A 144,179-nucleotide genomic window follows, 5' to 3' on the forward strand; every position below is an offset into this window, starting at 1 on the left:
AGGTGCGCAAGTTCATATCATGGTTAAGATTCAAGCAAGGTTTCATTAATCTATATCAAATACTTTCTGAGCTAGGCGTGTCACAATGTGAAAATATGTGTTTTGGACTATGTCAGGGGCCATAATTCTGAAAAGAAGGGGCGGAGCCAGACAAAAAATAAAAGGTACGCAAGTACATATCACGATAAAAACTCATGCAATTTTTCATCAATTTATATCAAATACTTTTTGAGCTAGGTGCGTCAAGAACTTCGTGCGACGGACGGACGCTCAGACACACGGATGCACGGACAAGACCAAATCTATATGCCCCCACCACTCATACGGGCATAATTAAGATAGTAGTAGATAATCTGAGGCCATTTCTTGAACTGCAAAATTATTATTCCTATAGTTGTGTTGCTTCGAATGTTTAGCTTCGCATGTTTATTTACCCCACCCACTATTCCCTAGTTTGAGAGTGTACCACTCTTCCAATATTAATCAGAGTGTACTGATATATTGTCATTTTAATGTTTATTTAGCTTACAATATCTGCTGAAAATAACACCTAAATATCTCAACTAATAAAAAATGTTTTAGATTTTTGGTGAAGTTCGTCCATTGAAAATCAGTAAATTTGATTAGGCCACTTTGTGGCTCTGTGTTGAAAAAAGTATTCAAGACAATTTAAAACGCAACATGTTGTGTAAATGTCCATTGCATAGTTATTTTATTACGAAAGTTCCAGGTAAAAAGTTTGAACCATTTTTAAAAACGCGGCGGAGATTGTGTTCCTGGCTGGTTACATGTCAAATTACCCCACCCACTTTAAATGTGAATTTCTATAAAAGTAAGTCAAAACTGATAACAGTAACACTTGTGAATGAAACTTAATACATGTAGGTATATTGTCATAAAATATAGAGAAAATCAAAAAACATTTTGCGCAGACACCTAATTGCGACCCCCCCCTTTAGTGAATATTATAAGAAGGTAAGATTTCCCGGAAGCACAGAGCACAACATGCACATCAAGAGCCATAGATTGTACATCTCAAATTAGGGCTGTCACAAAAAAGAAACTGTGGAAAGATACAACAGACGGGTTGCTTCGAAAATTCAACAGCAAGTACATTTTAATTAAAATGAATAATATTCAAGCTAAATAATGGAAATGTGTATATAAAGAGTAAGTGTTGAGGTGAGGGGTTGCCGGGGTGGTTTTTGTGGGAAGGGGACTGCAAGGATGAATATATAATAGGGAAAGGCTTTTACCAAACACGCATCCTCCCTAGATCAAATTCCACAGCAATGTTAGTATGGGCACGCACAAGACGATCACGCACGCACCTAATTCCTATTTTAAATGAAGAATTCCTAAATAACATTGTTAAGGATACACTAAACAGTAAATTGGCATTCTTGGGAGTTATATTGTTTTGGCCAATAGATCTAATTACTTGTAAATAAGTGTTATTAATGTTGAAACTGCCGACCTAATAATACATGGAATTAAAGAATAAAGTAGTCTGATTCGTTGGCAGAAAAATAAAAGAAGTTCAGTCTTTGATAGAGAAGTAGCCTAAGGACAAAGCTCATATAATGAATAGGATATAAAATAAATAAATTAAGTTATTCACGACTTTGATGCCAGTGCATTAACTATATACCAGGAACTTCACGATCTATCACAGAAAGATAATTGGAGAACTTTTCCATTATCTACCTAGATCTATCAATAACCCATTAGTTGCATTGTACTCTCATATAATTCAAAGAAAGATTTATAAGTAACCGGAAGTAATAAAGGTACTTGGTCACTACCCCTGATGTGGAATGTCCTAATTTTATTTGTTCCAATATGATGGGATTTCTTTTTCTTAAGACTGGAAAATTGAATACAGCATGTTTGTCATCACGGACACTTGGGGTTTGAATCCCCCGACACACCCTCCTCCGCCCTTACCAACTGTATGCCAATATTTTTAATGTACTGAGCATAGATGACGATCATAAAACGGATTTTCTTACATTTTCTGCATGTTTTTAGAATGAATTTTTTACGATCAATGCCCTTTAAAAGTAAAAATGGGCATTTGTAAAATTGCCACTAGGAAATAGTCAGGTACCAAAATTGGACTTTTATCATAGGAAGTGATGATCTGGTTTAATAAAGTCGTAATAATTTTGGCACACGGTTTATGACACGCACGATACAAAGCGCGGGTCCAGCGCTAGCAACTGTTTCCAGTGTCAATTTCACAGATAACCATCTTTCCTTTTTAAGAGCATTGACGGTGTAATTTTTTTAAGACATGCTGTAATTGTAACAAAACCCATATTATGATCATCGCCTATACTCAGTGCGTGTTAAAATGCTAAAAATAGTGGCTAACATTTGGCAGGGGCGGAGAAGGGGGTTGGGGGCCTGACATCAAGTGTATGTGCTTGTCATATATTTTATTAAAATGCAATCTTAAGCCAACCTGATTGTAAAACGAGAATAATTGCAGTCCTGTGATTACTTATTGAAAGTTAATAACATATTTATTGAAGAGAACTACAGCTGAAATAAAATCTTTGCATGCTTTATTTCATTTCAATGAAAAGTAGAAATCTAGTAGAGTGTTCACAGTTAAAACATATTTAGGAAAAAGTAATTCAGCAAATTTTTAAAGATTTTTTTTGTATTTTCCTACATAATTTCTTCCAATTGCACTATCCGTACTCCAAACATTCGATGGCTTAACGAACTTCGAAAACTGAAATTTCGTTTTCTAATTAGGGCATTTCTTGTATTACTTTTTGAGATTTCTTCTGATATCATTATAACATTACGCTTAATGAAATTCTTTTCACCGAAGTAAATTAAATAGGTTCACCTATTCTTTCCGACATTATTTACAGGTGATATTCTGGAATAAAGAATTATCTCATTTTCGTCATTGCCATAAAAAACTTGTTGAGCATTAAGATAAAAAAAACCTCTATCATATTCTAAATCGGTTTTTAAATATGCACATCGAATTTTGGTGTAATATTCTTGTGTTCGTTGGCTTATTGTTGATACACAAATAACTTGATACAAATTTGCTTTTGAGACATGTTGATTTGATTACCTGTTTTTGAGTTATTAGTTTACCTGCTGTACATCAGATCCTTTAGCAAGCAGTAAGAGGACAAGATTATTACTCCAAAATGCAATGTGCATATTTAATATCCATTTAACATATGATAGAGATTTAGTATGCTTAAAGAATGAAATTATATCTACATTATCTGTTTGCATGTAATAAGCTTAGTTTACCTTTTTGTTCATTTCACTGCTCAAACCTCGATACCTATCTACATCAAAAGATTTGTGATGACTTTGTTTCTGTCGGAAAATTGCTGACAGCCTATGATTATTGTTATGATGAAATAAAGCTGCTAGTACACTTTGGTTTGTATGGTCCCGGCCGATGAGCATTTTAGTAACGATATAACAGAAGACAATGTGACTGGTGTTAATAGATACCTAATTTTGATTCAGCATGGGAAGTTATCAGTTACTAATGAAGTGTTATATCAAGCACAGGTTTCGTCTGACGGCAGGTGTCGAGGGATATCGCTCCTTGACAGTGTTGTTGAGGTTGCTGACTTATATTACTTGCCTCTCAACTTGTTGATTTCGAGCCCTGCTCGGGTCGTCATGTAAAATTCTGTCAAACTGTCCTATGGAGATTCCAGCCCAAAAATATTCTTGATGGGGCACTCACCACCCTAATTTGAAAGTAGCCATATGACCATTGACCTATAATTGTGTCGGTGTAAAATTAAACCAAAAAGATAAAACATAATTACAGACTGGAAAGTCGGAGTGCGTCCTAATTCGTGTAGTGGTTACTTAACACTTAGCAACTAAACCAATATTACCTACTCATTGACGACCAAATGAAAACAGATGGGCCTAAACCATCCCCATAAGCTCAAGACACACTCACAAACTTATCTATGTCAGTAGTTTATGAGAAGCTGAAGACCCATTTAAGAAAACTACTCACACAAGTAATAAAATATCTGCCATTAGCGATATTCATCAGTCTCAACATCTATCGGCTTGAATGCCCGGATGTTAATTGTATTACACCTAAGGCAATGTCTTCTGCTAGACAAGTTGCTAATTCTGTGGGGGAATTGATTAGAAATTAATTACAAATGTCTTAACTCTGCTTTAAAGTGAATGTAATTTACAAGTCCGAGAGATATTGTTCTGTGATTATTTCTTAAAGAGATTGCCGAGAATCTCACGATGAAAGAAATAATAGACGAAATGAATGGCTAAACTATTTGAGAATAGGGCTTCAAAATTACATTTAGATAAAAATGACTAGAGGATACATTGATAAAAACAAAAGCCTTAATTAATCAAATGAAATATACGTTTTTCAAATTAAGAAATAATAAATGTGTCCCTATATTTTATCTGTTAGACCTAATAAAGGGGGCCTCCGTGGCCGAGTGGTTAAGGTCGCTGACTTCAAATCACTTGCCCCTCAACGATGTGGGTTCGAGTCTCACTCGGGGCGTTGAATTCTTCATGTGAGGACGCCATCCAGCTGGCTTACGGAAGGTCGGTGGTTCTTCCCAGGTGCCCGCTCGTGATGAAATAATGCACGGAAGGGCACCTGGAGTCTTCCTCCACCATCAAAGCTGGAAAGTCGCCATATGACCTAAAATGTGTCGGTTCGACGTTAAACCCAGCCAAAAAAAAAAAGGCCTAATAAAATATGGGCAGGAGTTAGCACGTGTGATTTAATTATTCGCGTCCGAAGGACTGCATATATTTTTTTAACTGATAACATTGTTTATTATTTCGATTGTAACAAGGCAAATAATTCGCATTTTACAATACTACATTTTCAGCGTAGATAGGCCTACGTCATTCGGGTCATATGCTGTTACAATTTACCCACATTGTTAAAACTGTTGCAAAGATCTAACGGAACTTTTAGAAACTTGTTTTTTTAACAGAATTTTCAGAAGTATTTATAAACTATTAATCTAACAGCTCGCAAACTATTTATTTACAAAATCATCAACTTTTGTTATTTGACCCAGTGTTGCGAGCTTAACTTTTGTATGAAAAGTCATCATTATGACGTCATACTTTATGTCATACTTTTATGACGTCACTGATTAATCATAACCGTGCTTTATGGCCTTGCACATAGGTCAGCAGAATTTGTATCATAATTATGTTTTTGAAATGTTGTTTAAAACAGGTTGGCCCTGGAATAATTCCTTTGTAATGGAAAAGAAGTAGAATCTCAAGATTATGTTCCAATCGAAGGGGAGGTAAAATCATTAATGTACCAGCCAGCCATATTTTATCGAAGATTCATATTTCTCACTTATCAGACAGAAAAATCTCTATTTTTAGAAATGTTGGAAAATCTTTTCTTGCATACCAGACGGGGATTTCCGGTATTTTTACCGGTGCTGGAAAAATCCATCTTACACCCTGGGGTGTAAGATGACTCTCGTGCTGTAAATGACGTATTACGAACTACATATATGTAGAAGATTTATGTAGTGATTTATATTTTATTTAAAAAACGGAATAAAAATTCAATACCTCGACAGTTCCTATTGGTTCCTGATAGTATATTTCTCGATTCAAATTACGTTATTTTATCAAAAATTCATAACGTTACGCTGCAACTGATAAAACAAAACCGGAACTAAACATTGTTATTTGTTTTGAAACGTCATGACGTCTTTCCTGTTTACGGGCGTTGGTTTCCCGAGCTTTGTTTAAATACACTGCTATAAGAAATAGTTCTAAAAAGAAAGCCGTTCGATTGATTTTATTTCTTGAAATCGGTATGCAAGAAAAAGATTCTGGCACTGGTTATAGGTGCAGATGGGAATATCCGGCTCTCGGGTAACTGTTTAGGCGGTAACTCGGTAGGAACCTCGTTACCGCCTAAACAGTTACCCTCGAGGCCGGATATTCCCATCTGCACCTACAACCAGTGAAAGAATTTTATAATCTCACATGGGTTATCCCACACTCCTATGACGGACTATTTCATGCACTGAATATACATATTATTTATGTAAAAAAATTAAAAATCAGGTACCTTTATCTTTTCTCTCCGTTCCTTATAGTGTATTTCTCGATTCAAAACTCGTTACTTTATGATAAGAACGTACCGTTATGCTACAAACGATAAAAATAAAGTGGAACTTTGTTATTATGCGTCACTGAAATGTCATGACGTCACTTCTGCTTACGGACGTCAATTTCCCGCGTTTTAAATAGTTCCATATTTTCATACTTGTTTTCATTGTTTCTGTTGTGATAAGTGAGAAATAGAATCCATCAATGGTGTCCGGTGAAGATCGAAAATCCAAACCCTCTGGCGCACCGCTCAAGTCTTAAACTCGGCACAGCCTCGTTTAAGACTTGAGCGGTGCGCCAGAGGGTTGGGATTTTCTGATCTTAACCGAACACCAATGACAGATTCTCTGTATTAATGCTGTTTGCTAGATCTATATCTGAATATAGTAAATAATACGTGTCGTGTTAGAATTTGTAGATCTAATCATTGATGCCTACGTCCGGCATAAGGAAAGAGAATGATGTGCATCTGGTTTTGAATAAGAAATGGCACATTGGTTCAACAACGAGAACCTTCTACAATGCATATTCTAATAGGCTGTCAGATTGGTTCAATCGCGGGCACCTCCTGCGATCCATAATTTAATGGGCTGGCATATTGGTTTAACAACAGGCACCTTCTACAATGCATATTTTGATGGGCTGCCACACTGGGTCAACCGCAGAAACATTCTGCAAAGAATATTTAAATGGGCTGCCACATTCGTTCAACAACCAACACCGTCTATGAATCAAAAGCAGGCTCCTTCTGCAAGGCATATGTTAATAGAGTGGCACACTGGCAATGCCTTTTTAACGAGCTGATCGCTGTTACCTTCGTCAAGGCTTACTGATTCAACCGCGTATTTATTCTGCAATACATATCTTAAGGTTTAGCAGTATATCACAAAACAACAGAAATTATTAGTAAATGAACAACATCTTGATAAACAATCTATCCAATACATGTTTTACTGTCCTGTCCCATAGAATTGGATACTTAAAATATTGTAAAGGAGTTATCCCCCTTTAAAAAAGAATAACATTTGTAAAGAAATAAACATGATAAATGTAAACAATTGTCAAAAACGATGTTTTACCTAGTTATGTTAGGTTTAAACACTGGTACATTTTTGCAAATGCATCAAAACGAAGACATATAACGGCTTTTTAAAAACGATGAGTTTTTAAAGACGCTGAGTTGACCAGAAGTGTGGCCCTTTCATGCAGTCCCTTTCCAGAATTCAATACATATAATGAGTAAATTTACAATGGTTTTGTAGAATGATATACATGTTTTATATGTTGTTTAATGTTCATGTAAAACAATGCTTTCTTTCTATGTTTTTGGTGATGTTCAATTTTTTTTTTATTGTTCATGTAAAACAATGCTTTCTTTCTATGTTTTGGTGATGTTCAATTTTTTTTTCTACGAACCTAATTCTTAAAGGGCTGTGACACGGGTTCATAGAGACCTTTTGAAATGCATACCTTAACAGGATGACACATTAGCTGAACAATGAACACCATCAGCAATGTATTTTTAACGGTCTGTACTGGTTCTGTTCAAAGATTTACAGTCAGTCTGCGTTTATGTATTAAACATCCAGACGCTAGGTTTGGCCTTGTATGAGAAAATTGGGAGGTGATTTTTGTTCAAAACGTTGTAAAAGACAAGAAGTAATATTCAGATATGTTTGATTCGCTCAATGGCGGATACTTCAATAAATGGCGGGTATTTCAATTAATGGCGGGTATTTCAATTTCACAATAAAACAAACCTAGAACAAATATCCCTTATTGCGAGGGCATTACAGATGAGACTGGAAAAAAATGTGTCAACTTATTGGTACGTGCCGCTATTTCTGTTGTTGTTTTTTTTTCAAGAGATTGAAGCGTCTTTACAACTGAAAATTTTTCTTAACAGGTCACAATTACTTTGTCTTTTAATTATTTTATTATTGCATATACCTTATTTGATCTGAAAAAAAAAACAACATAAATTCATAATCTTGAAATAGACTAATAAGTTTTTAAAAGGTATTGGTTCTCTGTTTTTAGAATTCAGTTTTAATTCCTTTTAAGCAACTAAGAACAGGGGCTCATCACTGTTTACTTGACATTTTCCATTTCCGCCAAAACGTCTTTCTTCGCCCTTTACCTTGTTTCATCATGTTCAATTCAATTAAAGAAATCCCGCCTTGTATCTTTCTGTGTTGTTACTTCGTTTAAAGAGAAACTGCTATTAGATCAGGAATAAAACTCCTCGCTAAATGCAAGAATGTCTTCGAACGTCGGACGTAATATTAATCAAACATTTTATTTGGACTCTTAAGATCCATTCAAGAAATCGCTTCAGGAAAGTAATAAAACAAGTCTCTTGGGGGCATATACTTTTCGCGTCAGATATCATATGAAATGCCCTGATGTTAATTGCTTTTTCAAATACGAAAATTTGCAGTTCTTTGAGAACACTAGTAGAAAATTACGTAAAAGCGTCTCACGCTGCTTTTATGGAACTGTAATTTAAAAGTTCGCTTATCCAAGGGGCATCGTTTTATGATATTGGTATATTTAAGTAGTTAATTTGTCAGTATTTGGACACCGTATTTGTGCCCTGTTTATAACCTGGCGATGACCTGATAAAAAATCTGTCACTGGTCAACGTAAATTTATAGTCACTATGTGTGGCGGATCATACCAATATTAGACTCTGCCTCTCAGACTCTGCCACTAGACAACGTTAATTCATAGTAAAACGTGTGACGGGTCATTACAAAACAAAACTCAGTCACTAGATAAAGAAAATTCATAATACCTATGTGTAGGTGATCATGACAAAACAAAACACTGTCACTAGATAAAGAAAATTCATAATACACTCTAGATAAATTACTATGTGTGGCTAGCCATAACAATACCACATTTTATCACTAGACAGCATGAGTTCCAACACTTTAAAAAATGGTCTATTTTTTTTTTTTTTTTTTCTATCCTGGAGTGTACTTTGTTGTTTAATTTTTCGCGCATTTGCCTTGAAAGAACGGAAAATACGTATCAACGAAACTTACACAACCGTAGAACAATATACGCTTTTTTTCATGGGGTATTTTCAATATTCAGTAGTCACAATTGAGGGTGCAGTTATTTTAATTATATTAAGCGCGCTATTTCAAAGGGGAAATGCTTTACAATTCTCACTACAGGCAGACATCATAATTTATTCTAAAATAGCAATTTTATCTTTGACCACATTTCGGATCACCACCTACAACAGATAATATTTTCTTTATTATCAAAGGAAACAGGTCTTTGATCATTTGTTCACTAAACATTTTTAATTTAGATATTATCATCCGAAGATGAAACACTTTTTTTGCTAAACGAACTTCGTTGTCAATATGAAGTTGAGCGTAGCTTAGATACATACAATAAATATGTCCTGCGGATCATTATTTTAAGAACGTTATGGGTTTCCTTCTTAACAGTCGATTACTTGGTTTCTATGCTTAATAAAATATCTATAGGATAAAAGATACATTTTGCTATTTAAAACGTGACTAAGGGGAAATAATTGTGTCCGCTTTTAATAAGCAAAGAATAAAAACATATGAGCCGTGCCATGGGAAAACCAACATAGTGGGTGTGCGACCAGCATGGATCCAGACCAGCCTGCGCATCCGCGCAATCTGGTCAGGCTCCATGCTGTTCGCTTTTAAAGCCTATTGGAATTGGAGAAACTGTTAGCGAACAGCATGGATCCTGACCAGACTGCGCGGATGCGCAGGCTGGTCTGGATCCATGCTGGTCGCACACCCACTATGTTGGTTTTCCCATGGCACGGCTCATATTTGACATTTTTTGCATTATGATATTGGATATTATTAAGACCTCTAATAAACAAACATTTAACGCATGACTGTAGGTTTGGTACTCGGTCAAATATGTTGCCGTGTTGTACAGGAAAAATTGTTAAAAAGCCTAATATTATTATTAAAATAACTTTTATTAAAATAACTTTTATCACATCTTTGGCATTTTAAATAATTCTGTGTGAGAAAATACTTTATTTAATATAGCAATACGATGCATCACAAATTCCACAAATGCTAGTTTATTCAAACGACATCTAAAACTCTCCGTTATTCAACAAATAAACAATTAATCAAAGTAACTGAGTCCATTTCGAACCGAAATTGCCTTTGGTATATTTTAGCGTCCTCTTGGTTTGGTATCTATCTGATGTCATTTCTGAATGATATTTTTGACGTCATCTCTGGATGATATTGCTCAAGTCATCTCCGACATATTGTTGACGTCATGTTTATGTTGACGTCATCTTTTAATGATATTTTGACGTCATCTCTGAATGATGTTGTTGAAGTTATCTCTGAGATATTGTTGACGTCATATTAATGTTGACGTCAGAATGATATTGTGACGTCTATTCTGAATGATATTGTTGCTGTCATCTCTTAATGATATTTTCATATTTTAATGTTTTATTGAGTTCCTCTCTGAATGATGTGTTCGTATTTTTAATGAATTGTTTACGTCACCTTTGAAATATTTTTTTTTTTGTTACTACTGGATGAATAGTAAAATCTGTGAAAAGATCCGCGGGAAGCATTGAACGTAACCACCAAGGAACATAATGGCAGACTAGGTTTGATTGATTCTGTTCGTGAAGGGTAATGGGTTGGGTCATTACCCTCACACTCCCTAGCACTGGAATTCAGTGATAAAAACCCCAAAAGGACCAGGAAATATGATATCATCTGGACCAAGAATGGGACGACTTTTTAAAACATCAGACAGTAAACGCTTGAACAGACATTGAAATATGTGCGTCAGTTTAAAAGAATTAACACATCTGTAGCTTAATCTGTGTAAGTTGCAAGTCGTGTTTAAGATGATTATAGCATTTTTAATAAGACGTTGGAGTGCTACATTTAAACTTGTTCCGTCGAGTTTGTGAAGTGTAAATGTGGTTTAGACCTACTAGATAGCGATGAGGTGTAAATAATGGAATAACATTTATATCATTAAAAAACCTTGTAAAGTAAATTGTGACTATTATTATGGGAATTAACTCAGGTAAGTTTTGAGATATAGATTTAACGATTTTTTATCTATGTGTTAATTTAAAATTTATGGATTCATTGTGGAAATAGATATATGTAAATATAACGATTTTTTATGTACATGTGTGTTAATTTATAGATTCAGGTTGTAAATAGATATCTAAAGTAAAAACTGTTTCAGGATGATTTTTTTAATGCTTCAAGACGAAGCAGCAGTACAAATAAAACATATGCATACTCATGTTGTTAGAAGGGAAACTGTTTCATCGATGTGCTTCATTTATGAAAATTATATTTCGCACACCTCTTGAACAGTGAATGCGAAATTTTGTTTGTTTAATTTAAGTATCGTTTTCTGCCGACGAAACTATTCCTTACATGTACTCTTAAAGGCTGTCAATCAACATTTTATAATAATTCATTTAAGGGAATAAAAGTAAATAAAGTGTAAATGACGTTAAGATCTACAAGATAGCGATGAGATATAAACAATGGAATAACATTCATATCATTTAAAACAACTTATACAGTAAATTGTGACTATTGTTATGGGAATTAACCCAGGTAAGTTTTGAGATCTAGATTTATCTACATATGTTAATTTTGTGGATTCATTGTGTAAAGAGAGATATATATAACGATATTTTTATATACATATGTGTTAATTTATAAATTCAGTTTGTAAATAGGTATCTAAAGTTTCAGAATTATTTTATTCAATGTTAAATTACAGACGAAGCGGCTGTACAAATTACGAATATGCATAGAAGGGAAACTATTTCATCGATATGCTTAGAAGGGAAACTATTTCATCGATGTGCTTCATTTATGGAAATTATATTTCGCCGACCTCTTGAACAGTGAATGCGAACTTGTGTTTGTTTAATTTAAGCATCGTTTTCTGCCGACGAAACTATTCCTTACATGTACTCTTAAAGGCTGTCAATCAACATTTTCATAATAATTCATTTAAGGGAATAAAGGTCATTTACATAAAGTTAGATCCCTGTTAGACACTCATGTTTTACTGTCTTATAAAACGAATCCTAACCTGTCCAAACGCGCGCACGCACGCACACATGCACGCACTCTAAAAGCAAAGCTGCCTAATATTTCTTCTGATTTCAATATTATTTCTAGTTAAAGATCTCAAACTAAAAATGTCGGAATATATCAACAATTTGAACCGAACAAGCAGTTTTAAAAGAAGTTACGACATTCAGTTATTTTCAGCCATATTGCTTGGGCAACCAGAATAAACAAAACTATGTTAAAAATAATTTTTCATAACTTCCTAATGAATTTCATGAAGTGTTAATACTGCTCTTTGTGAAATGAAATGCATTTTTTCTAAAATTCATATTATTCATTGCTCAAAGTATGTTTATCACATTTACACTTATTCTTAAAAACTATACCTTGGTAAGGAAACCAATACAGAAAATAATCACAGTTTAAAAATATCGCTAGTGAAAATTCAATGTTTCATCAAACATGCAGTAAGCATTTTATAAGAGTGAAGGATATGATGTTAACGGTAGAAACAAATTTTTACTTGATTAGATTTTCATTAATCATCTTCAAGCCAAGTTTTAATTGTGGTCGTTTTGATTACAATGTACCTTGAGCACTTGATTATTTATAATCTTTATAATAAAAAATTGTTATGTATTTCATTTGCATTATCAAAAGATGCACATTATTAGACATTCACCATAATTATGTCATCGTACGCAATGAGAATTTTCTATTTACATTCATTAATATAAATTTTATTGCCGAATTACCATCAATAACTCCTCAGAATACTTAATTGAATTTCAGTTGCACTTTAAACATTGACACGCTTTTATCAATGTAGACAGTCTCTCAAAAGGACTAAAGTTTTGCTACTGCGTTGGCAATTTGGTCATTACCAAGAGGTTTTCTTCATTGCTAAAGTCAATTGCCTCCGATGACCCATGTCACTGGGCTTGTCATAGGAATGATATGTAATTAACTGCTGAATAGATCGCCATGGATGGTCAATATGAGAGACTGACAACGGCAGTTTCAGGATAGCTATATGTCCTTTTGTAAATCTTACTATACTTGATTAAAATTTTCCCTGCAAGCCTCTGTAGCAGTTTATTGCAAAGGCCAGACAAATGCTGTTTAATTGTTTGTTTAAGGGGTTTAGTTTGATTGCAGCTGTTTATCAAAAAGTAATGGAACAGTTATATATGCATAACTTCTCGCGTGCGGAAATATCCATGCGTCAGCAATCTCTTTATGTTAATTCATATCAAGTAGTAAAATTCTAATTTTCAGATTCGTGAAGCTGAATAGAAATTATTCAAATTTTCATATGGTTAAACTAATAATGTCTTATTCATAACAAGTAATGATTGTTAATGTCGTTGTTATTAATAATCGATTGGTTAAGGCCGTCGATGTTGAAATACTCGTCCCTCAGCGATGTAAGTTTCTTTGTAGACTGCTTCATATAAGGTAAGCTATCCAACTGGCTTACGGAAAGCCGGTGTTTTAGAAGCCAGTTTAAGCACGAAAAACAAAATGACCAAAAGGACAAAAGGGACAGACATCTACTATGAAAAGCTGATTAAGTTGTCATTGTGCCGCAGCAACTTTGAAGCCAAGTAAAATATTTTTATTTCTGTATTTCCTTTTTTTTTCTTATAGATCTAACATAATAATATTATAGATACCACCTTTAAAACCTTGCCATGATCTTCTGTGGAAAGTTTCCATGGTAACCCAGAGGAAGACCGGGACAAGAAACTGTGTATATATCTCAACAACCTTAATAACATCTTTTGTCTGCAATGAAACCTCGCCAACGTCGATTTTATCGCACTGTTATTGCCTTTCGTAGACAAAATTACAATCCAGATTGCTGGGTTAGCTCTCGCCAAATTCATTCTACTTCAAGATGGGAAACGGAATTTTAAGAAGGATTGTTGTTAAGGCTAAAGGTGTTGTAATGCTTTCATTATTTTAAAAAATAGTGTGAGCCAAAGGTGTAATTTAAATATTATTACATGTATGTGCTGGATACTTTTAGCAAATGTCGACAAAAACGTGAGCCGACTCAAACGGCAAAACGGTATTATTCACAACGTCTGTAATATTTTATTTTGTCGTTACGCTGTATTTTGTCTATGACGGTTGGTGTTGTTTATTATTTGAATCAATTTCAATTATGCGCATACTAAAATATATAATGCGTATTTTAAATACAACTCGGTCGTAAAGTACGGTTTAAACATGCAGACTTCTGTTGAAAATATTGAGTTTATTGTTATTGTTGAAGATTAATAAAGGACATAAACTCTTTGATAATATGTTTATAAATATTTGACAACAATAAACACTAATGAGATAGAACAGATGTAAACTTTAGAATAACATTTAAAACAGTTACGATGCGCCTGCGGTCACGTACTATATACAGTGAGAGCTTTTGAAAATAATAATTAGTCTGTAACTGTTTGTTTCAATTCACTGTGTTTCCAACACACAAAATGACTTCACATTAATATTTGCCATAAGGTCCATATCAAATGTGCGTGCAGAGTGAACATTTCGTTTTCGATAGTACCGAGCTGCTTGCTTCTCCCAACTACAAGTCTATTGGATGAGGATATTGAGATTCCAAATTCGGTACCTCGCATGGTTACAAACAATTTTAAATTGATCATTACTAAGTAATAGAATAAAATAATTGTCTTCCAATTACAGAGTTACAGCCCTTGGATGGAGAGACAGAGCAGTGTAAAGAAAAAATGAACGGTGGAGGGAAGCATTACGTGCTCGCAAATGGCGAAACAGTCGTCACTTACGAGTAAGTCAGTTTAATTTCATTGTATAGTTACTGAGCTATGTTGGTTTGCTGAATAAGGTGCCAGCCCAGAAATCGAGAATTTGCAAGTCTTAGAGAGACTGGTTGGTGAGCTGCCAACTAGTTAAATGATAATTTCCTGCCTGGTGCTTGACATTAAAAGCAATGCTGTTCTGTATAATTGAGCCGTGCCATGAGAAAACCAACATAGTGGGTTTGCGACCAGCATGGATCCAGACCAGCCTGCGCATCCGCGCAGTCTGGTCAGGCTCCATGCTGTTCGCTAACAGTTTCTCTAATTCCAATAGGCTTTAAAAGCGAACAGCATGGAGCCTGACCAGACTGCGAGGATGCGCAGGCTGGTCTGGATCCATGCTGGTCGCAAACCCACTATGTTGGTTTTCTCATGGCACGGCTCATATGTAGGTTTCTGTTTTTGAATAGCAGTTTATACTGAGAGATATCCTGCACCTCTGTTAATGGTCAGTTATGATGATTCTACTGTCGGCTTTCTCTAGTAATTGATTTTAATTCATGATGTATTTATTAATTGCTTTAAATATATATAAACCTTAGATTATTTGTATTTATTAGCAAACTATCAATGCATAAGATATTATTTTCAAAAACTGTCACATGAATATTGTCCTCGATATTTTATAATGATAAAATTTGCAGTTTTATGAGATAAATTGGTTTAACCATGAACCCATGAGCATGAGTTAACGGTTAATTAGTCACAATAAAGTCCGACAAAATACGATATTCTGCTCATTTTGAATATTTATTTCAAACCGAGAATATGATTTTCTTATGACCACATTTCATTTTTTTCTCATCGTTTCCATTATGCCTCTGTTTCTCTCTGATTACCACGATATTCGACTACAAAATATACTAAAAACGATGCTAAAATAACACCATAGAACGAGTACATTATGAAGAGTTCACCTTTCGAAATACCATGACTGTCTTACACTGCAGAAGTAAATTTATTCAAAATCAGACTGAAAGTTTTACAAAGACATTTGAATCAGAATACTTCCATAGACGTAAAAGCTTTTTCACAGGAAAAAAGGAGAGAAAAAACTATACATGATAGCTTAAGTTAAAAAATGCAAACCTGTTGATTTTTTAGTAATGACGAAAGTAGCATGAATGCATTATTAACTCATTTAACCCGTTATGAACTCTGGTTACCAGGTACGTAATGTATTGCCCATGGCAAAACAGACTTTTGTTCCCACTATGTGTTACGTTCTTGTTGCTACAAAATATCTTTATAACTAAAAGAGTTTTGCTTATGAGTTTTGGGCAGGTAGGATTTTTTATGCTACCGAAGAGGGAACATGTATAATGTGTCGACGATTCGTCCGTCCGTCCCGCAATTTATGTCCGGAGTAATTTTTAGCTTCCACTGGCGAGAATTTAGCGAAACTTCACAGTAAACTTATCTCTGAAGATGAGATGCGCATACTATCTTCATGTTCCCGACTGATGATATTTCACTGAGTTATTGTCCTTTGATTATTTAACATTAGAATACTAAAGCACCATTACTTGACCGCAGAATTTCTCAGCAGTCTTCCGCTAGAATTCACCGAAACTTCATATGAAGCTTAACTCACAATGCGCATATTATCGTCATGGTCAAGTCGGATGATCTTTCACTGAGTTTTTGCCGTATGATTATTCAACATAAGTAGATTATATCATCGTCTTTGTCCGGAGTTTTCCGCAGCAACCACTTACAGAGTTTCTGCGCTTCACAGGGAGTTTCACTCACAAGAGGAGATGTGCATATTATCCTTATGTTAGTTTAAACATATTTTATTTCATTCGATCAAGTAACATAGTCATTGTGCAATATACATTTATGAAATGTTGGATCAGAAAACAAGCAAGTAAATGCTTATATTAATTCCTTTCCATGATGGAGTTGGCCTAATTATCATTGCACTTATTCGCCCGGAAAGTAAATGTAAATAAATGAGAGTAGTAATTAATTGAAACTTTTGCAAAAATTTAGATCATTACGTAAAAGTTATTATGATAACTTAATCATTGTTATTCAAGTGTGTAAAGTATGTTATATTCTAACACGACCACCAAATAACCTACATACACATCAACGGTTATTTTGCGATAACCCATGCGCGTGCAAAGTAGCGACATCATCCTCTATATATATAGAATGATCCAGGTGCGTAGCACGAAGTGTAGTTCATGTCGTAAAAAGTAGTTACCAATTTTTCTAACACTGTTGATACCAGTATGTCGTGTTGGAATCGAAATAACAAGTTCCTAAGTGTGATTTATGTAAGTTTCCCAGTTTCTTTCAAGAGACGATCTGGGTTGCAATATTGCGTTGCCCCTGTTACAATTCTACCTGCTGCTATCTGTACCACTTCTAGATCGTTTTTAAGCTCATTCGTGCAGTTATTCCAAACGGTGTCTTCGTATTTCAAGAGTGGTCTTATGAATGAAATATACATTTTCTCAAGACTAGTTCTTGACAAGTACGATTTAAGCGATCGGAGTACTCCGATTCTCTGCCATGCCTTATTAAGACACGAAGAAAGACGGGAACACCATTTGGCGTCGTCAGACAAAGTGAGATCAAGATGTTTGTGTGTTTTTACCACGTTTACTTGGATTTGGTCCATAAAAAGGGTTGGATGGAAAGGTTTGTTTCGTTTCCGTGAGAAAACAATAGATTTTGTTTGGCTGGATTAAAAGAAACAAGCCAAAATTTTGACCAGGAGGTGATTCGTGACAAGTCTTCATTTAGAGCAGCAGCAGAGGTGAAAGGATCTTCCACGACAATGTAAAGACTTACATGTACATGTCGTCGGCGAATAGGCAAATGTTGGATTTTATGTCAACAACAATGTAGTTAATGTAGAGCAAGAAGAGAAGAGGGCCTAAGGTAGATCCTTGTGGGACAGCGGCATTTATTGAATATTAATTAGATGAAGCATTAGCAAGAACTACTCTTTGCTTTCTTTCCGATAAGTAAGATTCAAACCAGTTCAAGGGATTGCCTTGTACTCCAAAAGAGGATAGTTTATGTTCCTGTCGCATGATATTCTACATTTAGTTTTCGCTCTTTGTTTATTTAAGTGAAACTTCAAAGGAAATGATGTGTATTTTATCTTCATGTTCCGGTTAGATGATTTTTCACTGAGTTTTGCCCTTTAATTATTCACCAATAGTATACTATAGCATCCTTGCTTGTCCGAAATATTCCTCAACAACGACTGCCGAAAACTCGTAGAAAGTTTCACTAATAAGCGTAAATTCGTACATTATCTTCATGTTTTAGTCGAATGATTTTTTCGCTGAGATATTACCTCTTTGATTATTCAACATGACTATGGTACAGTTCCTTGTGCGGAGTATTCCTCAGCGACCACTTGCTAGAATTCGGCGGACATTTCCAAGCGTAAATGCGCACATTTTCTTTATGTTCCGGTCGGATGCTTTTACTCTGGGTTATTGCCTTTGAGTAATAACACTAGCACAATCCTTGTTTGGAGTATTTCTCAGCAACCAATGCATTGAAAATGCATCCAAATTTCATAGGAAGCTTCACTCTTTGAGATGGTCTAGGCATATTATCTTCTGTTCCTGTCAGACGATGTTTCATTGAGTTATTGCCTTTTGATTATTTAACATTAGCAGAATTGAGCACCATTTTACTTGAGTATTCTTCAGCATCTATTGGCTGGAATTCAGCGAAAATACATAGGAAGTTTCACTCCCAAAAGGAGAAGTACATATTGTCGATGATTTTTCACTTAGTTATTGTCCTTTGAATATACGAAATAAGGACACTATTGTGTCATTTTTGTCTTGAGTATTTCTCAGCAAACACTGACGGGAATTTAGCGAAATTTCTTAGGAATCTTTAGTCTAAGAGGAGACGCGCATATTATCTTCATGTTCCGATCCGATGATATTTCACCGAGTTATAGTCGTTTGATTGCACCATTTCCTGACCGCAGAATTTCTCAGCAATCACTCGCTAGAATTCACCGAAACTTCATGGGAAGCTTAACTCAAAAGAGGACATGCGCATATTATCTTCATGTTCAAGTTGGATGATTTCTCACAGAGTTACTGCCCTTTGGTTATTCAATTTCTTGTCTGAATTATTCTGCAGCCACCACATATCTTTTTCCATGTGGGTACCAAATGTAGCGACGGCAGTTAGTTGTTCAATTCCTTTCATTTTTGCATAAAGGCATACAGACACTAAATAGAAAAATGGCGCGAAAAAAAGGTATTCGCATAATGGCGGATACAAATAGTCATTAGTTTTTTTGCTCTGTAGAACTATTTTCCTTATTTTCTTTGCATTTATTTTGTTAAAATCACATGACAGATTACATGTAGGTAGCATTTTCATAATGAAATAACAACATGACATAATTTTTCATGGAAACTTAGATCATACACCACCACTACAATTTGGGGTCTCATTTTTTAGCTGATTTTGCAGTTTGTGTGTTTGACTGAAAATTGCTTTTATTTCATCAGACATGACCCCCACTTTTCTTTTGATTTTTATTCAGCACTGACAATATTCCTCAAGTAAATGTAAGTTATAGACAATTAAAATGGGTCCTGATGTGTGCTGTGGCCATTGGAAATGGGTCAATTTTATATAGAATAAAGAAGAACAGCTATTTAGTGTGTTGTAACCTAAAGACCGTTTTATTTTATCATTTTCTCTATGACTATGAAAAATTTCCGAGGCTGATAATGAACATGAGCAATGTTTCTATCATATTATAGGTAACATAAGTTAAATGCCTATACGTGTACAGAGACACGTAAACTGGAAGTGAAAAATGAAAATATTTTAAATAAAGACAATCTACCAAAAAATAAACGAACAGTTAAACAACAGAAAAGAAAACGGATAGGAAAAACACAACAGATCTTCAAGCGGATTCGAAATCATACAAAACAGATCTTTTTTTTTTTTGGTTTGTTTTTTTGTTTGCCATGTCGTATATATGTATTTGACAGTGAATAAAATGAAAGAAATACTGACATTTACTTGTCAAATAATGTATTATAATAATTGTTTTTATGCTGTATTAGTTATCATGAAATGACGCGTCTTGGTGTTTTTGTTCGGTACTCACATTAACTTTGGGAATTAGTATCTATGTGAATATCTAATGTATTTAAACGTTTCAGCAGTACAAGTGCGTACTTTTTGAATGTTCCTCGAAAAACAACAAAACCAGGAAGGGAATTACGTGCATTGTAGTAGTATTACAATCAACCAGAACTCTGATAATTGTATTTTGGTTCATATTCAGCGAACCGCATGAACAGGCTTATAGGCGGGAAGATAAAATACAGATTGCTGAAATATAGGCCAAATTCGTGCGTTCTCATTTAATAATAATCTATTCTGTGTTTGAAAAAAGTTTGAAACAATTCCAAAGTATAATTGAACTCAAAGGAAATTTAATAAACTTTCTCACAGTTTCCTGATAGTTTCTTCTGTTACGTGAACTGAGGACAACTAGGTTTTACACGATTTTGGCTCAGTAGGTCTAAAACAAATTATTATCGCATTTCATAATACGGTCACGTAGATACACCTTGATTTAAAAAAAAAACAACAAAAAACATACAGAAGTAATTGTTGAATAATAGTCAAACAAATTGCATTATCATCATTGTACATATACATTCAGGTATCAGTTGGAACAATGTACTTAACCCTTACCTTGCTAAATTTGTATAATGAACTTGTCTATCTTTCAGTTTGGCCATTACTATTAACTGAAAAGGGATGCTCACCAAAAAGATACTGACTGAATGGCGGACATTGCAGGTTATGATCAGACTGCACGAATATGCAGGCTGATCATGATCTACACTGCTGGCAAAGGCAGAATCAATCGTGTCCAGCTTGGTAAGGGTTAAGGAGGTTGAGGTTAAACAGAAGGGAAAACTGTAAATGATTTAAATAGCAAAACTTTTGAGATTATCCAAATGCACTCTCTGTGTGATTTTTTAAAATTTCTATGGAATTTATCGTTGTGCTAATGTTCCCTGCATGCAAACATGTTCTTGAAACAGTATTCTATTTCACTAGCAGATTACCGATGAGAGAACTGTTGTTTTCTTGCTCTTGTTACGAAGTCTTATCAAAGGGTATAATTGGATTAACGTCTGGCGAAGACTTTCGTACAAAGGAAGACAACACCACGATTTCGTTAATCTCTGAACGGTTCATATATTTTCTGGCAAATGTTCCGCCCGATTCAACTTAATTAGATCCATACACTAAGTAAAACCGTTGCTGCCCAGTTGGTATTATACAGAATAACTGCTAATTTAATTTCCAGCACTCTTTAATACTAGTAAAGGTAATGATTACTATGTCTTACTCTTGAGCAGTCAAGTTTTGAAATAATAATTTATTTTTCCTGGGCATTTAGTTTAGAAATTGTAAGTAAATTCTCTTCTTTTAAATGTTTAAATGAAATTATCCCATTTTTTTAAAGTGTGCTGCACGTCAGAAATAATACGGATGATAAATAAAACATTTAAATTCATTACATTCACTACAATGCAGCTCTACATACACGGTTAGGTTTTGTATTAAATTAGCTTTTAATTCAACCAGTTTTGATGAGAATATTTTCTCAATTTATTGATAAAATATTTAAATGAAGTATAATTATATTAACGTTAATTATCATAGTTATTTTGCCACGAGAATCATTCAGTACATTTTACTGTCATATCGACAGTTTACGCCTTTTGACGCTTTTCCAGTTTTAAATATTACGATGCACCGCCTTACATACATTGTGAAACAGTATGGCAACCAACTAGTTGTATTGTATTATTATTTAAGAACATTGTTTATATGGGGAGGAATGTTTAAACGACATCGACGCTAACTCTATAAAGTACCAGGAAGGTATATTGCACCCAAAATGAGGCCATGACAACATTTCTTGATAAGTTGGTGGATCTTTTAAATAAATTTTAATTGCATTACAACACAATAAGAGGATACGAAGACACGACAAACTGACGATTTGTCGTCATTTCCTTTCCGAGTTTTAACCTCAAATGCATGTACAAGAAGACCTCGGTAGTTTGTCGTCTTTCATACTTTGTGTCTTCGCCTTCCGGTACACATGCGCAGAAGAGGCAACGCACAATACTTGACTTGAAACGACCAAACAGTATCAATATCAAAACTGTCAACGAACATTTCAGGTCTCAATAGGTTTCAACTATTGAATGTGCTCATTAATCTGAAATACCTAAAATTCTTTTTAATTCATTACAATGTTGTTTAAAAATATATGAAACAAGAGCTGTCTCCATAGGATGACATATGCCCCCGATGGCACTTTGAATGAGTAGTTATGGCCGATGTTAGAGTTTAGGACCTTTGACCTACGGAGCTGGGTCTTGCGCGCGACACGTCGTGTTACTGTGTCACACATTCATGCGTAGTTATTTTAAAATCCATGCATGAATGACAAAGATATGGACCGGACACGCCCATCAATGCACTATCCTTTAAAGTCTAAGTGTGACCTTGACCTTTGAGTTACGGACCTGGGTCTTGCGCGCGACACGTCATCTTACTGTGGTACACATTCATGCCAAGTTATTTGAAAATCTATCCATCGATGACAAAGATATGGACCGGACACGCCCATCAATGCACTATCCTTTAATGTCTAAGTGTGACCTTGACCTTTGAGCTACGGACCTAAGTCTTGCGCGCGACACGTCGTCTTACTGTGGTACACATTCATGCCAAGTTATTTGAAAATCCATCCATCGATGACAAAGATATGGACCGGACACGCCCATCAATGCACTATCCTTTAATGTCTAAGTGTGACCTTGACCTTTGAGCTACGGACCTGGGTCTTGCGCGCGACACGTCGTCTTACTGTGGTACATATTCATGCCAAGTTATTTGAAAATCCATCCATCGATGACAAAGATATGGACCGGACATGAAAATTGCGGACAGACTGACAGACTGACAGACCGACAGACTGACAGACGGACAGACGGTTCAAAAACTATATGCCTCCCTTCGGGGGCATAAAAAGTGCACTTCTAGTGTATTGTACATTTTTCATCATATCTGATAAAAATATAAAACAAATACAGGAAAATGAATGATGGGGGCTATGTTTAATTGGTGTCCTTATGTATTTTTTTCTTCTGCTGCCTTTGTTGAAACACTGAGAAATAAACCACATGACCTACACAATTTTCACAATATTCACAACATCCTTTTTTATCAATATGCACGATTCATTTCTGACATGACATTACGATTTAACTTACAAACATGCTCAAAATATCAAATATGCACCGGTTTTGTTCGTATCATGTACAAGGCATTTAAAATGTCTTACCAGTTTTTGCATTTTATTTTCAAGTTTAAATATCTCACCCGGGAAGTGCGTATGTCTAAGCGGAATAAATGTACTCTTATTCATGAATAGCAGAAATAGCAGAAATAAGTCATCCTAAAGAATTAGTACCTTCGCACAACGATCCTTATTGTTTGTGTAATAATTCAACAATCGTTGAAGTATCCTAAGCTGAACCATCAAATCAAATATTAAATAATCAAAATCGTTAAAATGTCACATGTGCGTTATGTCTTATATGAAAATTATGTATGTATGCAAAATATGCATATGAATGAAACATTAAACAATAATATATCTATTGCAATCGGAATGGGTTGAACTATTTGTCCTATTATGACCTTTCATTTAAGATACAGAATTTGTAATTAAGAAACGTCAAATATCAACAAAAAAAAATTTAATTTATACAGGCATTTAAAACAGAGATATATTGAAACAATTGATTCATTTAAAACAAAATGAATGCCTGGATATGACAATGCTTTCAGAAAATATATCACATGTATAAAATATTTTTGTAATAATTTGCAGCATTGTTTACGTTCGTACGCATGCCTCAACCAGAACTTCCCGCTTTTACATAACTGAAATACTGTTGAAAAACGGCATTAAACCCCAAAATAAACAAACAAAATTAATAAACTAGAACTTTATGCTTGGATAAATGATGATGGAATGTTACGTATTAAGTTCCGTTCTGATCTGTTCTGTTCCTCTCAACGTGGCGAACTTAAATACGATTCTGTTAAAAAGAATTTGTGTAATGTTGTATATGCCGAGAATTAATGCTACATAATTAATTTCTTTCATACAAATTAATAGCACGCATTTAACTTGTGTGATTACATTATATAGCATGCATAGTTTGAATGTGTTAGATAATTTCTGTCTGATTACTATCAAAGCTCTCTCGACTTGTTATTTCCTAAAAATTAATAAGATTTGCCGCTAATTTCTACTGCATTATGATGCAAAGGATGCCTTGAATTTGTTATTTGTTTGATATAAACCCATAAGTATAAATTCGACGGTATACAAATTCGCCAGTATTGACTGTTCAGAACCGATTTACTCATCATTTTGTTCTTTCACCTAATTTTCATGAATTAATGAAAACGAGAGTATAAAGTTAATAAGGTGGTGAAATGAGACCATTGGCTTGTTCTGTCCTCGAGGATAGTTAATTTATTATATCGTCTTGTAGTATGGCAGCTACAATAACTTGTTGCTTAAGTCAGCCGGCCGCTTAATACAGGTGGCTTCCAACGCATGTTCTACCATGCACAACTATTCTAACACTGAAAACAAATGGGAACGTATGACTTTAACCACATTCGACTCCCAAATTATCAAAACAAAAAACAAAAACAAAAACGCCTCGATAGCCTAGTGGTAGAGTGTCCGCTTCGGGTGCGGGAGGTCGTGGGTTCGATCCCCGGCCGCGTCATACCAAAGACGTGAAAAATGGTTCCAGTAGCTCCCTTGCTTGGCGCTCAGCATTAAAAGGGAAACTGGCCTTCTCTCAAACCCTCGTGGCGATGGATTCCATCAGGAATGAGGTGTCGAGTGTGATTAATATAAGTTGTAGACCTTCCTTCACAATCGACCTAAAATAAATTATGTATAAACTCATTACCAAAAAAAAAGAGAATGAAATGAAAGAATAGGTCAAAAGTAGTTATAGAACGTTAGTTTAAATCTTCAATTCTTAGAAAGTAGTAACAAAACACCTTGTATAGTCCTAAATTGCCATAGCAAAGTATTACATAAATACACCTGGTAAGGCAATTTCGGTCGAAAATAGCATAAAAGAACAACATAATGTACAAAAACATAATTTTCCTTTATTTTTCAAATGTTGCAGACCAATCTTTCACATGAAGTATGCGTGTAAAATTTGTGTCAGACGTTTATTGAAATCCTAATCTGAAATGCACAATTTCATCTTTCTGCTACTTTTCTTGCAATAACGATAAATGTCGCGTAATTACGAGACAAGAAGCTTATTTTCTCCGAATTAATCTCGTCGAATTTAGTATATTTTTAGATTATTTTCTGTTTTATAAACAGCAGATACATTTAAAATTTCAATTTTTGTTATTCTTAATGCTGGACTTCCTCATACGAATTTCAGCAATAAAAGTGAAATGTTCAAATTGAACGTGTTTTTGTATATTTTTTTTAGCAGAACAGAATAGTGCAATTTTCAATAGATTTCCTTTTAAAAGTACAGTTGCTTATAACATGTATATGCAATAATTAAAGACGTCCTCAAAATTCAAAAGCTTCATTCTGTTACCCATGGAGACCTTTTTAATAATTTAAATGCATAAACCCCGTTGCATACTTTTTTATTTTCCTCACCAATATAATGCAGTATATCATCAAAACAAATATTTGATAAACGAACATTATTTGTACTTTAGAGAGAACAATAACCCCGCAGTAATATCTAGTTTTTTTGTGAGGACCATGTTTCAGCTCAGAATAAGACCTCAAGCTGTCCATTATGTATAACAATGGACAGACTTGACGTGTTGCGCCTCTCTTTCTTTTACAATAGACAGCTTTCGGTTTTTCTCCTTTACATTATATTATGTTATTGACTAAATTTGAAACAAAATGCTAATAGCTAAATTTATGCTGCATGGCATACTTTTTGGAAGCCGAAATTAATATGAGTTTTCGCCATGAATACTAAATACATGTAGTAAATTACAGGTGCATTATATCATTATATGTATAGGTTATTAGATTTGTTCGTGTGCTGCAGCGGAGATACAGTGCATATTTCTCAATACAAAACTATATTCATCTTTTTATAACATACGCATCTACACTTTTAATCACTTTGTTCGACTGAAATTAAAATGCCGTCTTTCTATGTACTATTTAATGTGATTTGCGCACCTGATAATTTCACATGCTGAAAATAATACAAAGTACATATTTTCTATCTGAGTTTACTTTCAATAGAACCTGAGATGTCAGCTGACGGTCATATTTCGTACTTAATCAATACGTTCGCCAAAGGTGACGTCATTTTATTTAATCTGTAATACAGAATAGAAGTTCGTCCACCTCCGCTTCAGAGATCTCTACCTCTGTCAACTTCTAAACCCGATTTGTTTTCTAAAATCTTTAACAAAAACAATAACACTTAAACGCCGCCGCTGAAAAATGTACATGTAATCATCTTGAAACGAAACATTACTTCAGTATTATCCACCTTTATCTTAATGAAAAATCGCAAATTTATGCTTATTCTAAATAAAGTTTCTTTGTTGTAATCCGTCATACGCTCGGCTTAACTGTTCCTGTAATTTTTAAACATTTCCCATTTTTGCTGCATTAACCTTATCAAAGAATGTGACCGATACATTTGTTTTCTTTCGCTGTATGTGATAAATAACATTATCAAATCGAACATTGGTTGATGTTCTAATCTATCAGAAAAGGTTCACAGTTTAACTATTAAAGGATAAACATTAATCAAAACGTACCACATGGTAGTGAATATAGCAAATAAATTCAGACATGGTGTACTCCTAAAAATTTGATTATGTAAACAACAATTAGTAGTGGTAATTAATAGAACCTAGGGCTTCTTTCCTCAGTATCCAAAGAAAATACTCTTTTGTTTGAACACTCTAATTGCCAGGTTGGTTCCATAATTATATAGTTACCTGGTAATATAGCATCGTTGTGTCAGCGCGCGCGTGTTATATTGTCGGGATTATTACTGATTTTTTTTTATGATTTAGAATTGCTAAAATTCACATAACTGCATTTTTAACGTGGATATATACCAGATTAAGATATAATAAAATGCCTTTTGGAATTAGTTCATTTTACTAAATGCAGCATTCATATTACAGGATATAGGATCTTTTCGGAAATTAATATTGTTTAATATCATATATTTCTTGAGATAGAGTAAATAAAAAAAAATATGTGTGTAAACTGCTGACAGTTGAATGTTGACAGTGGAATTTTAAGACCTGAAAGAAGATATGGAATAACGGAGAAGCAAGAGAAGAAATAAGACATGGAGAGGAAGTAAGGATATTATCATATTAATATATTATTTTCATATCAATATGTTCTGTTACTGGGTAGGACAAAAAAAAGATACTCTTCAGCTTTTTTTTTTTGGGGGGGGGGGGGGGGGGGGGTGACTTGGTACAGATTTGCTTAACAAATTGCACAATTTAAATCAAAATTAAGTACTGTAAAGAGATTCATATATACAATTTACAACAAACTGTACTAAATTTGATAAAACGTAATAAATTTATGTATAGATTCTGAATAAAAGTAATACATGAATACAATTCCTAAGATGAAACTTAAACGCCGATTCCTTCACTTTTTAGCTCAATGCTCAGGTGAGTTTTTATGATCGCTCGATGTCCGGCATCTGTCGTCTGTCTGTCTGTCTCGTCTGTCGTCTATCAACATTTAGCTTGTGTATGCGATAGAGGCTGTATTTTTCAACTGATCTTCATGAAACTTGGTCAGAATGATTACCTTGATGAAATCTAGGCCGAGTTTGAAAATGGGTCATCTGGGGTTAAAAACTAGGTCACTAGGTCAAATCAAAGTAAAACCTTGTGTATGCGATAGAGGCTGTATTTTTCAATTAATATTCAGGAATTTTGGTCAGAATGATTGCTTTGATGAAATCTAGGTCAATTCGAGTATGGGTTATCTGGGGTCAAAAAGTAGATCACTAGGTCAAATCAAAGGAAAAGCTTGTATATGCGATAGAGGCTGTAATTTTCAAATTCAAATTCAGTCAAAATGATAACCGTTAAGTTAATGAAATCTAGGCTGAGTTTGAAAATGGGTCATCAGGGATCAAAAAGTAGGTCACTAGGTCAAATCGAAGAAAAACCTAGCAGATAAATTCAGACATGGTGTACCCTTAAAAAATTGATTATGTAAACAACAATTAGTAGTGGTAATTAATAGAACCTAGGGCTTCTTTCCTCAGTATCCAAAGAAAATACTCTTTTGTTTGAACACTCTAATTAATTAATTATAGCGATAGAGGCTATACTTTTCAATTGATCTTCTTGAAAATAAGTCAGAATGATTGCCTTGATAAAATCTAGGTCTAATTCGAATATGGGTTATCTGGGGTTAAAAACTAGGTCACTAGGTCAAATCAAAGAAAAACCTTGTGTATGCGATAGAGGCTGTATTTCTCAATTGATCTTCATGAAATTTGGTCAGAATGATTGCCTTGATATAATCTACGCTAAGTTTGATTATGGGCCATCTTTGGTGAAAAAGTAGGTCATTAGGTCAAATCAAAGAAAACCCTTCTGTATGCAATAGAGGCTGTATTTTTCAATTGATCTTCATGAAATTTGGTCAGAATGATTGCCTTGATGAAATCTAGGTCAAGTTTGAATATGGGTCATCTAGGTCAAAAAGTAGGTCACTAGGTTAAATCAAAGGAAAACCTTGTGTATGCGATAGAGGCTAAATTTTTTCAACTGATCTTCATTATTTTGTCAGAATGATAGCCTTGATGAAGTCTAGGTCAGGTTCGAATATGGGTCATCTGGGTTTAAAAACTAGGTCACTACGTCAAATCAAGGAAAAACCTTGTGTATGCAATAGGGGCTGCATTTTACACTGGATTTTCATAAACTCTGGTCAGAATGGTTGCCTTGATAAAATCTAGGTCAAGTTCGAATATGGGTAGTCTTGGGTCAAAAACTAGGTCACTAGATCAAATCAAAGAAAAGCCTTGTGTATGCGATAGAGGCTGTATTTTTCAATTGATATTCATGAAATTTAGTCAGAATGATAGACTTGATGAAATCTAGATCAAGTTCGAATATGGGTCATCTGGGGTCAAAAACTAGGTCACTAGGTCAAATCAAAGAAAATACTTATTTATACTCAAAATATTTGCTCTAATTTTAATGATAATTGGCCAGACTATTGTTTTCCATGAAATCACTATGTCAAACATGTTTACACTGTTATGGTGTGTTATGGTGTGTTTCTCAGGTGAGCGACCTAGGGCCTTCTTGGCCCTCTTGTTTTAATAAGAGTTGTCCTCTACTGATCACGTGTCTTTATTATTATTATTGGAATATGAATCTCATGTTTATGTTATGTACATACTGAGAATTTAATAATAAAACTTGGTAAACTGTCTCACTGAAGCAAAACAAAACGAGTAGATTTTGAAACTAGAATGTATACCTTAGGTTAGATTGGGCGCGTTATACCCGACCTATATAACCTCATAAGAGCCCAGTTTTAATATATATCTGTATGCATTTGAATAGTATTGGAAAAATATAAAGAACACTATATGTTTGTTAAATGTAAAAAGTCACCGTTTTACAAATAAAATAGGTTTATCATCAGGTGTTCCTGAATACATTCAGAAGAAGCTTCACTTTACATCAGTTTTCTTCATTGTGACCGCATTAGGTGTTACTGTTTTCACATAACCCAATGCAGTAATGGATATAAAATGAGTGGGATAAATACAATCTTGATTACATAAAATAAAATGGAAAACTTCTCCTTACTAAGAAAAGAAACAAAGTGAATTTCGGCAGCTTTATGCATAAACACAAATACAAATACATGGCATTTATATAGCGCAAAAATTATAAAATATTCTATTGCGCTTTACAATTATATAACACACATTTAAAATATATTCAAAGAAAGCATTGAAATAAAATTCCGGTTCCCTAGCCTATGCACGGTATTTTGGTTAGAGAACCGGTTAAATTATAAGATATTCTATTGCGCTTTACAATTATATAACACACATTTAAAATATATACAAAGAAAGCATTGAAATAAAATTCCGGTTCCCTAGCCTATGAACGGTATTTTGGTTAGAGAACCGGTTCTGGACGAATAAGTTCGCTGTCTAGGGTACCTATTCCGGTTCTCTAGCCACTGCCTTGTATTTTATATGTTGACTATATTTGTATTTTTGTAAGATTGACCTAGCAGGGATAGTAAATAACTTGAAATTGCTGTATGATTACAATGTAAATGAATACATTTTTGGTTTATATATTGTCTTGACTTTTAAAACCAATTAAACAAGGTAAATTTGTTTCGATGTTCAGATATTTTATTGAACGAGTTGCCACATACTCATCTAGATTTCTCATATAATCTAGCTAAAGTTTACATATTCTAGCGATTTATAAGGGTTTTGTGTGTGTTTGGTGCCGTTTTTAACAATATTTCAGTTATAGCCAGTGTTCTTGGATTCTTTACCAGTTCTAATAAACTATTTTCTGCCAATGTCTTCTAACAAATCGTCACAAAGAAAATAGACCCCGTCTGGGAATCGAGCCAATGCCTCCGCGCTTCGAAAATCTGCGTTCTCCTTATGGAGCTGGCCGTCTGATATTATGGGGAATTTCTCGTGTAAGATGTTGTTCTACTATTTAGTAAATTTCTTCGTCAGTTTTACCTTTGTTCAACCTCTGTCCAGAAATAAACACTTTTACTTCCTTAATCCATTCTTTTACACTGTTGCTCTCCTGATTTGAAATACGGAAATAATTAACATTCTTATGGCTGACTTAACAGAAAGCACTACCCATATTGTGGAACTACTCCGGTTGTAATCGAACAAATCAGTTTATTCGTAACGCGTGCAAAAAATGTATTTGTACAAACGTTTGCTTATAATTATACCGGTATCTGCCGGTTCTCAAATTATTGGCAAAATACTGAAAACCATTGATGTTTTTTATGTTTTAAAATTTTATGAAATATCTTCATTCTAAAATATTTATTGCCTAAAAATTTTTGAACAAAGTTGGACGGCCTTTTATTTCTGATCAAAAGACGTTAAGTCAATTAAATATTAACGAAGAAACAAGGTCGCATCAACACTAAAACAGTTCATTTTTTACACAGGATTATTAGCGAAGCTGGAAGCTTCTTTTTCTTGCTTCAAATGGTGATGTGCTTCTGATTTATTTATGGCCAAAATAGAAGTGAAAGTTTGAAGTGGCATCATATTTCAAATATATTTAGGGTAAACCTTCGATATTTACTCTGTATACAAGCTGACTTACGGAAGATCGGTGGCTCTACCCAGGTGCCCGCTTGTGATGAAATGATGCAAAGCCATATGACTTGTGTCGGAACAAAAGCTCTGTACATATCTACCGTACATACGCGTTTTGTTTAGTCTGGGATGGAAAATCTTATCTTGTATTTGTCCATATTTCTTTCAGGTCAAGCGGAAAATCTCAGCCCGCTTATTGTTGCGAACGGATATACACAAATTTGCTTTTGTCTTGCAAATAAACTTAATAACAGCTCCGTTCCAAAAATAATATACCCCTAAATATTGCGAAATGAATTGCACAATTTGTTAATGTTTAATGTGTTGCGTTCCAGTAAATATACTCACAAAATATGTGCATTGGTTTATTTGCTGCGGTGAATAACAGGTTGCTCAATACATACACATGTGTAACAGCCGGCTTTTTATGTCGATACAGTTATTGCAAACCTTCTTGTTCCTAATACGTTTGTTAAACTTACAAAGATACAGATAGTATGTATGGAAAGCAAATACTGCTTAGATATAATTAGAGCCTTGTCCTTTCACAGTAAGTAAACATATTATAATTCGTTCATAGAGGTAAACTTGTATTTTTCGTTAAAAAAATGGTTAGCTAGCATAAAACACTTGTACCTGCATATTTGCTTCTCCATTGTTCTCTTTAACTAGAGGTTTTATGTAAAATGAAAACAAACATACTTTATATCAATATATAGCCATAATTAAGCAAAGTTTAAGGCCTCGTAATACTTAACTGACATTGATAATGGTGTACAAGTTATTTCGCCATTTTCGTGACGTATATTATGTTTAGAACGCAGTTATAGTTCAGGTCGGTGCTTTTTTGCTGTGAACGGACACATAATGTATAGCCTACAAACAAACCAAGTTGAAAAGGCGCTTTTCATTGGGGATACAATTGTGGGCGGAAACGCCATTTTTTGTTCATTTATCCTACAAACTTTGATTCTATGTATTCACCATGTTTTGTATATTTGCCCTTCAAACTTTGATTCTACGTATTCCCAGGTCAAACAGAAAATCACAACGCTCTTTTTTTTGCGGATGGCCACACCACATCTTTATTTATTTATTCTATAAACATGACTTAATGTATTTCAGGCCAAGTGGAAAATCTCGGCGCTCATATTGTTGTGGACGAACTTATCTCGAGGTCGCATTACTGCTTGTCAGCTTCATCTGTTCAGGAATCGCTATTGCCCTCGTTATAGTGTTGGCAACTCGACCTGGAAGTGAGACAAGTATATTTTGTTTGATATTTTCATTTTGGAGTTGTTGCTTGTCAGAGGATGAGGCAAAATTTTATTAATTTTTTAAGGTAACGGACAAGTTTTGACATTCGGTAACTTATGTTTGAATGCGTTATCGCCTAATGCAATTTCGGTATTTTCCAGCTGCTAATATACTCCGGAGACTGCCGAAGTGGCATACGGAAAATACGTACTCACACGGAAATTCCCGATTTCTTCCAACTTCGCCTTTTTGCTTTGTCGCCGGCCTCGCTTTGTCGAACAGGCGAAATTGGCAGAAATCTGTCACCATAAATAGTAAAAACTATGGTGATATATGTTAGTAGTCATGTAGTTATATTGATTTTCGTAGAAGTTGACACAGCTGGTATTTGTGAACAGAAGTATTCATGGAAAATGCAAATTATTCTCTTTCTTGCAGTCCGAACAATAACTATAACAGAAACGGACATAGGATACAGCCCGCAAAATGATAAACTGTCTGATAACTTAATATCAGAACAATCTGATGGACAGTACACTGATAACTCACATAAGTTGTGCCTTACAGAGGACTGCGTTAAAGCTGGTGAGTTACTGATTATTCAGGATAAGGTGTCAGTTTAGCAGTTTGATATAAACATGTTCGTGTAAACGGGTTACCGGTTATCAAGATAATATTCATATATATTTTATTTTCTGCCGACGAAATCCGTGTTTATTCATGTAATATAACAAACTAAAAAACGTGTTTATACCGATTTGATTGATTGACACGATCTCATAAATGATTAATACATTGACTATTTTAGAATTGAAACTATAAATGCACTCAGATATGCACGTAGTTCGTGCTTGACTGGAATCCTAAAGTTCCCTCTTTTGCTAGGCTTGTCTGTTACCCTATATTCATAAGTAGTGTAAAATTTTAGGACAATTTAAGGCGTCCAAATCTAAAATGCCAAACGTTTACAGTCTCCTACATGTTACACATACCTTACGTATAACCAGGTTACCACATGGTAAATTGATGTTTCTCAGTATTAACAACATCAAAAGATGAGCATACTAACCTGGTGGCACATGTATATTTTAGAGTCAAAATATAAACCTGGCGTAACATGTATATGTAAGGGTCAAACTTATAAACCTGGCGATACATGTATAAGTAATGGATAAAATATAAATCTGGCGATACATGTTTATGTAAGGGTCGGATTTATAAACCTGCAATACATGTATATTTAAGGGTCAAAATGTAAATCTTGCGATACATGTATATGTAATGGTCAAACGTTGAATGTTGTTATTCTTAGTCTTTTTATATTTTATATTATATATATGAGCCGTGCCATGAGAAAACCAACATAGTGGCTTTGCGACCAGCATGGATCTAGACCAGCCTGCGCATCCGCGCAGTCTGGTCAGGATCTATGCTGTTCGCTTTTAAAGCCTATTACAATTAGAGAAACCGTTAGCGAACAGTCTGGATCCATGCTGGTCGCAAAGCCACAATGTTGGTTTTCTCATGGCACGGCTCATATATACATTTATTTCAATCGGCTTATTTTATCGATTCTACCATGTAATACAATGTACTGATGATGATTTTGCAGCCGCACGTTTATTGGAGTCAATGGACGACACCGTCGATCCATGTGAAGATTTCTTTGAATACGCCTGTGGATCATGGAATAAATTCAACGAAATTCCAGAAGACAGGACGAGCTACGACACATTTTCAAAACTTAGAGATATAATAGATATTCAACTAAAAGGTATGGCTAGATTCTTTTGATCGCAAAAACTTCATTAACTTTGTTATTATTAAACCTGTAAGACTCAACAATTTGATGAGTTATTTACTTTTTGTATAAACATTTATGCAAGCTATTACATCAATAAGCAGAAATTTTATATTGAGATATCCCATCGTTATAAGTTATATAAGATTTCAACACATTGAGAAAGGAGAGCTAATTTCAACTTCGGAATTTCTTTTGCTTGGTTTTGTTAAGCAAAAGGTAAACATTGAAATTTTAATTACCCTAAACACCCAAGTTTTCTCACTGTATATTAGTTGATATCAGTCATTTTCTCACCTTCTTTATGTTTGTTTAAAGTCTTTGTTAAAAATCCTCTTGAGTATATACTATTGCATATACCAACACATTCATTTATTTATAAATGTACATTCTAGGATAAAACTGCTGCTATTGCCACTTTTCGGGGGTATTTTAACAGGAGAGAAAACGCTCACGTGCTGTTAAAACACCTTTTAATATATGCGCGTTTCTTGACAACGCGTAAATATATTACGCCCCAAAACGGATAATTCAAAAGGAAATGACGTCAACGTGAAAAAACAACGTAGACTTTACGGGGCATTTTATGAAAATGACGTTGACGAACAATATGTTCATTTACTTGTTTTTTTTACGCGTTTTATGCTAGAATAGCGTCAGCGCATGTTCTTTTCGTGTTATAACATCTTCAGAATCCCACGGGAATCGTTGGTACCCTCGCCCTACCGGGCTCAGGTACCAACCAACTCCTCTAAATTCTGCAGATGTTATAACACGAAAAAACATAAGTTATCCCTACAGATTTAATGCACCTGCTGAAATTCTATATACAGATTTACTTGAACATCCTGAGACATCTGAGGAAAGTGAAGGCACAATAAAAGCTAAACGACTATATACATCCTGTATTAATGAATGTAAGTATATTATCCCCAATGTCAGCCGTATGTTTCTTTATTAAGGTATTGTGTTCTTGAATATTAGAACGTTTTCAATTCTGTCAGTTCTATGTTTATCTATTAAAATACTTTATTGCTGTATGTCTATAGTTAATGACAATGTGATTCTTTTTTATTACATACTCATTTCAGTGGAACCTAAAACGTCAATATTTTTGTCATATTAAGTTCAAATTTCATACCGGGTGTGTGACGTCATTTGTGGCATCAGTTTCGTGTATCTCGTCGTGTTTAAAAGTTCTTTAACGACGATATTTTCAGTTTTACTCAATCTTAAGAACAAATTTACATCATTTATATAATATTTAGCATAAATGCATATGTACATGTAATAAAAAGATTTGCAACGAGAAATATGCACTCATTCTTTCGCGGAATAATATTGCGCTCCTGAAGTCGCGCAATTGTTCTGCTGCAGCATTTATGCATATTTCTCGATACAAATCGAATAACCTATAAATATTTATCTATTTAGACACTGTGTTAATGAATGAACATATAGTTACCAATGTATCAGTTACATGTTTATTGAAGAAGATACTGTCTTGCTGTCTGTTTGTCTATTAAGATACTGTGTATACTTTGTTGTTGTGTATTCAAAGTTCATTGTAAAATGTAGCAGTTAATACATGTAGGTATGACTGATAATTCGCTTATGGAAAGCGGCATACCGCGGATAATACTGTATTCCCAGAAAACACTATTTGTTACACAATATTTGCAAGGTAAATGTAATATTGGCCCGACATTGTTTCCGACAGATGTTTTGATGTCTAACATCAGCTAAATGTTGGGCCAATGTCATAAAAATATACCGTTTTGCCGGTTTCGGTCCGGTAAATCAGTGTTTACTGCGTAACCTCTCAGATTATTATTTAACACTCTTCAGCTTTGATAGACGAGCGTGATCTGGCACCAGCATTTGTCGTACTAAATGACCTTGGAGGATGGCCAGTAGCAGATCCAAAATGGGACAAGAAACAGTTTGATTTGATAGACTTACTTGCCAAACTTAGATTGTATAATAACAAAATTCTGATAGACCAGTGGGTTGGTCCTGATGACAAGAACTCAGATGATTATATCATTCAGGTACGTTTTTAATAATAACTCATTTACCTGCATTATAATTCTGCAGTAACTAAAACAGATGGAGTTTCTACCTTCATGACCTTGTCACTGAGAATTGAAATTTCATCTCATCTACGTACTGGGGGCCTCCGTGGCCGAGTGGTTAAGGTCGGTGACTTCAAATCACTTGCTCCTCATCGATGTGGGTTCGAGCCTCACTCGGGGCGTTGAATTTCCCATGCGAGGAAGCCATCCATTGTGGAAGGTCGATGGCCAGAGATGAAAGCTGGAATGTCGCCATATGACCTAAAATTGTGTCGGTGCGACGTTAAACCCAACGAAACATGCTTACAAAATTATACAAATGTTACCTTGAACAATAGGCGTCTCTGCATATATGTATAATGTAAAGATGCCATACACTGTGTATAAGGCCAGACTCTAAAAGCTTTAGAACTAAAGAACATTGCAAGAGCAAAATATCTATCTATCTATCTTCCGTTGACGTCAAACCCCTTGCGGGAACGTAGACGTTTTGCGCGTTAAAATCAAAAAGAGAAAGAATATAGTGATAAAAATTTAGAGTGGAAGAAACTAAAAATAACTTTGGTGATATAAAAAGGTTAAAACTTGAGTTTGCAGGATAACTAGGGCGAGGCATGTTCAAGGCTGCAAACTGCGGCACTGAACTGCTCTAGGGTAGGGAGGTGGGCGACACTGGGGTGTGGGGGGCGGAGTTGGTTCCAATGGTATACTGTTCTCGGAAAATAAGAAAACTTGTAATAGTCAATGGTTGTAGTAATTAACCTATAACTTTGGGAATGGCCATAGCGGACACATCGGGCCATTGGGGTCAGGTAATCTACGATTGGGATAGCAACCAGATCATGATGAATCTTATAGAAAAGTGATAACCTAAAGTCTATACGCCTTAAATCCAGTCGACGAAGGTTTAGGGAGTGTAGCATTTCTGTTACACTGGAAGTACGGTCGTAGTCGTCTTGATCCAACGGGCGGCTCTCCTTTGGACGCTTTCAATTTGGTCAGTTTGAGTTTGGGTGTTGGGCGACCATACCTCGGAGGCATATTCGAGCTGGGGTCGGACTAGAATCTGGTAAGCAATGGTCTTAATGGGTTAGGATTTGACCTTAATGTTTCTTCGTAAAATCCCTAGGGTTTGGTTAGCTTTCTTGGTTGACCTGTTTATGTGATTGTCCCATGATAGGTCATTTGAGATATCCACACGCCTAGATATTTAGCTGAGCTGACCGATTCAATAAAATAGGACTCGAAGAAAAGGTTTGATAGAATATATTCGATAAAAACATTGTGAATTTCATCACCTATATTCTCATAAAATATTTAATAAAATATAAAAATATATAATATTGACGACCTATGTGAAATAATGTTGTTCAGCCAAGCACGAAGTGTTCGAGGTGAGTTATATCTCATTAGCATTAGAAATTTTATCGGGATTATCAACTCGATTATCTATGGTCAAAATCTAGGTAACTGGATCAGATCACACAAAAGTCTATTTATATTCCATAGGCCACATTTACTACATGATCTTCTCGAAATTTGTATAAACTTTTTGTCTAATTGAATACCATGTCAAATAGGAATATGGACTATTTGAAATTGAATATTAGGTCATAAGAGCGATACAGGCCTTTCACGTCTCTTTGTTTGAATTTTAGTTGGACCAGACAGAGCTGGGAATGTCATCAAGGGATTACTATATGAAAGGGTTTGAAGATCCTCGGCTGTTAGCGTATGAGGAGTTTGCCGTTAACGTCGCGATTCTGTTTGGTGCCTCTAGCACTGTAGCTAAGGCAGATATGAGAGATGTGGTAGAGTTTGAGATCAAATTAGCGAACGTAAGCTAATATTGTACACTTTATTATAGAGTTAAATATTTACAAATGTCCTCCTGACAATGTTTTAGATCATGGATAGCATAAGCGTAGTAGTCTTCTAGGCTTGGAATTCCTTCAGTTTTACAAGTCTGTAATTCGAAATAAGTAAATAAATAAATACCTTGTAGTACTATTTTATCAAGATTCTGCACAAATATATTGTGACGAGTATCTTAAACGTGACCCGTAAGCTGGAAAAGGTGCCTCTATAGCACGGTGATTAAGGTCACTGACATCCAACTGCTTGTCCGTCACTGTTTTGGGTTTCCAATCTTGCTGGCGGTATGTTTTCCTTTCCTAAACTAGCATATAGAAAATTGGTAGGTTCTGACCAGGTTCCACTCCTGCCTAAAATAACGCTCTTCCACCGACACGAAAAAACTACAAAGTCACCACGTGACCAAAACTGATGTACGTGCTGCTTTAAATCAGACACAGAGAATCAGCTCATTGACAAGAAAAATGTAAAAGAAAAAATAAATCATTAAATATATTAAGTAATATTCTCACTAGCATTTGAAGTAGATGTCATATCATTTTGTTGTGACGTACCCATATAATCTAGTTTGATAGGTTACTTTATTGTTATCAAGGTAATAAGCAAAACAGGTTGTAATAGAACCAACAAGGGATGATAACAGAAACGTTTCAGATGCTCTTATCAAAAGTCCTGTCATGAGCGTATTGAGCTTATCTTTCACTGGACATTTCCCCCAATCATGTATGTATATTGTAAAACGTAGTGTTTACACTTATAGCTTACAACTCCGCAAGAACACCGGAGAGACAGCGAGGCACTGTATAACAAAATGACGGTAAAAGATTTGCAAACTCAAATTCCGAAGGTAAGATCAATACTAAGTATTCTTTATGAAGAGATTTAAGTAATGAAAATAACATTAGAAACAACAGAAGCAACAATAAGGACAGGAAGAATGACACTGATCAATGAAAGTAATGTTAATCAGTATTTTTTTTTACTTAATATGTTCCATGAAATTCTCGAAAGAGTTATATTTTTTATGTTTAGACAGTAGAGCTATATATATGTAAATCTATACAGTTTTGAAAAGGCCTTTTAAATATAATTTTACATGTGACTTCAAAATGTTACACGACTATTAATGTAAAAACGATTCTACGCATCTTCAATTTTGGATCACACTAACTCCCTGTATCCAGAACTTTAACTGTTTTTTTTTACACCGTTCCCTGCATAGAGAATTCGCGCCGTATGCTTATCGTCAATTTGATTTGCTGTGCAACGACATAGGTTACGACCCATTAACAGTCCAATAATGTATATAAATTATAATATATATTTCAAAAAATGTGACATCTTTCCCTAGCGCAGAGAACAGTGTGTAAAATTCATAAAACTGTTGGCTATCATGTGAGGCTACACCCGGCTATAAAGACTTAACCTTTAGCCTGCTACCGACAAGTGATTATGCCTTTGCGACCAGTGCAGACCAAGATCAGCCTGCTCATCCGTGCATGCTGATCATGGTCTGCTCTGTTTGCTATTCAGTCTGTAAATATTCAGTGAACATCCCTTCGTATAATAAATGGCACTGCCCAAATTGAATGATCCAGTCCATTTTAGAAATTTAGCGGGGTAAAAGTTAAAATGATAAGACGTAAGACATTTTGTTACCTTTATTTACCAGTATCGTTTTCTAGCATAAGCACCTTGTTTAACTTTATTCTGTGTGTTAAAGATTTTAAAAGACATTTTAGACATATTTAATACTTCTTAAACATAATGAAAATGATACATACATTTAAAAATTGATGAAATATACCTTTAAAAACATACTGGATATTGTGGCTGCAACATGTAACGCGTCGTCATGAATTGTGCTGAGATGAAATATAGACTAAACGATCTTCTCATTTCTTTTGACGTTGCTAATGTTAAATAGTTTCATATTTTCTTTGAATGCTACACTTTAAGAACATTGACTGAATTTGTATTGATTTATTGCAGTTTGAATGGATTCGATATCTCCGTGATATATTTGGTCGTGTTAACGTAACTCTGAACGAGACTGAAACCATTGTGGTATATGCTCCAGACTTTCTCAAACACATGGTGGATCTTGTAAAACAGACTGAAGAAAGGTAAGCAAATGAATAGTCAACAATTTTATTGTAATATCCAGATGATTCTGGCTTGACATTATGAAAAATGCTTATTAAATGATAGTATTGTTACTGAAACTATGTTTGATATAATTTCCAGTATTTAAACACGGTCCCTTGATTAACGATAAAACAGTGTTTTGACTCGCTGGCAGGGTCAAAACACACATTATTATTTAGCGTTAAAGTCAAAACAGTATGACTTTCGTAATGTATTAGACCCGAATTCATAAACATTAAACACGTGTAACGCAGTATAAATATGTACTACCACTAAAAAGGTGAATATATTTTAACAAATGACTGTAAAACAAGACATCCAGTTGTGAATGTTACTCTACAAACACTGTTAGTTTATATATCTAGTCATGTTTAAATCGTTGGATACTAATTTTCAAAATCTAAAATCCAACTATTTTAGTGAAAGATGCGCATTGGACACCTTAAAGCATTTAACGCTAGAAAACACACTGTGGCAAATGTTTATTATTGATAACAATTTTAGTAACCTTCGAGATTGTTGTTCGAATTGCTATATTCATATTGACAATCTTTATGGGCAATAATTGCAATATACTACAGTAGCATACATTCATATTTAAAGGTACATTAGACCCAAATTTCATATTTGAAAATATGAACAATTACTTTATATAGTTTATAAAAACATGAATTAAACAAGTTTAAATGTAGTAACAGTGCTTTGAATTAGGTACGAAATAGTGCATACCCAATTCATGAACATCTAAACACAGTATTTAATGTGCAGTACCACTAAACTACTGGAGGTTTTCAACAGTCTGCTCTTACTACATGACATCGAATTATGAATAGCTGCACACCCATATTCAGAACTTCATTTTGTTATATCTTACATAGTTTAAGAAAGGCATTATATATATTTAATTTCACAGTCCTAGAATTGTTCTTTCTCCTTCAGAACTTTGGCCAACTATATCATCTGGCGATTCATGATGAACAGAGTTCCAAATCTTCCAGGAAAGTATCGGGAGCTCAGAACGGAATACTATAAAGTAAGTATCTACTACACTTCAAATTGGTAAAATCTCTATTCTGCAGAATAAGCAGTTCTCGGAAAAAGTCATATGGTGTTGAATAATATTCACCCAGAACTAAAAGTGTCTTGGTACATATAAATTGATCCCAGTGCATGTGTCTGTGCATCCGTGTGTCCATGTGTACACAAACTCATGTCCGGCGTAAAACTTGGTTGTTGAAAGTTAGATTTTGAAATAACTTGGCACAAACGACAACCATAAGGCAACATGTTGCGCGAAAAATTCGGACTCGTAGCTTAAAGGTAAAGGACACATTTAGAGGTCAGGTATTTAGATAATTTTAACCGCTCTATAATATTTTCATGCGTGCATGGATATTTAAATAACTAGGCACAACATTCAGCATAACTAGGCGACCAGTCGCATTTAAGACTAATACACCTACTTTAAAGGTAAAGGCTGTAGAGGTGAAAAACATAACGTCCTTTTTCCTGGTCGCTTTGTATTTTTTAGAATGCATAGATATTCAAATACCTTGGCACAAGTATTTACCATAGCAAGACGTGACGCATTTTAAACCAGTAACCCTAACTTAAAGATCGGGCCACACTTGATGTCATTTTTCCATGTCTAAAATATTTATACGAACGGATGGATATTTTAGAACTTTAGCAAAAACTTCCTTCATAACTAGAAAATGTGTTGCATAAGACAATTTGCCGAGTGAAAGACTCGAACTTTTAGCTCAAAGGTCAAGATCACATTTAAAGGTCAAAATATATGCTGTTCTATAACTTTCATATACATAGGTGGATATACAAAATTTCATCACAACATTTTTAGATGCATGATTTTCAAGCTGTTTTATTCTGAACATAAAGCTTAAAATGATTATTTTTATTTTTAAGGCCATATTCGGCTCGAAGCAAGAGCGAGTCAGATGGAGGGACTGTGTTAGTTATGTAAATGATAATTTAGGCAATGCTGTTGGTAGACTGTTTGTCAGTAAACATTTTGACGAAGATGCCAAGAAAAACGTGAGTAGTTAATGTTATTTTTTTGTTTTGTCCTGATTATTTTATAGCCAAACAGATACAGACTTCTGATCATATGACAAAATTTCAGTATTAATGATAGGTGAAAAAAGCAACATTTTGACACAACGTGTATAAGCCACTGTGGTACATCATGGTACATTGAAAATGCTTGGTTACACACTACATTTAATGGTAAAATAAATTATCATGACATGATTTATATTGAAAGAAAAGTCCATAATAATGCACTATAATAAATATTATGATAAATATTACAAATTAATAAACGCGAAACGTGACCTGCAAAGCCAAGGTGAGTAAGATTTAACCCCACTTAGTTTGATTTCAGTCAGTACATATGTTTATATTTCTATAGATTTTTTTTAGTATGTGTAGGTTCAACTTTATTTCGCAAGAAATGTTGGTCAATAAAGAGCCGGTAGCAGAGTTTGTGCACTCACATAAATAAAACAGAAAATATTTCTTACAATTAGGCACTTGAAATGGTACAAGATATACGTGTGGCCGTCAACGAGCTACTTACTGAAGTTGATTGGATGGATGAAACTACAAAAGAGCTAGCAATCGATAAGGTTTGTAGCACTTTTTTAAATCTTCAGTATTTATATTTATTGTCTTTTGTCACGCAAATATTTCACCTGTCATGTTGAAGTTGTAAGTAAATTGTATATCTTAATAGCACTCTTCTGGAAGACTGTGTATCACATTATTTGTTTTGGTATTCAAAGCAGGTATGCCTGAATGGTTAAATGTACCAAGATAATTTTGTTTGAAAATGAATGTTTGGAAAAACTTATTTTTTCTTATGATTTCAGGCAGATGCGATGGCAGTTAAAATAGGATTCCCCTCATACATCCTGAATGACACTGCGTTGGATGAGGAGTATAAAAATGTAATACTAAGCATTTTCACCTTCTTTTCAGAATTTCGTGATTTTTACTTCAATTACATTATTTTGCCGCAAAGAAAATCCAGTATTAAAAAGGACAAATTATTACCTTTCTTAAAAGGTGACAATGTATTTACCTGAGCGTATAATATGTTTATTTTGTTAATGTCAAAGGTTTTTAATTTACCTGTGTCCGTCAGTCTGTCCGTCCGCTGGGCAAAATTTTGTGTCGCGCGTATCGCAAAAAGTATCTGACATAGATTCACGAATCATTAAAGGAATTAAGTTATGTCCCTTGGGTTTTGTTTGTTACTAAGTGATTCACAAACACAACACCAAGATCACTACTTCATATGCAGTATAACATTTCTGTACAATTGCTAACAAAATCATGCTTTTAATTGGCCGCGTTCTTTTCAGATGCCTGTTTTTTTGCATATTGTCATGGAATCTATTTTTTGCTTTGTCATCAACAACAAATATAACCAAACACTGTCAGTTAGTTGGGACATGGGATGCTGTCTTACATATAAGCTCGAGGGTTTAGATGTTTTAGATGTTTGTTTGAAAGTTTAAATGAGCCGTGCCATGAGAAAACCAACATAGTGGGTTCGCGACCAGCATGGATCCAGACCAGCCTGCGCATCCGCGCAGTCTGGTCAGGATCCATGCTGTTCGCTTTCAAAGCCTAATGGAATTGGAGAAACTAATAGCGAACAGCATGGATCCTGACCAGACTGCGCGGATGCGCAGGCTGGTCTGGATCCTTGCTGGTCGCAAACCCACTATGTTGGTTTTCTCATGGCACGGCTCAAATGTATTTTATACTGTTTTAGTATTACATGTCATATCTTATTTACAAAAGGGGCATTTAAGACTCTAGTAGCATATTTGTTCATCAAGTAGCAACAAATATTTCCTAGGTTTATTCTGCGAAACGTTCTGATGTTATAGTGTTTTTACTATAATTAAGAGATGCAAAACACTAATTTGTTTTTGTAAAGAAATATTAGAAATGTAAGAATCGTGTAACTTTATACTTGTCTCAACATTATCACATGCAAGTATTCATTTCAGTCACAATGAACAAAAAATATTTATTAAGAGTTTTATCAGTTGTAAACAAAATGCACGTGCTTTTGTATTTTTTGTTTCAGTTTAATTACCACGCGGACAAATACTTTGAAAATGTTCTTGAGACAATACGCGGCATTGCTATCACTAGCCTTCAGATGATTAATAAGCCAGTTGACAAAACATTGTAAGTATTATTTGTAGGTTAGTTAGATTCGAAACAAATGAAGTAAAAATATTGTTTTTATTTTTGTTAAAAAAATGATAGTGCGATACATCAATGGACACTAACGTTTAAGTGCATTTTTATACCAGAGTTGTAAAAGAGTTGCTATTTAGAAGTGTCGTTAAGATTTTCGACGTTAGTGAATATATATGAGCCATGCCATGAGAAAACCAACATAGTGGGTATGCGACCAGCATGGATCCAGACCAGCCTGCGCATCCGCGCAGTCTGGTCAGGATCCATGCTGTTCGCTTTTAAAGCCTATTGGAATTGGAGAAACTATTAGCGAACAGCATGGATCCTGACCAGACTGCGCGGATGCGCAGGCTGGTCTGGATCCATGCTGGTCGCATACCCACTATGTTGGTTTTCCCATGGCACGGCTCATATACTAGTATAGACATAATCACGAGACAGAATATATTTTTGTATTATCAAACACACAATGAAAGTCAAGTAACATATTTGAAAAGTTGATACAAATAAAATAAAACCAAAAAAAAAAATGAGAAAAATATTAAATTACCAGTCACAGAGCATCAGATTTTATAACATATATTTCATTTATGAAACAGGTGGTCAACAACGCCAGCAATCGTCAACGCCTTTTACGCATCTACGAAAAATCAAATCAGTGAGTACTCGACAATGATAAACTGAACAGTTGATGGAATCTTTTTCATAACACCACCAGATACATACTTTATGCTATATTAAAATAATGACTGGAAACAAATTAACCATACAAGACCCAGGTGTCCAGGTACACTTTGAAGTCACTGGGCAAATAACTTTATTTTGTTTATCCATGCTATATATTCTAAACGCTTTGAAGGATTTTCATAAACATTGCACCAGTTGCTGGAGCTGCAGAGCGCGTGGTCCAGTTCTATGTCAATACCACCACACTGAGGTCAAATAGATTTATTTCATGTCCATGTCATATCTTCTTGAGTGCTGGAATAATTATCATAAAGCAAGCATCAAATATGTTTCTCATCCGGATGAAGAGCGGACGACTCTGGTCTCTAGGTCCTTATGTCAAGGCCACACTTTGAGGACAAAGATTTAAGTCGTGACCGTAACAAATATTCAAAATGGCTACAAAGGTTTTCTTAAAACTTGTTGTTTAACTCATCAGGATGACCTGCAGGATGCATGATCAATGCATCTAGGTCTAACGTCAAGGACATACTTAGAGGCCAAAGGCCAAATAGTTTTAGGTTATGTCCACATATTAATATCTTCTAAACTACTGGAAGGATGTTTTCATAAAACTAGCATCAATCGTTTACCTGATTAGACAATGAGAACAGCACATCAACAAGATCACTATGCAAGGTCAATATTACACTTTGAGACCAAATGTCAAATACATTATTTTCACAACTGTCATTACATAATCCCCTCACCAAGACAATATGCAATGTGTAAGACCCAAGTGACTAGGTCAAACTCCCTAGTGTCTGCAACCATTATTATAGTGATGGTTCTAGTTTGAAAACTGAAAGCTTCCATATATTCGGAAAATCATAAAAGTTAGTAACTAACTTAAATATCATCTCAAATATAAGATAACACTCTTTTAGTAATATAGCTATGTATTCAACGTTGCATATGAGTCAATATTTATTTGTTGTAATTCCAATTAGTACTCTGTAAAATGCTTCAGTGAAAACTGCAAGAACCCAATAAATATTTTCGCATCATTCCATACGTCTTGAGGTTCGATCTAAGAAACATAATCAGTAAATTTACTAGTGCGTTTATTTCCACCATTTGAGTACTTTAAATTGCTATATCATATAATTATAAATAATTTCATAAAGAATCCTCAGAAAACGTTTTTTATTCAAAGCATTTAAAGTTATTGGACTCAGTTGTTTAGTACTTGTGTTATAGTCAATTATTAATATTGCATTTTAAAACATGTGCCATAATAAATATGGATTTCTTGCACTCGAAGTAACCTTTTCCTTTTTCATGTATGTGCATTTGTAAAATATATTTAACGTGTGGTGTGTACACCAGTTTTTAACGCACTTTGTTAATTTAATACATTTGTTTTTGTAATTTTAACCGTGCTAATTTAGAAACGTTTATCATTATTATTTATTAATATATTTCAGTGTTCCCTGCGGGTATTTTGCAGCCACCTTTCTACAGTAAAGGATATCCAAAGTAAGAAGTTCTAAATACACAGTATTTTACCTATCAAATCTAATTTGATATTTTATTCCCACTGACATTTTAGTTCATATGACAAGCTTTCAACCATTACGATTAAAGAAAAGGTCCGATGCCCTCTCCTATAAACCAGTACCAGACACGGGCAAATACTTTTGTAGAATCACCAATCTCTCTTTAGCCAGGCGAATAACTTACTCATCCATAGAAAAATAACACTACAATTTAAACATATACGAAACGGGGTTCTGAACAAACATCAGTGAGAGGCTGGTGATTGGGTTCCGAAATAGCATCAGTGAGGTGCAAGTGATCCGAATTTAGCGCAAATTTTGTTTCGAACCAACATCGTTGACAAGTATCACGAAATTAGCGCAAACGAACCAACACGTAGTCGGCGCAAGTGGAGTTTCGAACCAAAATCATTGAGGGGCAAATGATTTAAGGTTAGCGCCAACTGGGTTCCGAACCAACATCAGTGAGGTACAAGTTTTTCGAGGTTAGCGATCTTTACCCCTCGGCAACTTCAGTGAACAGAATAAAAGCATTGCTTAGTTAGAGAAGTCAGTCGCAACATTTTCGTCATGTATTGTCTCCTTTTTTGCACAGGCATGATTTTCCTTTAATTAACCATCAACAGTGTTTTCATTTTGATGAATATAAAGTTTCATTATATCTGAAACTGTAAACTGACCCATTCTTAATTGTTAACAAATCTATAACATTGTCATCAGATCGCTGAATTATGGTGGTATCGGCATGGTAATTGGGCATGAAATAACGCATGGCTATGATGACAGAGGTAAGTTTCGAAACCTTTCATTAATAATACCTCGATGAACAGGCTCCATTTCATAATTAGCGCTGACAGCTTTTTACCAGACAAAAAAGTGACGAAAGGCAACAGAAATGGCGTTTGATTTCCCCAGTTTTGGCAATTAAAGCGAATGCACGTGTTTTAAGGTTTTTGATTATATTATCATTATAAACAAAGATAAAGCAAAAAACACTAATATGGCGAAGTGAATTTATGATATTTTGCCATACCGTAATTTCGTGTTTTCTAAAAATAGCAACTTTGGCACTTGAAATGTTTTTAGTTGACGTCCCCCAGACATCATTGGTTAGCAGTATTAACTGCACATATAATATCAGTTGAAAAACGTCGGTTTTCAACTATCCATGGATGCATTTTTCGAAGCATTTCAAAAGCCAAAAGCAAAAAATAGTACTATTCGTCATTTGTCCTGTTTACAATATAACAGATATGTAGCAATATTTTGACGACATTTCCAATATAAAACCTTCGTCTATGATAGGGAAAATTCGATGAACAAAAATGATAAAACGCTCGACAGAGCATCAGACTATATTATCTTATTCGACTTATTTCATATACATTTTATATATTATATCATTTCTATTCAACATTGATTTAAGGTCGTCAGTATGACAAGAACGGTAATTTGAAGCAATGGTGGGATGATGACGTCATTGCCGCTTTTAAAAAGCAAGCTCAGTGTATTGTGGACCAATATGGTAATTACACAATAGAAGAAGTAGGAATACAGGTAATTCTATGTCATATAGTTATTAGATTTACGATTAATTGATTAGTGGCTGTTATATACGAAACTATTACATGACTAATTTTATAATCGCCGGTCCATAGTTTGCGCTTTCGACCGGTCTGTAGGTCACCATTGGTTAAAGAAACAAACATGACATTTATTTCTGTTGTCACGCAACAAAACATTTGCCGGCCGATCATCAAAACTATTACCATTCGCTCTTCGGCCATCAGGCAATAGTTTTGACTATTAAATTGTTGGTGAATAATGTATTGATCATTATTTGAATACATTATGACGTGTTTATCATCTCCAGTGTGAAAACAAGATAAAAATGAATTTCACACAAAGTTCAAGTTCATGTTACCTTTCAGTTTTAGTTTTCAAATTAGAGAAAAATTGTTCTTCAGCTTAATGTCTAGGTAAACAAAATCATGAGGGCGGAGGCATCTTTGTTTCTTGTTAGATTACCAGAGTTAGATATAGCAATTCTCTATGAATAACAGATAGTTGAATCTGTATCGGTAAAGGTCTGCCCAACAATAAGTATTTCAGTATTTACATATATTTGTTTTGAAAGAAATGAAATGACATTATTCCATTACAGATAAATGGAATACAAACGCAAGGTGAAAATATTGCGGACAATGGAGGCCTAAAGGAAACATACAGAGTAAGATTTAAAAAAATGTATTAAAGTTACAAAAACACCTGACCTGATAACGACACAAATTAGTATCCAAATATGAAAGCAATGCAGAGAGAAAGCATGAGAAAAGTTAAGGATATGATCGGTGTCAAGAAATTTCCGTGCGATTCACCGACTGAGTCAAGGAGATTTTTCAATAGAACAACCTTCATTTTTTAAAGATTTAAACGTAGGTGTAAGTTATTTTACGTTAGAATCTCCAAATGTGGCAAGAGAATTTCATTTCATTTTTTTAGGAACATGCCTATAAGTTTGAAAATACAGTTAAGCCAAACACAACTTTTTAAATTTTTAATTCCATAATACTGTATGATTTCTAGCTAAACAGAGCACAAAGTTCTCAAGGTGAGCTATTGTGACCTACCTGTCATTGACCGGCGTCGTGCGACGTCCGTCAACATTTACCTTGTTAACATACTAAAGGACACATTTGTGACTCAATCTCTCAAAATGTTTGTCTTGATGATCTCTAGGTCAAGTCTGAAAATGGGTTATTTTGGGTCAAAAACTAGGTCAGTAGGCTAAACAAAGGAAAATCTTGTTGACCCTCTAGAGTCCAAAGGTTAAGTTGGTAACTCATGAGAATTGGTCGAGGTGTTTGCCTTGATGACCTCTAAGCCAGTTACGAATCTGGGTCATGTGGGGTCAAAAACTAGGTCAACCGTTCAAATCAAAGGAAAAGCTCGTTAACACTCTAGAGGCCACAGTTGCAACCCAATCTTTATGCAACTTGGTCAGAATGCGTGTATAGATGATCTCTAGGTCAAATTTGAAACCGGATTATGTGGAGATAAAAACTAGGTCAGTAGGCCAGATCAAAGGAAAATCTTGTTAACACTCTAGAGTCCACAGTTTATATTTGAAGCTCATGGTGACGACTTGTAGGTCAGTTTGGAATCTCGGTCATGTAGGGTCAAAAACTAGGCCACCCGTTCAAATCAAGGGAAAAGTTTGTTAACACTCTAGATGCCACAGTTGTAATCCAATCTTTATGAAACTTTGTCAGAATGTTTGTATATATGATCTCTAGGTCAGGTTTGAAACTGGGTTTGTGGGGACAAAAACTAGGTCAGTAGGCCAGATCAAAGGAAAATCCTGTTAACACTCTAGAATCCACTGTTTAAGTTTGAAACTCGTGAAAACTAGTCAGAATGTTTGTTTTGATGACCTCTATGTAAATTTCGAATCTAGTTTATGTGGGGTCAAAAACTAGGAAACCCGGTCAAATCAAAGCAAAAGCTTGTTAACACTCTAAATGCCAGCATTTTAGCCCAGTCTTTATGAAACTTAGTCAGAATATTTGTATAGATGATTTCTAGTTCATGTTTGAAACTAGGTCATGTGGGGTCAGTAAGCCAGATCAAAGGAAAATCTTGTTAAACTCGAGAGTTGACAGTTTAAGTTTGAAACTCGTGAGAAATGGTCAGCGTGTTTGCCTTGATGGCCTCTAGGTCAAGTTCGAATCTGGGTCATGTGGGGTCAGATACAAGGTCACCCAGTTAAATCAAAGGAAAAACTTGTTAACAAACTACCGATTAGCAAGCGAGGTCATCGAATAAATACAGTTATGTCATAAAGGATACATGTTTATTCTAGGCATACCAGAAGTGGAAGAAGGAACATGGGGGACAGGAGCCTAGGCTACCTGGTCTAACTGATCTTAATAGTGAACAACTTTTCTTCCTCAACTTCGCTCAGGTAATTTCTACTATCCTTTACTTTTGTAAACAGAAAAAGAGTTGCATATGCCCTGGTTTTTTCAAATATGTAGTATTTTACTGAGTTTATTTAGATACCGTTTTACTCCATTTTTTGGTCTTCGTATTTAAAATCAAAATAATCATGAGTGGTAAATTGTAAGCTCTTCTTTCATTTTCAAAGTCCCAAAAAGAAAGTAAGTTTAAAGTAAGACTTTAATAGATGTTATGGAACAGAATCAGCTAGAATTCATTTTATTTAGAGTACTGGAAGTATCACTGTATACATGTATTTAATGCTGTTAATTAAGGATGGTTAAATGGTATGAACATTTTGACTGAACGTTCATTTATCATTGATATAAGCTGAAGGCCACTGAAACTAAAACGACACTCGAAAATATTTACTCATACTAAAATACTGGTCTTTCTGTTTTACATAATCTTACAAAATTTAATTTTTGACACATACTAGTATTCGTCTTGTTCCTTTAGATTCACCAATGTGTCTTTTTCCATTTCGCCGAGGTAATGATGCCTAAAATTAAGATTTTAGAATGTTTATACATTTTTAATAAGATTTATCTGTTTTATATCAAGTCTATTTCTGTTTAACAAGGTGTGGTGCGGAACGACGCGTCCACAGGCGATGGTAAATCGAATTCTTACCGGAGTACACAGCCCCGGGCGTTACAGGTAAGCAAAACTGGGGTATACAGTTCAGGTGTTAGAGGTGGGTAATAAATTCGTATTGGAATACACAGCCCCAAGTGTTAAAGCTAAGCAATTCTTGAATACACAGTTGGTGCGTTACAGGTGTTTAATAAATTCTAACTGGAGTACAAAGCCCCGGGCGTTACAGGTAAGCAGTTCTGGATTATACAGTTTGGGCACTGGAGGTGGGTAATAGATTCGTACCGGAGTGAACAGGCTCAAGTGGTACAGGTAAACTGGAGTGCTTACTATATTACGCAGCTCCGGGCGTTACAGATAAGCAATAAATTCATACTTAAGTACACATTGCTGGGTGTTACATTCCTAACATGACGTTATAGGATAGCAATAATTACAACAAAAGAAAAGCACTTGTATAGTTCTTCCTTATTTGTTTCTAATAAGTCATTATCACATCGTTTCCATTTTACAAAGTTTGTAATAGAAGTCTCTTTAGTAGCTTATGAATATATGCATTTTATTTGATGTTTTTCGGGTGTGTTTTCAGAGTAATCGGAACACTGCAGAACTCGGTGGATTTCAGTAAAGTATTCAACTGTCCACTTAATTCTTACATGAATCCTGAAAAGAAGTGTGCTGTCTGGTAAACATTCAAAACAGTTGTGAAAAAAAGCATTACTTGGACATACAGTAGATATATCGCCTGTTGTTTATTACGTGTATGATATATTGACCTATAGATGGACGAGCGACCTGGGTGTTTGCAGGGAGTTGAACCATTCATGACGTAACAAGAACAGTAGGTTATGTCATCAAACTTCAATTTGCATAGAGTAACAAAGAAACCATATTCAAACTCTCTTGTGTCAAAATCTATATTTGCATTAACTAACTTTGGATATTAATAGAGTAAAAGAAAGATGAGCGGAATGTGATTGATTGACTGTACATGTACATTAGGAAACAACTGATGTCGTGTATGGAAAGTTTTATGGAAAAAGAAGAAGAGATGGGAACAATTTCATATTACTACACCAGTTTAATAAACAGTGTTTTGTTGCTGTTACTGAAGCTTGTTTTCTTACAAAAGTGTTTACCTCATTGTTTTTGTATATATGGTTTTGTATGATCAAATATTTTATTATTTGGTGTATTTTTTACACAAAATATTACTTAACATGACCTTCAATATTATACAATTATTGACTCTTGAGCTATTGGATATGATGTGATATTTACTGGAAGAGGTCAATATTGCCCTCTTTCGGTGAATAACACATCGTGTCCAATGGCTCAAGAGTCAATAACTGTTTTATTATATGGATTCAGGTTTATGTTTGAAAGTAACAATAAATAACTTCCATTCTATTTCTAGAAAGTCATATTTAATGGGGGATCACCCACTAACCATTAAACATGAAATATATTTTGAAAGATGATGAGTGATTTTGGCCAATGAAATTTAGGTTATTTTTAGAACAAATGATAAAACCATTGACCACACGAGGGGTGTTCAAAATATAAGCCGAAAAGTGCTCTAATATCTTTGTCTCTACTCGTATTTTGCTGAAATTTAAAAATGTACTAAAGAAGAATATACATGAACATTATTTATTTGCCGTTTCTAAGGCAACGTCACTAACATTGAAGTGGCCCGACGTCATTGTAACGCTGTGATATTAAACAAAATGAATCAATGTCACTCGTGATTAGCAGTTTTTTAATGTTTCTCGCCATTAAACACATTTTCTACACCTTTCTATGAAAAAAACAAAAACTGCTGGTAAAGTGGGTCAGCGAACAATGATACATCGATCCATCTTGACTATTCATGTGCTCTAATTTTCAAAACGTGATTGAACGTTATTGTCGTTTGGTGTTTGAACTTTGAGTCGTCAGCGATATTCTACCCCTCCCCGCCCCCACATACCACAGATAAAATAATAGTTTCTTAAACCTCGTGCAGCATAGCATTAACCTCTCTTTTATTTTAGATTCAAAACACAACAATTCAACAATTTTTGGTCATATATGAAGAAATTGGAGTATTTTTCCGGGTACTTGCTGAACATCCGTCGTATCGATTGAAATTTGTTTTATGATCTTACATATTCTAAATTAAAGGCAGTACGTGTAATAAATCTGAAACTGATTAATATTAGATTAAACGCCTATTTCTACACAATGACATATTCAGTGGCGTTGTACATTTAATAAATCCATGACAATATTGAATTTGCAGTTCAGAAATACATCTTTTTGTAGTATTATAATTAACCTTGGGTATATTAACTGTATTTAACTTGTTTTCGTTTGATACAGGCACTGTGTCTGGGTTTTGACCATGTTGAAAGTTGTTGTATTAGTGAATCCAATTTTCGTACAGTGCTACCATACATACTTGTATGTAGCATTTTTGTGTTTCGATCAAATGTATTGCATTATCATGTTTGTCAGCACCGTTCGCTAGGGTTTTGTAAATCTCAGATAAATCGACCAACATTTTGATTTTGCTCGCTGGAAAGTCTTATGACTCATTGATAAGATTGATAACAAGATTTGTTTAATTGTTCAACAGTATATTTTATGCAGGGCTTTGTAGTATTTTATTATTTTACCACAACAACTTTTTTTCATTTCAAGCGATATCACGCAAAACTGTTTTGTGACATTGTGGTAGAAATTCGACAATAAGTATATCTCATTCATATAAGAGAGCGTATATCGCCTTACATTGATATGTGGCTTTTAAGCAAGAAAAAATTTATGTAGATTTATTAGAATTAAGGCTTATTTGACAAGGTATTTTGTTTATATGGTATACACTGTAAATCAAAATGGTATTGGTTTTACTAAATTTCGGTGCATACACGTCATGTTCATGCTGTGGGTTCCATGTATCACCTCATTATTTCCAAATTCAATTGTTCATTTATCTTGCCCATTATCATTACCTTTTTTGTCACATAAATTTGTTGATGTACGTGTTTTGTTGACATATTTTGGATCATTGTAAATAATAATCTCATATATGTATTTCTCATTGTACATTTGTAAGGTTTTTCTTTTTCGTTCCTACCAATGTCGGTGAAAATATGTAAAAGTTCGTTTATAACTTTTAATACATAGCTATATTTTTCATAATTGTTTGCATATCAAAATGTCTCGCATTTAAGGGCATATATGCATTGGCTTTGCGGATTCATTAGATAAGTTTTAGTTGTAAATTATTTTGCCAATGGCTATTTTTTACACGTTTTGTCGATCCGTAAGCATATAAAATATGTGGTGGCTAGTTTAGGACATTTCGTTATGGTGTCGGCCCGGTACAATTCTCCTTCTTTGCTGTATAGTAAAACAAGCACTTTTGGACATGGATTGTGAATTTCACAACAAAATTGCAGCATTGACAGCTCTGTATTTCTGAAGAGTAATACTATCCCAGTCAATATATCACAGAAAAACACCACCATCAACGATGAACTTTTTTGCTACACATCAAAGTATCTAGTCCATGTTTAAATTTCCCACTGACATCTGTCATCGCCACCAGTCTGGCGTAGTTTTTTAATCCTTCCGCACAGAAATGTAATCCTGAAAAACACACAAAAAACAACTGTTAAAAACATCCGAAATGACAAAAAATGTACACAGTATCAATAAATACATTTGGAATATAACATGTCAAAGTAGGGATAGCGTTAAATTGGGAACTTCAAAATTTCAAAGAACTACTTTCTAGGATACAACGACCCGGAAGTACTTCTATACCGGGGTGACACCTTATGTGGCATTGGCGTGCTCGAGGCTTTTGTGGCACGTTTCGTTGTGTCATCCTGGCGTGCGTGCCAATGCGCTATAACGAAATTATGGATATGTTGTGTGAAATTTTCGCGCGCTAGCGCGACAAAACGAAACCTAGAATCGGGCCACCCAAAAACAAAATGTGCTACTTGAGCCAAACGCACAATGAAAAGTCCTAAATTAGCCACCATTAAAATTCTATAGCTAGAAGCATGACAGAACCCGTCTTGCTTGTGACTGATGCAATCCTGGTATGTCCTACACCATCAAGGGAATTTTGCTGATGTTAATGTTCTTATAAACTGTAACGTAGTTTATAGGCATACAGACACTAAATTCGCATAATGGCGAATTCAAATAGTAATCAGTTGTTTTAGCTCTGTAGAGATATTTTCCTTATTTTCTTTGCAATTGTTTGCTGAAATCACATAACAGATCTATGTTTGACATGTAGGTAGCATTTTCATAATGAAAAAGTAATATGCCAAAATGTGTCATGGATACTTAGATCGTACCTCACCACTACAATTTGGGGTCTCATTCTAGATGATTTTGTAGCTTATGTGTTTGACAGAAAATATTTGTTTTTGCATCAAACATCATCCACACTTTTTTAGTTTTTTATTAAGCACTGACGATATTCTTCAAGACCATGTAAGTTAGACATTTAAGTGGGACCTGATGTGTGCTGCAGCCATTGGAAATATGTCAATTTTATATAGAATAAAGAAGACTAGTTATTTAGTGTACTGTGGCCTAATAAGAAAATTAACTCTGCCTTGCTTACGTTCTCGAAATATTTCCCTTTATTTATTTTAATTGTAAAAGCTGTAACTCTAAAATGCGCTGGAGGAAATATTCAAAAACACAGTACTAGTATACAAAAGCCATAACTCTACTTAGCTTACTTACTGAATATCTCCCTTTGTTATATTCGTTCATCACTTTTGTCCGAAGAAACACTCTAAAACTAATACAGAGATATTGTTGGTTTTCACTCATTAACAGAGGACACTGGAAGTAATTTGCATTACACAAGAATATTAGATATAACACACCTGTTTTTGAATTGTCTCCAGTTATTGAATTAAGTTCCTGGGCTGTAATTTAACACGTACTGAAGGAATTTCATTAAAACAACATACATAAATAGACGACATTAACAGAAATTGCAAAGTGCAAGTACCATAAAAACTCGTTTTGAATTACTTCCAGTTTCTAAATTTACTCATAACAGATGTCCAGATAATAACTCCAGAACTATCAGACGGACTTCTTTTGAACCCTCACACAACAACAGGATATCGGGAGGAGCTTGCTTTCTTTTGGATAATCTCCAGATATTGAAAATAGTTGTCCTGAGCAAAAATCTAAAAATGTTAATGGAAATGAATTTAAACTAAACTGCACAAGAGGATGGAAGTACCTTAATTTTCAATTGCTCTCAACGATTTTATAGTTTACCATAATTGTCATGAAACTGTAAAAGGTGCTTTCCTTATGTTGCACACAATACCAGAGGACAATTAGAGGAAGTGTATTGTCCAAGAACCAAAATTTTACTGTAGATCCGGGCCATATTTTTTGCAATGTCTTCAACTGAATAAAGCTATTGGACAGCAATTTTACATTTCAAATTATTTTGCTTTGGCGAGGTTCTCTCAGTGCTGGCCTCGACTTCTCGAAAATACTTAAGTTTGTTAACATACTTAAGTACGTTATTTTGCTTAAGTTTTTGCTCTTCTAAAGCAATTTAACGGACTTAAGTCACAAACTTAAGTATTTTCGTAAAATTGTGGCCCAATGTTCTAGTTCCTTTTTAGTGACTGAAAACTTTATTCGGCCGGGTCCTCCAAGTAAAGTTTCCTTTGGTGAACGAAATCCTTTGTAGTCATAATCTTAAGGATCAGCTTTGTTTTATTAGCTCACCTGTCACATAGTGACAAGGTGAGCTTTTGTGATCACCCTTCGTCCGTCGTCTGTGCGTCCGTCCGTGCGTCAACAATTTCTTGTCTGCACGATAGTGGTTTCATTTATGATTTTATTTTAACCAAACTTGCACACAACTTGTATCACCATAATATCTCGGTTCCTTTCTTGAACTGGCCAGATCCCGTTATGGGTTTCAGAGTTATGACCCCTGAAAGGGTCAAAATTAGCTATATCGACCTTGTCTGCACAATAGCAGCTTTATTTATGATTTGATTTTTACCAAACTGGCATACAACTTGTATCACCATAAGATCTTGGTTCCTTTCTTGAACTGGCCAGATTCCATTATGGGTTCCAGAGGTATGGCCCCTGAAAGTGCCAGAATCAGATATTTTGACCTTGTCTGCACAATAGCAGCTTCATTTATGATTTTATTTTAACCAAACTTGCACACAGCTAGTATCACCATAAGATCTTGGTTCCTTTCTTAAACTGACGAGATTCCTTTATGGGTTCTAGAGTTATGGCCCCTGAAAGGGCCAAAATTAGCTATTTTGACCTTGTCTGCACAATAGCAGCTTCATTTATAATTTGAATTTAACCAAACTTGTACACAACTTGTATCACCACAAGGTCTTGGTTCCTTTCTTAAACTGGCCAAATTCCATCATTGATTCCAGAGTTATGGCCCCTTAAAGGTCCAAAATTGGCTATTTTGGCTTTTGCAGCCATATAGAGACTTCATGTATGGTTTTATTTGATATAAGCTTCCAAAATATCTTCAACAACAATAAATCTTAGATTCCATGACAAATCAGATCCAATCGTAGGTTCCAGAGTTATTTTATATCTGATTACCTCCCCTGATTGTAATCAAAATGGATTTATATCAGTAAGTACTTATAGGACTTAATTGAAATTTCATAATTGTCATTAGTTGGACTGACACAATCAGGGTAAATAACTATGGACTGATTTTATGTCAAATTACCTCCCTTTATTTCAAATTAAAATGGGTATATCTCCGTAACTAATGAAGATACTGATCTGAAATTTCATTTATGTCAGCAGATTTATTTGGCAGAGCCTTCTATTGTTCACTTACAATATTTCTTTTTTAATTACTTCCCTTTTACGTTACTATAAATAGCTTATTTTAGGAACTTTTTTATTATTGGCCGTAGGGAAAAACCGAGACCATTTTTCTGTGGTACAACATAGATGGTACCTCCAATTTTTAGGTGTATTTTGACATATCTGTACCTTGTAAGAATTGTTTTTTCTTTTTGGTTAAATTTCTTCCCTTTGTTGTTCCTGTCCTTTGGACTTAAATATTTTTACTGATGACCTTCTTGTCCTCAAGTGCAATGATGACAGGTGAGCGATATAGGGCCATCATGGCCCTCTTGTCTATTTATACCTTACCAAAATAAAGACAGACAATTGCTAGAAGTTCATTGACGGGTATTACCAACGTAAAAAGAACTTTAAGAAGATACTATTACATCAATTTATTTTCGGGTAATACGTGTTTTATTTCCTAATGTTTTACTGTCTCAGTATTCAGTGTTTTTATTGTTAAAACGAGATATCATTAAATTTCTATATCCATATTCTACAGAGTTTTATGTTATTTATTCTATCAATGGACAGTGGGTATAAGGCATGAATAGAAACAACATAATGTAAAGCATTCGACGAAACACAGTCTACATGTATTGTCTTTTGTGACATCTCGAAGGCGTTTGATAAAGTTTGGCACAAAGGCGTTCTTTTTAAACTTAAACAAAATGGCATTACTGGTTCTTTGTTGGCTTGGTTTTCAGATTACCTTAAAGACAGAAACCAAAAAGTATTTGTTAAAACATTTTATTCTAGTATTAGATACCTTAACGCTGGAGTACCACAAGGGTCAGTGATAGGTCCTTTGCTTTTTCTTATTTAAGTTAATGATATAGCCGACAATTTATTAAGTGTAGGTGATAGTTCTCTCGCCGTCTCAAACTGTAATGTAAACATAATTGAAAGTATCCTTAACAATGATTTAAAAACAATAAATGACTGGGCGAAGCAGTGGTTGGTTCAGTTTAATCCCAACAAAACTGAAGTTCTTTTTTATCACTGATAAATAATAACCCTCCTAATTCAGTATTTAATGACGTACCATTAGATATTGTTGAAAATCACAAGCACCTTGGCGTAACCTTTAGTCAAGACGGAACGTGGCATACCCACATATCAAATATTGTTCAATCTGCATCTAAAGTATCGGGATCAATGAGAGCATTAAAATTTAAACTAACTAAAAAAACTCTTCAGCAAATATACATTTCTTATATGAGACCAATACTTGAATATGCATCAGTAGTTTGGGATAGCTGCACACATTATGAACACTAGAAGAAACACTAGAAAAAACTACAATATGAGGCGGCCAGAACAATGACCGGTTTAACACAGTTTCAATAAACAATTTAATAAAAGAAATAGGCTGGGTCTCTTTATCCGATCGGCGTAAAATACACTAACACTGAAAAACTGATTTTAATGTATAAAGGAAGGCACGGAACACTACCAGTCTACTTAAGTGACCTTATCCCACCTTTAGTTAACGAAACAGTGCCATATAATTTTCGTAATAATGACAACTTTGTGACTGCAGCACGCCGTACAGAAATATTCTCTAAATCTGTAATACCATCATCAGTTAAGTCATGGAATGAAATAGAACCTTCATATTTAAAGCAAAACTGAAAGAATTATTTAAGCCTCCCATTGTACCAAAGTATTTCCTTATTGGAGAAAGAGAAAATGCAGTTTATCATGCTCGCTTAAGAAATGAATGTAGCAGCCTTAACTAAGATCTTTACAATAATCACTGACCCATTTTGTAAATGTGGAAACGGAGAAGAAAATGCAGAACGTTATTTCTTTATTTGTAAAAAATACTCTGAGGAAAGACTTCGTTTATTTCAATTAACAAGATAATTCCAACCTTTAAACACAAATATATTATTCTTTGGAAAAGAAGAACTAACTGAAGAAGAAAATAGTATTATTTTTTAGCAGTGCAAGCTTTTATTCAACAGTCAAATAGGTTTAAGTAAGTTTAAATTCAATAACGTAAAAATTTATATACATTTTGTTATGAATGAAATTGTCAACTTATGTTCCTCTTTGCTTGAAAAAAAAGTATGGAGTTAAGCATGTTTTTTTTTTGTTTTTTGTTTTTTTGTTGGGATGCAGAGGCAGCTTCAAGAAACAAAATAGTAGCTCCATTACAGAAATGTATTCTTTGATATGTTTTTTTCTCTCTTGTATTATTGTAATTTCTGTTGATGTTTTTTTTTCTCCCTCAAGTAACTTGCTCACATTTAATCTGTTTAATAGAGTATAACATTCTTTCTAAGGTAAGGACTGTATGCTGATGTTGAAATAACTTGTAGCCCAACCCTTTTGTTTTTTGTTGTGTGTTAAAACTGTATGTATTATTGTGTGTATCTTTGAAACAGAGAGCAATAAAATATGAAGTTTAGCCGAATAACAACCAGTGTTTGCTGAGAATTACTCTGTACAAGAATTGTACTATAGTATAGTATTGTTGAATAACTAAAGGGCAATATGTCTGTGAAAAATAATCCAACAAGAACACGGAGACAATATGCGCATCTCTTGATGATGAACCTTCCTATTCCAACTAGTAATTTTACTATAGTAAACTATTGCTGAATAATCAAAGGGCAATAACTGGGCGAAAAATCATCCGACCGGAACATGAAGACAATATGCATATCTCCACTTGATAATGAACCACCCTGTGAAGTATGGCTAAACTCAAACCAGTGGTTGCTGAGAATTGTACTATAGTATACTAATTAAAAGGCAATAACTCTGTGAAAAATCATCTGACAGGAACACGAACTCCTCTTGATAGTGGAGCTTCCTATAAAGCTTCGTTAAATTTCAACCAGTGGTTGTTGAGAAATACTCCAGACAAGAACAGCGGGATGGACGGACGGAAAAAACGGCGACTGCATGCTTCATTACAAAGACAGTAAACAGTTTGCATTCAATTCAAAAACAAAACTTCACTGTGAAATATTAGCTTCACTACCTTTTCTTTATAAATATCTCACTTATAAATTGCGCTGTTAATAATATATATGATCTTTTGTTTACACTCTATTGGTAACAAAGCAAATGCCAAACTATTGATATACATGTATGAGAAACAAATACAAATGTGCCTCATATCAAAGATAAACTGTGCCTGACCTGACATGATCGGCATTAATTACTGCCCTTATAACCGCGGCGATCGAGGTAAGAATAAGTGTTGAAGCCTTTATATTTTGTGGGTGGCGGATCGATTTTTATCAGAGTCGCATTTTTTTCAGTATTTTATACTACAAATGACACACAGATAAAGAGAAATTATATGGAAATCTGTTGCGTATTGTAATATTTTTTCAAGTAAGTATGAAGTATTTTATAGAACGCACTATCAATGTGCTCGTATGCAAGCGAAATGAAATAAGTTATGATTGTATCTAATCCTTGGCTAGAAAAATATGTTACTTCGGGCTCCTACTCCTAAAATGCTCTAGAACTAGAGCAACTTACGGCTAATGAAGCATTATGTATTTTGCATTGAAACGAATTTTACTTTATTTATTTATTTAATAATGATAAAACTTAATTAAGCAAATCATGATGATTTCCCAGTCTAGACAAGTCTAGAAATTGAACTCTCAAACGTCAAAAAAAAAAATACTTTATCGCACATTATTAAGGCATTTTGAAATGTAAACAAACAAAAGAATAACATGAGATTAATTCCATACACAACCTTTCCCGGATGCAGATGGCCTAAAGGTAAAGCGCTTCGTGTCGGACTTTTTCGTCGTGAGTTCGATTCCCAAGTTCGTATATTTTTATTGTTAAAACTGTATTTAATTTCCTATTTTTCAAAGAAGATACTCAAGTTAGTTGATCTAGTTTTTCAACTTTTTGCACTAACTGAATTATTTCATTATTATCAGAAATTAATGATAAAATAATAATAATTTATCATAGCCCTCCAAATTGAAGAAAGTGAAGAGATCTAATCTGTATATATTTCTGTTGATTAAGCTTCAAACGCTTGTACCTAGAATGAGTATGTAGCGCAAATGTATATAACTTTTGACGGATGCAAGATTCGAACCGTAAAAAAGTATCACTGCAAAATAATAACATCCCCTGCGCCAACAAGCCAAGTATTAATCTAACTTCGCATATATTTTGTTTTAAACAAAAATGCTACTGTTTCAACCGGCGGGGCGCATCTGGCGCGCGCCCCGAGCATAGGTAATTTGTCTTTTGTACTGGGTGAACAAAGTGCAAAATATGCATCTTTTCTCACTCACTACGCTCGCATACGTAATATATCTTTTATTCTGGGTGAAAAATAAAACAATATGCATTTTATTCTCGCTCGCTACGCTCGCATAGGTTTGTCTTTTGTTCTGGTGAAAAATATAAGATATGCATTTTTTTCTCTCTCGCTACGCTCGCAATTAATTACAGAATTTATCTTCTGTTCTGGGTAAAAAATATAAAATATGCATTTTTTTCTCTCTCGCTACGCTCGCCGTTAATTACGTAATTTGCCTTTTGTTCTTGGTGAAAAAGTATACATGTAAAATATGCATTTTTTTTCTCGCTTGCTACGCTCCCATAGGTAATTTGTCTTTTGTTCTGGGTGAAAGAAAATAAAATATGCTCGCACAATAAAAATCCGACAGAGTTTGCACGAGCTCCTATAACGCTCTTTACCATTTCTATGTTTAATAGCCCTTCGAAACCCCTCCCCATAAAATCCTCAGAAATCGGGCTAAGGAATTCCGAGATACTTTCGCAAGAAAAAGTCTGACAAGCCATAAAACATGGACTATAGTTAGCATGTTATTTGGGTTGATTTTGTCACAAACCTGTCCTTTTTCAGTACTACATAAAGTACGTCAAAACGCCCAGAATGCACCAGACGGATCCATTGTTTTCAAAACTTTCCGGGGGCATGCCCCCGGCCCCCCTAGTTGCTCTACTACAAATATTGTACGCCCCCCCCCCCCCCCCCCCCCCCCCACACACCGCCCCTGTGTTTTATATGCATAAACGCCATAATAGTGTAAGGTATTTAGTACGCACCATTAACATTTTCACCTTTTATGCTTCATAAAGGTCACTGCAAAATAATCTATTCGGATGACAAAAACGAGATCACCACGTCCTACTATTTGACCTCCAGTATAAATGTCATACGTGTACAGTGTAAACGTTTTCAGATTGAAACATCACGCAAAAACTTTATGTGCTTGATCTAGACATGGATAACAGTAATATCTTAATCCGTGATGCAAAACCCGAGGATTGCGATCAAATTATCACTCTTATACAGGTATTTTATTATACATACATGTGTATTTACAACCTTCATATTTATTAATAAACTTTGATAATGTGGCAGTTGACCTCAATACAGTCCACACTGTTTATTTTCCAATACATTAGATAACTAATAATAACTTTGCAATATAACCGCAAGTTAATTTTATGACGGATTATCTTTGAACACCCCTGGACTTACTGGACTCATCTGCCACTTATTAAAAGCTTATTAGTACATGTATGCGTATATGAATATCTGTGTGTATGATTTTAATACACGCTTACATAAGAGCTTTTACGTTTAGATAGCGTGTGATCTGATAAATTTAAAACTTGATAATAAACTACATTAACAATGTAAATTCTTTTTGGATTCACAATGTTATTGTACTTCTACAATAATTAAAATGCAAGTTACAAAATTATTAATAATTTTAGAAGAAAGTTTACATGCATTTTTATCCCGATTATTGAAGACCACATAGGCCTAATAGCTAATCAAAACAAAAGAAAAAAACATAGTTTTAAAGGGGATTAATCACATTTAGGCAACATTTTATGTCTTTTTTCAAGTTAAGAGTATTTTGTAAAGAATTGATTTAATGAACAAAATATAGTTATATAAACGGTTAGATGCCTATTAGATATCTTATTTTTTTTTATTTAATTTTATCATAACTCCCTTTTTATATTAAAATCTTCAAAAAGTTGGAATATTCCTTTTGAATTCAATATAATTTCTAGTCTTATATTCGCATTTGTATGCCAAAAATCAAGATTTTAAACTGTGTAGTTTTTTTAATTAATTGATTTAAAATATACTTTAACTTAGGTTGTACAACCGAGACAGGTAGAAGGGATGTTATAAAAATTTTACAAACTAGCATTTGTAATGCATTTCTACTTAATCTATATTTGTCAACGTAAATCTTTGATAAATGTAAAACAATAGGTCTTATTTTCATATCTTTCATTAGGCATTTGTTGATTAAATTAAAACATATTGCTTAGATAACTGATAACTCTATCTAGGTTTGGCAACCAGGATAGGAAAAAGAAATAAAATCGCTGTTTGGGAGGCAGTAAACAGTTTTCTGAGCTTCTCGGCCTAGAGTCGCCTACCTAACTTTCAAAACCTCACACAAAAGTCTGTAACCACACACCTGAAATAAAGATATTGCAGCATTAACATCACTGTATGTCTATCGTTACAAACCATCTACAATACATCTCTAATATCTAGTTTTCTGTTTACGAGACCTGAATTTTGTGCTCTCCCGGTCGCGGAAACTGATGACGAAAAAAGCTAAATTTGCCAATTTTTAAATCGCTGCAGAAAATTCCCTGAAAATGATAGCCCCAACTGCTACACTGTTCCATACTCCGGTAACACTGTAAAATCTGAAAATAAGCTCAAATATATGTGCCATTCGTACCGTTTTTTCACTGTTCCAGTTTTCCTGAGGCCCCTGCTAAAATGACAACCCCACTTTAAGCTAGGTCAGAGGAAGCATGTATACGCTCCTGCAAGTCATTACGTCATTCTATCACGATCAAGGCTACTCAACTGATTTTCTTTAAATAAGTGAAACTCAATTCTAGCCGCTGAAACTTCAATTCTAGCAATTATTATTATTTAGAAGTTCAAATATGCACTTCATTCCGTAAATTGCCTCTTATTTGTAAATTTCACCCCGGCCAATTCGACACTAACAGCTCAAAACTGTTTACTGCCTCCTTGTGATATATGATGTAGAATCTAACACGGTATCAGTTATTATCTATATACAGCTTTGAAAACCAATCCGATCACCTCGGCCTTTATGCTACGTCCAGGAAATATTTTGATTGATTTCTTTTCCAACTCGCTGCAATGACGTTAGACGCTATGACGTAAAATCTGTGACGTATAAAACAGTGACTTTGTTGCACATTCTTGCATAAAAACTACTTTTTTTCACTGGATCCGCCCATGTATTAACGGGAGAAAAATCGTGTGCAAACAAGGCAATTCACGTGCTGTTAATACCCGATTTTTATTTTTGAAATGCTTTGCCAGGGATATATGTATGTATTTTTACGCACACTGATATTTGGCATCTGCGTCTTGTTTCTTCCTTAACAACCTCATCTTGTAGCATTATAAATACAATGTAATCCATAGTATGTTTAGCTGTATCTGTTTCCAACCCCAAACGTACTGCCCCCATCAATGTACGCTCTAGCTTCTCTTAGAGTTCACTCCCTTTACAAAGCGTCTGTTCAGTTATTGTAAATAACTATGAATAAATAAGTATCGCGTGTAACTTGTGCTATTGTTCGTTTTTAGGTATTATATTTATGATTTTGGTAAGTATCAGTCGGTATGTTTTTATCTAATTTCTCGAAGAATTTATATAAACAGCTTGGAAACTTGACACTACGTTCGTACTTATCCGTACTCCAACTGCGTGTCCGTACTCAATATAACTCGAATGCAAAGTTATTATTCTTGAAATTGTGATCGAGTCCACCAAATTGTGAAATGATATGAACGATTATTGGTAATTTTATGTTTGTAATAATGAGAGATAAAAAATCGTTTAAAAACCTTCAGGAGGTGCTTTTGATAGCGTTGTTTATTTCCGGGCCCTGGATACGGATATTTAAAACATGTTTACCGTTTCCAAGAACAACTGGAATGGTAAATAAAAAATGTACCGGAATCGTCAAGTCATCACGTATGAAAACAATACATAAATCGTCGTGAAATATATTTTTATGCAAGAATGGCGACAATACACGTTTGTTTTGTGTATTAACATCTGCAGAAGCCCTTGGGATATGTTTGTGACCACGACCTTCGGTCTCGGTCACAAACAATCCCGCGGGCTTCTGCAGACGTTAATACACAAAAAAAACGTGTATTATCCCTACAATAACATACATGCAGCCTTGGATATTATTAAGGATTGTATATAGGCTGTATATTTGTCTTATACTAATGGTGAAAAAATTACTTTTAAGTATATATAACTGTATTTCGACCCAGCATCTTTTCCGTATGTAATAGACCAAACTCACACCAACAGGCTTTAGCTGTAGTGTCCCCTGATTGCAGTACAGTAAATTTATTCGAAGTCTATGCAAGAGCTGTCCCGTGTCTTTGGAACATGGTGGGGGTAAGAGTGAGGTTGGGTGCGCACCATAAACCGGTTTAAGCTCCCCAGTGGTGTTTTTGCCACTGACCGTTCCAAGGCGGTGCCCCACTGTGTTCCTTTGTTTTGTCCTGAGTTTTGTCCTGATGTGTTGGCTTTGTGTATGCGCGTGTGTGTGTGTGTGCGTGTGTGTTTGTTGAGTGCACGTCTGCGTGCTGTGGGTTTCATTTTGGGGAGGCTGCGTTTTTGGTACGTGGCATTCCCTGTTTGATATTTGTCTTTGCTTTTTGGGTAAACATCAGTCCATCGGTTCATGAAAAAATGGAGAGTCAGCCGTTCACGTACGTTAAATGTGGTTTAATAACATTATTAGCATTTTTCATATTAAGTGTATTCTGTTAGAGATTTATCTAATGAGCAAAAAGACCCATTACATAGAGTTAAACTATGTTTTACTTTTTTATGAAATTTTGAAATTACCCCCCGTTAGGCTAATATGAAATTATTCAAAAAGTGGACTATTTTTATTTTAATACAGTCTCTAGTTTTACATTTGCAGTTGATAAATATTGAGATATTTCAATTATCTAAACCAAAAGGTAACTTTTGAAATAGAATGTAGCTTGCAAATTTACAGATTTTTAATCTATCCGGGTTGCGCAACCAAGATAGGTAAAGGGAGGCAATATTAAGTGTAATAACTTGCATTTCTAATGCATTTGGGCTAAATATATATTTGTTAATGTTAATCTTTGACAAATATAATACAATAGTTCATCCATATCGCTGTTTAGGCAAAATATGTTTATTAAATTTATATATATATACTTTGGAAACCAGGATATAGAAATCAAATTTAAAAAAAAAGCGTCCAGTGAAAATCGAACATATAAATAAGCATATTGACAAAAAAAAAGCAGAACTGATCTTTTTTTAAAACTGTTGATGAAATCCGTTACCTGATTAAAATCTGATTAACCACCTTTAAATAGAATGCTCTCCAAACTGTGGCGAGCTTAAACTGCTCATTGATCTTTCCAAATACATGTGTTATTTCTAGAATTAAAATGTGATAATTCTGGAGTTTACAATCTCCTTTGAATACATTTATATCTGGTAAATAGAAATCGCTTCAACATTTTAGGAGCTGGCAGATTTTGAGAAAATGCCTAATGGTCCCAAAATTAGTGCAGATGTACTACGGAAAGACGGCTTTGGCGAGGAGAAGATGTTTAGATGTTTGGTTGCATGTGATGGTGACTGTCTTGTTGCATACGCTTTATACTTCTTCAATTATTCCACGTGGGAGGGTGTTAATTTGTACCTAGAAGATTTGTACGTGACACCGGCCTATAGACATAGAGGAATCGGTACCAAGTTATGGCGCAACGTCGCCCAAGTCGCTGTTGACCGGAAGTGCAACAGACTGGACTGGGTATGCTTGGGTTGGAATAAACAATCTATAGAATTATATAAATCGAAAGGCTCTGTAAATCTTACGTCGGATGAAGACTGGAACTTGTTTAGACTAAGTGGGGATAACCTTCGTGCATTTGCGAATAATACTCAGTAAAAACTTTTGATTTTAATAAAACTGACGGATATATGCTAATTTATTACAACACGCGCTACTTTCACTGCAATTTAAAAATAGCTTCTGATATGTTATATATATTAAAGTAAAAGAACTTTTTTGAGCCTCTATAATGTTTCCTCTAGAAATTTCAGAAATATTCATTACTTTGCATGCTTGTTGAATAGTGTATTATTAATGTTTCTTAGCGTACGTTAAAAAGACATCTGCTTTCAAACATCAGTTCATCAAGTGGTCAATATGCATAAACAAGAATCTCAAGTTAAAGCATGAAAAAAAATATTTTTAATCGGCGCCATATTTTACAATACAATACAATTATTTCGGCATTAAACAAAATACAATGTACATTTTATAGCAACATATGAAATATTGGTGAACAAAATAAAATAATTATATTCAGTTGGTATCAGAAGCACATTGAAATTTAGCACGTGAAAATAGTTACAATTTACACAGTATTATCAGAAGCTTTCAGGGTCACAATGGAAATTTATGAAAAAGGTGGAAATAGTTACAACTTTGCAATATTATCATTAAATTTTGCCTTCGGAGACACCAGCTGTAATGGAAGAACTGAAAGTTACATATTGCACATTGTTATCAGGGGGAAAAAAAATATATTCAGTTGTTAACAGATGTTTTCAGAGGCACATTGGAATTTAGCAAGTGAAAATAGTTACAATTTACACAGTATTATCAGGTGTTGTCGGGGGCAAAATGAAACTGGAAAAAAAGTGGTGATAGTTACAATTTACACAGTATTATGAGGTGTTGTCAGGGTCACAATTAAACTGGGAAAAAGTGGAGATAGTTACAATTTACACAGTATTATCAGGTGTTGTCAGGGTCGCAATGAAACTGGAAAATTCGGAGATAGTTACAATTTACACAGTATTATCTGGTGTTGCTAGGGTCACAATGGAACTAAAAAAAGTGGAAATAATTGCAAATTTTGTAATATTATCATTAAATTTGTTTTCTAAAGGAACAACTGAAAGTTACAAATTACACATTGTTATTAGGGCACACAGGAATTATATTCAGTTGTTAACAGATTTTATCAGAGGCACAATGAAATTTAGCAAGTAAAGACAGTTACAATCTTGTGTTGTCAGGGTCAAAATGACTGAAAATGTGGAAACAGTTACAATTTACAGAATATTATAAGAGGTTGTTAGGGTCACAATACAATGACAATGGAAATGAAAAAGGTGGAAATAGGTATAACTTTGCAATATTATCATTGATTATTTAAAGGTTTGTAATTAATTGATTATACCACAGGGACGCATTTGATTTTAAGTAGCATTCATTTCTGTTCTCAATACTAACATAACCCGATTCAGTTTCCTATTAAACAAAGAAGGCTGAAAATTTTGTGATTATACAACCATTAATTTTTCTGACGTCATAAATAATACGTCATAGCGTCAAAAGGCAAGCAGCGCGCTGGAAAATAAATCAACGAAAAAGAGGCAAATACTTTTATGGATATCGTCAAGTGTACTTAATACTTCTCATGGGCGTAGGAGCGAGTTTAACTTTGAGGGGGGGGGGGGGGGGCAAACCTTTTTCGACCGGCGGGGGGGGGAGGGTGCGGCAAGGTATCCCCGGTGCATTATTCATCGACAAAGCCTCAAAGCCTTGTACAGGGGCCAAATGGGCCAAAGGCCCCCTCAAGCCTCTATGTTTTAGCAATCATTGACTTATTCTGATGATACACATACGACTAGGCACTGAAATGTCTTAATCAGTCATATTATGTATTTTTCTAATTAAGTGTGCTATTTTTTTACATTCTTCTGTCGAAGCCCAGGACATACAATCAATTAGCGCTGCATTTGTCTAATTGTGATATAAAGTTGTGGAAATATCATTTCCCTTTAATGGACAATGAAAAACAAAAAAATACATAACGTTTACATGCGTAAACAGGCTTAATAGTTACATCGATTTTGCAGGCGCTCAAACCGGAACTGTAGTGGTTGCGCTCAATGATATATTATTTTTATAAAATGTAATCAAACAATCCTTGGCGTGGCGCGTACAGATTTCAGTACTCACACTACAGAAAGAGACAAGTCAGAATACAATGGAAGGCAAATCAGAAATCAGGTTGAAAAGAATTATATGATGCTAAGTAAATGTTATATTAGACTGCAAGTGATATCTCTTTTCATCTTTTCCAAAATATTTGGGGGGGGGGGGGCAATCTATAGTTTGGCCTCCCCTCTCCTAGCTTTTTTGGGGGGGGGGGGGGGCTGGGCCCCCTGCTCCTACGCCTATGCTCCTTGGAAACGTGCACAGTTGACTGGCGTTTCTGGTGATTTTACCTATGCCGGTAAAACCCATCTGCCACCTCCACCACATGCCAGATAACTCTTTTGCTGTTAATGACAACTTACGATTCGAGCATTGATTACATATTGTTTATGTAGAACTTCCCGCATTTTGTTTAAATATGCTGCTACAAAAAAAAGTGCTGCGAAGAAAGTAGGCTACTTGTATTTCGTTTCGCTTATTCTGTAATTTGTAAAATACGGTATGAATGAAACATAATCTGACTGTTTTGACGGTTATTCGACAGAGACCCGTTACCGCCTAAAACTGTACGTCGAACCGGATATTTCCACCTGCATCTACAACAAGTTACTTTATAATATTACTGATGCATACAAGGCTAGGGGAAATGATCGAAACTTAACCCTACCAAGCTTACTTACTGAATTGTCTCCCTTTATTAAATTCACTCATCACTTTTGTCCAACTAATACAGGGATTTTGTTGGGCTTTAACACAGTAGCAGAGGACTTGGAAGAAATTGCATTTTACAAGAACCATAACTATACCATACTTGTTTTTGTGAGTTATCTCCATGTGTTAAATTAAGTTTTCCGCGCTATAATTCTTAACGTTGTGAAGGAAATTTTTCAAACTATAAACAGAAATAGACAACATGAATAGAAATCGCATTGTGCTACAACCATAAAAAATCTTCCTTGACTTTTTACTTTCCGTTTTGAATTCACTCATAGTTGTCCAGATAGTAACACCAGGACTGTCAGAAGGATTTTGTTGCACTTTCTCATAAAAACTCCAGGGCATCGGGAGGACGCGCAATGCACTAGAGATTGCTTTCTTTGAATATAATCACTGCCCCACCCTCTCCCCCCCCTCCCCTCCCCCGAAAGCTATGTATGGCTATTATAAGAAAGTGAAATACTGGAATATGTCACTGAAATAAAATTGATATTAATTTTACTCTTTTTCAGACAGTGTAAATAAAAAAAATTATTTTTCACTAGTACAGCACTACACTTGAATGTGAAAGAGTATGAATTTTAGACATTTGTAAATTCTTTGCCATATATCCTTGATGTATAAACACCTAGACGTTTCACGGGTAAAATGGGTATAATTCGGTTAAAACCATCATATAAATAAAAATGATTGTTTGTTCCAGTATAAGACTGAAATATATTTCACTCTTGAACACCATAATTTACATTTTCACTCGAGGGGCATCCGTGGCCGAGTGGTTAAGGTCTCTGACTTTGAATAATTTGCCCCTCACCGATGTGGGTTCGAGCCTCACTCTGGGCGTCGAATTCTTCATATGAGGAAGCCATCCAGCATGATTACGGAAGGTCGGTGGTTCTACCAATCTGACTAAAGTACTTGATCTTCTAAACGAAGATCTGAGAACGACCCATTCATATACGTCTTCTGTATATTTTGGATTTCCAGTATTGCTATTTTTATTTTAACCAATCAGACGACTTGTTGGAATGTCGAAGAGTAAGAAAAATGTGCAGTCATTCCAGGGTTCGAACCCGTGACCCGTCGCTTACAATGCAAGTGGTCTACCGATTGAGCTAACCGGCTATCTAACACATTACGACATAAGAATTGTAAATATCAAAAGTCAAGTCTACTGGTAGATTTGCAAGATATTGTAAGTTAAGCTCTGACTGGCTAGCGAAAGGGTCGTCAGAACGAGGCTATGAATAGGTCGTTGTCAGATCCTATGCGTAGCGTAATAGGAGATGTACTTTAGTCAGATTGGTGGTTCTACCCAAGTGCCCGCTCGTGATGAAATAATGCACGGAGGGACACCTGGGGTCTTTCTCCACCATCAAAGCTGGAAAGTCGCCATATGACCTATAAATGTGTCGGTGCGACGTTAACAAAACAAACAAACGAACAGTTTCACTCGCGGCTGCGTCACTCGTGAAAATATTGCATATATTTCGATCTTACGCTAAAACAAATAAATATTCTCTCTACATATATGCAGAAAAGTCTATTTCGAATACGTTCTAAAATACACACTATGTTCATTTCTTTTAAACGAGTTATGTTACAATGACCAAACTTTTGTTCTCCGTTTTTAAATGCGGTCTTCGTAATTATGTATACTACACATCTACATGTAAATATGTCTCGTTTGACCAAAGTGTTTTCTTTCAAACTAAATTACTTTGTTGGTACCATTTTTGTTGCATTTGTATGAAAAAGAGACTGTTATTCAATATATCGGAAATATATATATTAAACGTTATTAAAATCCATACTTATACAAAGTGATACTGGAAAAATGTTACAATGGACTGTTATTATCATTATTTTTTTTATTAGTATAATGATGACAATAATAATGATAACTAAATCTTGAATATGTCGTTCTAAATGTAGATATCAAAGGATAGGCCTGAGTCATAGGCGTAGGAGCAAGGGGGGTGGGGGGCAGCGGGGGCCAGGCCCCCGCAAAGCTAGGAGAGGGGTGGCCAACTATAGTTTGCTCCCCCTCCCCCCCCCCCACCCCCAATATTTTGGAAAAGAGATATAACTTGCAGACCAATATAACATTTACTTAGCATCATATAGATCTAATTCTTTTCAATCTGATTTCTGATTTGCATTTCCCTTGTATTCTGACTTGTCTCTTTCCGTAGTGTGAGTACTGAAATCTGTGCGCGCCACCCCAAGGATTGTTTGTCTACATTTTATAAAAATAATATATCATTGAGCGCAATCACTGCAGTTCCGGTTTGAGCGTCTGCAAAATCTATGTAACTATTAAGCCTGTTTACGCATGTAAACGTTATGTTTTTGGAGTTTTTTTTGTTTTTCATTGTCCATTCAAGTGAAATGATATTTCCACAACTTTATATCACAGTTAGACAAATGCAGCGCTAATTGATTGTATGTCCAGGGCTTCAACAGAATGTAAAGAAAATGAACAATACATAATATGACTGATTAAGACAGTTCACTGCCTAGGTGTATGAGTATCATCAGAATAACTCAATGATTGCTAAAACATAGAGGCTTGAGGGGGCCTATGGCCCATTTGACCCCTGTACAAGGCTTTGAGGCTTTGTCATGTATAATGCACCGGGGATACCTTGCCGCACCCCACCCCCTCCTTCGAAAAGGTTTGCCCCCCCCCCCACAAGTTAAACTCGCTCCTACGCCCATGTGAGTGATATATTGTTTCGCATAAGAACGAAAAACTCGGGTTATTCTGCAATAAATCACACTTTGGAACTTATTATTTCGATTCTAACACGACAAACTAGTATCAAAAGTGTTAGAAAAAAATGGTAACTACTTTTTGCGACCGTGCTACGCGCCTGGATCGGATGACGTCATTGCACGCGAGTGGTTTATTGCAGAATAACCCGAGTTAGTGTTTGAAATTATTTTTTGTCCAATGGCATTGCAGTATTTTTCAAATTATCGGGAAATTTATTTTGGTAAATCAGCGTTTACTTCCAGTCGTTTACTAACCCGGTAAGTCACATACTTTTAACATCCGCGACTCTCTATGAAACTAGGGGCCTTACAATGTTCAAATGTTACGCAGATTGGGAAATTCATTTCCTTTTAATGAAAAATTGTAACAATTAAAAAAACAACAACAAAAAAAAACCAAATGAATGTCTACTTACGTGCCAATAGATCTACATGTAATTAATTTCCAAGAGAATAATCTCAATCGGACAATTACAAATGAAAAATACTTGTTGTATCTAGTCCAAAATGACTACAATGGAAGAGTGGCACACGTAAAAAAAGAATCATGTTTAGTTACCTTCACAGCGCAACAGTTACAGAAACTATATAACTATTGAATTTAAAACAGGTCAACTACACTGTTAGAGTAAACCCTTGGAGAGAAAATACCAAGGTCCCTACTAAGGGGTAGAACCCCGGACATTATGATCCGTAGGCGGACACTCTAACCACGTCGCTAAAGGGTTAACCCAACAGCTAAGCTGTCGGAAGTGGCCTATAAGCCTACTACCACAAAACTGTCAACTGTGAAAGAGTCTGAAATATTTATACTTCAAAGATCATTTACGTCCCGTCATTTTTAATAATGACCGGATTCTTTACACAGTTAGGAACAATAATCACTAACGCATCATTCATGAAATTGTTAAGTGGCACAACTGGTTGATCCGTTTCCGGCATCTCGGAGATTTGTTCGACTTCACGACGGGAACTTTATCATTGCCGTCGGCGCGTTAACTGGTAATTCAATTTCAGTTGTTTTTTTAATCCGGCTCCAGAGCACCGCTGTTATATCATTCAAAATCAAGCAGATCGAAGCTCAACTCCATGTCTTTCTCGTTTTCATTCATAATTGTTGCAGTATTCGGTACTGGAAATGACCATGTTCCTAGTGATAACATCAGCTATTCTACATGTATAACTAATTTGATCGCCTTGAAAGATAGGTTTAACTCTACCAGGTAATCAGGTACACAGCGCGTATTTCTGTAGGCGGAGCTTAAATTTGTAAACAAAAAATAATTTCAAACACTACTGTATAGTATTTATTAGTAAGCATTTATCAAATTAAATTGGTCGCGCGGCTGCGCCGCGCCAGACCAATTTAATTTGATAAATGCTTACTAATAAACACTAACCTATACATAGATTTTGCTCTACATGTATGTAGGTTATTTGCTGGTCGTGTTAGAATAAGTTATATTTTCTGGTCCTTTGGGATCATGGAGTCCATTCAACATATATGTAATAGAGTTCCCCTTCTCAATCAAACTGATTCTGCTATTATTCTTCTTGGTTGCATTCTTTGCTACCAATGAATCTTTTTACAGATTTTATTATGTTCTATATTTTTACTGTCTCAAGATGTTTTACTGTTAAAACGATATATCATTGAAATTTTAAAATCCATATTCTACAGAGTTTTATGTTATTCATTATATCACTGGACAGTGGGTATAATGCATGGATAGACACAGCAAGCCAAAGCGCAAACTCACGGAAGAAGTCAGAATACCTTATCATTTATTTTTACCAAAACTCATTTTAACTAATTTACAATAATTTGTTTCAGTGCGTGAGTTAATCTTCGACTGCATATAGCTATACTATTTACAAATTGAAAAAAATGACTAAGTGGAAAAAGGCCGCGACTGTATTTTAAGAGAATTTATCAGGCGAAATAAGCCTTATTACTCCTAATTAGGATTAACTAACTCCTTATTAACACTTTGTATCCCTTAATTAGGACTAAGTTGAGACTTGCTATTTCCTATTTGGACTTAGTAACTGCCCAATCAGAAGGACGTTTTACTTTTGCAGTTCATAAGCCGTTATCGAAATGGATAGTAAGTCCAAATTACGAGTTATTTAATCATCAACATAAGATATTTTATCCTGTTAGTGAAAGAGAGTCCTTATAACGGAGATAATTTGATCTTATCCCGTTATATTTATTTCAAGTAACAGTAGCTGAACATTTATGGCAAAATGAATTAACCATTTTTGTACGATCTTTTTGGTTATTATAATATTGACTGTGAATTAAAGATGATCTGTGAATCAAAACGGGTTACAAAAAGCTACCTTTATGAGTATTAATACAAATCAATTTCCAAACCTTTCCTTTAAATACGTCATATTTGTCACATCAATATATTAGTGAAGATAATCCTATACGTACCCTGAAAACAACGAGATCACCGCGTCCTACTATTTGACCTTTAGAATAAATGTCGTGCATGTAGAGTTTAATTAAAACGCTTTTGCATTGCAACAACACGAAATATATTTTATATGAGCAAGGTGTTTCATATAGAATATAGACAATGGATAACAGTACTATTTCAATTCGTGATGCTAAACCCGAGGACTGTGATCAAATCATCACACTTATACAGGTATTTGAATATGCATGTGTATTTACAATCTTTACTTGTACATGTATGCGTTTAAACATTACGCTCAATATAAATATGAATATCTGTGTGTATCATTTTCAATACACGACTTAAACTTGTAGTTGGGAGCCCCTACGTTGAGACAGGGTATAAACTACATTAACAATGACAGTCATTAAGGTTCACGTAAAGTGCTTTGGAACTGCCCCTCGGGTTAATTTTTGTTTTATTTCTTTTACGCCGCATGGTTTTGGTATTTCATAAAATGTATACAATAAGAAGTAGTATCTTAAAAAGAAGTTATCTTATATCACATGTACTTTAACTGTTCGCATTCTGTTTTATTGAAAATATCAAACTCCTTTTTCTTTCTAATGTATTTATCATAGGCTGAATCTTTATTGTCAATATAAATCTATGACAAATGCAGTGCAATAGCTCTTATTTTCATGACATTCATTAGGCAAAATTTGTTGATTGAATTTATACATAATACCAAGATATCTAGGTTGAGCAACCACGATTCATCTAACATGTATCAAACGCACATTGAACACAGATAAGTGTAAATGAACATTTGTTACATTTCGAACAAATCCATTACTTAATTTAAACGTGATTAACTACCTTTCAATGTTTAGGGAGGCGTTTGTTTTCCGTGACAATTTAGTAAAAAACATTTGGTCTGAGGTAATTTCGTCCTCCACCTCTGATTCATGTGGAAAAGCGGAGAACATGTTAGTACCGTTGCAGAATTCAGGAAAACAGGCTAGGTGAACTGCCCGCCTTGGCATAACTGAAATACAGCTGAAAAACGCAAAACAAACAAACAAAAAAGAGAGTTACATACCATTGAGTTGAGTTCGAGGCCAGGAGCGTGTTTTCACGAAGCCTATAAACGTAGACTTTAGGTGTAAGGTATTTCATCAACAACATCTTACATTGATTCATTAAATTGTTCATGCTTTTCTCATTACTGCTTGGCCTAGGGTGAAATAATACACATTTGTGAAGCTCTACATAAGAAACTTTACTGTCAGATTATTTTTGTTTAAAGAACGAATATCCTCCAAACAGTAATTTGTCATTGAATAACATAATTGTTTGGAGTTCAGATGCGAATGAATTATATACAAGCTGTGTGCATCTAAACAACAAATGGCGATTTATTCAAGTAAAAATATCTTTGTTAGAGATATATAATTTTTATTTTAACACGGTCTCACTTTGACAACATCCAGGAAATGTTTTGCCTGTTTTGTGGTGGTTTCTTTTTCAACTCGCCGCTATGACGTTTTGACGCTTTGACATAATAATTGTGACGTACAAACAGTGATTTGTGATAATAACACAAAATCTCAGCCTTGTTTCTTTAATAGAAAAATCACTCGGGTCCTCTTAGCATATAATTTATTGTTAATGCATAAAAAATAAGATAATCACTCGGGTTCTCTTAGAAATGCGTAAAAATTAGTAATGGTCACAATAATGCACTGGATATTTAATTTCTGATATTAAAGCTGTATATAGTCTGTATATTTGTCTTATACTAATGGTAAAACAATTTTTTCTACCTAACAGATATGTGTTCTTCTAAACATATACACATTGTCTTTCGAACCAGCATCTGTTCCGTAATATATCAAACTCACACTAAAAAGCTTTAGCTGTTGTATCCCCTGATTGCAGTGCAGTAAAATTATTCGAAGTCAATGCAAGAGTTAGGAACATCCGTCTATCTGCCCATGAGAAAAAATGGTAGTCACCCGTTCACGTACGTTAAATAGAATATTCCTGTTTGATGCTCACCGGGCTTTGGCGAGCTTAAACTGCTCATTTATCTTTCCAAATAAATGTGTTTTTTTCTAATATTCTGTCAACAGAATTAAAATATGTTAATTTTGGATTTTACAATATCCTTTAAATACACTTATAATTGGAAATTGATATCGCTTCAACATTTTAGGAGTTGGCAAATTTTGCGAACATGCCTAATGGCCCAAAACTTAGTGCAGATGTACTACGGAAAGACGGCTTTGGTGAGGAGAAGATGTTTAGATGTTTGGTTGCATGTGATGGTGACTGTCTTGTTGCATACGCTTTATATTTCTTCAATTATTCAACGTGGGAAGGTGTTAATTTGTACCTAGAAGATTTGTACGTGACACCGGCCTATAGACATAGAGGAATCGGTACCAAGTTATGGCGCAAAGTCGCTCAAGTCGCTGTTGACCGGAAGTGCAACAGACTAGATTGGGTATGCTTGGGTTGGAATAAACAATCTATAGAATTTTATAAATCAAAAGGCTCTGTAAATCTTACGTTGGATGAAGATTGGAACTTGTTTAGACTAAGTGGAGATAACCTTCGTGCATTTGCGAACAATAGTCAGTAAAAGCTTTTGATTTAAATAAAAAAGACGGATATAGGCTAATGTTTTAGAGCACACGCTACTAACACTTCAATTTGAAAATAGTTTGTAACATTTAATTGTGTAATATATAAGCTTAAGAACTTCTTTGAGACTCTAGTTCTGTCCATTGTTTTCTTGTTTAGGGCAAAGGAATTATTTTAACTATTGATCTTATGCCGCTTTTCATGGAATTGCACTTTGTGTATCTTTGAAGGTTGCATGTGCACCGCCGTATGAATACATCTGCGAGTGTCTCTAAATCATATTATGGTTCTTATAACATGTGTAAATGTTGAGTACTGTTCAACCCGGAGCTAAAGGGCTTGGACGGTAGCCTGAATTTCCACTACCGTCCATGAGCAGGCTCAATCAAACCGAGCCTGCAGCATTTTCGTTTATGTCGTGTTGGGCGACCTGTGGTTTTCCATTATTTATATTCTAATAAGTTTCCCATGCAAATATTTCATTCTTTATTTTGAATTGTAGCAGTGGTCATAAAAAAGAATCTCAAGTTAAAGCATGATATTAATGGAAAACACTGCGAAACACAAAGAGATATAAACAAAACCCGTGGGAACATCATCGTTATGTATCCATTGATTTTCCACCATATCAGGTAGATCATCCAGAGGTTGCAAAGCAGATACCCGATCACGTCCTGTGTTGTCAGTAGACAACCTGTCCTAAGTCATTCGTCCTCAACCTCTGAGTTATGTGGAGAAGTTCTAAGTTTCAAATAGGCAACAAGTCAGTGATGGTACATGTAGGGCTAACAGACTGACCAGTCAAACAAACACGTATCAATTAGTGATAATGACAATTCATTTCTTTCACCCAAGCATTTACCTTGAGATACAGAAAATAAAACAAATGCTTCATTATTTTCAACAGCAATTATACTTTTACATCGTTGATCTTAGAAACATTTGGAATTTTTATGGAAAAGAAAAGAAAAAAAAGAAAAATAAGAAATAGGCTTACTGGTTATGATTATTTTTTTCAAGCTGAGATGACGACATATCTTGTGAATGAGTCATAATTTTACCGTCCGAGCTCCCAAAGGTTTCAGTCAGATTTACGCAGAGTATATTGGAATAGGAATATAAGATTCTTTCACTAGCTGTAGGTGCAGATGGGAATATCTGGCTCGAGGATAACTGTTTAGGCGGTAATGAGGCTCCGCCGAGTTACCGCGTAAAAAGTTTCCCCGAGAGCCAGATATTTCCGTCTGCACCTACAGCCAGTGATCGAATCTTTTTCTTGCATACCAAATTCAAGATTGTTTTAAAAATAGAATCAATCGAACGACTTTCTTTTTAGAACTATTTCTTATAGTAGAGAATTTAAAACAAAGCGCGGGAAATCAACGTCCGAAAAAAGGAAAGACGGCATGACGTTTTAAAGACAAATGACAAAGCTTAGTTCCGGTTGTGTTTTATCAGTTGCAGCGTTACGTTATGAATTTGTGATAAAATAACGTTTCTGAATCGAGAACTATACTACCAGGAACAAAGAGGACCGGTATTGGATCTTTATTCCGTTTTATGAAATTAAATTGTAAATTAATCTTCTACATATATCTAGTTCGTAATACGTCATTAACAGCACGAGAGTAATTTACACCCCGTGATGTAAGATGGATTTTTTAAGCACGGTAAAAATACCGGAAATCACCGTCTGGTATGCAAGAATAAGCTATAGTGTTGTGCAGAACATATAGTATGATAGCATCAGTAAGCTGTGTAATTACACGTTTGTACATTAAAAACATGTATGTGACTTTCTTTTTCTTATCCGGATGGAAAACCTGATGGCTGTGAGGAACTTGCCAAAGTGATAAAGGAATAAAATCATTAGCTCGACTATTCATAGAACAGTAGAGCGAGCTATTGGACTCGCCCGTGCGTCGACGTCGGCGTCGGCGTCGGTGTCCCGCTGTGGTTAAGTTTTTGTATGTAAGGTGGTATCATAGTAACCACTTGTGAGAATGGATTGAAACTTCACACACCTATTTACAGTGATAAACTGACTTACAATGCACAGGTTCCATAACTCTATTTTGCTTTTATTTTACAAAATTAAGCCCCTTTTTCGACTTAGAAATGTTTGGTTAAGGTTTTGTATGTACGCTGGTATCTCAGTACTCACTAATGGGAATGGATTTAAACTTCACACACTTGTTCACTTGTTCACTGTCATGATCTGACATGCACTAAGCAGGTCTAATAATTGTACTTTGCATTTTTTTCAAAATTATGCCCCTTATTCAACTTGGCAGTTTTTTGGTTAAGTTTTTGTATGTAAGCTGGTATCCCAGTATCCACTAATGGGAAAGGATTGAAACTTCACACACTTGTTCACTGTCATGAGCTGACTTGCGGTGCAAAGGTTCAATAACTCTACTTTGCATTTTACAAAATTATGCCCCTTTTTTCAACATAGCAGTTTTTGGTTAAATTCTTATATTTAAGCTGGTATCTCAGTACCCACTAATGGGAATGAATTGAAACTTCACACTCTTGTCCACTGTCATGAGCTTATAAGCACTGTGCAGGTCCCATAACTCTGTTTTGAATTTTTACAAAATTATGCCCCTTTTTCGACTGTTGTTTCATCAGCTGACAAGGCTGTTGAATAGCCGAGCGTTCCTGTCCTCCGAAAGCTCTTGTTTTCTGTTTAATATCATAGTTTACATTGAATGTATTATTACATGCACCCACCAAATGCTTGTGATGTTTAGCTTGACTATATGAAGTATATGGAGAGCTAACCTACTCGCCCGACATCAGCATCCGCGACCACGTCCACATCTTAATTAAAGTTTTAATGCACTTTCACTTTTAAATTATCTCTGCTATTAATTGATGAATTTGCTTTAAATTTAACTTTGTTGTACCTTATAATAACACAGGGGCTTTAATTTGTACGTCGATATTTTAAGAATTATATTATCTTTTTACATAGAATGTCAACTTAACGTTTTGACGCACTTTCACTCTATTTCTGTTATTACGAAATTTAGATTTATAACAGTATTTTACATCAATACTAACATCATCTGATACACGTCTACATAACGCTTTCGGCAAAATGTCTCCTGTTAAATTGAACCGTCAAGAAAAGTGCAAACATCTTAGAAAGTCATTGCAAGATTCACGATAGAAACTTGACAGTCATTTTTGTGTCAGTTGATATTTTTCACCGAATATATTGCTGTTCTACCATTCGATTATGCGTCCAACTGCCTAATTTTGAAAGACTTTGATGGCGTTCATATCACTTTAGGCTTAACGTAAACTAAACTGGACAAGAAAACATGTTCTGTCCGAAGGAAAGCGGCCATTTAATATAATTTTTGCTCTTGAATACTCTTTCGTTCAAAAATCTGTAAAACTACCCAAATCTTATCTTGTTGAAGCATTACATGCTGGGATTGTTTGAGCAAAGTGTTTGGTACTGAGGTTATTTATAAACGCAATGTAATAAAAGGTTTGTGTACTTTCCTAGAACAAACTATTCAATCTTGCCCCAATGTTACGTCAATAACGTTAAAGAGGCACTGGATACGCCATGTGAGGCAAGTAAAATACACAATGCTATTTAACGGAGTCTTCTAAACTATTTTAAAAATTGCAGGAGTTTGCAGATTTTGGAGAAGCGCCGAATGGTCCTTCAATTACAGCAGACACGTTACGGAAAGATGGTTTTGGTGAGGAGAAAATGTTTAGGTGCTTTGTTGCTGCAGATGGCAACTGCCTCGTTGCATTTGCTTTGTATTTCTTCAACTATTCTACGTGGGAAGGAGTATACGTGTACCTGAATGATTTGTACGTTACACCATCTTACAGGAAAAGAGGGATTGGGACCCAGCTGATGCGTAAAGTTGCTCAAGTTGCTATTGACCGGAAGTGCACCAGATTGGACTGGCTCTGTTTAGGTGGGAATGAACAAGCTATAGAATTTTACAAATCGAAAGGTTCTGTCAACCTCACCACGGAAGAAGACTGGAATTTGTTTAGACTAAGTGGAGACAAACTGCATGCATTTGCAAATAATGTCTAGGATTGGGCATGGATTGCAAAATGATAATTGCCAAACTTTGGGAAAAAAGATAACGTGCAGTAACAGTATAGTTAATGAAATACGCAAAACAAACTTCAGATACTTAAACAAAATACAGCAGTGCAAGTGATGTCCTGGTAATGGATACGAAAACTTTGAAGAAAACATTCAAATACCGTTTATTCAGGGTCACTGACTAAATTTTAATTGACCTTCAATAGTGACATTGACCTTTGACCTATAAGCATAAGTTACGTACGAGCATAATCTACATATTGCCTCTGAACAGATGCCATGTTTTATGAATCTAGCTTAAATATTTTTTGAGTTCTCGCAGGATGCGGACGGGTAGATGGACGAACGGACGGAGGGAGGGCATACCTATAGTCTGCTCCGGCGTTCTTAATTTATTTTTCAATGTATTTGAACTATCATTATCTAAGATTGCTATCTATCAGCGTTACAGAGCTGACCATCATTAAAGGGTGGTATTTGACTTGTTTTTAAAAACCAAGGTGTTATAAGCGTTTTCTTACTTAGAGTAGAATTTAAAAATATTCATACTGACCAGTAACGTGCGTGTTATCGGGAAGGGAGACAACTCTGTTTATCATATACAAATTATCACCTCGTGATTATCTTTCTTGTTCTGTTAGCCCTTGGATAATTGAAAACAGACGAAAACACATCTAAATTCATATAAAATGAAAGTTTATTTACACACCCAACCGCCCTTCCCTATATTTGAGATACTTTTTGTGCTGTTTCTTTTATTTCTATTTTCATCTTTAACACAGGCGGTACGTATGACTGTTTGGACTGCGGATTCAACCTTCATTTGGACACGTACAATTTATTTAGTATTTTCTGTTAATTTACCATATTCTATTTTTTGTATGAACTAACTAAAATTAATTAGCGCTAATTTTAGTATGCGTAACTATACCTTCACTAAGCGCTAGTTTGAGCATCGAATTATTGTATTTTTTTATTTATTTTATTAATGTCTCATCACATGTACAGCATATATTAACTCACATAGTAAAACAACAATGTACATATGCCGCTTTATACAGAGCTATAAGAGACAGAATACATACATACATATTAACAATGTTCCAGATCTTTATATAAAACACGGACTTAAAACATCACTCTTTATAAAAAGGGGTGAATAGTTACACTAGACTGAAATAAACTAAAACCTAGTCACATTATGTACCAGAATTTATAAATATTGTTTTTAGAGTTCTTTAAAACGAACAAGGTACGGACGGTATTTACAGATAAGAAAATTATATCTATTTACAGAATAAAATACTTTTCCTACATTTTAAAATATAAAAGCAGGTTCCAGCAGTGTGTCTAGCTACTTCGTTATTGGAGAAAAGCCATATAAACTTATCAGAGTCGTTCATCTGTTCAAATGTGGCAAAAATATCTTTCGCAGCATTGTATAACTTATCTCTTAACTGCTTATATAACGGACAGTAAAGTATTACATGTTTTTCATCTTCCACACAATTCTTACAATGAAAACAAGTTCTTGCATTAACATCTAGGTTCTCATATCTACCAGTCTCCAATTTCAGTGGAGCTACCCCACATCGAAACTTTGCCATGGCACTTCTAAAATGAGACGGAATAGTAGATTTCACATAATCTTCTGTACACTGTAAAAACTGGTGTTTTGAAATTAAACACTTTTTAAAACACATTTCTGTTACACTTTTAAAACATGTTACCAGCTTAAACATGTTACGTGTTTTGGTGTAAAACACTAGTGTTTCCATAGGAAAACGCTAGTGTTACCCTATTAAACACCAATAAAACGCGTCACACGTTTTATTTCAAAACACGTAACACGTTTTATTTCAAAACACTTCTTTGTGGCACTTTTAAAACACCAAACACCTTCCGAAAACACCTCATGTGTTTTAATTCAAAACATGGAACGTTTTCATTCAGATTCCACAAATCACGACATGTTTTAATTCATAACACTTTTTGATTACAGTACCATAAAGTGGGTGGGGGAGGTAGCTAAACTTTAAAACAAATTATTTAACTATTGACTTAGTCACCCTGAAAAGTTAGATCTACATTGTCTCCGAACACGACACAACAATGGATATACCGTTAAATATGAAGCACATTATAGTAGAAACTATACATGCGATGAGATTTTCCAAAATATAAAAATAGCCTGAGCACTGCACTCGTCGTTCATGAACCGCCAAAAAATGTGAATCTCTGAATCAAAATCAACCGCTTACCTACAGTAAATTATCGCATAGATACTTAAACTTTATATTATATTTATGAAATATTTTATATAAGAAAAATAGTTTATAGCATTATTCACCATTTTCTTGTAACTAAACTTTCTATGACGTCAAAACATTTTAGAGATTATTTGGTGTACTCGATTTGCACACTACACTCACACCAGTAAAACAGTTGGCGTTTAAGTGTTTTGCACTTCCTCGAAACTCAGCTTGAAAATTTGTTTTTTTTTTCTGATTGTTTTGGTGCTTTGTTTCGTTTATGACAGTTTCAATTTGCTGCCTATCATACTACGACATTTCAATAACACCAATGATTTATGAAAAGAAAACGAACCGTCTTCAATTAAAACACTACCGTTTTACGTTCAGCGACTAAACATATGTAAAACACATAGTGTTTTGAGTAGAACAAGTGTGTTTAGATTAAAAACGGAGATATTTTGTTTTCGAACACCGGCAAAACGTGTTACACGTTCCCATTTTTTACAGTGTACCAAAATCACTTTTAAATAATCTATATGTCCGTAGTTTATTATTTCCATTACCCCTTTGTGATTCTACTTTATTCAATGCATCCTTCCATCCCTGAATCTCAACCTCTACCAATTTGTTTTCTACTGCTTTAACACAACTTTTAACATTTGGTGATGGCAAATCTTTGATGTGGGAAAGGTTCGTTTGTTCTAACATTTTACACATACGAAATACACTATTTTTACAGTTACGGGAAGATTCATTCTCAGCCCATAAAAATATTTTCTTATTGACACGATTATGAGTCATATTTTTAAAACGACAAAACTAACGAGTAACTGTACCCCATTGTTTAACCTTTGCTGGTATCCAACCCATTTCCCCATTAATTGCAGTATTTGGTGTATATTTGCCAACCCCAAGAAAATACCTCATTGCACGATTTTGTACAGCTTTAACACAAGAAAATTCTTTATCTCCCCAGATAGCTGCAGAGTAATTTAAGAATGGCCACACCATGGAGTCGTACAGTTTGGTGAAAGTAGAGAATTGGAAGCCAACAAAAGTTTAACTTTTAGATATTATCAGGCCTAAAGCATGGCCTGCAGATAAAGCTGCTGTCTTGGCCATTTCTGCATAATCCAAAAACTCACTGAGTAATACGCCTAGATATGTATACTTAGAAACTACCTTTAAACTATCTGTTCCCATTTTAAATACAAAATTTGTTACAGCTTTCTTATTTGGTCTAAAATGTACAATATTTGATTTGTCACAGTTTACCAACATATTATTATTATTACACCAAATATTTACCGTGTCCAACATATTGTATCTTTACTAAAAATTACTTTTAAGTGTGACTTTACTATGTGTATTTCTTGAGTTTGTCTAAAACATTATCTGATTTTTTTCATATACAAAAGTTATTTTGTTGATGAGAGAATAACTAATGTCAGTATTCAAAAAAAAAAAAAGACCTACTATAAAGTTTTAATAAACCATAATACATATACTGGGGTGTACGTATTAAAATGCGCCCCATGTGGTTCTGGGACGATCTGTGTATGAAAAGAATTGGAACCACTGCCTTACCCTTGCCTGATCGTAAGAATATATCATTTTCCTGAAAAAAAAAAACAACAAAAAAAACATTTAACGCAATTAGAAGGGAGGTAATCGGTAAATGGAACCAGATTGTGCATATTTGTCGCATTACCGTGATTAATGTGTTATAATATTGGTTAGTTACAGGTATCCAGGCACTCATGTATTTAGATTAAAAGTTTCGTGGTCTCAAAAAGAATAATTGAGTGGAATCATTCATGGCGATTTACCATTAAATAAATTGCACATTCTGACATAGCTGGATTTGGTTGCAAGTTAAACAAAGAAGAAAGTAGTCAATCTCTGAATATTTAAGAAATAAGGATTAATATCACGTGGGCGTAGCTAGAGTGATATAATTATACGCATCAGACGACAAACAATGAAGAGCAAATCATTAAATTTGATATATTATTTCGATTCTAACACGTAACGAAGGACTTTAAAGTACATCCCTGACGGCATCCATCAAATGCTAGTATTTGCCTATTTTCTATTTTGTGTTGATTTCTTTTCCTGCGCGACTGACGTAATACTTTTGACGTGAGGAAAATGTATTGATATATAAAAATACACAATAATCAGCTAGGAAAATTAATTCAGTTTTGTTAAAGTCTGCGATTAACAACGGTTGACGCACGGACAGGTAAGACAGCATTATGAAGTCCATTATGACGTCAAATGGTGGCATGACGTTCGGTTTATTACTACATGGATAAATGAAGCCCAGCAAAATTTTATCATAAAATTTCAATGACCATGTAAGAATACAAATCAAGAAGGCTATCGAGTGGTTTTTCACCTGATTTAACACAGTTCAGAGCTCAGATGCGCAGGAATTGAACCAAAACGTTTTTAATATATCTAATCAAAATGCGATATTTTAACAGCGTGATTTATATAAAGACATGGGTGTGATATTTTAAATGAAATGTTTCTATAAATCTTACAAAACTGTTTTACTCTTTGTAACGGCATGATGTGTGTATCATTATGTATATTTTTGCAAACTAACGTAATTAAAGATATACTCAAATGAACAGTACTAAGTATCGATTTATTTCTTACGTTAATCAAACTGTATTTGTATCTGACATATGAATATTTTTAGATTAAAAGAAAATGACAACACAAATCATGAAAAAGTCTTACAGGGTTATTATTGACCTATCATCCTAAAGGTTTAAGGCCATAATGTAAAATAAAAATCAGCTAAATATATTTGTGTTTTAAATGTTAAGGGGTGCGTATTTCGAACGCACTAATGTAGTACATACCAAAATGGAAACTGCTAATTTCCTATGTATAACATATAAGCACATTTTTTATTTGTTTTTCTTTAACATTTTTTACACTGATTAAGTTTTGCATTACTTTAACTGTTTTTATGAATAAACTTTTTAACTTACGGTATATATTTATGGTAGCAACGCGACGTCTGTAAGCAGTCGTACATCCAAACGTTCGTTCTGATATTTATAGCCCCGTTTTGGAAAACCAATTAACTTCGGTAGAACTATTTATTCCATTTCATTTAATCAAATGCAATCGTTTTAGAGTACTAAGTAGCGTAAAAATGCTTATGTTCATCTTACATTCCCTTTCATTAAGAAATAGACTGAGGTTTAGTGGTTCACATTGGGTATGAAACTTATGGACGTGTTTAGCTTACAGAAGGCGGTACTCTTCACACGCGCTTGAAATAAAAATCATGTATTTCATACCAAAATATAAATTTGTAAACCACGATAGTGATGTGTATTTTATAACTATTACTTGAAATATTAAGTCTAATTTTACTTATTTTGGGAGTTATACTTCTCGGAAACCCTACAGCAAATGTATTAATGCGGTGTCACAATGCAGTTTTCCCATTGGTCACATCCGGTAACATACACATTTACCATACCGCAATTGTTTCACCTTTACGTAAAGTCGTAGTAATGGTACATAGGCTTATCGTTTATAATGCAGAAGCAATTTTAACATATACTAATGAGGTAGCCTGTCCAAATTGTAATGTACTTTGTTAACTTAGAAACATATGTAAAAGTTCATTTATAAATATTGTGTCTACAATCATACGACAGACTAGCACAGAATATCATCTCACTTGTAAAATGCAGTTTGATATAAATATGTTCAAAGTCACTGAAACTGAAACTGTTTTATTTGATTAAACGCCTATTTTTACGGAAAACATATTCAATGGCGTTTTACAAATACATAAAAATACGACAAAAAATTAAGATATTTAATGACATATAACATAAATGAGCATAAATATCATTGTGAATAAACTATTTAGTAAGCATTAAAAAAAAAAAGATCAGACATCAGATAAAATTAATAAAATATTAGAACATTAAGATACGGTAAGACAGCTGTTTGTTATCAAGTAAGAATTCGAACGTATTTACACAATAAAATCATCCAGTTCACGTTACTTCAATCTCTTAAAAAAATACAGTCACAGTTTCTAAAAGAGTGCATAGTAATTTCCAAAATAATGAGTTTTCAACTTCTTTTTGAAAACATCTATTGTGTCTGAGTTCCTTATTTCGAGAGGCAATTCATTCCAGAGTTTAGGTCCAACAGTATCAAACCTTCTGTCGCTGAACGTTTTGCGCTTGTTGAAAGGAACAACGAAACACCCAGTAACGGAATTTGAAGAACGCAAGTTCCTTGTCTGTGTTTGTTTTACGAGAAGTTCAGAAAGATATTCTGGAGAGTTTCCAACTGAACAATTATACATGTAGGTGAGCATTTTGAATGTGATTCTGGCTTTGATTGGTAGCCAGTGAAGGTCATACAGCGCTTGCTTGGAACTGTCATATTTTCTTCGATTTAGGACAAGTTTTGCACACATGTTCTGAATTCGTTGCATTTTGTTTACTTCGCTTTGAGCAATACCATATAGAATGACATTACAGTAATCTAAATGGGATATCACCAATGACAGTACAAAGGTTTCGGTAGCCTCTTTGGTAAGATATTTCCGGATACATTTTATTCTGAAGTAGTTGAGCATTGCTGTTCTACACTTTCGTTTTACATGCTCTTTTAGATTCAAGTTTTCATTCAGGAATGCACCTAGATATCGAATAAAGCTCACCGATTTCACTTCATCACCTACAATACATACTTTGTCAGTTGAACACTTAGAGAGCTGTTGCCTACTACCAAACATGATGAACTCGGTTTTGGAAGTGTTCATTTTCAGCTTATTTTCATTCATCCAGTTGTTGATTGTTTTAGCACATTGTTCAAGTTCTCGTATTGCCTGGGATTCTACTGTTGGAGATGATGGTTTAAAGCGTTTATTAGCAGTGTGGTCATCCGCAAAGCCGTAAACTGAAATCGACGGCGGAACAACATCAAACAGTGTCCCCGCATATGTCAAATATAGCCACGGTCCTAAGCAGCTCCCTTGTGGAACGCTACAGTTTAACTGGCATGGAGATGACATGGTTGAATTGACACTTACACGACAACTTCTGGGGCGCAGATAGGAATCAACCCAGCTCAATGCTGTTCCACGAACGCCATACTGCTTGTTTAACACATCAACAAGAATGTCATGATCTACAGTATCAAAAGCGCACTGAGATCGATGGCAATTAGCGCCGTAACTTCTTTCTTCTCCATAGCATCCAGTAAATCATTTACAAGACGTAACAGTGCTGATTCGCAAGAATGGTTTTTCCTGTAAGCAGATTGGTTTTTTGGTAGAAGATTGTGTTTGTTTACATGATCATTGAGCCTGAACAGAGCTGTTTTTTCAATTAATTTTGACAGAAACGATAGATTACTAACAGGCCTGTAGTTTGCGAATTCAAGTTCCAGTCCCATTTTCTTCAACAAAGGTCTTACAATTGCCTGTTTCCAGTTTGTTGGAAAGATGCCGTCGCGCAACGACAAATTAACTAATTTAGTAATAACAGGCAACAGCTCATCCAAGTATGATTTTAGCACTTTTGTTGGTAGAATATCAAGTTCATATAATTTTGTCTGTAATTGGTTTATAATTTTTCTAACTTCTTCCTCGCTCAGATCTTTAAATCTGTCAAAACAAGGAATATCTTTTTCGCATGTTTGAAACTTATCGAAATGTTTCAACGATTCTCGAATTTTTTCGATTTTATTCATGAAATGATCTTCTCAGCCAGTGTACTGTCATGTCCAGTTGGCATAGGGCTCTTCGACCTAGTGCCTGTTGTCTCAGATACAAATCTATAAAGCTTTTTCGAGTCACCTTTTGCATTAAGAACTTTTTCACTCAGAGATGACTTTTTCTCATGTTTGAGTTCTTTTTCGTAGTTTTTACGCGCTGTTTTGAAGGCTTCATGCAGATGTGGTTGTCTATGTTTCTTCCACAAACGTTCAGATTTGCGAGCCACTCTTTTAAGGTGAAGAAGTTTTTCTGTGAACCAGGGTTTTGGAGCGCGATGGATGATTGTTTTTTCTATAAATGGTGCGTGTGAGTTCAAAATATTTTCTACAGCTGTCTGAAACTCTTCAACAGAAAGGTCGACATTATCACTTTCGATTGTCATTTTTCTCAGATCGCTTGAAAAAGTGTTCGTATCCATGTCTTTGAAATTTCTAAAGAGCACAACCTCACTGGTTATATTTTCCTTTCTAACATTTGTCACAATTTTGACTGCACAGTGATCAGAAATATATGGACCTTGTTCACAAGAAACTACTTCAACACCATTTACGACATCCGTAAGGACCAAATCAAGAATGTTACCACCAGTGTGTGTACTAAATTGTACATGTTGTTGTAAACCCATGGCGTACAAAGAATTATTGAATTCTGTTACTGCATTTGTGTCATCGTGGATGTGAAGATTAAAGTCACCCATGACCATTATATTTGAGTACTGCGATAGTACTCCCTCCATATATTGAAAGAAGTCTGTGACGAACTGGAAACAAGTGGATAAAGACGGAGGTCTGTAAATCCCAACTATATGCATAGTAATGTTCTTGAAAATCAACTGCCAAATACCATATTCAAAACTATGAGAATTTCCTGCCGAAAGTTTGCGCATGTTTACAGCAGATCTACACGTCAGTGCAACACCACCACCCACTCTATTTTGCCTGTTCGTAACACTCAGTTTGTAGCCATTTTGATTGAGATCAGACGTTTCATATTGATACTGTTTGTCGTCCGAAAACCAAGTCTCTGTAAGAAGAGCAAAATCTATCTTTTCCTCGCGTAATAATTGACCAATAAGAACATCCTTGTTTACTGCCGAGCGACAATTTAGCGTCAAACATGTTAGCTGTTCATTTTGTCCATTCAATTTATTTCCATTTTTCTTAGGGTAAATAAGGTTGCTTAAGTTTACACCTCTGAAAACCACTGGTTTACCGTAATCACTTTTGCTATTGTTCAAGGATTGTGCCTTTAGGCGACCAGTTCTTTTTCCTCTGTACTGTTTCAATATTCTCAAATCTTTTAACCTTGATAACACAATAGGGTTAAGTCTACACCTTGTTGATTGTCCAATTTTGTGTAGAAAATTGCTGTCATACATAATAAAATCCATGATTGAAAACTACAATGGTGAACGAAAGTTCACAAAGTATTTATCAATAATAAATATTTCAAGTTTATATATGTGATTGTTTCTGATGCTGATTCTGGATTAACACATGTAGCAATCCAAAATATAATGACACAAACACATCAAGCACACATTCACAAAACTACACTCCAAAAATCACGTCTCTACTCCCACTATTAACGACAACAAAATTAAATCAAATCAGAGCTCAAAAAGTGCAGCCTAACAATATGGCGCATATATAAGTCACCACACTATAAGAAAAAACATTAAGCCATCATACATATTTTTCTTATTAATTTATGTAATAGAATAATGTATCTCTGACAGGTAAAACACTCCAGAAATGAAATTTTAGTATATTCGGATGAGTACCCCTCTCTCTAACTCCTACACCCCCCCCCCCCCACACACACACACACCCCACACACACACACACCACACCTTCTTTCCGGATATTTTACCATATCGGGATCAACTTGCATTAGTTCGTGTCAAAACATTATCTCACATGCCACTTTTAAAAATGGTGTCTAAACAAATGGCTACAATAAACAATGAAATATGAGCTAGATGCTTAATTAATATATTAAGTCTTTTATTGAGCCACTTCTAAATAGGTTGAGGCATTGATGTGAATAAAAGTGTTTGATATTGCATGTTTCATTTAGCCGTAATTTTGACTTTTTACTAACAATATACTTTTCTAAATGAGTAAAAATATGTGCATGTAGTAATTTGAAAGGTATTTGAAAAAGTTTAAGTATGACGCTAGAAGATTTGGTAAGTGCAGTTGTCATAAAGTTTACAGCTGTATGCAACACCGCGGTACTAACAAAATCTCTCTGACCTTTCCCTACGAATATTCTTTTTAGGGAATATTTGTTCTTTCAGTTTTATATACGCTCCTTGCTTTTTAACAATTAGAAAGGGTCTGCTTTTCTTAGTATTTTATATGCCATCCCTTAGCCTAGCTCTGTTGCGAAATAGCCATGAAATTAACCACTCTACATTTTTCTTCATTATGTTATATCAAATAACGTATCGTAGCAAAAGTATAGAAAAGTATTTAATTCAAATTAAGATCTACGTATGAATTGATTATTACATAAATACGAGGTTTAGTTCGTATCCACAAGAAAGAAATATACAACATTTAGAATGAGCAAAATATGAGGCATCTCTCCCACATGTGTGGACAAGTTTAAAATGACCCGAAAAGGCATTTATAGTCGGAAGAATTCTAAAGCGATATAATCTAATTATGAATACATGTTTACTATTTTTTATAACACTATTTTATTAAAAAAAAATTGTCTTTGTTTGAAAACCGGATGTAAAGTTTAAGAAATGTGATACGTCGTTTTAGATCATTTATCCCTGTTCATACAAAATATTCCAAACATAACCTTTGTTTGATATTTCTTAAAATAATGTAACTTTGAGAAGCTCTACATAGCCCAATTGTTTGTCACCAGATTATTAGAAATTTCGAAAAAGGCGATAAAATTTTAGACGTTGCTGAACATGATCAATTTATTTTTACGAATTCAATAGTCCTAAAGATGGCGTCATAAAACAGTTTGCCCAGGCTTTCATGGTTGACTGATTCGGGTGTTCCATATCCAGAATTCATCTTCTGGTATTGTTCTTTAAGAAATGTATTATCTTAAGTCTGTACTAAAATGTGCAAGGTTCGGCCATATTTTAGGATTTATAAGCCGGGCTATGTAGAATTAGAATATGAAAATAACATTGTCATATATTACAACATTTCTTGACAAATATGCCGAAAAGTCATATTGACAGAGGTGAATAGGACATGATCTAATAGTCACCACACTTGATAACCGGCTAACCCGGGGACCGGTGGATAAATGAGATACAACTCCTAGTCTGAAAACGATCGATTGGTGGTCTCTAACCTATAATAGAGCGAAAACATGACTTTCGTCGGAAGTCATCATAGGTAATGTAAATGGCCACAAATCTGTTGTAAATATGTAGAAAGACGTTTTCGTGCAAAAATAAGCGTGAAATATGATTTTTTTTTAATTTGGCCTCTTTTTAGCTCGACTATTCATAGAATAGTAGAGCTATTGGACTCGCCCATGCGTCGGCGTCCGCGTCGGCGTCTGCGTCTGCGTCCGCGTCCGCGTCCGCGTCGGCGTCCGCGTCCTGATTTGGTTAAGTTTTTGTATGTAAGCTGGTATCTCAGCAACTACTTGTGGGAATGCATTGAAACTTCACACACTTATTCACTGTGATAAACTGACTTACATTGCACAGGTTCCATAACTCTAGTTTGCTTTTTTACAAAATTATGCCCCTTTTTTGTCTTAGAAATTTTTGGTTAAGGTTTTGTATGTAAGCTGGTATCTCAGTAACCACTTGTGGGAATGGATTGAAATTTCACACACTTAATTACTGTGATAAACTGACTTACATTGCACAGGTTCCATAACTCTATTTTGTTTTTTTACAAAATTATGCCCCTTTTTCGACTTAGAATTTTTTGGTTAAGGTTTTGTATGTAAGCTGGTATCTCAGTACTCACTAATTGGAATGGATTGAAACTTCACACACTTGTTCACTGTCATGATCTGACATGCATAAAGCAGGTCCCATAACTTTATTTTGCTTTTTTTACAAAATTATGCCCCTTTTTCAACATAGAATTTTTTGGTTAAGTTTTTGTATGTAAGCTGGTATCTCAGTATCCACTAATGGGAAAGGATTGAAACTTCACACACTTGTTCACTGTCATGATATGACGTGCATTGCAAAGGGTCAATAACTCAACTTTGCATTTTACAAAATTATGCCCCTTTTTTAAACTTAGGAGTTTTTGCTTAAATTCTTATATGTAAGCTGGTATCTCAGTACCCACTAATGGGAATGGATTGAAACTTCACAAACTTGTCCACTGTCATGAGCTGATAAGCACTATGCAGGTTCCATAACCCTATTTTGCTTTTTTTAAATTATGCCCCTTTTTCGACTTTCGTATTCATTTAATCGACAAGGCTGTTGAATAGTCGAGCGTTGCTGTCCTCCGACAGCTCTTGTTTTAACAGGTGTGCCCATTTTTATTTGAGCTTACGGACAAAAAGGATCATTTTAATCTCTGTTATGTTAGAGAATGATCAAAATTATTAGACCTTATTTCTATTTTTTACGGAATGAATCGTGTTTCAGCTTCCAGGTTAAATCAAAAGCAGACAACTGAAATTTTTACGAAAAATTGCAATCTGACGACGACAGGGACTGAGTCTGCGCATATAAATCGACAGTGGGTTACCTCAGTAAACTGTCCATATCTTTCTTAAAACTAAACATTTCTTGATGAAACTTTGTAAGACACTTGGAATTGGATCATGTTTCACAATGTCACTGTAAAATTGGAAAATGTGATACGAAACATTCCTCTATAGGTCAGAGACCACCAATTCAAAAAAGTACAGGGAACTTACTGGGAATGAGGTAAGTGTATACCTGGGAATAAGGTAACGTCTGTGCGTTCTGATTGGTCAGTCATGTAAACAAACCCAGGAAGTGATTATTTTTTCAAAATTGATATTTTTCACTGCATTTACAGTATTTTATTATACATTTTGACAAAATTTACTACATTTTATGTGTATTGAAAAAAAAGTTTTATCAAACGAATTTCTCCCGCCATGTCAATGATGTAAACAGGGGGTCATCTCATTCACACGAAAATTACTTAAATAAAGTATCGCTATTCATATGTTTTTCGTCCGGTATTTTGGTAGAACTAAGATAGTTCTTGAAAAACTTGCAATTCGATATACATGTTTCGACGTATGGAAGGCCGTACACGCTATAATGTTACAATGTAAGTCTATGGGAAAACAATTGGTGGTCTCTAACCTACAATAGAGCATAAACATGACTTTCGTCGGAAGCCATCACAGGTAATGTAAATGGCCATAAATCTGTTGTATATGATGTAGAAAGACGTTTTCGTGCAAAAATAAGCGTGAAATATGACTTTTTTTTTTTTTAATTTGGCCTCCTTTTTTAACAGGTGTGCCCATTTTTATCTGAGCTTTTTTGGACAAAAAGGATCATTTTTATCTCTGTAATTTTAGAGAATGATCAAAATTATTAGACCTTATTTCTATTTTTTACGGAATGAATCGTATTTCATCTTCCAAGTCAAATCAAAAGCAGACAACTGAAATTTTCACGAAAAATTATACATAGGATATTTGGTACATCAACGATAAGAGAGAACAATGCAATATTTTCAGATATATGAATATCAAAATTGTCTCCCTTATCCATGCCGGTATAGGTAACAGACGAGTTCTAAATATTCACATGTATAAGTACGATTTATTGCTAGCAGTTATCGACCAATGCCAATAGTAAAGTGCTTCCATGTGGATTTTATATCTTTTCGGGTCAGTCTCGACAGGTCGTTGAAAGAAACAACAGACTTGCTTTGTCAACAAACACGAGGAAAAAACAAATGAGAAATAAGCGAAATGCCTGGATAAATTAAACTGCCGAAACATATATCTCTAAATGAAAGTTATAGAAGTAATAAGAAATATTGATCCAGGAGCTAAAGTGAATCGAAGAACGTTACAGACCTATAAATAGATATACATGCAATTTCAGTTGTATGTTTAAAGTCACTATGACCATTCTAACTCTCATACAGTTTTGCAATGCAGAAAATAAAACTATGGTACAATCAAAATCATCTGAATTTTATTTCACACCGAGTTCATTGGTTGGACGAACACAACTGAATTTTACCGAACTTATGTCTTAGGTCTGTGTCGTTAAGATATCACGAATAGACAATAAACTATTATGTTATTTGTGCTTAGTATTTCTCCGTTCATTGTTCTGTATTTGTTTATGTGATATATCTATACGTTGTATCTATCAGTTTGTTCTAATTGTATGCTCCTTAATGCCTTACATAAGCTTTGGTGCCAAAATGGTTATGATACACGAGAAAAAGGTGAATCTTGGTCATATGAGTTATATTTCTTTTAAATAGATAGAGTCAAAATTAAGTTTGGCACTTTAATAGAATGTTTTCATGTTACTTTATAACTAGAAAATGCAGATTTAAATTTGATACTTTGGGTTGTGAAATATTGCAGAAAAATAAGGTTCTGTAAGTGTTAATATTGTGTTTATTATTTAGGATGTGGTAAACCAAATTCAGTCTAGTTTAAAGATAAAGCTCTACCACAGTCTGTAACTTAGGAAGTCCCGAAAACGGATGGAACACAACAAGAACAAAATGGAAAACTTCTTAATGATAAAGGGGTGCTTATAATGCTGTCACATTACGTAATGTTGATACGTCTTGTAAATATGAGCAAAGAAGACAGACAATATAATGTGCTGTCGGCAGTCAAAGCTAAGTAAATAAAAGAAAAAAGTGTGAAGAAATAAAGAAGAAAAAAACACACAGTTACTATTAAAGAGCAGTCTGCAGGGGAGATAATTTTGTCAGGAGAAAGGAAGAAGTCCGTAAGATAGGAAAATATTTCTTTTATTATTTTCATTAAGCGTATAATAATTTAGAAGTGTAATAAAGCCGTTACATAAAAATGATAATACACTACGTCGTTTATAGTATAGGAGGCGTTGGTCAGATTGACTTGTTTATCTAGTGAAAGAAAATAGAAGTTTTGATGTTTCGACAGGAACTTGAAGCTAACATGTGATAAAAAGAATATTACATTTGTGAATTTCAACATAAATTTATTAATAGATCTACTCGTTGAATGAAATTGATAAAATGCTCGACAGAGCCTCGCATTTTATTATTTTATTCAACTCGTTTAATAAATTCAATATGAAAAGACACTCATGTAATATCCCCTATATCCTTAGGACGGCCAGCACATATTTATGCAATCTCGCCAGGCATATGTATGTTTTTGACAACACAGAAAATGACGTCACTCGACCTTCAGCTACTTCCGGAAGTAAATAAAATGAAAGTAGAATTTTTTTTTAATGCTTAACTTGAAAACGAAAGCCGCATTTCGATTCGTAGATAGTCAGGGGTCACGCGCAGGGGTCACCCCGTCTAAATGTATACGCGTGGACTTTTTGATGTTGTCTGAGAGTGTCAGTATATGCCTCAGATGTAAGATATAACCGTATTTGAAAGCTGCAGACCTAGATATTTCAGAAATATTTTCAAAATAAGTTTCGTGTAATAAATGTTGTTTCTACGGAAGCGTGAAAGGGCCATCAGACGCTAATACGTTTTAGTACGTTAAGGCTGCGGAAAGTATATACAGATTTCCTAAAATGCATTTTAGTTTAGCCATTTTTGTCTCAAATTTCAGTTTTCGTTACAGACGTGTTAAAAAGTGTCGAAAAAGCACTGATTTTTAGATAAAAAATGATTTCTCTAATATGCTAAAGTTTATATTAAGCTTACAAGTTCGGGTGCTGTTTTCATCAAAACTGTGGATATTTGTAATATCTTTGTTGAATTGCTACTAGCATTGTTTGTCACGTTGAAAAAATTTGTATAATGTCCTGCTTCTGGTACGTATTAACTGAAAACTAATCACACGTTTATGTATAGTGTGAAGTTAAGATTTATATTATCTTGATTTTGATGTTACACGTCATATTATGAATTGCTGAATGTCCTCGTTAAAATAAATGACTAATACCTTAATATTTTGCTTACCGATTTTAAATATTTATGCAAAATATTGTTGTTTTATATATATACTTCTTGCAAATATCGAACGATGCAAATTAGGAATAACTTCAGGATCTGACGTTTCATCAACGGCTTTGATGAAATGAAGAATGTAATAAACATTACTCATTCTTTTAAGAAATCTTCCATTCAAAATTCTAATCAGTCAATCCACGATAGCCTGAAAGTCATTCCTCGCCTTTAAAAGGTTTTTTTTATTTTTGTTATTCATTCTTTAAAACACTGCAAATTAGTTCAGTAAGCAAGAACTTTGTTTTAACAGATGTTTAATAATCATCCGAGATAAAAAAAAAAGAAGGCGTGGCTCTTTATTGGAAATAGAATCAGTTAATTTCTGTTTCCAAGAAAAACAAATTAACTTGATCAACGCCAAACCTATGTAAAATATTAGTCCGCTGACGTCTGTAAACAGATGATATTTCACGTAAGGCTGTGCAAATCTAGTGTTTTTAACAATAAGGAATAGTTAATGAGTTCATTGAAATGGAATGACAGGGCATCTGAAGTCATTCTTCTCTCACGCCGATGAGAAGCAATGCTTTGAAACAAAATTTCACTTAATATTACTGTATCTCCATTTAAACTGATATGCAGTTTGCAGACTAACTAATTGCCTGTACTTCCAAAACAATTACGATTATTTAGCGGTGGTAATGGCTACTAGATCCTAATTGCAACTTTTCCACATGAATCAGAGGCGGTCAGTCAATCTGCTGACTTGAAAGGCTTATCTTTTTAACTGACTATGGTACTTGAGCGGGCAACTACATCCCATGAAAAAGACCAAACTACGACCAAAATAAGCAAAAGGAAAAGAAAACCTTTACTTATCTAATTTCGACTTACAGCTGACAAGACAGAGGCATCGATTTTCTCTGCCTGATCCGGTACCGCATTATTGTATGTCCTTGATGTCGTAGACCTGGGAAACATATTGTGTAAGTCCGTCTGAAACACTTTTTTATATATTCAATCAACATGAAGTGGACATGAGCATATTTTCGGGGCATTCGTGTTCGATGTTTTGCGCGTTATGAATTTCGAAACATTACAACTTCATTTGAGCCCTGTGTCCGCAACTCCTCTAGCATTTACCATCCAATTAAAATGAAACTTGGTGTACATCATTAGCATTAAGTGAGCGTGTGCATATATATTTTGGACTTTCATGCCCGATATTTTGCTTTTAGAGGCTTTAATATCATTTGTTGGTTTCTAAACTAGAAAATAGAAATTCCAAAAGTCGCTGATTATCATACACCATTTTACTCCCAGCTTCCTTGAGATACAACAACAACAACAAACCACAGCATAGACGTACGAGGACATTTTGGGATAGCATGGCTTAAGTGTTAATCCACAAGTGTTTTTGTTTTCAACGACTACCCTGTAAACAGTCCATTTGAACTGACTGAAACCGCTATATTGGACCAAACTAAACTGTGTGATATTGTTTCTTACATTAAAATAAATCTTTAGTTTAATGTTTCACCCATTCGTTGTAAAACTGAAAAAGTTGATTCATGCTATGATTAGAATTCACCCGATACTCTACAAAACATTGTTCCAAATATGTCTGTCCCATAAAGCTAAGAACGAATATGGAATGAAAACACAAGGATAAATATCCAACAGGTAAAGCTAATGTTCTTAAAACTGAACCCTACTCAAAGCGCAAACACAAGACCAAAACACGCACGCACGCACGCACACATGCACAGACACATACACACACGACAAAGCATGCACACTAGGACAAAACCAAGAAAGTAATAACTGAGATATAGAGGAAATGCATCAAAATTAACTTTAAACTAGAGGTGCTTTTGAAAAATGCGCATGTCTCCCAAAACTGCCTATTCATCTGAATAGTACATGTAAGTCTGCCTTGGTATAATGTTTGTGGCCTATTGGTATTCACATGTTGGGAGTGACCGGTCTACAATGCTGTGTCGGTCTACAATGCTGTATCGGTAGGAGCGGAGTGGAGTAATCGGTCTACAATGCTGCTGCTGCGCCGGTAGTTGTTAGTATTTAGGTTCAAGGACCATAATTCCGAAGTATCTTGGCCGATCAGGCTAGTTATCTAACATTGCCGAGGTCTTGTGGTCAAACACACTTTATGTAAGTTTGGTGAAGATCAGATGAGAAATGTTCGACTTATATTGCGGACAAGCTTTGTGACAGACAGACACACAGACGCATAGATACACAGACAGGAGTAAATCAATATGTCTCCCACACCACTGATTGGTGTGATATAATCCTAAGTAAAAGGGGGCATAATTCTTGAAACATTGAAATCAAATCCATTTAGTGATAACTGAGATATAGTGCAAAATGCATCAAAATCAACCTTAAAGTCTAAGTAAAAGGGGGCATAATTCATGTAAAATTGATGTCAGAGTTATGCACCTTGTGTCTCATGATGCGGGTGATAAGGCGGAACATCTATTTTAAGTTTCAACCAAATCATTTAATAATAACTGAAATATTGTAAAAATGCATCAAAATTAACCTTAAATTCTATGTAAATAACTCATGAAAAATTGGTGTCAGAGTTATGCACCTTGTGCCTCATGATCCGGGAGATAAGGTGGGACATCTATCAAGTTTGAATAAAATCCATTTAGTAATACTGAGATATAGATTTCGGGACACGACGGGACGCGATGCGACGCGACGGGACGGGGCGGGACGGGACGTGACGCGACAAAACTTACTTTTATATAGCCCCTAACTCACCAAACATGTTTAGTGGGGGTATGATAACTGCTCAGGTACCAGAGATGTCTTAAACATCAATTACTACACGGGTACCAGAGATGACTTAAACATCATTTACTGCTCGGGTACCAGAGACGACTTGAACGTCAATTACTGCTCGGGTACAAGTGATGACTTAAGCATCAATTGCTCGTGTACCAGTGATGGCTTTGGCATCAATTTTTCGGGTATGAGAGATGTCTTGAACATCAGTACCTAGGGTACCAGAGATACCTTGAGCATCACTGCTCGCATACCGTACATGACCTGAACATCAATTACTCGGGTACAAGGGATGATATAAGCATCAATTACTCGAGTACCAGATAATACTTGAGGCTAGAGGGCGTGGACGGTAGCTTGCATTTCCACTACGGTCCATGAACAGGCTCAATCAAACTGAGTCTGCAACATTTTCGTTTTGGACGTGTTGAGCGACCTGTGGAGTTTCCACTTTTTCTATCTGAGCATCAATTGCTCAGGTACCAGAGACGGCTTTAGCAATTTAAATGTTCACTGTCAGTAACGTCTATATTTTTGTTGTTTGAACTGAAGTCCAAACTCTTGCGCCTTTGAACGATCGATGTTTTATTTTTAAGTCATACTAATACATATAGCATTGTTGTAATAAACATTGTTCCACATTTTGTCTAGCAGCGTTTAGAAACCTCTTTTTCAGATAACTTAGACAAACGACAAAATGTTGCCATAGTTACTCAAGTCATTAAAAGCAAAAAAGTATTCAGTTACAGCCACGCCTTATTTAACTTAAGGTGTCAGCTTCAATGTATAAATATCATAAGGGATTCGAATTCTGATTCTGCTTAAACCATGTACTATCTTTAATGGAAAAGATGGCAAATATTTATATATTGTTTCTATTGCCTACATTTCATTCGGGATTTTCAGGTGTATCAGGAATTGATATTTTGACAAATGCCTCTTTATCGAAATTGAACAGTACAGAATTGCTTACAGCAATGATAAGGGAGCAGCATCGGATTTGTCCATATATATCTCTTTGTACAGCACCAAATACTTCAGTTTTTCCAATGAGGTATAGTTACTCATCACCTTGCTGCCAGGAGTGCTCATGTGATAACACTTGTGTGCAGGAAGGCTCATGCTGCCCTGATTTCAATGAAGAACACTTCACAAGAACAACACTACCTGCAGAATATACAACACAACCCATTATTTCCGATGTAAATAACACAGCCTCGGCCACAACATTGTGCGTGAAGGCACAACACGGTTTTTTCCTTAGCACAGATGGCTTTATGATGGTTGCCTCGTGTCCGTTCAAGTTTAAAGACAAGGACGTGAAAAGGAAGTGTGAAATGAAATTTGATTACTCAAGAACATTTGACATATATAATCATATTCCAGTAACTGATACAGTAACAGGTCTCACATTTAAAAACCGTTTCTGTAAGTTATGCAATACAGGCAGTGATAATATATCCGCTACATTTTGGAAAGTATGGCTTAAATGCGAAGCCGTTGGCAGTTTTGTTTTCCACTACCATCCTGTAATCGGTCCTTTTGAATTTGCTCAGGCAACCTTGTTGGAACAAATTAAACCGTGCAGTATTGCTTTTGGCTACGAAAATACGGTCATTGGTTCAAATATGACACCCGTCTCTTGTAAAGCGGACAATAACATTGATACGTGTGATAAAGATAATGATGCTTTACAAACATTATGTTCCAAATACGTCTGGCTCATTAAGATGGGCACGCTTTTAAATAATCGCATATACAAAAATTATGCATGCATGCTTTGCAACGGAGTCGAGTTTAAGGAATGGTGTCCCGTATATAACAATGGAAAAGTTAAGTCGTATGCAATGTTATTGACATCTTCTATCGGCAAAACAGAACAGATACTAACTTCAAGCTCAGACGACTTTAAAAACACTATCCCGCCTCACAGAAGCCAAGTTATTGAACGATTCTTTCCAAACGACGCAGGAGAAGTTCATTGTCGAAAAGGATTCGTTTATGATAGCAAAAAGGTAATATGCTCTTTTTATGGTCAGATATTAGCGGACTAAATTACGCTGAAAAGTTGAAGGAAACCTGTTAAAATCAAGGAAATATTAACGGTTTAAAATGATTTAAGGGTAACCCTATTTTCCAGTGTGTTGCCAGAATATTTTTTGTTGGGCAAGTGAAATTTGAGGTGTTTGACAACTAATATTTTGTAAGCCTGCCCACGTTGGTTTACGGATCACGGGGTCGTGAGTTCGATCCTCGGGCTGGGCGTATGTTCTCCGTGACTATTTGATAAATGACATTGTGTCTGAAATCATTAGTCTTCTACCTCTGATTCATGTGGGAAAGTTGGCAGTAACTTGCGGAGAACAGGTTTTTGTACTGGTACAGAATCCAGGAACACTGATTAGGTTAACTGTCCATCGTTGCATGACTAAAATATTGTTGAAAAACGGCGTTAAACCTAAAACAAACAAACAAACTAATGTTTTGTTTGAATTAAAAAGAATGTCAATACCTATTAGGCTCATATACCTATTAGGCTCATATATAATGCAATGTTTTTTTTTGTGTGTTTTTTTTCTTACTTTTCCAGTTTAAATTTCCGTATGACATGTAGCCATACCTAATTATTACTACTTGTTATTTAAATGAAATTACTTTAAAACAATAAAACGTAAAAATAGATTCACTAGCAGCATGGAGTACACAAATACAACTAGTGCCAGCTATCGTAAAGTAAAATAACCACAAAATGAATTTGTAATGGAAAGATATTGCCGACAGATTACTTTATATATCCTTGCACAAATAACTTTTAAAACGTGTAAAGGGGAAACGACTTAAAGGGGACATATAAGGGGACAAGAAGGGGATTGAGGAGTGCAAGTGACGGAAGTTACATCACCAATAATACATAAAAATATACATAACATAAAAACGAAACAATCAACTGGTAAAGTTGAAACTAGGGGTACCGCTTTGAACCTGTCAGTAGCATATGTAAAATAAATTGGGAGGGGAGGGCGGAAATACGTTTGAAACACGTCAACGCGACACTTAACCCTAAGTAAATAAAATAATTCTCCACTGAGATATGCTCTCACATTAGTGACAAAGTACCAAAGCAAAATATATCAAGAGGGTCAAATAGCCGTTTTGCACGAAATTCACGTGCGCCTGTAAATTAACAATTTTCTTTGTGAAAATGTTTTGTCATTGGAATTATTGATAACTGACTAACTCGAAAAAACAGCATAAAGTTTAACAAATATTGTTGGTTGCACCGCACGACTGAATCAAATTTAGCGCGAGCACCCAATTGGGGTGTTACAATGCAACTGACGCGCAGAAGATATAGCCTTTCAAACGGCTTTATGGGACTACAGACTTCACGGTTGATTGATTTTTTAAAATTTTATTACGTGAAGATCTTCAAGTGTAATTGTGGTATTAAGAAACAATTCAAATTTGAAAAAAATATTTTTTATTTCAAAATATACCAGTTATACATCTGGATAGTTTCGTTTGCTGTTCAGTATAGTTTGTCTAATGGAAGAACACCAAAATTATAACGTTTAAGACACGACTAAGTAAACTGCAAGACATTAAGCAACTCACTCTGTCCATTTCTTGTAGGATTTAGGAGAAACACTGGAATCTCACACTTGAGTGGTCATGCACCATTAAACAGGATAGTATAGCGAATAAATAGAGAAGGCTTTGCTATTTGTGCATTGTATCCTCTTTTAATAGATTTATAATAGATATTACAAACATTCCATTAAGGTAAGCATTATTTTTAACGTTCCATAGTTAATAAACTACATATCACCACACAGTTTACGAGCGGTGTAACACCACTTTTAATGAGTATTTTCTCTTAACTCGATTACTTCATTTTGAAAATATTGTAAATGATCTGTCAAATAATATACAATTATGAAAATTGATATCAAAATCGATTGCAGAAATTAGATAAAAGGATATTTTTGTCATATCTATCTGCTTTTTCTTTGATTCACACACATTAGGTTGTGTTTAAGATATTACTTTTTAAAGCGTCCGGCGTACATTAATAGACGTTGTATCTTGTGGTTGCTATAAAATGGAAAATTTTGAAACGTTTACCCGTTATTGTTGAATATTCGGACTTAAATCAAAATCGTTAAAAATTGTGTAAAGCACAAAAGACCCTTGAATTTGAATTGATCAAAACTTCATTGTTGGACATAGCGTGGGTGTAATGAAATCGTAAATAGTGAATGTGAAATACCTCACCAAAATAGAACAGTGACGCATGCGTGATGTTTCCTAAAATTAATTCGAACATGCGCATTAGGAACTAGTGCACTTATCGACGGCGTCATTGTGTCTACGGACGCCAAGGAGGAAACGCGTATTATTATTGATTGTTTCATATAGTAGCAAACATAAGTTTTCGTACATAAATGTGGTTATATACTAAAGACTTGTTGTGCCCACATTAGTGGTGGGGGCATATAGATTTGGTCTTGTCCGTGCGTCCGTGCGTGCGTGCGTCCGTCCGTCCGTCCCTCCGAAGTTCGTGACGCGCCTAGCTAAAAAAGTGTTTGATATAAATTGATGAAACCTTGTACGAGTCTTTATCATGATATGAACTTGCGCACCTCCTATCTTTTGTCTGGCTCCGCCCCCTATTTTCAGAGTTATGGGCCCTGAAATAGTCAAAAATGCACATTTTTACCTTGTGAAGCGCCTAGCTCAAAACGTGTTTGATATAGATTCATGAAACCTTGCACGAGTCTTAATCATGATATGAACTTGCGCACCTCCTATTTTTCATCTGGCTCCGCCCCCTATTTTTAGAGATATGGCCCCTGAAATAGTCAAAAATGCACATTTTCACCTTGTGAAACGCCTACCTCAAAAAGTATTTGATATAGATTCATGAAACCTCGCATGAGTCTTAATCATGATATGAACTTGCGCATCTCCTATTTTTCATTTGGGTCCGCCCCCTATTGTTAGAGTTATGGCCCCTAAAATGGTAAAAAATGTACATTTTCACCTTGTGACGCACCTAGCCCAAAAAGTATTTAATATAAATGGTTGGAAACTTGCATGAGTCTTTATCATGATATAAACTTGCACACCTCTAATTTTTTGGCTGGCTCCACCCCTATTTTTAAAGTTATGGTCCCTGAAATAGTAAAAAAATGCACTTTTTCACCTAATTATATGCCTAACTCAAAAAGTATTAGATGTAAATTTAGGAAACCATGCTGGAGACTTTATCGTGATATGTCCTTGCACACTTGGCATTCTTCTTGAGAATCTTAGCTCTTTTTACAGGGTTATGGCCCTTGAAATAGCCTAAATAGTGGATTTTGTGTTTGTGATGCTCATAGCTCAAAAAGTATTGGGCCTAGAATAATGAATCCTTTTCATAAAATGTTTGTTGAGGCTATACCGCATTAAGACTGTAAACATTTGAATTATTGCCCTTTATTTGTGACAAATGTACCAGTGGGGGCACTGTTATTTTATAAATATCCGTAAATGTGCTTTGTCTTTTATGTCATTTTATCTCCTAGTATTTTGTTATGATAAGCTATACAAGTCAGCTCCCTATACTTCCGGGAGAATTTCATTTTCTATAGATACTACACGAGGTCATTATTAAAAAAAATCCAATATACCAGTCTAAATGTAATCCTCTGATGTCATTTTTAAGATAGCTAAAAAATGGCCGCTCCGCATGTTTGTGGGTTAAGAAGCGTCTATGCGACATATTAGATTAAACGTTTAACGAAACACTGACATTTAATCCTGATGCACCAATAATTTTCTCTTGGTTAATTGTTCATATGTCCTCTTCTACTTTTAGGATTCGTGTCGTCTTGTACTGTGCCCTATGTACTTCTTCATAACAAACGGAAAATGTGTTCCAATGTTTGGCGTCATGAGAGGGTTAGTATATCAAGTGGTACTACAGGCTGATGTGCATTTTGCCTTGCAAGAAGGAAGTCAAAAGAAAGTCGAAAATGCTCTTTCAGCTAGTATTGACAAACTTTTCCATGACCGTTTAGGTAAAGAACAATATGAATTTTTCCTTTGGAAAAGCAATGCTTTGCAACGAAATGGTGTGTATCAGCTATATATTATAACCATGGCTATATCTGGTAACTTCAAGCAGGGACAATACATATCTGTTTTGAAATCTATGAACAGCATTGCATCCTTTAAGGAGCAACTGAATATTTCAATCGACATTGGTAAGAATGCTGTACCTTTAAACATTTCCATCCGTTTCGATACTTCAGCCTTCCTATATCCGGACTGGATACCACGTGCTCCATATGCTAGCAGCTTTCATTTGATTAAATCAACTAACAAAACAGGAAACCTTAAGATAAAAGGCACTGGTACTGTATTTGATATATCACCAACTACGCTATGCTATAGAGTGTCTCTTTTAGAAAATGAAGTAGAAAAGCTTGGCAGACAACATATTTCAGCATCAAGTACAATATTATATCACAAAAACTATGAGCTCGTGACACATAAAGGGAAGCAAATATACATTGTGTGCTTAGACCATGCATTTAACCATATTTCGGAAAAGGTCAGTTACATTTTTCTCGATAATAATGAGACAAACTATAGATTCGTATCCAAGTCAACATCCAGTAACCGTATTGAACCGTTTGGCATCAGTGATATCAAAGCCGAGTATGAAAAAAGAATTCTACTTGAGAAATCTTCAGTGGCAACACTTGTGACCATAGTATTTGTTACGCTTGTCATCACGATCAGAATCTTAATGAAACGGCTTACAGCAGGAACAAGAAATACCAGTACAACTGAGGAAATCGTTACGGGCATAGAACTAGGAAATATAATATCAAGGGGTGATGGATCAGATATCGATGCAGAAGTAAAAAATAAAGCTATCAATGAAACAGAAGCAGCAGCTGGAAATGAAGAGGAAAACATAATTGAGTCTAATGGCAGACAAAGACGAGCCTGTTAAAAGATCACAAAGATCTTAACCGATTTACTACTTGCTCGCGTTACCATACGCGCTAAGCAAATTACAGATACTAACAGTTTCTTTTGTTATGTGCTCTGTGCGTTTGGTAAACACAGGAAATAATAGCGGACACTTTTAATACTTTCTTACCTATATAACACATCTATCCGGTTCAACGATTTGTAAATTTGCGTGAATATAACACATGGAAAAGACTTGGTTATATTCGCTGCCATTTTGGTTAATCGCACAGTTTGGTTATTTAAGAAATAATAAGTTCCAAAACGTGGGTTATCGTAGAATAACCCGAATTTTAAGTTCTTATGCGTAAGAATATATCATGAAGGCCGAATATAGGCCTGAGTGATATATTGTTTCGCATAAGAATGAAAATCTTGGATTACTCTACGATAAATCACACTTGAGAACTTATTATTTCGATTCTAACACGACAAACTTGTATCAACAGTGTTAGAAAAAATGGTAAATACTTTTTACGACCATGCTACGCACCTGGATCGGATGATGTCATTGCACGCGAGTGGTTTATTGCAGAATAACCCGAGATAGCTTTTGCTCTATATGTACGTACGTTATTTCCTGGTCGTGTTAGAATTGCGCTTAACAGTTACTCTTATTATTATTGATAGACAATATGACAACTACGAGATGTCGAAGATGAGGACTGATCATGATATCTAATCTATGACAAATTAAAACTTGTATATTTTTCAAGTACAGGAACAAAGTGCTTTCAGGTATATGATATAGCTGATATGTTAATATTTTTTTTACTTAGACTTTAATTATTGAATAACGTTTATGGCCCAACTATTTTAAATTTATCCCTGAAGATGTCGACTTTGTAACTGGGAAGTAGATTTTGTCCCTGAAGATGTCGACTTTGTAACTGGGAAGTAGATTTTGTCCCTGAAGATGTCGACATTGTAACTGGGAAGTAGATTTTGTCCCTGAAGTTGTCGACGTTGTAACTGGGAAGTAGATTTTGTCCCTGAAGATGTCGACTTTGTAACTGGGAAGTAGATTTTGTCCCTGAAGATGTCGACATTGTAACTGGGAAGTAGATTTTGTCCCTGAAGTTGTCGACGTTGTCTCCGAAGGTGTCGAATTTATCTCGGAGTGGTCGAATTTGTTCTTCGTTTATACTATGTGCTCCTGAGATAGAATTATTAAACTTTTGTTGCAGGCTTTTGTATTTAATGTATTGGAGATAATTGTACGTACTACTGCAGTTATTTTCCCTTGATCTTATAAATATCACATTTGACATGACATTATTCATAAAATTGAATTGTTGGCAGGTTTTTCTATTTATGCTGATTAAGGACTCAAATTTTGACTAAATGTTTATTTTTTCACATACTCCAAGAAAACATGACCAAATATTTAAATCAATTCCAATCTAAGTCAGAATATCCAAAGTACAAAAAATCGACATGTTGGCGGGGAGGTTTATAGAGACTTAAATGATATAGACTGAGAGGTCATCTTAACATATGTTGTACATGTAGCCCTTATCTAAAACAGATCATGGGCAATAACTCGGGATATTACTATTGAAAAATTAGCGCCCCTTTAAGATGACCAAATAATTCAACATTTCATCAAAATTTGCTATAATTTCCGGACTTTTTACATGCTTTTTGTACAAGATATTGTCATCTAATGTGTTGTAAATAAAAGTAAATTAATTATACTTTATATGTTAATAATGAAACATACTAATCCTGGAATTCTAGTTGGAAATCCAAACTTTTTACCTGAGTTCCGTCCCATCTTTCAACTTAATTTGGTCAAAGGTCAGTCATTTGTAAAAATAAGAGTACACTTGCTTATACTTAAGACAGAAATATGTTAAACGATACTATTATAAAAAGCCGTCTATGTATAAATTTTTAGAATTACTTAATACTACTAATAAACAAGATTTGTGTAAGGTCTCATTGTTCGTAAAAGAAGCACCTATTGTAAGAAATAATGCATAAAAGAGCAAATGTTTGTTTTGTTCATCCTCAAGATATGTTCTTTTTATAATATATATTGTATGTTTATGTCCATAATTAGTGACATCTCTGTAATATATCATTGTGACTGTGTTAATGTTATTTATATTTTGTATGAATATGACAGTGTACTATGTACAAGTCGGAAATAAATATCTGTTCTGTTCTGTTCTGTTCTGTTCTTATATTTCTGTGATCAGCTCTTAAAGAAGAAATAAGATGTATAACATGACGGTTCCTAGACAAAAGAGTTTTTGACCCCCAGAAAAGCCATTAGTGAAATTTTTCGAAAAATAAATTTGTCACGATTTAGTTAATTTTCACAGGAAATCATATTTAAGGTGTTTCATCGACGTAAATCCATTCAAAATAAAATATCTCATAGTGTGTTTGCTTGGGGCCATATTTAGGTCCCATGCAATTGGATAAAAAGATTATTGGCGAGATAATATACCACTCTGTTCTGTAATGACCGAAGTTTATTCTAAGCTGTGTAGCCAGACTTAATTTTGAGACCGGACCGAGCTATGACGTCATCAAATTGGGCCATTTTTAAGATTAAATCGATCATTGTCTTCAAATGCTTTGTCAGAATTGTAAGTTTTTGAATGTTTTTGAAGGTTTTCGTGCACAAACATAATAGTTTAGAATTATGTTATTTTGAATAAAGGGAACGTCATTCATGCAATATTAAAGATATATTATGTTCAAATATCATATTTGAATATACGAACAACTATCGCATATTATTTATGGAAAGATAAAATTAACATGTTTGTGAGTATGAACGTTAGTGTGTTAGGTCCAAATACTTCATACTAAAAAATAAGTAAACACAGTATGAAAATGTTACTCCACTAAAAGTCTGGAAGTTTGTTTGATACAAATAGTTGTACAGACATTTAATTGTGATTGCAGTATACACAGTTAGTTTATGTATTTAGACAAGGTGAAGATCTTTAATAAGGATTTTCTAGATTTAATTCGATATGCAATATCTGTGTAAAAGGTGAGCATTGTACATCTTTAAAGGGACGTGTAATAAGACAAAAGCTTTGGTGAAATGTCTATGCTGCATTGTAATTAAATGTAAATAAAACAAGAAACCTGATGATAATTATCTAATATAATTGAAAATAATAAAAGATAAGAAAAAGTTGATGCCAAAAGCGCCATCACCACGCAGGGACTTGAACTCATGACCCTTTAAAATTGTACATTTGTACAAAATTATTCTACATTTGTACCATTTCAGGTATCTTTCTGATTGAGTAAACACTTTTCTTTCTTGTGATTTCTAGTCTTGCCACTTAACACAAGTGGGCACTACTAAATAGTCCAAAGTACATTGTCGATATGCTGGACATGTACAAGCCTTGTAGAGACTTAAGGTCGGCAAATGGCACGGTGTCGTTGGTTGTACCGAGGAGTCGAACAGTAAAGTATGGGGACAGAAGTTTCATGCATGCAGCTCCAAAGCTTTGGAATGCTCTCCCAGCAAGCATCAGAGATTCAAGCTCACTGTCTGCATTTAAAAATGTTTTTGAAAACGCATCTCTTTCACATATGTTATAAATAAATAAAATCTGAAATACTGTTGAAAATGGCGTTAAACCAAATCACATTCACATATGTTAAAAATAAATAACAAAATCTGAAATACTGTTGAAAATGGCGTTAAACCAAAAACCATGAAAGGTTTGTTCCGTGTTTAGAAAGGGACTGGTCTCGTAATGTAATTTAACGTTGAACATAATTTATGGATGATCTTGTTTTAATTACTATTCATTTTAATCTTTTACCAATATATTTTCATGTATGTGTATGTATGTGTTCTTTATGTTTTTGTAAAGCACTTTTGAACGTGCATATTGTGTATGAAAAGAGTGCTATATAAGTTAGGTATAATAATAAAAATAATAAAAAAACAGTTAAAGAGTATAACTATATCTAATTTATCGTTCACGTTTAGAAGTTACTTCTATTTTTGTTGCTGTTGTTGCAACATTCATATATCTTCGTTACTGACCCATTCAAATGTGTCGCGAAACCCTTTAGCTATGCAATATCGCTCTTCTATGAAATATACACAGCATTTAGTGATATTTGACGTGAGGTCTATTGCTTCAGAAATGCTTATGTCTCTGTAAATAAATTTGCCTCTAACATTTTCTTGACAATGTTTTTACTTCTGAAATAATATCTTCTCTGTAATGTTGTTTTAAATAATATTGTTTAATACATGTAAAGATGTATTAAAATGTCTTATCACAAAAACAGTAAGCCCCTGTAACACAACTCTGTATGATATGTTAAATGTGCGGTGGCAAAATATGTCCTAGCGCTTATGTAACAGTCCTTTCTACCATTCGAGAACTATTTTAATATGATTTCTCTGGTTTCTCTGACATAGACTGACTTTGCGTCATGGTAAAGAGATTGCGACAGTGTCGCGACATAATGGATCCAGTTCAAATCATACGATACGAAGCGATTATTTTTGCGAAAGCAATATAGTCAAATTTGACTGAAAATAAACCGACGCTCCTAGTACTAACTAGAAGTTATAATGACCCTTTTGGAAAAAAGACTGTCTGTTTCTTTAAGAAAGGCAATCGCAAATATTAGTTGTTGAAAAGGCTGATGCTGTTTGGTTGAAAAATTACAGAAGGCAATTAAAACGTCTTACAATATATCAAATACTTTTTGTACTTCTAAATTCCGCAATAAACACAAAATATGCCAAAATATTGTTGATTAAACGAATACATAGCAATGCAGTTTTTGGACGAACAGGTTAACATAGAAGATCTTACCTCTACAGCTAAATTTCTTCAGGGAAAAATGATACTCAACTCTCAGGCTGGTACTTACAGGATCTGTAACAGTTACTGCTGATAATCAAGATCTTCTTGGGGAGTCCATACCTATTTCATTGCAAGTTTTCTACGTTGGTTGATTCTGCGTTTTTTCCAAGAAAAGCGAGTGACAAATTGAACATTTAATGGGCAGTCACGTTCTCTATTCATCACAGAATACACTTACATGGTGGCATACATAAACATATCTGCTACAGCCATTTGTGGTCGTATCTGATAACATTTACAGATTGCAGTCGGTGTATTATACATGAAACATCAAAAAGTACAGAACTAAAATACCTCTTACACGAGTAATATATTTACGTATACTAATCTTAGCCCATTACAATCAGATAGTTTATAATAACATATAACATGTCTATATTCCTAGAAACTTTGTGAATGGTCGCCATACGTCCTTTGTCGTTGACAAATTTGATTTCAAGAAAAACACTTTTGCTGGCAAGAATTCTGGCATAGAACTGTTATGAAAATTCCAAAACAATGTTATTAAATATTGTGCCTGCCCTTGACTATTGATAAAATTATCCCAGATCTTTCAAGAAATACTCAGAATGCCAGACAATAGCAAATGTTTCATCACCCAGTCGTGATACCTATCATGAAAGTTTCTTTCTCAAAAATTGCTTGCCACAGACTGGACTAAAATGACCGACATATTCTAACATGACGGTAACTATCGAAGTTATGGAGTATGGAAAGTTTATTGTTAAAAGACTCTATTGTTGTTCAATAAAGTTTTGAGATCCTTTAGAAACTATCAATCTTATTTTTTGAAAGGTTTCTTTCAACATAAAATATATCTACCCGGAAAGAAACGTCAGGACAAAGGTAGGAATTCTAATAATTGCATTTATAATAATTAAGTGGGCATGTTTAAACCCGTTGTACTCTCCAACGCGATATGAATGCTGGGCCAACAAATGTTCATGTGTTGCGGAGAATGAGCTGTGTTCCATTACAGGGTAAATAAATATCGAACTTGACAAGTGTACATAATTTTGAGATCGTTTAAAGCACATATAACAAGGTACAACACTAATGGAATATTATGTTATTGTATATTTTAATGGTATAGCATCTGCCAAACATATATATTTAAGAAGAAAAAAACATGATGAAATAAAGTGGGTTGGGTTAGATATATTTTGATTATTTTCAATATTTATTTATGTACATACTTCAATATTGTCATCAAAATGAGCCGTGCAATGTGAAAACCAACATAGTGGGTTTGCGACCAGCATGGATCCAGACCAGCCTGCGCATCCGCGCAGTCTGGTCAGGATCCATGCTGTTCGCTTTTAAAGCCTATTGGAATTGGAGAAACTGTTAGCGGACAGCATGGATCCTGACCAGACTGCGCGGATGCACAGGCTGGTCTGGATCCATGCTGGTCGCAAACCCACTATGTTGGTTTTCTCATGGCACGGCTCAAATATTCTTTGATGAAAAACATAAGATGATAAAATGGAGTTTTGCTATGTAGCTGAAATAAATTATGAAATACGCAAAGTTGTATTTTAAACTCGGCCGCCATTCTGATGACGTTAAATATCGGTCCTATTCGCGGAACTCAGACTGGCGACATGCCTTTTTGTGACCTTCAGACATGGACCAACAGTTTGGTATATGTCACCATTAATCTTTTTTTTTTTTCGTACGGAATCCCCGTTCTGCATACACTCTTACCCTAAACCAATATATTGGAATGTTAATGGGGATAGGGGAGGGTAGTGTTCTGAAAATGTAGAAAAAAAATCCAAAAAGAGAATCCAGAGTTTAGGGTCATATCTTGGACCATTTCGACATTATTGAAGTATGTTTTAACCGCCGTTTGAATACATCTGCGGATGTCTCTAAATTGATTTTTGTACTTTTAGCATTGTAAATGTTGAGTTCTGCTCAACACGGGGCTAGAGGGCGTGGACGGTAGCATGCATTTCCACTACCGTCGATGAACAGGCTCAATCAAACCGAGCCTGCAACATTTTCGTTTTTGTCGTGTTAGGCGACCTGTGAAGCTTCCACTTTTCTCTATTTTAAAAACCATTACTAAGTTCTAGACATGCATTGTAAAATAAATTAGAGATGAATAGATTCTGGTCCCAAATGAAGTGACCTTGGCCTGATGAATATTCATCAAATGTCAACAAAAAATGCAGCATTGCAGTCTTATTTTCTTATGTGCACGGCTCATGACATATTACTAGGTAGATAAGCCTATATGTTGTAGCTACAGAATGACACCCCAGCCACGTTTTTATGTCACCAAATAAGGTCAAAGGACTTAGAAATGGATGCCCGATAAAGGAAATATTCAAAAATTTCCCTATATCGATTGATCCTTCGTTTAATGAGAAAATTTCAACTTGAGTATTTCAGCATATACGTATCAAACAATAGAATACTATTTCAGCAATATATACCATATATACAATTTACCTTAAACATTTATAGTTTTCATTATATTATCCATAAATAAACTTAACTGTTTGTCTATGTCTACAAATTTTACAATGATCATTAGATAGTAATGCTCTAAATTTAATGAGGTTTGGTCGTTGGTAATACTTCGTGTCTGTATGCTTCTTTCTTTAATCATTAAAGTGTGAACAAACTACATGTAATAGATAACGGAATTCATCACCAATATTATAGAATAAACATTTTCTTTCGTTTGAAGGTGTTCCTCTACATCTTCCAACTCTATAGGTAAACGATGGTTTCTTGTTAAAAAAAACGACATCATTCTTTTACATGAATGTGAAGTTAAAGTATTGATAAAGATTGCTTCATTTATATACAGTTCGAGCCTCTATACCCTAACCACACATGGCTCGACTGATACGGGTCTTAGCTAATGTTTAAAACCATGTTTAGTACTATAAGAGGTCAGGAAATTCAATATATGAAGTATATACTGAATATACTCGGACTTAGTCTCATTTCGTATCTACCTCTAAATATTAGTGAAATCAATGAATCACCAGTTCTCTGTTTGTTTGTTGTTGTTGTTTTTTTTAAATCGTTGTCTAAGATCTTTTACGTTCAAATAATGCTTGTTCCTAAACTAAGTTCTAAAATGTGACTTTGATATAACAAATGAATTTATGACATTTGAGCCGTTGGATATTAGGTGACATTCACAAGAAGTGAATACTATAGTCTTCTGCTATCAGTTCGGTCAGTACAGCATTTTTTTGTGAATGTCACATCATATATTTTGTTTTGTGTTCCCCTAATATATTTAATTATAGTCTTGATATTCATAAATGTTTACTAGTGCAGTGCTTTTCTAACTCATGTCTTCACGGGATCGATATGGAAAAGATCATTTCACAGTCATAGTTGATCATAATCGTTCATCAGCGTCGTTCACTAAGTTGAACATATATCGCTTTTCATCACTGTCTTCCATTATCAGTTATCGTCATTTTCTTTATCATCATTGATCATCAACTCTCATTATCACCATGATTCAGTGCGCGTTTTCATGATCATCATTCTTCATCAGGATTTATCATCACCATTCATCATTGCCATTTATCATCATCATCATTTTTTATTATCTATATTCCATCGTTCATCACTTTTTATTACCAACGTCTATCATCACTATTATTCTTCAATGTCATTCACCATCATCATCAGCATCGTAGTCACATAACAGTGTCCTTATTTAACATCATATTCCATGATCAGCACCAACAATTGTCATTTCATCATCAATTTGTCATCACCATTTTTCACCATCATCAACAATATCGTAAAGTTTGTTATCTTGATTATGAAATAAACATAAAAAGAAGACTCTTAATCAGGTGTTGACCTGAAAAGAAAAAGAAAAACCCTGTCAGTATAATTACTGAAGAATTTAGATATAAAGATAACAGTGTCATTTGTGGACTGGGAATCTGCGCTTCTTCGGGTAGTCAATGATCTTCTTAGTAGTATGAAGAATAAGGAAGTCACGGCCCTTATTGCGATTGACTTAAGTGAGGCATTTGACACTGTCGACCACTACATTCTTCTAGATGTCCTAAATGCACAATATGACGTCTTTGATACAGCTCTTTAATGTGGAGACTCCTATTTAAGGCCTCGTACATGAAGATTAATATCAACAATGTATATTCATCAGACCGCTATCTCGAATGCAGTGTGCTCAAGGGCAGTTGCCTTGGTCCTTGGCTGTATCTCACCTATGCTGGAACTCTTTTTGATGTCATTCCAAAATCCATGTCAGTCTACGGTTTTGCTGATGATCATATAGCAAATAACAGCTTTCGTCTTACATCTGTTTCGGTAGAATCACAAGCGATCGGAGACCTTGAAAGGTGCGCAGTTATAATCAATGACTGGATGAATAGAAACAAACTGAAAATGAACACTTCCAAAACTGAATTTATTATGTTTGGTAGCAGACTTCAATCGAACAAATGTTTAACAAATTCCATTAACATTGCTGGTGATAATGTCAAACGTGAAAGCACAATTAGATATCTCAGTGCATTTCTTGACGAAACCTTGAAATTTAAAGATCATGTAAATATCGCAAATGTCGTACAGTCATGTTGAATTACCTACGAATTAAGAACGCCCGAAAATACTAAACAAAATGAGCCACTGAAATTTTAGTTTTGTCTCTAGTTATTTCACATCTGGATTATTGCAATGTCATAATGTATGGTGTAGCTAACTGTGAGGTGCGTAAGATGCAACGTATTCAAAACATGTGCGCAAAAATTGTCTTTAACAGGAGGAAATTTGACAGTTCTAAACAAGCATTGTACCACTTACATCGGTTGTCGGTGAAAGCAAGAATTGATACTTTCTTTCATGTATAGCTGTCACACTGGCAGAGCACCTCTGTGTTTAACAGAATTGCTAACAGAATATATTCCTAGAAGACAAGGTTGGAGATCTTCTGAAAATTCTGAATGTCGTTATGTTGTTCCATACAACAAGTGCAAAACATTCAATAATTGAAGTTTCTGTACTATTGGTCCAAAACTTTGGAAGGAACTGCCGTTAGAACTACGCAAAAGTAAATCACCTGACACATTCAAAACAAAATCTTAAGACACTGTATCTCAGAGATTTCGCGGCACTGTTTTAAATATCATGCGTAAACAGCAGGTGATAATTCTTAAATTTTTTAAAAGGTTTTACATTTCAACATGTATATCTCTAAGGTTTGTTTCATAAAAGTACTTGTAGTGTGTAGTATTTCTTTCATAAATAGTATATGATGGCACCATTAACCGGGGGTTTTTAACCTCTATATGCTGCTCGTCTGGGCGTACCAGATGCTTTAAGCACCGGTATTGACAATAGGGGTAAAATGACCTCAAAGGGAGGTGTGCAGTCATGACTCTTTGTTACAATAAGGCTGTTATTAGCTCACCTGTCACATAGTGACAAGGTGAGCTTTTGTGATCACCCTTCGTCCGTCGTCCGTCGTCTGTGCGTGCGTCCGTCCGTGCCCGCGGAATGATGGTTAAGTGACTGCATAACGATACTTTCTCTTTGATGTCATTCATTCCGTTCTGATTATGTGACCTTTTTCTTTTTATGTGACTGTTAGAACAAAAGAGAGAACAATGGGGGTGTCACATAAATACCGTTTCGTTAGAACGTCCGTCCGTCCGTCCGTCAACAATTTCTTGTCTGCGCGATAATGGTTTCATTTATGATTTTATTTTAACCAAACTTGCACAGAACTTGTATCACCATAAGACCTCGGTTCCTTTCTTGAACTGGCCAGATTCAATAATGGGTTCTAGAGTTATGGCCCCTGAAAGGGCCAAAATTAGCTATTTTGACCTTGTCTGCACAATAGCAGCTTTATTTATGATTTGATTTTAACCAAACTTGCACACAACTTGTATCACCATAAGATCTTGGTTCCTTTTTTGAACTGGCCAGATTTCTTTATGGGTTCCAGAGTTATGGCCCCTGAAATGGCCAGAATTAGCTATTTTGACCTTGTCTGCACAATAGCAACTTTATTTATGATTTTATTTTAACCAAACTTCCACACAACTTGTATCACCATAAGACCTCGGGTCCTTTCCTGAACTGGCCAGATCCCATTATGGGTTGTAGAGTTATGGCCTCTGAAAGGGCCAAAATTAGCTATTTTGACCTTGTCTGCACAATAGCAGCTTCATTTATGATTTGAATTTAATCAAACTTGCACAAAACTTGTGTCACCATAAGATCTCGGTTCCTTTCTTGAACCGGCCAGATCCCATAATGGGTTCCAGAGTTATGGCCCCTGAAAGGGCCAAAATTAGCTATTTTGACCTTGTCTGCACAATAGCAGCTTCATTTATGATTTGATTTTAACAAAACTTCCACACAACTTGTATCACAACAAGATCTTACTTCCTTTCTTGAACTGGCGAGATTTCACCATGGATTCCAGAGTTATGGCCCCTTAAAGGTCCAAAATTGGCTATTTTGGCTTTTGCAGCCATATAAAGACTTCATTTATGGTTTTAATTTGATACAAACTTCCAAAATATCTTCAACAACAATAAATCTTGGATTCCATGACAAATCAGATTCAATCGTAGGTTCCAGAGTTATTTTGTATCTGATTACCTCCCCTGATTGTAATCAAAATGGATTTATATCAGTAAGTACTTATGGGACTTATTTGAAATTTCATTATTGTTATGAGTTGGACTGAGACAATCAGGGTAGATAACTAAGGACTGATTTTATGTCAAATTACCTCCCTTTGTTTCAAATTAAAATGGGTATATCTCCATAACTAATGAAGATACTGATCTGAAATTTCATTTATGTCAACAGATTTATTTGGCAGATCCTTCTTTTGTCCACTTACAATATTTTTTTTAGTTACTTCCCTTTTACGTTACTATAAATAGCTTATTTTTAGTAACTTTTTTATTATTGGCCGTAGGTAAAAACTGAGACCACTTTCCTGTGGTACAACATGGATGGTACCTCCAATTTTTAGGTGCATTTTGACATATCTATACCGTGTAAGAATTTTTTTTTCTTTTTGGTTAAATTTCTTCCCTTTGTTGTTCCTGTCCTTTCGACTTAGATATTTTTTCTGAGGACCTTCTTGTCCTCAAGTGCAATGATAACAGGTGAGCGATATAGGGCCATCATGGCCCTCTTGTTTTTATTATTGTCATTATTAATATTGTCATTATAACTTGTATTATTATTATTATTATGTACAACGCCATTGAATATATCATTGTATAAAAATAGGCGTTTAATCAAATTATTCAAATCTGAAATTCACAAGCAAAAAGTCACAATGACGGAGAAGAATAGAATTTGATCTTTTTATTTACCTAACGCAAATATTTTCGCGGCGAGCTTAAACAGATTATCTGAAGACAGAAACCTGCTACCAAACGTTTGGTGTTTTCTAACCCTTATATTCAAGAAGAATGAACATGGATAAAAAAATTTAAAAAGCATTTTTTGGTCATTTTCTCTAGGAAACATTATTCACCTGTTACAGCCTATTTTGTCACGATGAAAAATTTATATCTTGATTATGGTAGTTATCAAAAGAAAATTAATCACACTTCTATGTATTATGTAAATTTAACATTTATGTTCTCTTTATTTTGATATAATAAATAACTTGATGTCCTCGTTACAATAAATGAAAAACTTAATATTTCTCTTTCCGTCTTTAAATGTTTTATGCCAATTACAGCTACATTTTTAGAAAAAAAATATCGAAACGTTGCAAATTAGGAATGAGTTCCAGGATCAGACGTTTTGCCAATGCGTTTGATGAAATAAAGAATTGATTAAATATTTCTCATTCTGTTTCGAAATCTTCAATGCAAAAATCAACTCATTCAGTCCACGAGGGCCTGAAAGCCATTCCTCGCTTTCGAAATGTTTATGTCTTAGACTATGTCACTTTGAAAATTAGAACACGTTTGTATACGAGTATACTGATCACCCGAGATCTAAACAAAGCAGGGGTGATATTTTAGCATTGAAGCTTTTAATTGGAAATAGAATCATCTTATTTCTATGCCGAGAAACAAAAATTAATTAACACCAAACCTATGTACAATATTAGCCCATTGACATCTGAGAACAGATGATATTTCAGGTAGGGCTGTGCCAGTTCAGTAGTTTTAACTTTTAGAAATGGTTAATAATTGACAACAAGGAGATAATCATGAAACGGGAATGGCAGGGCATCTCAAGTCATTCTCAAGTCATTCCACTTTCGCTTTTATTCATGAACTTTCACGGACGCCGGTGAAAATCATTGTTTTGAAACAGAATTTATCTTGATATTACTTTAACTCCAAAAATGGTTTGTGGTTTGAAGTTTGCAGATTAACTTAACGCATATACTTGTATAACAATTAAGTTTATGAAGCGGTGGTTAGTTAAATTATATATAAACTGACTAGTGTTACTAGTATCTGTAAGTAACTGGCAAGTTTCGCACATGACTCTGTGCTGGAAGGTAAATGACTTATATATGCTCATATTTGGTTAATTAAAGAGACCCTATATATTTTGTATAAACAAATTTTGACCCACCAATCAGTAATAATCAAAGAGACCCACTGGTCGGTTCCTAGCACATTTGGCTAGTTTAATAGGGGAACATTAGCATCTATGCATATAAACGCACGCACGCACGCACGCACACACACACACACACACACACATAAACACACATATACAAACAGAAATCGCAGCATCAAAAAAAGACATTGAACTCAACAGCCTATTAAAGACCATATAAAATATTCAGATGATACAGAGATAAGACCACAGTTATTTTTACTATCTGTTCTATATAGGCATTGAACACTATTGCAGTTTTGCATGCATTCCAACCCCGCAAAAATTACCTGAACAAAAAGTTATGTTATACATATTCTGACATTCTCATTCTGTTAATTGTGTACCTACTATTTCATATCTCCTCTATCAAATTGATCTTGAGTCTATTTCAGTAAAAGCTGGATGAGGAAAACTGGCACAATCGCGCGCTTAAAAATGGTCTTTATCACCCAATTCAGATTGTAGATGAACTGATTAGCAACAACTTCTTAGAATCTGTAAAACAGCAAATTAAAACTAAAAGAAAATATCTATCTATTATCAACAAAGATAAAATAATCTTCGTACTAAAAGGGAAATAAAAAGACAATTTTTCGGTGAACAAACAGTTTGTCCTACTTTTAAAAATATAGATACAGGATTTTGCAGCACACTTCGAAATTTCAGCATAAGAAAAAAATAAACGACATTTTACCTTTATCAGATAAATTGACATATTGTTCATTTATAGGTACTGCCTTAGTAAATAAATCTTTTCTTTATGCCCATACTCCTGACACTATAATAATACATGTTTTTCATCTTCAATGCCATTTCTGCATATTGGGCATATTCTTTGATTTAAAGCTAATCTTTCGTATCTGCCAATTTCAAGTCTGATAGGGGCGATACCACATCTACAAAAGCTGTTTTATGTTTATAAGGCAACATTGTCTTAACATAATTATGCTTCACTTTCAAAATTAAACTTAAAAGTTATGTAAGTCCTTAATTTATTTCCTCCACTACCAGTACTGCTGTTAATGGTCCATGTATCAAGATACTCATTTAAGTATGAGGTGGTTAATCAGTCGGTCAAAAGTAGTATAGAAATTACAGGGTTTGGCCTGATTATGAAAGTTAATTAAAAAAAAAAATATAATTTATAAAAATCAACAATTTTTATAAATTATTTAATTAAAACGTATATTTTTTTTTAAAACAACTTTTTAATTTAAAATCAACAATTTTTATAAATTATATATTTTTTTTTAAAACAACTTTTTAATTTAAAATCAACAATTTTTGTTAAGTATATTTTTTTAAACAACAACTTTTTAATTAAAACGTATATTTTTTTAAACAACAATTTAAAACCTATTAAAATAATTTATAATTGTTTGTTCGTTTGCTCTTTGATTGTTAACTTTTAGTATTTTATACAATAAATCATACAACGGTACTTTGTTTTGTAACATTTTTATGAAAAATAAACAATAGTAACCACAGAGTGTACTTGTTTTGTCTTGGTATTGTATATTATTATATTTTATGTTTGGAATGTAATTAATTACTTCTTTTGGTGGAGGAAGCCCAAACGGGTCAAAGTACAAATTATTCAAGTAACAAACCCAATGTGTTCCAGATCCAACAGAGTCGTCTAAATTTATAATTCCACACTCATTGTTTGTTTTTAATTTTAATAAATTATTTCTACTAAATACACCTCTGAAATTTTTAATGCCGAGCTGTATAACCCATTGTTCAATTTCAAAGTTAGAAATTGGTTTGTTTATAAATTTTATTTTTTTTTTACTATAGGAATTCGTCTATAAGGTATTCTTTGAGAATCGATTTGGATACCCTGTCCTTTTCCCTTACCAGTTAACAAAGATGTAATCAAAGGTATTCCTAGACTAGCAGCCAGCATACCCAAAAAGACACCATTTTGCATCTGTTTTTGTGTTAATTTAATCACCCCAGATCCTACTAGTTGCTTTCTTTGATTAGGTGTAAGATATGGTGATATCATATTTCTCTTATCATTAGCTACTGAAATCACACCATTCCCAAGTAACTTACTAACACCAGTACTGGCCAGTCCAGAGAGGGCTCCGATGCCCAGAGGAGCTAATATTTTTGGAGCTATTTTTGCTGCCATTGGAAGAATTGTTTTTCCTAACAAACCAGCCAACGCTCCTAAAAATCCACCATTTTGACCTTGACTGGACATTTGTTTTTTTGAAATTGTAATTTCTAATCCCTTGTTATTTCTAATAGACTTTTCAATTTGATTAATTTGTGTTTTTGTTAAAAGTAAAGGGAAGTTTCCACGTAATTGTTCATGTTTTAATCTAAAATTATATGGAGTTTTATTATTATAAGCTTGTGCTAAATTTTTATTTTGTCCATCTGTAAGGTTAACTTTATATTCAATATAATTTGATGTCATTATATACTTTATATTTATTTTAATTTTATTTAATTTTAATTTTATTTTATTTAAACATTAACAAGTTCATTTCCAATAGTATTTATTTCAACTGTTTCTTCATACAATACAATTGCATAAACACGAATATTAGCTGCTGGTGGAATATTTAACTTAACTGTTAATGTAATATGCTTAGGATCTTCTGTTATTACTTCCTTTTTATATTCCAAGTTAAAATGAACAAATCCAAACAAACTTTGAAAATTAAATCTATTTAAGAGACTTCTAGTAGTCTTATTATTTTGTTTATAATAATAATTAATTACATCATCATATATTCTTGATATACTTGTGTATTCTGTTTCTGGATAAAAAACACCATTACCAACTTCAATACGACAAGAGCTCAAAGTGCAATTATTATTTGCTGCATTAATTTTAAATGTATCTAATAAATGTGGATTATGTTCTTGTGAATTACTTTTGTCAGGTCGTTGTAAATAAACAAATACATGTTATGGTTTTGTTACACCAGCCGTTATTCTAAAAGTTATATTATTTTGTTGTGTATCAGTTGATTGTGTTATCATTTCCCGAAGATATGACCATCTTGCTTTTGTAAATCTTTCAGCAATTAGATTAAGTCCAAATTCATTGAAAATTAAACGCGGAACCCATAGAATTAATTTTGTTACAATTACTCTACCTGGATCTCCACCAGCTCTAAAAATTAATTCATCATCATTTGTCAGCTGCAATGTTATTTGAATTTGACTTGGAGGTAAAATATTAGTTTCTAAACCCTGAAAAAATGAATAATTATTTAGTGGAATTTTAGCATTTACCTCATTACCACCCTGGATTAATACCTTTCTAAATTTGAAACCTTTATTATCATCAGCGGCAGCAGTAGCAGTAGTATCTAAATAGATAAATTCATTTGTTCCAGTTGATTTTGCATAATCCTCAGACAATTCAACCAAACTCTTTACATTTATTACTCTGTATAAATTATTACAATCATATACAATTTTCCCATTTTGTTTAACCATTAAATGATAAATTAATGAAGCTGCATTATTAATTAAAGCAATTTGATCTCCATCAGCATAATTAGCACCATCAGCAAGTTTATTAACCATAAAACTTACTTCAAAATAACCATTAAACCAATCAAAATATGAGCTTCTATCATTAATTGTAAAGTCATATCCGTTTTTTTGTTGCTTAACATTATTTCCCAAGACAGATATTAAAGCTGTATCTAATTGAATAGGAGTTAATTCATATCTTTCACAATATTGTTTGGTTCTAAACATGTATATATTATATATTATTTTATTTTTTATAAATTAATCTGTTAATACGTTTACGCTGAGCTGAAATCCCAGATCCTAACAATAATCTATTCAATCTTATATTAATATCCTCCTTATTATTTTTACTGTTATTCTTTTCTTGTAATTCCTTAGCAATTTAAAATTTTACCAACTGCCGGAGAAGATTTCTTTTTAAATTTTTCAACAATTTTATTAGCAGCTAAATTTCCAACTTCTGTTCCAACCTTTTTTGTTCCACTTTCTAGTGCAGCTTTTCCTGCTGTTTCCAGAGCTTTTTTTCCAGCAGATGCAAATCCACTTGAAAACAATTTCGTTAAAGTGTCAAAGATACTCGAACCATGTATATTTTCTTCTCCTGTGTGAGCATCAACATAAATAAATATTCCTTTATTTTTGTCATAAACTTTCTTGTACATTATATAAAACTAAATTTTAATTAATTTTTTTTAATATTAATGTAAAACTTGTTTCAATTTTATTTAAATTAATTATTCTACCAAATATGTTTGTAATATATATTCTTATTGAATCTATCATAGTTTTATTAACTTCAGAATATCCAATTATCCGAGGTTCTATTCTAAATGGATAAGCTCTTGTTAAATTTGCAGTACTTAAAACATAGATAATATCACTGAAATTACCACCAACAAGTGAATTATCAATAAGATCACAATAAATATAAATTGTATCCACAGAGTTAGTTATATTTGGTGTTGTAGTTCCCCATTCAGTATTTCTCAATGCTTTTTTCTCAAATCCAAGCAATGTATGAAAATTTGACATTCTTAAATCTAACATAATTATCTTTAATTGAAATCAAAATCTTGAAACTACTTAAATCAAATTCCAAACTTATTGGAGCAATGTCTGATTTATTAAATTCATAATCATCATTACTTATTAATGTTTCCCTTATATAATTATTAATATCAGTGTAAATGTAAGAACCATTTGTAAATATAATATCTTTCCAATCCTTGCCATTATTATAACGAATTCTTTTATTATCATATTCATCACTAATATTATGCCAAGAATAAGTCATAGCGTCAATACTACCCAAACCGACAACATAAGTTTTATTTTTATCTAAAATTAAAGAACGACCAAATCTGGTTGTAAAATCACTAGGGGTATTATTTTCGTAATTTTTAACTATTTCAGAACTTAACACAATTTTTCGTTCCATTTATATAATTATTAAACATATTTTTTTTTTTAATAAAAGTGTAAATTCAAGAAAAATATTTTTATATAACATTTCATGTTGTTCTGGTAAGAGTGAATTTATTTTTAATAATTCATCAATTATTCTAATACCTTCATTTTTTAGTTCTTCATTATTATTTCCAGCATCAATCGAACCACAAATTAACTCCAAGTCATTAACCAATTCTTCTGGATTACATGGACAAACGTCGTAACCCTGTCCCCTAATTACTTTTTTAAATTTCATAGATCTTTTATTGATAGGCAATCCTGATTTTTCTGTTAATTCTTTAAATATTTTTCTAGAATGAATTGAATGTTTTTTATTATTGTTATATCTTTTATTAATCAAATCAATCAAATCATTATCTCCTTTAGTGTTAATTACTTCTTTTCCAGTTATTCTATCCTTAGCAATTAATTTGTTTTGACTATAAAGTTTATTTAAGTTAATAATTAAATTACCATAATGTCCATTTGGTGAAACTTTATATGGATTATGATATCTTATTCCTTTTCCCATATATTTTCTTTGTTTTAAAATATCATTGATTACTTCTCTATATTTTTTATAATTTTCCGACTCAGTTATAATTGCATCCCTTTGTTTAAGATCGAGATTTGTGGGATTTTTTATTCTACTTATTGCACCAGATTTGTTACCCAATTTTTTTATTTTCTTTGTTACCTTTTCTATGATATCCTCTACTTCTTCCCTAGTCATTTTTTCATCAGGATTTTCAGATTCAGTGTGAAAAAATTCAAACACTTCTTGCGGTGTCCAATATTGTTTTGCATCTAAAAGATCTAAATCAATTTCTTTATTTAATACCTCCGGATCAAATTCTTTTAGTCTTGCTCCCAATTCTTCTTCTTCTAATTCTTTGGATGTATCGTCAGTTGTTTCAGTTATTGCCATCTTTTCTCTTCCATAATCTTCTAATCTCTTAAATTCATCTTGAGGAACCCGTCCAACAGGTTCATCTCCCCAATCTATCGGTATATAAGAAGCCGATTTTAAAGCTTGTTCTTTTTCATAATCTTTCAGTACTTTTTTAATTTCTTTTTCAGTAGGTTCTTTGTTTATTTCCCTGTATTTTTTATATTCCCTCGTAAGTTCTTCAGGAGATGGTAAACCTTGATATGTTTGTATGTCTTTCATTTCATCACCTAGTAACGCTAATTGCTCCTTAATTCTAGGTAATGCTTTTAACTGACTTGATAATTGTTCTTTTTGACTTTCTATTCCTTCAGTAATTGGTTTATAAATTTCAGTGTAGATATCCCGATTTGTAGCTTTTCTAATTTTTTCTCTCATTATTTTTTCTCTAAGAGCCCTCATCTTTTGCCCGATTAAGTTTTTTCTTATTCTTATTTCATTAAGTTTTGATTGCATTTATATAATAATGTAAGATAATGTATAATAATGTAAGATAATGTAAAATAATGTAAAATAATGTAAGATAATGTAATATTATTATATAATGGAAATTCCAAATTATGATACAAAAAGTAATAAATCCAATAACTTTAAACAACATTATCCTTTTATGCCGGATTCATGTTTTAGAATGTTAATATGTGGATCTTCTGGATCTGGAAAAACAAATACACTAATGCATATTCTTCAAAAACCTCTTATATATTATGATAAATTATACTTGTATGCTAAAAACCTAGAACAATCTAAATATCAAGATTTAATTAAACTTTTAAATGAAATTGCAGAAAAAAATAAAATAAATCCAGATGAAATACTTGAATATTCAGCTGATTCTGACCAAATTGAACCTTGTGAGAATCTTGAATCAGGAAAACAAAAGGTAGTAATATTTGATGATTTTGTATGTGAAGATAAAAAGGTTCAGAATGAAATAACAAAATACTTCATTCAAGGGCGTCATAAAAACTGTTGTGCTATTTATTTAACTCAGTCTTACTATAAAACACCAAAAAATATTCGAATTAACTGTTCACATTATATTTTATTTGAAAGTCCAAGTAAACGAGAAAATGATATGATTTGTAATGAACAAAATATTAACCCTAACTCTTTTGCTAATGCAACAAATAAAAAATATGATTTCTTATATATTGACAAACCAAGGAAGTTTTTAAGAAAAAACTTTACTGGTAATATATAGACGGGAGTTTTTAATCAACCCGACAGTATAAGTAAAGTTAAATTTGATATTGATTTAAGTGATTATGCTACTAAAAAACAATTCAAAAAACTTAAAAAGGAATCAGAATCATATCTTCACAGAAATAAGGAACTTGATAACACAATGAATAGAGCATTAGATATGGGAGGTAATAACCTTATAAACCTAGGAGATCCAGATAAACCCAACGATGCAGTTTCAAGACGATTTTGTGTTTAAAAAAGTTCAAAGTGTAATAGATGACTATGATCTTGAAGATGTTAAAAGTATAAAACAAACACTAGAAGCAGAATAAAAGAATATTGAAGAATTAACAAAAGATTTTAAAAAGAATTCGTTATTAATAGTTGAATTACAAGATAAAATTGAAAAAGAAATGAAAGCTATGGTTGATTCTATTAAAGAACTTGAAGAGAAATCTGATTTGACAGAGGGAAAACATAAAAGAAGTATTTAAAACAAATTTGAAAAATTATACACTCAAGTTCAAGAATTAAAAGATAGTATGATTAAACATGAAGAACTAAAGACAAGATTATTGAAGCTGAGAAAAAGTTACAAAATATGTATCAGTTAGAAATCAGAACAGAAAAAAAATAAACTAAATACTGAAACTGAAAATAAGCATAAAGATTTATTAGAATTAATTTCAAATAAACTTGCAGAATATAAATCTGAACTGGAAAAGGCAGCTTCACAAAGAGGTGATGACCACGACACAGCATTAGATAACCTTAAAGAAGAGCTTAATTCTAAAATAGATGACTTTAAAAAACAAATTCGAATTTGGATTAGTACTGTTGACAACCGTCACAATTTAAAGTATGCAGACTTAAGTAATATTACAAAAAAATTACAAGAAGATATAACGCAGTTTAATGATAAAATTAAAAAAATAATAAATGATCTGGACTCTGTAGTTGAAAAATCAACTAAACAAGGAGAAGCAATTAATATAATTAATGATCGGCTAGAAAATTTTAAGAAACAACTTGTAGATATAATTAATAATGTTGATGCACGTCACAATATAAAGTACACAGACTTAAGTACACTTACAGAAATATTACAAAAAGATATCAACGAATTTAATGATAAAATAAAAAAAAAATAATAAATGATCTGGACTCTGTAGTTGAAATATCAGCTAAACAAGGAGAATCAATTACTGCTAATACCCAAGTAATTTCTACTAATACCCAAGAAATTACAAAAGTAAAAAATGTTTTCTTAAAACAAGAAACACAATTAGCTAGAACAAAAGGTGTTGTTGACAATTTGTCTGCTTCTGAAGTTGCTGCAACAAAACGACTTGATGATTTAGCTAAAGTAATTCTTGAACATGAAAATAAATATAAAACAATGAAAGAAGAACTAGAAACAGTTAGACATGAAGTATTTCTTTTTGAATATTCCGATGATTTTAAAATGACCGATACCGTAATAATGGTAATAATGACAAAATATTTTGATCGTCATAGTAACTGGGTATATTCAGAATATGATTTTGGCGGTGCCGAAAGAGGACTTGAGAAAACCAACAACATTTTTGCTATGTTTGTTTTAATATCTAGCAAAGTTTTTAGATTATAAAGATTTTATAAAAACAAACCAAGAATATGCCGTAGCCTTACCAGGCGCGCCGCGAAAAAAAGGTGCGTTTTTAGTATAACAAGAAGGAATTTATATAATAGAAATCAATTATATATTCTTGGTGGCTCCCCCATCATCACGTCTTGTTTTCTGGTGGTGGCAGTATGGTATTTTTGACCGTGATTTTCCCAATAATAGTGTGGATATAATGCCCGAGATCAAGGACGATGTAGTTACTTTTAAGAAAAAAATTAAAATTAATCTAACGAAAGGAACAATGTTTAACATTCATCCTTATGACGATTCATCATATTCAAGTGTAAGGTTTGTTATCAGCCTGAAGAGTTATGTAAGATTCTATCTGTTGGAGGAATATGTACGACACGAAAATACCCTTTTGGATTAATTAATTCGTTTTTAATATAATGGGAATATTTAATAATATAAATGAAAAAGTAAGTAAAATACGACAACAAATAATAAGAAAACCTCCATTGTTTTTAACTTCTGCAACACAAGATACTGATAGCGGATTATTTCAATGGAAAACTGTAAATGGTAATAATGTAACAATTAATTTTAATTGTATTTTAATTATTCTTGTTGATGCAATTAAATTAGATAAAGGAGAAGCTAAATTACAACTAAAAAATAAAGAAAATGTAATTCTTCAAAGTTACAATGCAAACACAAAGAGAAAAAATGAATCTATTTCTATTAATTATGCTAATAAATTTAACATGAATGATGTTATTTATATTACTGGTTTAAATGTTAAAAATATTCAATTAACAATTTATGGTTCTATTATTTAAGTAGAAACTTATGTTTCTCCTAAAACAATTATAAAAAATCACATCATAAAGATGTTTTAAAAATAAGAAACTATGTTCTTTCTAAAATAAAAATTAAATCAAAAAGATGCTTAAAAAATCAAAAATCACATCATAAAGATGCTTAAAATATAAGAAACTATGTTCTTTCTAAAATCACACCATAAAGATGTTTAAAAAAATCAAAAATCACACCAAAAAGATGCTTAAAAAATAAGAAACTATGTTCTTTCTAAAATCACATCATAAAGATGCTTAAAAAAATTACATCGTAATGATGTATAAATCTTCTTTTTTTATTTGTAGGCTTGGGTAGTAATCCCATCCTTAAGAATAAATCTTTTATCGTCATAACATGATAACGACGTTTTATTTATAACATAACTAGAAACATTATGTTTTTTCGATCTTATAACTTTAAATTTATGCATAATTTGTGTTGAGTTAAACAAAGTGTCTTTATAATTTTTATGCGTTATTGTCTTCTTGACAACACTCTTTTTTATTCCTTTACATGTTTTAATATTAATCTGAGCTTTATGCTCACATGAATTCTCTAATAAATATGAATACATTTTACTCCGTAATCCAACAAACTCAATTATTGGAATGCCGGCAGCTTCATCTTTAAATTTTCCTATTACTTTATTATTATTACCGAAGTAAAATTTTGAATTACTTTCATAATCAAATAATTCTTTATCTTTATAAAAGTCTTTATACACATCTTTAGTTTTAATTTCATAACACAATGAGTCTGTGTCAGTAAATAATAACTTTGCTGAATCTCCATACTTCTCTTTAATGTAATTATAATGGAAATCGTCATTAAATATTTTGATAAGTCTAGAATGCACATTCCGACGTAACAAGGTCTATTTAATAATAAACTTTCTTTTATTCTATGAATACCAAATAAATTCTTGTTAAACATCGTTGAACTAACAAATGATGGTTTGGCAACATGTTTTAATAAAATATTTTCGTCATGAGTCAATTTAATATTAACTCTTTTTCTTAAATTCTCCATCGTTTTACCAAAGACGGAACTATTCATTAATTTGAAAAAGTCTTTTTCAAATGAATTTTTCGCCTCAGATCTTTTCTGGGTATTGAAGTCTATATATTTTTTCAACCAAGGAGATTCGTCAAAGGTTAATACTCTATGAATTTTAGATACTTTTAATCCTAACTGAGTATACAGTTCTAGGTTTCTGTAATGTAACACATAATTTTTTTTTTCTTAAAGTTGGAACCAACTTCTTTACATTGCTTTTTCCTATTTCAAATTTTTCTTTAATATTTTTACTGTAATTAGATAACCATTCATCTGGTATAATAATTTTTTCTGGAGCTAGTGGGTAATCATTATGTAAAGAATGTAATTCTTTTGGGTATTCCAAATCGCATTCAACTATAAAATTGGTTTTACCCTTTGCTATTAATTTCTTAAATTGTTTTTCGGTGGTCCCTTTGAAATTCCCAGATGGTAAAGGTTGTGACATAGCCCATCCATAAAGGTTATTAGCGTCAAGATACATAATGTATTTACTTTCAAGTTTAGGATTATAATCCTTCATATACTTATTATTCGCTTTGCTATATCTATTTGAAATATAGCTGATTCCTCCTCTTAAACCCTTTTCAATAAAAAGGTATTTATCAATGTCAGTTATTAAATCTAATTTTATTTTTGTCATTTTTAACATAGCATCCCAGGCTAACCCAGGACTACTAAAATAATGACATGGATCTAACTTATAATACGATAAACATATTTTCCTAAAGTTTTCAAAAACATCAGTTAAAAGTAAAACATCAGTTTTTAAATATAGATCATGGTAATCTCCCATTGTTTTTATTTTAAATTTTTCCAGATGTTTTGAGCATGTTCATATTCTTTATCTGATATATGCGTTTCATTTAACGCAGAATAAAACTCCTTTTTTGGAGGCAACTTTTTTTCTTTAAATTTATCAAATGAATCCATATAATCATATGGATAAACACCTTTTGTTTTTAATAATTCTATTTTCCTTTTAGGAAATTCTTGGGATAAATATTTAAAATCTGGGATGTTTTTTACTAAGTTATCCAATGACTGCGACATGAATTGAAATGAATCAATAAATACTAAGTCACTAATCATGAATGCCATGTATTTTTCCATATTGTTTGGAATGACGTTAATTTCTTTTTTGAATTTCCCTATTTGTTGCATTATAAAATGAGAGTGATAACCTCTTAAATTATGAAAAATAACAGGAATTTTATGTGTTAATCTAAAATTAATATTACACTCTGAGTGAGCGCTTCCTCTGAATTTTCCTGTTATATGACAGTGGTCCCGGACTTTTATTGAATCTTTTGTACATTCTTTTTGGCATATATGGCAAGATTTCTGTTTCTTATATTCAGTTTCATCTTTTTTAGACATTCTTAAATCTTTATTAAAATTATTTCTGAATATTTTTTTACAACGCTTTTCTTCCTCGAGCATTTTCTCAATAAATTTGTATACAGCGTCGGGGCCTCTATAAATCTGGGTTGGTTTGGTATATTTATCGTCATAGCAACAAACAACTTTATAACCATAACCGCAATCTGTATGTTTTTGGTATTCTTCTGTAAATGAAGAATCTGGATTTGGCTGAGCACTAGATACCTTTTCTGTTAATGCCTCAAAATCGGCATATATTACAAAAGGTGCTTCTAATTGTTTTTGAAAATTTTTTAATTCAATTTTACTACCTTCTGGCGGCATTTTACTACCTTGGGTACCATTAATAGCCAAACAATTTTTTTTATGATTAATTAATATTCTTTCTTGGGTAAAATGCTGCAAACATCTTTTACAAAAGAATTTTTTTTATGTCTGTCTTTTGTAATATTATTCATTAGTCTGTTAAAATCTTTAATCCAGACATAATGATTTTTCTCATCGTTACTAATTAATAACATATCACAATGTTCAGAATAATTATTTTTAGATATATATAACGGGTAAACACCATTGGGTTCTTCATAACCAAATACATTAAATGAAATGCCATTTAAATTTTCTATTTTATGTATTTGATTCAATGTCACTGGAAACTTTATTCCGGTGTAATCAACATCGTCTATATGTTTTTTATATTTTGAAACTTCTTGAGGATTTTTTTTAATAGGAAATTTATATGCCAAATGGCACCACCTGAAACATTCATTGTCATTGTTCTTTATATTTATTAATCCTTTCTTTGGATGTTGTAGCGGTTTCGGTAATTCTAAATAACTAGAAGCTGCTAAAGGATCATATTTATATCTATTTATATAGTGAGCATTGACTGACTCTATTCGCCAGCCGCTTCCTTCTGAAATCCAATTACCGATTCTATTTATTATTTCATCAAAAGCTTGATGCAAAGTTTTTTTTATTTCGTTTATATTAATAATTTCCAAAGCCTTTGATTGGAAATAAGCTGATTTATATATTGTATCAGTTTTATCCATTTTTACAAAAGTTATTTTTAAAACAACGTTTATTTTTATACCTTTTAAAGTCTTAAGTTCGGATTTAAGAATACCAAATGAGTCGTTTATAGTTAAATATAATTGATTCTTTGGATCTTGTCTATATTCAACTTTAATTTCAAATTTCTTATAATATTCTTTTGTGGATCTCTCGATTTCCATCTATATATTATATTTAGAAAATAAATCTTTGGACAAAACGCACACACGGTAAAAACTTATATATTAAAAATATTTCAATTTATATTTTTCTCCATCGTTTTTTGATCTTCCAAATTTTGCCCTACCTCTACCTTCACAACAATTTGATATCGTTCTAGAATTAATATTAAGATTTTTAGATGTTTGATAAATAGTTTTATATATTTTTTCCTCGTTTGTACTACAATTTATTGCAATAACTTTTTTAGGATTGTTTCGATAATTATTTGGTCTGGGACAATCACATAACCTTTCAGTATTTTCTTCTTCGGTTAATAGACAACCACGTTTCCATTCAAATAATTTATTTTTTTCTGATAGATAAGGATCAATAACATTTTGTAATTTATCAATGACATGATTTTTATATTCATCGTTAACTATTTGATTAAGTTTTGATTTAATAACATTTCTTCTTTTAAGAACTTTTTTATATGAATTTTTATCTGGATTCATTATTTCTCCTAAAGTGCTACATAATTTTGGCATAATCATTCTATCTATCTTTCTATTAACCATTTATATAATACTTATAGAAAAAAATCTTTCACACAAAAAACGCCATTGAAAACATATTATTCCTCTTTGCCTTTATATCCGTTAAGTTTAAATTCTTTCATATATCTTTCAAAGGGTATTAAATATTTTTTTTCTTTCTGCATTTCTAACAGTATTGAAAAAATATCTTGAATAACTTTTTTCTCTTCTTCTTTTCTAGGATCAGTAGGGTTATGAACAGCTAAAGCCGCAATCCGTGCTTTTGTTATTAGCTGTTTTATTTTGTGGTGATGCAATTTTAAAATAGCTTTCTTGTCGTTAAGTTTTAGTCTATTAATAAATATGGTAATTATTGATGGAACAACACCAACAGCTGCTACAAATACAGGAATAGCTGGAACAAGCGCTAATGCAGCTGAACAACTAAAGATATATGTTGTAATATATAACCCAGTACTTACTCTCCCACAAAATTTATAACTTTTTCTGTAAGCAGCAGCTAGTTTAGTTAGGTGAATAATTAATTGATCTATTGTTTCTATTCCATTATTAGAAATTAGATTTTTATTACTCATTTATATAATATATTTTCAATTTAAATTTCTTCCAATTCATTAAATGGAACCCAACTATTAAATTTTTCATTGTAACCTTTCCATTTTACTAAAGCTTGTTTTTTTCTTATAGTCTCGTCTAATAACTTTTTCTATTCTAAAAAACCTCTGTGTAGTAGGTAAAAGTTCTTGTTCGTAAATGAACCTTGAACAATTTCATTATTTTAAAACTTAATAGAGTATGTTCTTGGATTTGTATTATTAATTTTATAAATTATAAATATTTCCTCTGTCCAGTTTGGTGTATATCCTTTTTCAAAATGTCTTTTAAGTTTGCTTAAACGAACTCGATCACCAATTTTAAATTTTGCTTTGCTCTTTGGTACCTTTAAATTACCATATAAGTTAAAGTAAACAGTACCTTTATTTAAGTTTTTACTGGCTTTGGTTGTGTCATTTTTATGCTAGAATGTTTTGTTTTGTTATATTTATCAACCATTTCCTGTAAATTATCTAAATAAGTATAAGTATTATTTGCTGTAAAATATTTCCACATTATTCTTTTTAAACTTCTATTAAATCTTTCGATTACTACGGCCTTTCCTTCATTAAATGTATGGTACATGTTAATTTTATATTTATTCAAAAATGATTCAAACTTTTTATTATAAAATTCTTTTCCTTCATCTACCCATAAATGTGTAGGTGTTCTACCTTCTAAAATTATTTTTCCAAATGCTTCAGTAACAGATTCTCCAGTTTTATTCTTTAATGGAATAACCCAAGCATATTTACTAAATATATCATTAACGGTTAACAAGTACTTTACTCCTTTATTATATTTTGAAAAAGCTTGCATATCAACTAAATCGGCAGACCAAGTATCATCAATATCATTGACAATCACTCTTCGTTTCCTAAATTTTCTTTTAATTGGTTTGTGTAATTCTTCTGCTAATTCATCACTCCAATTTATTCCGGGGGTAGAGTATACCCCCTTTTCCCGTTTTTTGACTTTCGTTTTTGTCCGAGACCAAGTTTGTATTTCGTTTTAATTATAGGTTTCACAACTAAATGTTTTGCAATCTTTTCCCCAAATGTTTTTGATTTAGTGTTATTTAAGTTGGAAAGCATTTGTTTGTCACATATACCCTTTTTTACACCACTATCATAGCAAAAGTCGTGGGTCTTACATACTGCGTCCAGTTCGTTGACAGGAGGTCCATTATCTAAAGAATTTCCTGGTCCACAATAGTTATATCCTGGAAGTGTTAACCCTTTCTTAGGTAGTAAAGGTAACATTGCTTTATGTATATCTAAATTACCTGCTTTGATGGTACTTTTAACAAATTTTGCTTTCATTTTCCCACAAGACGAACAAGTAGCTTTTATCATTTTTCTCCCGTTTTTTGTTATAACATAATGGGGGTTTATATTATCAGTAAATCTTCTTTCTTTCAAACAATATATTTTATTTTGTAAACTCATCTATATTATATGTATTTTAATTTAAACCATACAATACCAAGACAAATCAAGTACACTCTGTGGATATTATTGTTTATTTTTCATTAAAATGTTACAAGATAAAGTACCGTTGTATGATTTATTGTATAAAATACTAAAAGTTAACAATCAAAGAGCAAACGAACAAACAATTATAAATTATTTTAATAGGTTTTAAATTGTTGTTTAAAAAAATATACGTTTTAATTAAAAAGTTGTTGTTTAAAAAAATATACTTAACAAAAGTTGTTGATTTTAAATTAAAAAGTTGTTTTTAAAAAAAATATAATTTATAAAAATTGTTGATTTTAAATTAAAAAGTTGTTTTAAAAAAAAATATACGTTTTAATTAAATAATTTATAAAAATTGTTGATTTTTATAAATTATATTTTTTTTTTAATTAACTTTCATAATCAGGCCAAACCCTGTAATTTCTATACTACTGTCAAACGCTTTTTTATTCAAATAATCACCACAGTTGTATTTTTCAAACAGTTCCTTCTATGTTGCCAAATTTTACATGTTCTAACACAGTATCTATTAACTGTACTATTTATTCTTAAATTGCTAAATTGTAAGATCGATATTTCTCACATTTCTTGACATGCTCAATTACATTAGATATATTTCACTTTCTTTGACTTTGCTAGCAAGACCTATGTATGCCAGGTTAGGACAACACCTGAAAAGTGATCTGTAAAGTATTATTCCTCTTCATTCATTTTACAAGGGAAGAGGCGGGATAATTTGAGTTTAATAGTTAGATTCTTTCCAAGCATGTTGATCGCATGTTTTGTCGACTTTACATAAAAAAGCGTAAATATTAATTTAAACAATACAACCGTTTTTGGTTTCCTTTAAAGCAGAACATATAAATTAAAGATATATTTTAGCAACAAAAACAAAGAGCATTCTTTTATATTTATTGAATTAGCACTTTACTCTAGGAAACAAGATCCTAATGCTTTAAGGTCAGCCCGCTTAGCTCAATAGGGAGAGCGCAGATCTACGGATCTCAGGGTCGCGAGTTCGATCCCCGGACGGGGCGTATGTTCTCCGTGACGATTTGATAATTCATTGTGTCGGACATCATTCGTCCTCCACCTCTGTTTCATGAAATGGTTTTTATAACAAATATTTCTTGTCTCCCAATCAGAGGAACATACGAGTATCTCTGTAGATCATCTCATAGGGGAAGACAAGCTACATCCTGTCCTGCACAAGCAGGCATGTAAGTTCCTTATAATTTTTATCAACATAGTACGTTATGGAAAGATAAAGGATCAAAGTCGGAATTGTTTACGTGTATCTCTGTAGATCATCTCATAGGGGAAGACAAGCTACATCCTGTCCTGCACAAGCAGGCATGTAAGTTCCTTATAATTTTTATCAACATAGTACGTTATGGAAAGATAAAGGATCAAAGTCGGAATTGTTTATATGTTACTCTCTTTACATCCCCAAAACGTAATGCTTTTCCATTAAAAATTCAGTAATCTAATGTAACCAGGGGCGTTCATTATGATAATTAACTCGTTTGGACAAAGGCACATGTTACCCTAATTTCAATAGGGAAAACATAAAAATAATATTACCATAATCGCAGTCTGTAACGGCTAATGTAGATATACAACCTCAAAAAACGGTATATGTGTAACAGCATAATTTGGTTACATCCTAAACACAGATGGTTTCATGATGTATTATATCAATCTTTAGTTTAAAGACATTGACATGAATAGAATATGTTTACTCAAGAACCTACGACCTATAAGTTGCATTCGAAACTAAAAGTATTTTAAAAATAGAAACAATTCTTAGACGTAAACGAGCCAAAAAAGATATTCTTGTCTTTCAGAAGATTATGCAGGTAAAGATTGGTCTTACATATTATGAATTTCAAGAATCCTAACTAGATGGTGTACGGTGGAACTGATACTCACTTGTTCTAGTCATAAACATTCAGAATAAGTAACCTTCGTTACAGAATGAATCAATTTCAAAGCGCTGGACCATTTTAAGGCTTTTCAGTGTTGCTGTTGTTTCTGGTCGTTTGTGGTCTTTGTGTCCATTCAGTTTCTGTATGATAGAGATCCATTAGGGTTGTTCTACATTTCATTACCTCTCATGAGGTAACATCATCGACCTAGTCTGCAACTGTTTGATTGGTTGTGTTCTGTTTTTTAAGGGTCATCTTACAGATTGAATCAACCCATATTTTCTTAAGGAACAATGTTAATACTGAATCAAAATGAAGAGAAAAGTTGGACTATTTTATACTTCTTAATTTCATAAACATATATCATTTTTCTATAAAAAGGTAGTAGTGAGTGACCTTTGCATGATGAGTCATTAATCCAGAAGGGCAATTATTTCATTACTAGTCAGCCAAACGTCAAACATGTACCTGCCATGTAATCTTAACAAGAAAATGAATAGAATAACCCAAGAAATAGTCTATCCGCCAACCTGTTGTTATATCTAATTTGGCTATTTTGTGTTCGTATTCCTCTATAGAATGAACTTTTGACACTTGCTATTTTCTACAAAACGTGCACTGTAATTGAATTCCGTTGATTTATTGTTCATTATTTATTTTTCATGATGCTCGTCAGTATTATCTAAAATAACTCGTTAATGTTTAAAGGGGTTAAAAGCCAGTAAACATTAGCCTGCCTCTGTAAAACAGCATAATGCAACCAGACACGACTGTGTTTAATATTTCTGGATTATAAGATTAAAATATTTGTGTGGTGTTTTCACAATTACAAGTAACATGTTCCCGCATCGAAATGTTATTTTTTGATTATTTTTCTCACAGCATCAAATATATATTTTGAAAAAAAAGACAAATTATTTAGCAAATTTTGAATCGAAACCATGATCCTCGCTTCTTGTGCACAGGCGACAATGGTCAAGATGAAAATGTCACAAAATAAACCACCATATCGGATCAAATTTATTAGGTAATAATATGTGAATATACAAATACTTGAGCACATGTTGTAAGAACGAAGTTTTTGAAACCCTGAGTGCATAATATGTTAGTTAAAATACAATTTTACTTTTGATTTGGTAATAAAATAGAAAGAATGCTATGAAATATTTTATCTTGTCAAATGGAAGAAATTGTGATGAAAATGCACCAACAAACGACAAGATGTTAGTTATGACCGTGACCCTTGTCCTGCTGTCGCAAATTGGGATCTTTCTGTTATATATTTTTGAGTCTGAATACGAAACATTAATAATGGGTTCCTTTTGAAGTTGACCTTTGATCCATTCCCTGAAAAAGATATATGGGCCTTCCTCTAGTAGTACTTATATATCTATAACGTTTAGGAACGGTAGTTATTACACATTCTAACATGACTCGGTTTGATTTTCAGTTAAACAAAGAAGGAAATCAAGCTCTGTATATTCTGCGATAAACAACGGTTGACGCGCGGACCGGTAAGAGAGCATTATGACGTCAATTATGACGTCAAATTGCCGCATGACGTCCGATACATTACTCCTCGGAAAAATGAAATCCAGCATAATATTTATTAAAATAGAAGATACATGTCAATGAGCATGTCAGAATGAAAACAATCAAGGCCTTCTTGTGATTTATTGTCTAATTTACCAAGATTCATCGTTCAGATGCTTCAGTATTTAACCACTCGGGCTAACGCCCTCGAGGTTCAATTCCTACGCATCTGAACTCTGAACCGTTGTAAATCAGACGATAAACCACTCGAAGGCCTTGATTATTTGTTAATTATTACGTAGAGTCCGGAAACGTAAATGTATATATTGCCAGACGGAAGACCGTTCTCATCAATAAGATTTTTACGTGACTTTCATATTGTTCTCTTAATCAGTTCAAAACGGTTGTGCTAATTCGAACTGACTAGCAACACCATAACACAATGTGTAAAATTTATTTCAAAACAGGCGTATAAATTGTCACTTAATACATATTTAAAATGTGTTGCGTTGATCAACCAAACGAATATACAATAACGTTATTTTGTTTTTTAGTGCAATTTGCTCATGCCATTTATATATATTTTGTAACTGGAAAACGAGACAAAGTCGTAATATGAATTAAAGATATCATATGGTAGTAATAATTTGTTAAACAGATGGTGTTTTGGTAACAACATTCTGTACCAAAAGTATGTAAATAAGAAAAAGAAAAAAATATAACCAGTTATTTTAAGGTATCGGCAAGATATCAGTTAATCAGGGAAAACACCGCTCGCTTAAGCATCAATTGCTCGGATACCAGAGATGACTTGAGCAATTCATATGTTCTCTGGCAATTATCCTTACATTTCTTTGTTTGGATTGAAACCCTGTATAACTCAACCCCTTGTTCCTTCGAGAGATCGATGTTTTCTTATATATCGCAATGCATGTGTAACTCACAAAAAAATAAACAAAGCATTGTTATAATTGATATTGTTTTACTTCTTGACGAGTAGCGTTCAGAAACTTCTATTACAGATAACTTGTACAAATATCAACACGTTGTCATAGTTACTCCAATCATTAAAAGCAACAAAGTATTCAGTTACAGTCATGCCTTTAGCTTAAGGTGACAGCTACACTATATAAATATCATCTACATTTCGATTCTGATTTAAACCATGTATTCACTATAACTGATAAGATGGCAACACTATATATTTTGTTTCTATTGTTGATATTTCATTCGTGTTTTTCGGGTGTATCGGGAATAGACTTTTTGACAAATGCATCTTTATCGAAATTGAACAGTACAGAATTGCTTACAGCCATGATAAGGGAGCAAATTCGGATTTGTCCATATATAGCTCTTTGTACATCGCCAAATACTTCAGGTTTTCCATTAAGGTTTAGTTACTCATCACTATGTTGCCAGGAGTGTTCATGTGATTACACTTGTGTGCAGGAAAGCTCATGTTGCCCTGATTTCAATGAAGAACACTTCGCAAGAACAGAAATACGAGCGGAAAATACAACGCAACCCGTTATTTCCGATGTAAATTTGACAGATTCAGCTAGAACATTATGCGTGAAGACACATCACGGTTCTTTCCTTAGCACAGATGGTTGTATGATGGTTGCATCGTGTCCGTTCAAGTTTAAAGACAAAGACGTGAAAAGGAAGTGTGAAATGAAATTTGATTACTCAAGTACCTTCGACATACATGATCACACACCCGTAACTGATACAATCGCAGGTCTTACATTTAAAAACCGTTTCTGTAAGTTATGTAACAAAGGCAATAACATATCCGTTACATTTTGGAACGTATGGCTTAAATGTAAAGGCAGTGCAACGTTTGTTTTCCGAAACTATCCTAGAAACAGTCTTTTCGAATTCGCTAGAACGGCTCTGTTGGACCCGGCAAAACTGTGTAGTATCGTTTTTGACTTTGAAAATACGATGATTGGCTCAAATGTGACACCCACTTCTTGTAAA

General features: G+C 33.8%; 3 protein-coding genes across 5 annotated transcripts; all 3 read left to right on the plus strand.

The window, feature by feature from the left end:
- The first annotated feature begins 10,978 nt into the window (after nucleotides 1-10,978).
- LOC123527747 (neprilysin-4-like) lies at nucleotides 10,979-59,196 on the plus strand. Of its 2 annotated transcripts, XM_053523786.1 has the most exons (23): nucleotides 10,979-11,223; nucleotides 14,952-15,054; nucleotides 32,707-32,846; nucleotides 33,277-33,423; nucleotides 34,451-34,612; nucleotides 35,473-35,556; nucleotides 36,488-36,690; nucleotides 38,373-38,552; nucleotides 39,350-39,436; nucleotides 40,582-40,715; nucleotides 41,677-41,770; nucleotides 42,664-42,792; nucleotides 43,287-43,385; nucleotides 43,629-43,706; nucleotides 44,861-44,964; nucleotides 45,579-45,637; nucleotides 47,133-47,184; nucleotides 47,925-47,992; nucleotides 48,631-48,761; nucleotides 49,369-49,434; nucleotides 51,067-51,168; nucleotides 51,787-51,863; nucleotides 52,390-59,196. In XM_053523786.1, the coding sequence occupies exons 1-23, from the start codon at nucleotides 11,208-11,210 to the stop codon at nucleotides 52,487-52,489; spliced, it is 2,415 nt and encodes an 804-aa protein (XP_053379761.1). In that variant the 5' UTR covers nucleotides 10,979-11,207; the 3' UTR covers nucleotides 52,490-59,196. The 2 variants fall into 2 exon arrangements, with proteins under 2 accessions (XP_053379761.1, XP_053379762.1); XM_053523787.1 differs by lacking the exons at nucleotides 10,979-11,223; nucleotides 14,952-15,054 and adding an exon at nucleotides 27,216-27,563.
- Nucleotides 59,197-63,855: 4,659 nt separating this feature from the next.
- LOC128548557 (thialysine N-epsilon-acetyltransferase-like) lies at nucleotides 63,856-68,836 on the plus strand. The gene is made up of 2 exons (XM_053523788.1): nucleotides 63,856-64,017; nucleotides 68,289-68,836. The coding sequence occupies exons 1-2, from the start codon at nucleotides 63,946-63,948 to the stop codon at nucleotides 68,715-68,717; spliced, it is 501 nt and encodes a 166-aa protein (XP_053379763.1). The 5' UTR covers nucleotides 63,856-63,945; the 3' UTR covers nucleotides 68,718-68,836.
- A 7,679-nt stretch (nucleotides 68,837-76,515) lies between these two features.
- Nucleotides 76,516-85,040, plus strand: LOC123527748 (thialysine N-epsilon-acetyltransferase-like). 2 transcript variants are annotated; one of them, XM_053523789.1, is made up of 2 exons: nucleotides 76,516-76,939; nucleotides 82,989-85,040. In XM_053523789.1, exons 1-2 carry the CDS (start codon nucleotides 76,868-76,870, stop codon nucleotides 83,412-83,414), a joined length of 498 nt encoding a protein of 165 aa, XP_053379764.1. In that variant the 5' UTR covers nucleotides 76,516-76,867; the 3' UTR covers nucleotides 83,415-85,040. The 2 variants fall into 2 exon arrangements, with proteins under 2 accessions (XP_053379764.1, XP_045163340.2); XM_045307405.2 differs by lacking the exon at nucleotides 82,989-85,040 and adding an exon at nucleotides 78,906-80,943 and having other exon boundaries at nucleotides 76,668-76,939.
- The last annotated feature ends 59,139 nt before the right edge of the window (nucleotides 85,041-144,179 follow it).

This window comes from Mercenaria mercenaria, chromosome 14, assembly GCF_021730395.1.
Source record: "Mercenaria mercenaria strain notata chromosome 14, MADL_Memer_1, whole genome shotgun sequence".
NCBI lineage: Eukaryota > Metazoa > Mollusca > Bivalvia > Venerida > Veneridae > Mercenaria > Mercenaria mercenaria.

Coding starts and splice junctions, on each gene's coding strand:
- LOC123527747 (XM_053523786.1), top strand. Junction 38,553..39,349: donor TTGAGATCAAATTAGCGAAC/GTAAGCTAATAT, acceptor TTACACTTATAG/CTTACAACTCCGCAAGAACA. Junction 43,386..43,628: donor AAGAGCTAGCAATCGATAAG/GTTTGTAGCACT, acceptor TTATGATTTCAG/GCAGATGCGATGGCAGTTAA.
- LOC123527748 (XM_045307405.2), top strand. CDS start 76,868: ATGGATAACAGTACTATTTCAATTCGTGATGCTAAACCCGAGGACTGT. Junction 76,940..78,905: donor AAATCATCACACTTATACAG/GTATTTGAATAT, acceptor TCAACATTTTAG/GAGTTGGCAAATTTTGCGAA.
- LOC128548557 (XM_053523788.1), top strand. CDS start 63,946: ATGGATAACAGTAATATCTTAATCCGTGATGCAAAACCCGAGGATTGC. Junction 64,018..68,288: donor AAATTATCACTCTTATACAG/GTATTTTATTAT, acceptor TCAACATTTTAG/GAGCTGGCAGATTTTGAGAA.